This window comes from Sturnira hondurensis, unplaced genomic scaffold (genome assembly GCF_014824575.4).
Source record: "Sturnira hondurensis isolate 20B ecotype Veracruz unplaced genomic scaffold, ASM1482457v3 Scaffold0020787, whole genome shotgun sequence".
NCBI classification, from domain to species: Eukaryota; Metazoa; Chordata; class Mammalia; order Chiroptera; family Phyllostomidae; genus Sturnira; species Sturnira hondurensis.
Window position 1 is genome coordinate 1,394,702 of NW_028093418.1, and position 141,516 is coordinate 1,536,217.

General features: G+C 49.2%; 4 protein-coding genes across 16 annotated transcripts; all 4 read left to right on the forward strand.

Annotated features, from left to right (window-relative positions):
* The first annotated feature begins 3,605 nt into the window (after positions 1-3,605).
* On the forward strand, positions 3,606-31,881 carry ENTPD3 (ectonucleoside triphosphate diphosphohydrolase 3). 7 transcript variants are annotated; one of them, XM_037030556.1, is made up of 11 exons: positions 3,606-3,698; positions 4,437-4,560; positions 7,924-8,051; positions 11,447-11,564; positions 20,022-20,172; positions 22,256-22,415; positions 23,368-23,601; positions 27,082-27,354; positions 27,547-27,657; positions 27,996-28,133; positions 30,532-31,881. In XM_037030556.1, the coding sequence occupies exons 2-11, from the start codon at positions 4,521-4,523 to the stop codon at positions 30,769-30,771; spliced, it is 1,593 nt and encodes a 530-aa protein (XP_036886451.1). In that variant the 5' UTR covers positions 3,606-3,698; positions 4,437-4,520; the 3' UTR covers positions 30,772-31,881. The 7 variants fall into 7 exon arrangements, with proteins under 7 accessions (XP_036886451.1, XP_036886456.1, XP_036886453.1 ...); XM_037030561.1 differs by having other exon boundaries at positions 3,627-3,698; positions 4,509-4,560; XM_037030558.1 differs by having other exon boundaries at positions 3,679-3,767.
* A 6,303-nt stretch (positions 31,882-38,184) lies between these two features.
* On the forward strand, positions 38,185-43,018 carry RPL14 (ribosomal protein L14). Its single transcript, XM_037030466.1, is given in 7 exon segments — positions 38,185-38,195; positions 39,438-39,609; positions 40,142-40,243; positions 40,862-40,956; positions 42,204-42,303; positions 42,394-42,447; positions 42,664-43,018. Coding segments are annotated over 7 exon segments (831 nt in total). The 3' UTR covers positions 42,961-43,018.
* Positions 43,019-49,457: 6,439 nt separating this feature from the next.
* Positions 49,458-53,822, forward strand: ZNF619 (zinc finger protein 619). The gene is given in 4 exon segments (XM_037030468.1): positions 49,458-49,481; positions 51,327-51,480; positions 52,385-53,440; positions 53,443-53,822. Coding segments are annotated over 4 exon segments (1,614 nt in total).
* Positions 53,823-66,382: 12,560 nt separating this feature from the next.
* On the forward strand, positions 66,383-75,813 carry ZNF621 (zinc finger protein 621). Of its 7 annotated transcripts, none has more exons than XM_037030494.1 (5): positions 66,383-66,893; positions 67,129-67,214; positions 71,816-71,942; positions 72,517-72,628; positions 74,151-75,813. In XM_037030494.1, the coding sequence occupies exons 2-5, from the start codon at positions 67,191-67,193 to the stop codon at positions 75,184-75,186; spliced, it is 1,299 nt and encodes a 432-aa protein (XP_036886389.1). In that variant the 5' UTR covers positions 66,383-66,893; positions 67,129-67,190; the 3' UTR covers positions 75,187-75,813. The 7 variants fall into 7 exon arrangements, with proteins under 7 accessions (XP_036886389.1, XP_036886391.1, XP_036886393.1 ...); XM_037030496.1 differs by adding an exon at positions 68,977-69,113 and having other exon boundaries at positions 66,384-67,219; positions 72,517-72,624; positions 74,147-75,813; XM_037030498.1 differs by adding an exon at positions 69,043-69,113 and having other exon boundaries at positions 66,384-67,219; positions 72,517-72,624; positions 74,147-75,813.
* Positions 75,814-141,516: the final 65,703 nt, after the last annotated feature.

The window sequence follows — 141,516 nt, forward strand, 5'->3', positions numbered from 1 at the left end:
CGGCAACAGCGAAGGTGTGACCCCTGCTACTGTACTTGGCTGGAGGGGGACCCTTGTGCTGAGGTATCTGCGCAGGGTCCCCTCCCCCCAATACCCTGCCCCACGGTACCTGCTGTTGGGAGTAGTATTGTGTCACTGTTCACACTGAGGAACCTGTAAGTGTGGCTGACGTGGAGCTTTGACACGTGTGGCACAACCGTGATACAAAGAAATTTTTAAAATATCAGTGAAGTCCAAACAAGTAAGGAAATGGTACCATAAACAAAGAGAGAACCTGAGGCCAGAGGAATCAGTAAAAGCTGAAGATCTCTCCCAGTCAAGAGAATGTCAGACCCAAATGATGACCTCAGAGGCTGAAGGATGACATTCCAAAACTCAATGGCAAAGTAAATCTGGGTAAATATGGACTTGACTTCCCAATAATGCATCAGCACCAGTGTGTGAGTTGTGATAAGTGCAACAAGAGAGAAAATTGGGTTTGAGGTATACAGAAACTCTCATAGAGAGAGTTTACCATATACCTATGGTATTCTGGCCACTTTTCTGTAAAGCTGAAACTTCTAAAGTGAGAAGTTTATTTTAAAAAATTAACTTTTGAAGAAGTGAAAAATGAAGTGTAAAGCTATAAAGTCATAGCGATACTGACTGTAGGTCTCTTAAATCAAAACCATTACGGATGGATATTGGGCATTGTTATTCCTTTTTAGGTGAAAAGATATTTTATTTTTGATTTAATATAGAACATATTAGTGAATATACCTGATTGCAGGCACAGTAATTTTTTAAATTGCCTGAGGAGAGAGGCAGAGACAGACAGAAGCATAGGACACAGAGAAGGAGGGACACTGTAGGTGTTGGGGACTACATTGTATTCCCCTCCCCCCAAAATTGAAGTTCTAACCTTCAGTGTGACTGCATTTGGGAGGCAGGGCTTTTAGGAAGGCAGTTAAAATTAACCGAGGTCATACGCTAATCATTTTGCTCATGAAGTTAGAAAAAGAACAGTGAACATCTAAAAAGTGCAAAGAAGGAAATAAAAATAAGAACCAAATTAGGTGTAATTGCAAACAAAGGCACACTGTAGGGAAAGGACTCTTAATAAAAAAACGGCAACAGAATGGTGGCTGACAGACAAGAAAACTATGAAAAGAATGCAGAACCCAATCAGGCAGGAGAAAAAAAGATAAGATAAATTGAAGCCAATCAAGTGGACAAGGAAATTAGGTGTATTCCAGCTGGGAGTGCAGAATTTCACTCTCCTAAATCAGGTGATTAAACAATTAAAATTGGTTACAATTAAAATTAATGCCCCGGGAACGTGGGAGGTACTTGTTTACAAACCTGGAGCCCGCCTGGAAGGATTTGGTTGGGCCTGCCGGTGGCTGCCGCTCACCTGGCATGGACCGGGCTCAGTTCTAAGGAAGAGTGAGCATTTGCCTGTCTGTGACTCACGTAGAATTGGCCAAAACAGAAGTTCTGAGGACTCCAGAGGGCTCTTATTTGCATGGGTTTTAGCTATCGATAATGAATGCATTAGAATTTATACCTAGAATTCAAAAATATTTTAGTCATTTAAAAATACCAAGAATTAATCCAATACATTGTCCACACACACACACACACAAAAGCAAAATGAGAATGATCCAAGTACACTGTGGTCTATTTATATAATAGAATACGATATACCTTATTTTTTAAAAGATTATTATTTATTTATTTTAGAGAGAGGGAGAAAGGAGGAAGAAAGAGAAGGAGAGAAACATTGATCAGTCGCCCCTTGCACTCTCCCAGTAGGGGACTCGGCCCACAACCCAGGCTTGTGCCCTGACTCGGAGTCAAACTCTGGACACTTTGATTTACACGCTGGTGCTCAATCCACTAAGCCACAGGCAGCTAGGGCCAACAAAGCTTATTTTTTTGACTAAGTCTATAGATAACAAGATGTTAACAACACATTCAGGGTTAAAAAATACCCTTTTGAATGAAAAAGGCAAGTAGCAAATAAATAGGAAATACAATACCACTTATGTAAATAAAGGCAGGGAAAACTAGTTGGTAAAAAATAATTGAATGCCAGGTTCAATTTGGACCTATTTCAGGAGGCAGTGAGAGCTGCTTACTGAATAGGTGAGTCACCAAAAGATTTTGAGCAGGAAACCCACTCTTTTGCCATGCAAACCAGTTGAGCAGCTTCTTACCCTGGGCCTCCCCCCCCAGCAGAATTCAGGGGGTTGGTACCCTCACATGGGGAGAAAATGCCCCTTTATTTTCAGGCAATGGAATATCTCCCTTATGAGTGGAGTCAGCAAAGCTCAGTGGTATTGGCCGGACCTGTGCCTGTCACCGCGTGTAATCCCAGGTATTTCCTATTGCCTGCTAGTTATGGGAAATGTCTTTAAATACCCTTAACACTCATCACAGTATTGCATCTGCTCTAGAGCTCATTGCTTAGTGACAATAAAGAAACACATAGGTATCACCTCACAAATTCGATTTTGAAGACCTTTTGGAAAATGCATGCACACACACCCGCCGCCGTACCATGGAGCCCACCTCTCTGAGCTCAGAGGCTCCCAGGCCCAGCTTTCTAGGGAAAGCGCGGATCCAGGCACAGCAGGGGGCTCGCGCTTTCTTCCAGACAAGCAGGAGCCACGAAGAGAAGCGTCGGACAGAAGCCAGGGTAGGCCTCTTACTGGGACTATTGCAGGGATCCCTGGGGTCGCTGGGGTAGGCGGTGAACAGACTTGAATCTCTGCAGCGCCCCCCCCCAAGCTGCACTTTCGACACTTTCCCTGTTTGGCTTCCTTCAGGCAATGCATGTCCCGATTTTTGACTTAAGGTCACCTGTCTAAACTCCGAAAGGGGACAGCTTTGCTCAATAGGCAGTGAGCCTGTCCCCCAGCCTAGCCAGGGCAGGTCTGCTAAAATACGGAGTGGGCAAACGTAGGCTTACAGCTGGGGGTATGTGAAACTCAAAGTTTATTCTTGTATTCTTATTTATCAATTATTGTATTGTTTAGTTGTGTTGTTTATTCTCACCGTTGTTATTACTTCGAAGCCTGATTTAGGATTTGTCGTTTAGGTAATGATGGCTGGTAATTGAAGCTACCTCTGCCCGTCCTTGTATGTGAGAAGGAAAGTCTCTGCAGTAACTTGCGCTGTTGGCCGAGGAGACCCAAGGGCCAGTCTGCTCCCAGGCCTCGCCCTCAACTTGACAGGTGTTGACCGGTCTGCAGTCCTTGGAAAGTTGGGACACAGGGTTCACCTGTGGGCGCCTATGGAGTGTCCCATCTCTGTTCCCCCACATCCCCCCCTGCCCCCCCCCCCCCGGCCTTCACTTACGCTTTGGGTGCAGGTGGAGGAAACTAGAAGAGAAATAAAAGCATTCCGGCCTTGACAGAGGAAAGAGAGGGGCGGGCAGGCAGTGGACACTTCCCCCAAATCCCCAGTATAGGCCCGGCAGGATCAGGGCTGGGGGGCCTGAGGCCTCTCAAGCCCCTCACCTTTCTATTTGGGGCTCAGATGGTAGTGGACCAACCGTGAAGAGGTACTCAGCCTTGACCCGGCCAAGGGGGCGGTCCCGGGCGCCACAGCCCGCTCCGCCCCGCCTACCGGGCGCCCCCGCCTAGCCTGCACGCTGCCCGCCGGCTGCCGCTGCAGCAGCTCCGGTCGCCTTCCTCGCGTCATTCCACGCACAGGTGAGGACAGGGAATCCGGCGTCCGATCCCGTGAGGAAGGAACGGGAAGCTTCCTGAGGTTGAGAGCTGGTAGGGAAGGAAACGGAATCAGATTCCGCAGAGGGTCGGAAGTGGGAACCGAGGGACACGAACCCCAAATCTTTGGCGGCGAGGAGGTGGTCCCTGCCGTGTGGACGCGTCTTTCCCGAGCTCCCCTGCGGGGTCCGGAGATGCGCTGAGCGCTTAGATGCTTGTGGCTGCGTGGGGATCGGAGCCTCCGGAATCTTGGGGCGCTGGCTCCCAGGACCCCAAATCCGCTCGTAATTGTTTCCAGCTAGGAGCTAAAGATACCCCTCTAGGTCTTGAAAAGGCGGCCCCAAGCTCGGGGGCCACGACCACACGCAGAAACCTTCCTTGCTTGTATGCTTTGGAGAAATCCCTGCCTGAGCCCTGAGCATGTTAGGAAGGATTGGAAGATCTCTTCTGCCCAGGGTGCTGCGTACAGGTGGAAAATTCTGTAGGAAAACCTAGACTGGTTTGTGAATATTTATTTTTCAATTTTAAACTTCAGCAAACCCGTTTCTCTCCTTTTTCTTCCATTTGGGGAGGTGACTCCCCAGCTTTGGGCCTTTAAGCCCCAGCTTTGGGGTTTTCTCTGAAGTTCTAAGCTCACCTCCCATCCCCCCCACCCCCACCCCCCCACACACACACACCGCCGTGAGGTTTTGATCTGGAGGGAGTGGGTTTGTGTTTTAACAGTGTGCAAGGCTTTTGAACTTGATACATCAGGGACCTTGGACGCATCGTCATTCCGTGTTCTATCAACCTCAGCTGGGCGCAGAGATGTTCAGTGTCCTGACCCGCCAGCCTTGTGAGCAAGCAGGTAAGTATGTATCTCAGTAGGCAGCCAGCGTGATTTTCTCAAATCACAGGAGAATCCCAGCTTCAGCTCGCGGTTTCTCACCCCATCCCCTACAAATGACTGTTGAACCTCTTTAGTTTGATACTCAGTTGCTCACGGGCTTTCCCACAGGCATTCCTTGTATGAAAGCAATGCTTTTCATCAAAGCAACACCAAACAAGGACTAACATGCATGTTTCGATTAAATGGTTTTTTCCGCTTTGCATAATCCATTAATTTGGCCCTTGTGGTTTCCCTTACCCAGCCGTGGGTAAGGTTGGCTTTAGAATAATGTTGATGTTGTGATGAACTTTAAAGCACCTGGCTCTTCCCTCTATTTCCATTCAAGCGTTGTTGCTGGCACAGCGCCTGCCGCCTCCCCCTGGCCCCCTCTGTGGGTCAGCATTGTTCCAGCTGTGGCGCTGGTGCAGAATTCACACACGCATGCACACACACACACACGCACACACACACACTTCCTCTGCCTGCCTCTGGAGCACTGTTTGTAGTTGCTCATGTGAAAACCCAGGAGGCCCTCCACTCTGAAGGTAGGCACTTGGTAATTACAGTGTTTGTCTGCCCTAGTGACATCGCGCTCTAGGCTCTGTTCCCTAACCGAGACCTGGGCCAGTCCTTTTTGCTTTGTGATAGACTTTTCTTCCAGAGCAAGGGTTTGCTTAAGTTAAGCATAGTTTTTTCTTTTTCTTTCTTTCTTTCTTTTTTTTTTTTTACCTAAAAACTGCCGAAGCTCAGAGGACTTGGGAGGCCAGCGGGTGACTGTGGTCAGGGGCCTGCTTACATATCAACCTGCATCCCTCCTGTGCACAGATGCTGTTTTGGGGGGGGGGGTTTCTTTACATTTTTATTTATTTACTTTTAGAGAGAGGGGAAGGGAAAGAGAGGGAGAGGAACATCAATCAGTTGCCTCTTGCACACCCACAACCTAGGCATGTACCCACACTGGGAATGCCTTTGGCTTACAGGGCGATGTCCAATCCACTGGGCCACACGAGTCAGGGCTGGGCAGATGTTCTTTAGTTTTGCCCCTCAGTTGTGCCTTTTGTCTTCCCAAAGGATATGATTTTGGGATAGTGGAGGCAATTTATACCAATCTTTTATCTTTTTTTTAAAGGGAGGCTGTGCCTAAAGAGCTGATTTATGTAGGTTTCCAGGTTTTCCCCAAAACACTTTGGAATTTTAACATATATATGGTAACATCGCACATGCAGACTCTTGTTACATTCCTCCCAAAGGACAACTTCAACCTGGCAGATTAAATCTCTGCTGTGTCTTGTTAGGGGAAAAAAGTCCCTTAAACTGACACTGCTGGTGGGTTCTTTAACAGCGGATACCGGCATTTGCCTCTGCGGATAAACTGGTTCCTGGTGGGGTCCTGTGCTTTTTTCCCCCTAATCACAGAAAAGAGATCCAGGACCCCTTTAGAGACTCTTAAGGTCAACTCCATGGTGGGTGGCCCCGCCTTCGGTTGCTACTACAAAGGGGTCGTCAGTGAGTCACTTTGTGTCATTTTACACAGTCAGGGATCCTTCTGTGCAGTCAATCCCCAGAGCTGGGGAGTGCCGGTCAGACAGTGTCACCACTCACAGTTACTGTCAGTGAGTGTTGACACATGGCCTTCCGTGGGTGCCGTGTCGGTTTCCACTCCCAGCGGCAAGGTAGAGGGATCAGGGTGGTCAGTGACCACCTCTGATGGCAGGAAGTGTCCGCTACAGCGTCCGCACAGCAGGAGCATTAGATGGGGTGGAAAGAAATTTTCATTAGCCCACATGGGTTTGTGAAGACCAAGTGAATATCGGCTCATAATCATCTGGTTGAGCAATATTCTATTAAATTGAATAAAGAGACAGAGCTTATTATGATCATGAGGTATTATTTCGAAACGTAATATGTACATACAGTATATATTATATAATACATGTAGAAACATATCATTATCTTTATTCAGAATCCATATATTTAAGAGTAGTCATGTGCTTTCATTTATTTATTTATTATTTAGCTTTTTAAAAAGATTTTATTTATTTATTTTTAGAGAGAAGGAAGGAAGGGAGAAAGAGAGGGAGAGAAACATCCATGTGTGGTTGCCTCTCACGTGGCCCATACTGAGGAACTGGCCCGCAACCCAGGCATGTGCCCTGACTGGGAATTGAACTGGCGACCCCTTGGTTCACAGGCCGCGCTCAATCCACTGAGCTACACCAGCCAGGGCTGTTATTTAGCTTTTAAATGGGTGAATATAACTTACATGTTATGATTAAAATACAAATACCAGAGATTACACAACTCCTTTTGGATGGGATGTACGGTCTAGAGTCTAGTTAGTCTTAGTTTGTGAAGATGTAGGTGACCTGGGGCCTTCACTGCAGACACAGGACGAGTGCCTGAGGGCGAGTTCTTACTGGGAATCAACACTTGAAAAATGTGGACATGTTGTCATTCCATCTACAGGAAGTCGTCATGTAGTGAGTCATGGCTTAGAGGTAGAGGTAGAGTCTGAGGTAGAGTATCAATTTCTTTTTACTTATCTGAGATGATTTTTAAAGCTTCTATGTATTCATTTTTAGAGAAGGGGAGAGAAAGAGAAAGAGGGGGAGAAAGGCCAATGTACAGTTGCCTCTTGCGCGCCCCCTACTGGCGCCCCCTTTCTTTTCTTTCCTGAAAGAAACCCAGTCCTGTGCCCCGATCCGAATCCACTGAGCTGCAGTAGCCAGGGCCTGAAATTATTTTTAAATGAAATAATGCCTTCTTTAATAGAAAACCTGTATTTTTGTAATCTCCATAGAAACAGATGTTGTAAATTATCTCAAGGACAACCAGTAATATGCATAACATACTTAGATGCCAGAAAACTAAACCATGCACACCTGAGAACTAATATAACACTGTATAAGACTGGTATATATATAATATATTTTAAATTAATACATGTAAAATACACATGAAACTAATATAAATAAGGTAATATGATGCTATATGAAACTACCAGAAAACTGTATAAAACTAATAGATGTAAACATATATAAAACTAACATATGTTAAAAATATAAAAAGCTAAACAATGTAAAACTAATACAATACTATATGAAACTAAATGCCTAAAAACTGAAACTGTGCAAACATGGTGTAGTCCGCTTTTCGGAGGAAAGATAAGTGGGCATCAGAGCCCAGTGGCTTCCGCATCCTAGAAGCGTGGGTCTCACTAACGCCAGAAGTGGGACTTTGCACCAAGTGGTTCTGTGTCCAGCCCCTGGACCCTACAAAGAAAGTGCATGCCTTGTTCCCACTTCCCCCTCATGAGCCTTTTGGGTCTCCTTCCCATTTTAGGCCTCAGGACTTTCTCCCGAACTCCAGCCGTCATCGCCTTGGTGGTCTTGCTTTTGAGCTTCGTGGTCCTGGTGACCATCACACTCATCCAGACTCACCACAAAGAAGTCCTCCTTCCAGGACTGAAGGTTAGTGTGAAGGGAGTGGCATTGGAGGGGAGAGAGGGGCTATGGCATCAGCTGTTCTAAAGCCGTGAGTGAGGAGAGAAGGAAATCATTTTCCCCACCTGCAGCTGGAGGTACCGGCCGGTAACAGGAGGGTATGCTCCCCTTTGCACAGAATGGAAGGCGGGGGGATAGAAGCAGATGCCGGAGAGTTTGTTGAATTGGGAGAGGAAAGTACCCCACAAGTTGGGGGGCAAGGCTAGTACCACTTAGATCCCGGGAACTGGGGCCCCTGCCCTGAGCCTCATATTTCAGAAGGACCAACTCTAGCTGCACTCCAGGTTTACGTCCCTTTGTGGGACGTAAAGAGAACATGCCCATCCAAAGCCAGGCTTCTCCTTCCAGAATATGCTATGGTGCCTGGGACTCCAAATCCAGGGTCTCTATCACTGGTGTGAGGGCAGCAAAGGGGCAGCTGCCTGCAGGGAGGGTGGTCAGAGCATGGACGTGAGGCCCAGCTCTCCGGCCGCCTGCAGTCCCCACACAGTTGCACGAGGCTCTCCTACCTCATGGAACTGCTGGAGTGGGAAGAGCACAGGCGGGTGGAGAGGGCAGGGCAAAGCCTTCATCTGTAAAGTTGTCCCTCAGGCCCTACGAGTGATGCTGGTTAAGGCCATTGCCAGCTGCTGCCTTGCACGCCTTCTGGGAGGGAAGAGGGAAGTCCTCCGTTCCTACTGGAGGAACTGGAAGAGGAACCCGAGTAGAGAAAAATGGATCCTGGGGCAGGTGGAGGGTGCGGTGGAAGGAGGTGCCCGCTGGTGCGTGATGCCACTGTCTCAGGTGGATTCCCCTGACTAACATGTGAGTGCAAGTAGGTCATCTCAGGAAGCACAGGCAGGGGATGGGGAGGGGAGGCAGGAGGGAGGGCAGCCGCCGGAGGGCCTGCTACCCAGCTGGTTACCCCTGTGGGCACCTCAGTCCTGCTGGGGACGCCAGGAAGTTGTGCAGAGCTCGCTTTAGGGCTGCCCTCTGCCAGGGCAGAAGCACCTGCCTCCCAGCTGTCCCACTGGAGGGTGTGTTACACACCGACTGCCATCCTGGGGAACATTAGCCCTAGTATTGGGGGCATATCATGTCCTTGGGTGGGCTCAGGCCGCTAGAGAAAGCCTTCAGGTAGGTGGAAAGTGCATGGCTGGACATTGCGTGGTAAGACCTGAAGGATGGTGGGCAGGGAACCCTCGGCAACTGTTCCATGTAGATACAATTACTACCACCCTTCATTGTGCAGAGGAAGAAACAGAAGGACAGAGGGCCAGTGGCTTCCCACGGTCACACAGGTAGAGCAGAGCAGGACTGGTATAGAAGGAAGAAAGGAGCAGAGAGCGTTGCCCTCGAGTAAGCGTTTGAAAGGACGAGACGACGCACGCTCACTGAGTGGCACACAGTCGAAGACGGGCTTTGGCATCTCTGCGGGGTCAGGCCCCAGTCACGGCTGCAGGGGACAGGGCATTGTCTAACAGTGGGGTATGGGCTCACAGGGCCGTTCCCTGTCACTGGGTGGATTCCTTTTGGGAGAGGACAGATGTTGCCCCGCCTGGTGTGGCTCAGTGGGTTGGGTGTCGTCTCTCAAACTGAAAGGTCACGGGTTCAATTCCTGGTCAGGGCACACACCTGGGTTGCAAGCCGGGCCCCCAGTTGGGGCATGTGTGAGAGGCAACCCATTGACATTTCTCTCGCACGTCCATGTTTCTCTCCCTCTTTCTCCCTCCCTCCCCTCTCTCTATAATACATAAAATTAAAAAGAAAGAAAGAAAAAGCAGATGTTGCAGGCCGGCTGAACCGGGGGAAGAAGGACAGCCTTGGAAGGGAAAGCTGCCCGTGTGGCTGTCCTCGGGGTGTGGAGAGACCCCTTTCCTGGTCGGGCAGGGCAGGGTGGCAGTGGGGGTGTGGCTGAGTGGCTGTGACGCTCTTCCGTGGTCTTGTTTGTGGTTTATACTTTAAGCCCTGTTTTCTTTTGTGTGTGCCTGACAGTTGGTTATGAGGGGCCAGTCCCCCTCTGGGGAACCCTGGGGCGTTCCCCAAGACCCTCATGAAAGGTCATGGCATCTGGCAATTAAATCCAGCCAGGGCTTGCCTACCCTTGGTGTATCTGAGTTTAAGAGCAAATTAATAAAACTTAGTCGGGGTCCAAATGCCCCCTTGTCATTGTCCCTGGTCTGACCCGCTCAACGGGCCGGAATTGTAAGCACGACGACGACATCCTTTTTCTTCTTGCTGAGGCCAGTGAGAAGGGGTAATAACTTGCTTTATTATCATTGGGTTCAGTATCTTCCTCCTCCTGAGGCTTCACTGTCCCTACCTTCAGTCAACGACTGTGCGGAAGCCATGCAGTTTCTCCGTCCAGTATGACCAAGACCGAGCTGCCACTGCCCATGCAGCCGCAGGGCGTGACTGTTGAAGAGGGAGGGGCCTGCATAGTCACAGGGCTTCCAGGGCACAGCTTCTCTGCGGTGACCTGTGCAGGTCACATTTGTTCCCCACGTGGGGTCACTCTCCCATGCTTGGCTGTTACTCTCCAGAGTGCGGCCACTGGGCCCAGCTGTGTTGAAGTGGGGGCCATCGCTGGGGTCTCTGATGCCTGTGGCCCACTCAGCTTGCCTGCAGCCCCCGCAGGTCTGCCTCTCAGAGTGCGAGAATTGGGTAATTGGTTTCTTCCTTTCCAGAAAGCCCTGGCTCAGCTTGGACTGCCTTCTCCCCAGCCAGGGCTGCACACCACTCAACTACAAGCTTTGCTTTCAAAGGGCTTTTTGTCTGCACAAAGTCAATCTGCTGGACCATCCCTGGCACCTTATTTACTAGACAGTCACCCTGTTAGACTTGGTTTCCTTGGAACTCGACAAGAGCATGGGGGCTATGAGTATCGGTTCAGGACTCTGTTAGACCCAGGCTTGACCCCAACTCTGTGACCTGGGGTGGTTACCTCTGGGAGCCTCAGTTTCCCCACCTGTCAGATGGGGACGGTGACGACAGCCGCACTGTTAATGCACTGAGACCGAAGCATTTGTGCCATGCCTGGCACATTATAAGTACTGGATAAATATTCTATTCTATTCTACTATTATAGTACTAGTGATGATGATGGTGATAGTGATAGTAATAAACAAATCTAAGAAAGCCGATCTTACGACCTTTTGCTTTTGCCAGGAGCTCATGCAGTCCTTACATTTTGGACCGTGGGTCCACAAGGAAGACCTTTGGGTCTTCCGTTCACTTTGGGTTAAGCCACTGAGTACGCCTTCAGTTCCACATTCCAGCGCCGTTTCTTTCCAACACTGCATTAGGCAGAGGGTTACTTACTGCGTCTCATCCCAGCATCAGACCCTGCCCATGTCTGACTCTCCCTTCCCCCTTCTGTTCAGTATGGAATCGTGCTGGACGCCGGGTCTTCCAGAACCACTGTCTATTTGTATCAGTGGCCAGGGGAGAAGGAGAATAATACCGGAGTGGTCAGCCAGACCTACAAATGCAGCGTGAAAGGTAAGGCCCAGAGTGGCCCTGGGAGGCCCAGAGGGAAGCGAGGCAGAGTCCCGTGTCCTTCGGGGGCCTGGGGTAGTCAGTCCGGAGAAGCTGCCTCGACTGGGTGTCGGGAAATATGAGCTCTTATGCTGCTACTTAGCAGTAACAGGGACCGTGGGTGAGTCAGTGCCCTTCTCTGGGCCAGTTTTCTCATCTGTAACACGTGGAGGTTTGGAGGGCATGTCAAGGACTATGAAAGGTCTGAGATTTTACCCTGCCCTTCTTTCATGGATGCTAGTGGAGACAAAAGATTCCTGGGTCAGAAAGAAAGGGTAGCTCTGTCCGGTGTGGCTCAGTGGGTTGAGTATCATCCCATAGACCAAAAGGTCACCTGTTTGATTCCTGGTCAGGGCACATGCCTGGGTTGCAGGCCAGGCCCCCATTTGGGTACATGCGAGAGGCAACCAACTGATGTTTCTCTTACATGTCTCTCTCCCTTTTGTTTCTCTCCCTCTTTTTCTCCTTTCCTTCCCTTTTCTTTAAAAATAAATCAGTAAAATCTTTAAAAAAAGAGAAAGGACAGTTTATTATTCACGGCAACAGCAGTAGCCAGAGTTTCAGCTAGTTTTCCTCTGCTGGTTCCCCGAGGATGGTGTCAGGAGGGCCAGGCAGGACCTGCCCACACAGTGGGTTATGTTGCAGAAGGGAAACCTGAGACTAGACGGTCTGAAACTTTCATAAAGGGCACCAAGCGGGCCGGCCTTGTGCTCTGGGGTGCAGCCTTTTTCTGTCTTCTGAGCCTGTTTGCAGAGCAAACACCCTCGGAAAAAAACAATCCAGAACACAGTCAGTCAGTGCCTGTGCCCATAAAACAAGCAGGAACATGAGAGACTCGCCACAAATTGTCTTCCCCACAGGGATATGTGGGTGGGAGAGGGGTGGGTGGAGAAAGGTGGACGACACGGCAACAGGTAGGAGCCGCTCTGTTCCAGGAGAGCTCGCCTTACGGACCCTGAAACTTTGGATTTCACATGATTCTCACAAGTCACAAGGGACTCTTTATTCTTCCGTTAATTTCTCTGCCCACCATTTTAAAATGCAGAAACTACCGTAGCTCACAGGCTGTTCAGATAAAGGTGATGAACTTGATTCGGCCCCTGACCTGCCGAGCCCTGAAACAGAACATAGTCCACATCTTTAATGACCCTCCACACAACTCCCCGCCTCCCCGACAACCTATCCTGGACTTTACATTAGCTGTTTCCTTGTTCTTCTGTATAGCTTTGTTCTTATGTATTTAGTTTTTCCTGGTTTTGAGAATGAAGTTGAACTTGTACTCGCTTACACAGGAATCAAACAGTTATTGTTCTGTAACTTGCTTTGTTTACCCACACAGGGTTTTAAGATTCATCTGTGTTGGTATGAGTAGCAGCTCATTCATTCTTCCCTGTTAACGAACACTTGTACTTTCCTGGTTGTTAATAAGGTTGAGTATCTTTCTGTATATTTATGACCATTTCTGTTTTCTGTGAAATGGCTGTTCACGTCTTTTGCTCTTGTTTCTGCTGAGTTGCTTGACTTTTTCTTATTGATTCACTGAAAGTCTTTCTACATATTCTGAGTGTGAATGCTTTGCTGGCGTTGTTATTCTGTTGTTGCTAATATCATCTCACAGATCACTGTCTGTAGTCTCTTCACAATGCCTTTTGATGACTAGAAATTCTGCATTTTTATGTAGGTGCCCTTATCAACCTTCTCCTTTTCGGTTTTCTCTTTTGTATATTTCATTTAAGAAATCCTTCCCTGTCCTGTGGTCATGAAGATATTCTTCTATCAGAAATTTTATCATGTTGCCATTAGTTACATGGTCAAGCCTGGTGAGTGAGTGTGTGTCTGTGTGAGCCTTTTCCAAAACCAGTCACTTCAGAGCTCAGTAAGTGTTAGCTATTGTTAGTCACGGGGCACCACGCTTTGGAGCCTCTGATCCTTGAGGTGGCCTGGAGCTTCCCAGTTAATGTCCCCTGTGTGGGTTACAGATGTATTCGCAGGACGACAGGTTAGAGACTCCACACTAGTCCTTCTACTGCTCGTATCTCCTTCCTATCTCACTGAGAGCGGCTCAAATAGTCCAGTCTCTTGGGGGTCATGGCATTGAACTGGTTGAGAGGCAGACTTGGCCTTTCCCCGCAGTCTTCCTTTGAAGACCAGGGTGAAGTCTGACCATGTGCCCTCCTGTGGAAGGCATCCTGGCTCTCGTCTATCCTGAGGCACAGGTGTTCCAGGCTAGGATTTCTAGAAGCAGGCATTGAGTCAGAGTTAGGGATGTGAGGTAGGTAGTTACTGGAGGCCCACACCTGGAGCAGGAGTGGGTAAGGAGAAGGAGAGGACAGAAGGAGAGGATGAAGTGCAACGCAGGCCTGACACAGCTTCGGCCAGGCAGAGTCACCCTCTGTTGGGCCGAAATGGCCTGAAAGGGCGGGGCTGTGATACCCTGTCACCTCCAGTCATTGGATGTTTCAGTCCTGAGAAGAGCAAGATGTGAGCTCTCTCTCTGTAGCTGAGAGCAAACCCTGAGGCTGCCGGCGGCTGGGACAATGCGTCTTTATTTGAAGGGTTTCTGTGTGGCACCTCTCCGGACCCACCCCAACAAGGAACTTGGGTGTTTTCTGAGTACTGCTTGGCCAGAGGTCCCAGGGAGCAGCAGCCGGCCAGAAAGCCCGTCTCTGTTCTGCTGGCGTCTGAGCTATTCCTCAGCTCCAAGCATGAGGGCACCAGGGCACCGTGAGAGAGGGCACCAGGCTGCTTGTTCAGAAGAGAGACCACCCGTTTCAAGAAGAGAGGAGAGCGTAGAATAGTGATTAAGACTTCACTTCGTCCCTACTGTGTGAGCTCCGGGAAGTTAACTAACCTCTCTGAATCTTGACTCCTCCTCTCTAAAAGCCATGCCTGATAATAGTAACGCCTCTCCCGTAGGAATGATTTGAAGATTAAATGACGATGTATGTAAAGCAGGTAGCAAACACCTGGCACACGGGAAGCACTCAATAAGTGTTAGCTATTGTTAATCACGGGACACCATGCTTTGGAGCTCCTGGTGGATGTTGTCACCAAAAGGTCACTCTGCCCCACATTTACAAGATCTGTTTAGACTGAAAGCAATTTAGCCAAGTGGGTCCTGACACGCCTGTGACTTTCAAGAAGATGTGAGATGTCCTTGGGAAGGAACACAGGCGGCCCCTCAGGGAAGGGGCCCTCAGCTTACCCAGGATGTGACTTAGGGCAGGAGCAGGGTGACAGAGCCCATGCCACATCCGCAACCGGGTCTTCCCTTCTTTGATCAGAGTAGCCTCAGTGATCCGTATTTACCCCGAATGACCAAAGGACCACAAACTAAAGCTTAATGACAGAGCTGAAGTTCAGTTACGTGTCATCCCCTCAAGGACATGTTGCTTCTCCAAGGATAATTTAGGTTTCTGGTTTCTCAATTGCAAATTTCCCCAGGACTCCCCCATGCGTGCTTGCCCAGCGGTGTTTCACAAACACACGGGCCCTCAGAAATTCATTTCTCATGGGGCTCCCTGGGCAGTCTCGGTCCTCGGTGGCTGCTCTTTTCCTGGAGTTTGCCGGGTGCTGGTCACCGTGCAGGTGTTGGGAGCTCTGGCTGCTAGTTGGAAAGCCCTTCCCTGGCGGGCACTGGCCCCTGGGTGCCCTCCTCTATTTTGCAGCGTGCAGCGCTCAGGCCGGCTGCTGCCTTCTCCCCCGGGGGACATTCACATTGCCCTTTACACCAGTGCTTAAAAATGCTTTAACTCCGCTGGAGCCTAAACGTAGCCATCTCTATTGAAACACCTTAATGAGCAGCTCCAGGGAGCAGGCTCCTTCCCTGCTGAAAGCACCCTTTGCTCAAGCACATTTTTTTTTAAAGATTTTATTTATTTATTTTTACCATGGGGAAGGGAGGGAGAAAGAGGGGAGGTGAAATATCAATGTGTGGTTGCCTTTCACGCACCCACTACTGGAGACCTAGTCTGCAATCCAAGCACGTGCCCTGACTGGGAATGGAACTGGTGATGCTTTGGTTCACAGGCTGGTGCTCAATCCACTGAGCCACACCAGCCAAGGCTGGAATAGCAGTTTTAACTCTCCGTTCTTGGGGTTGAGAATCCCAGGATTCCATGAGCCTATGAACCCCACCTCTTGTTTACTCTAGGAGGCTTAAGGGACCTTATGCAAATAGGCCCTTGGGTGACGTGTTAGGATATGCCAAATGTTGACATTCTAAGCAAAGCCCCTAAGCAGTCCCTACCCAGAGGCCAGCTCCAGCAGAATAGGTTTGGTTGCTCCAGCTTGGCCTACACAATCCCCTTACTGTAGAGTTGTATTCTGATTTGAAAATCTCATTCTTTGATTCAGTTATTCATTATAAATATTTATTGCGTGCCTGCTGTTTGCTAGTAACATTTCTTGAGACTGGGACTTCTAAGATAACGTATACAGTCTCTGCTATTACGGAACTTACATCCTAATGAAGGAGACAGATGATAAGTGAATGGATGTGTGATGTGCCAGGGAGAGTTCTGTGCAGAGAAATGAAGCGAGACAGGTGGGCAGAGGGTAACCATGCTATCTGAGACCCGACCGGGGAAGAACAGAGTGAGGGTTAAACAGGGACACAAGGGAGACAAGAGGGTGAGCCCCACAAAGAACTGAGAACACCCTGAGCAGAAGGCAGGCCAAGAGGAAGGGCCAAGGACGGGAGGGGCCGGTGAGAAGTGAGAAGGAAGAGGAAGAAAGGAGCACTTCGAAGGAAGCTGTAGCCAGGCCAGCTCATGGGGGGCTTGAGATGCAGTAGGGCTTTGGCTTGTACTCAAGTGAATTTTCTGCAAAGTGTATCAGGAAGCCATCAGGAGACTCTGATTAGGGAACTAACTCATTGTAAAAGGGCCGGCTGTTGCTGGAGAACATACTAGCAGGCTAACATGAGAGGCGGGGACACCAGGGCCATTAGAACAAGGCAGGTGACAGATGATGTTATGAGGGTCTGGCCCAGGCTTTTCGGGCTGGGGCGATTTTGTACCCCAGGGAACATTTGCTAATGTCTGGGGACATTTTTGATGGTCCCATCTGGGCTTGGCGGTGCTGCTGGCCTCTAGTGGTAGGGGACAGAGATGCAGCTGAATGTCGCATGTGCCCAGGACAGCTTCCACGGAATCATCTGGCCCCACGTCAGCAGGGCTGAAAGGAAGAAACTCTGACCTACAGTGCTTCTGGGGGATGGGGGCGGGGCGGTGATCAGACTCGAGAGGCATTTTGAAAGAAGAGCTGATGAGACTGCGATAGATTGAACATGAGGCATCTAGGTTGATGGTTGGTACCTGAGCATTGGCCTTGGCGGGAGTAACTGTGGGCGACAGTACCGTTGCCTGAGAGTGGGAACCTGGGTGCGGAGTCACCTGGGGACGTGGCGGGGAGTAAGGAATTTCATTTTGGACATAGGAAGTTGGAGGTGCCCGTAAACCATCTAAGTCAGGGCTGGCGAATTTTTCTTGTAAAGAGCTAGAGGAGCAGCCCTGCCCCGATGGCTCAGTTGGTTGGAGCATCATCCCATACACCCAAAGGTTGTGGGTTCGATCCCCGGTCAGTCAGGGCACATGCTTAGGTTGCAGGTTTGATTCCCCAGTCAGGGCACATACAGGAGGCAACTGATAGATATTTCTCTCTCTCCCCCCCTCCCCCTCTCTCCCTTTGTATCTCTCTAAAATCAATAAACATACCCTCAGGTGGAGATTAAAAGAAGAGATCTAGGTGATACATACTTTTTACCTGTAGGCCATAGGTCTCTGACGTAACTTTCTAACTTAGCTGCTTAAGCATGAAAACAACCATAGCCAGTAGGCAGACGGAAAATGATTTCAAGAAAGCTTTATTTCTGGACACTGTCCATGCTTAATGGGATATACTCTAAGGACAAAAAGAACTTCAAAAAAAATCTTACACTGTTTTCAATGATCATCCGGTTGGCAGTAGCGCTGGTACTGTCGTACTCAGACTTGTGTACAGATTGTGAAATAAAGCAAATGAGTTAGTCAGTTGGAGCGCTACCACCCAGGATTTGTAGCACAGAAAAAGAAGATAAAGATGTCAGATCAAAGAATTTAAGTAAAAGCCTATAGTTTTGAATTAGAAGCCCCGATAAGAAACACATCTCTTCTGATCTTGAAATAAAGTTTTCTCTGGGTCTGCCCTCAAAAAAACGAACTGTGGCTGCCACAGTTTCCAAATTTGGGCGCCAAATACTGTTACTCAATAAAAGAAACTGGGACTCCTCGGAGAAATGGCTGAGTCCAGGTCTGGGGCAGGGGGTGTGTAAGGTCGTTGACACATCTTATTCTATCAGAAAGCCAAGGTGCGCTCAGGTTTCTGGGATCATGTCAAAAAGGTTCAGTGGCCAATTGAAGAAAGCTAATAGGAATAATAACTGCAAGTAATGGAAACGCATCAACTATATCTTTAAAGGTATGTGTTCCTAAGATAGAAAACAAACAAAACCTCTCATTGGTTCAGTTAGGAAGATATTGGAGCTGCAGCCTGTACCTTCAAGCCGGTAAATAAAGGGACAGAATGAAGCCCATCTCCTGCCTTCTCTGGACAAACTGTATGATGGGGTAACCACATAGTTAACGAGGGGCGAGTTTTCCTCTTGTTACAGCTTTTCAGGTGAAAACGTGAAGCAAGAAAGGTGGAAATAAAATATCTCCATTTATAGGCCCTCTTGGACTAATGGTTCTGAGCGGTGACCATGGGCCCCTGCACCGAGGGAGAAGCGAGCAGCCGCTCTTGCCTCTTATTGGAAGCGCACGCTGGTCCCTGTGGGTCCCTGTTTCTGAAAGAGCGCAAGCTGGAGTCTGGTTAGGTCTCAGCACTTAGTTACCAACTTACAGGAAAACCAGGACCAAGGAACATGTTCAATGAGGCTTGGGGAGTCAGCCAGCAAATTGGAGGCTGTGGGGAACTCTCCAGGACAATGGGTCCTGGACAATGGGTCCAGGACTCTCCTTGGACAATGGGTCTCTTCAGACCCATTAGTCCAAGAGGAAAAAAATTGAATTACAAGGAAAAAATAGAAAGAGAGGGCAGAACCTATAGGGTAAAAGAGATGTAAGAAGCATACCAACCGATTGCAATGGATGGAATTTATTTGGATTCTAATTCAAAGAAACTAGATAGAAAGAGGGATGGAAGGTGGGAGAGGGAGAGAAAAAATACAACCAAGGGGGGAATGTGAACCTCAACTAGATAACTGACTATATTGAAGGGTCATTTTTAATTCTTAAAGGTATAATAATGGGATGGTGGTTGTGCTTCTTTCAGAGAATTGCTGCCTTTTACAGCCACATTGCAAAATATCGGCAGGGCGAAATGACACCCTGCTAATGCTTGCTCTGTGAGGACAGAACGGGCAAGGTGCAGAGGGAGCACGAGGAGCTTGTTTGCTGGAGCTGGGAGATGGGGGCTCGGGTTCATTATATGATGCTCCCGACTCCTGTTTATGTTTGAAATTTCCAAAGTGCATTGATTAAGCAATGACTGGAGAAAGGATGGGCTGGGGCTCGCTAGAAGATGAGGCCTGGGTATTTGTTAAATGAGCTCTATTGAAGTAACACTGGTTGATAACTTTATATAAAAATTTCCGGTGTAAACAGTATGATTCAGAGTGTGTGTAGGCTGTGGCTTGCTTGCCACCCGAGGTCTAGTTTCCTTCCATCACCATGCATTTTACTCTTTTACCAATTCAAGGGTTTTTTTGAAGCAGGTTAATTTTTTTTTAAGATTTTATGTATTTACTTTTAGAGAGAAGGGAAAAGGAAAGGGAAAGGAACATCAATGTGTGGTTGCCTCTTGTGCGCCCCCTTCTGGGAAAGCTGGCCCACAACCCAGGCCTGTGCCCCGACTGGGAATTGGACTGGCGACCCCTTCACTCACAGGCCAGCACTCGATCCACTGGGCCACACCAGCCAGGGTGAAGCAGGTTAATTTTTTAACCTGACTTATTTTCTTTCATCTTTATAATTCCCTTCATCCATATTTTGGGAGTCGACTCACTAGTGTGACCACTTGGGACCTAACACACCCACCTGTTTTCAATGCCCCCCCAAAAAACCCTATTAATTTCCAAAGCTGATTGTTTTTTTATGTGAAAGTTGTACTCCTCTTTTTTTTTAAAAGATTTTATTTATTTATCTTTAGAGGGGAAGGGAAGGAGAAAAGGAGAGAAATATCAATGTATGGTTGCCTCTCCTGAGTCCCCTGCTGGGAACTGGCCTGCAACCCAGGCATGTGCCCTGACTGGGAATTGAACCGTGATTGTTTGGTTCACAGGCCCGCCCTCAATCCACTGAGCTACACCAGCCAGGGCAAGTTGTACTCCTCTTGTCGGCTCCTGGGGATGCTAAGAAGTCCCGACTGCTTTCTCCTTAGGCTCTGGGATCTCCAGCTACGGGAATAACCCCCAGGATGTCCCCAAAGCCTTCGAGGACTGCATGCAAAAGGTCAAAGAGCAGATTCCAGCCCACCTGCTTGAATCCACGTGCGTCTACTTGGGGGCCACGGCTGGGATGCGCCTGCTGAGGTAAGGACAGGAATGGCCCGCAGGAGCCCCTCTGACCAAAATAGCCAAGAACGTGCTGGGCCTCGCCAAGAATGCAGCTCTATTCCTGGGAACAGACCCAAAAGAAAGGAGCCCATAGGCTGCCATAAATTTAGGCTTTAAACGGTGGGAAACTTTTCGTCTTTATTTGCATACCCCCAAAGAAACAGTTCTGAAATCAGTTCCCTCGCCAATGTTGATGCGACCTCTGTTCATGGGGGTTTACCTTGAGTTTTTTTAGAAAAGTACAAACTGTTTTTGACACCCGGTGTTTTGACATCGGTGCATGACCAGCTCCACTGAGTGCCTCCCATAGCCGTGTAGCTCGTACCCGTGTATAAACTGTTGCTGAAATCTGCTTTAAAGGTCATGGAATTTCTGCACCTCACCGCATTCAAAGCCTTAGGAGCTACTGTGAAACAAACATCTCCTTTTCGGTCAAGTTAGCAGTTCCTTCTAAATGTGCAGCCGTGGCTTTTAGGCTAGTTGCATTGTTTCAGTGTGCCTTTGTCTTCATTTTATTATTATAGTATTTTTTGACCTTGAAATAAAAGAAAAATAGTTTTTAAAAAAAAAATCATAGAACTTAAGGGTATGTATGGTAGAGGCTGCTCCACACTTTAAAAATAAGGCATTGTCCCCCAGAATGACTCTCCCTCTGCTTCAAAGGCCCTTTGTCTGTGACCCTAGTAATGTGAGATGACAGGTGTGGGCGTGAAGAAAATACAGAGCAACGGACAAGCAGAGCCCCTTTAATGTGATCATCCCACCCCCCCAAAATCATGAAGCTCCCTCAGCCGGACTGGGCCTTTTTTCTTGCTGTTTTCCTCCCCTTGTTCCTGCTTCTGTGTCCTGGCTGACCAAGTAGAATGCGGAAGGAAGTTGGATTTCTTTGCTCACTCTCGGAATCTACCGTGTGTTTCTAAATTGTTGAGTTTCCCTGAAATGGAAATGATGTAGAAATTCCTTTTGTCTGCCTTTTCTTCCTCCTGGAAACAAAGAACCCAGCTTTTCCTTAGTTGCTTTTTTCCCCCGAGCCCTCTGAGTGAGAAGTGATTGCGAGACTCTGTTGCTTGTAGCCTGTGACCAGCACCATGGGACAGAAAGTCAGCGCTGGGGAGCAAAGTGAAGGGATGTCCCACTTAAATAAACTATTAACTCCTCCTTGTTAGGAGGAGCTTCAAAGCTTTCTGATGGTGATCCATTTCTTCTGAGCCAGCAGCTGATATTTTAATTGCTGGAAAAGTCCGATATTAAAAAAAAAAACAGTTCATGAGAATCACCCTGGATGAGAACTGATAAAACCAGGAAGCCTCTGAGTTATTTTCCAAGTGTTAATAGTTCGCTGCTGAACTGGAATGGATTTCTGTGTGCAGCATTGCTCCTTCTTCCTCATCCAAGAGCGAGCTGTGCCCTGGCTTTCTAAACACACTGACGGAAGGGAAAGTAGCGCCCCAAGTGAGCTTTCTACCATAGGGTAAGATGGCGGCAGATGAATGAATGATAGAATATAACACCACATCACGGGTGATGTAAGACTGCTGTGTCGTCACCCTCCATCACGACGAATGTAGAACGAAGCAGGGACAGCTGGACACTCGCCCCTCTTCCCTTCCCTGCCTCCTCCTAAGCTTCCCTTCCTTCTGGCCTGATGAGGGCTTCTTTGTACGGTGACCCCAAGAGATTGCTATACCACTCCTATGCATGTCCCAGTCTCCTTTCCTCTGCTGATCTCAGACAGAGCAGTGGGGGTTAAGCACAAGGCTCTTTTGATAAGCTGGTTGCTAGAGACGGGGACAGGGACAGGTAGGGGAGGAGCGAACAAGTGGTGTTTTTACCCGGACCTGTGTTCCTGCTTGGCAGTCTGACAGGTGACAAGTGCACCCTGCCTTCCCTGCTACCCTTGAAGCCTCGGCTTGCTGAAGGGGCTGCCCTGTGTTGCACACATCTGCGAATTGTCCCTGGCAGCCGTGAGGTGGGGGGGTCCATGTGTTCACCTGGGGGAGACGATTTTAAGGCTCTGTTGTCTGAGCACTCAGCCTTTTGTGTTCTGTGCCTTGCCTAGGTTGCAAAATGATACGGCGGCTAAGGAAATCCTCGTGAGCATCCAAAACTACTTCAAGTCCCAGCCCTTTGATTTTAGGGGTGCTCAAATCATTTCTGGGCAAGAGGAAGGGATATATGGATGGATTACAGCCAACTACTTAATGGGCAATTTCCTGGAGGTGTGTGAAAACAAATGCACAGCTTTTATTCTTGCTATTTGTCCCTTCCCCTGTGGTGGCAGCTTCAGCAGAGGTGCAGCCAACAGGGACACCTGTCCTGTGTCATCCCTGTTGTATAGTGCATTCAGGAAACACCCGGGAGACAATAGCTAAGAAAAGATACAGACAGCTGGTGCAAACCTTGGACCATAAGCAGGACCCAGTGCATGGGGGAGAGGGAATATCACTTCACTAGCTGATGAGATATTGGGGGAGGGGGAGACGAGAATCTAATGATGGGCTATGGGTAATCTGAAGGGCAGCTAGAGAATGACTCTTCTAAGATGTTCCAGGGCCTCCTGGAAGCCACAGAGCCTTCAGGCAGTCTGCCTCCCCAGGTCTCTGTCCCCGGGTGTCCTTACACTGCAGTCTCCACACTCCCTTCCCCCTTGGCACAGAGGAAAGCTGACTCTAAGGGCCAATTACCATGTTCCCAAGGGCATAAACTGAGGACACTCCCCCCATATCCAGCCCAAGATTGATTCTGTTCCTCCTCAAATATATTTTTAAATTTTTCATTAATTGCCAACACTTAATATTTTAGAAATTTCACAGTTCCAACTTTTACTGACCTCACCCCCCAAACACTAGAACTGCTGGTCATAGGGGACTCACATTCCTGCATGATAACAACCAACTGGAACAGAGCGTAGCACAGGCACTTCCCAGTTTGCCGCAGTCCCTGCCATTCCCTATTGTCTACACCTAATGTACTTGGCTCATGTATATTGCCTGCCCAGCCCCTGTAAGCATTTCAGCTCAGCACCACTGACACAGAGGAGGGATGTGACCTTGAATGCTTCCCAAATGTCCTATTTCTTAGCAGTAAGAGATAGGTCTTGGCTGGAGCACCCTGGGCAAAGCAAAATGATATCTTTGGCCTTTCTTCTTGCTTCTTTTTCCCACTGTACAGAAGGACCTATGGCATATGTGGGTGCATCCGAATGGAGTAGCGACCACAGGTGCCCTGGATTTAGGCGGCGCCTCCACCCAGATATCCTTCGCAGTGGGAGAGAAGGTGGAGCTGAACACCAGTGACATTGTGCGGGTGTCCCTGTATGGCTACGCATATGCACTCTACACACGCAGCTTCCAGTGCTATGGCCGCAACGAGGCTGAGAAGAGGTTTCTGGCAATGCTCCTTCAGGTACCTCAGCGGGGGGAGCAGGTATTTCCTTGGGGGGGTCTTAGCTGAGGGCAGGGTGCCTTGCCTTCTGGGGTCTGTCCTTTCCAATCCACTTAGAAAGTGGATGAAAACAACAGCACTTTCGGGCTTGCTCGCATGCCCTCTCTCTGCTGTGTTTGACCACTTCCAGTGTATTTGAGTTCGAATTCCAAGGAAATTCCAGAGCTCCAGATGTTTTGTAAACATGATTCAAGTCCCAGCATCCCTTTATGGACTCAGGCTGTTTTAAGCCAGTAGCTAAATAAGCCTGAGAATCTTAAGACTCCCCCGTGTTCAGACAAAACAACAACATTGGCCACGAGAGACATGCTCGCTGTCCCCAGGCTTGGCCTCCTGGGGGATGGGCCTATATTAGGCAGGCTTGGTGCCCTTTATATGGTGGGATTTTGGAGTCCCTGAATTTTATCATGTCGGACAGCAGTTCACGTGATGACTGTTCCACGGCCCAGATGGCTACTTCAGGCATCAGCTCTGCGACTGTTGCTGCTCCGAACTCCGTGTGGCGTAGTGCATATCAGCGAGCAGTAACTCCTCCAATGACGCCCCAGCCCCAAGCTCCAGTGCCCCGAGGACATCTGCCTCACCACAGCCGAGGAGGGACATTGGAGGGAAGAGGCTTTCACCGCCCAGAGGGTCATGAGACCAGCCAGAGGCCACAGATCCTGGCTTCTGACGGGACCTGGGGGAGGAGGCAGGGCTGGGGCAGCCTGTGACTATGGTGGACCTAGCATCATTAGGGACACTGCCACCTCTCCCACCTCCCTTGGTAACTGAGGGGGGAACAGCATTCCCCCGACACGAGCTTGCAGAAACATTGGGCTGGCTCACAGAAGTGGGGTCTGCAGGATCCCAAGACCCGTGTGTTTACAGAGCAGTCACGCAGGGCCGTGTGTGAGGATTCAGGCTCCAGCTCCCCTCTACCCCCCACAGTTCTCTCCCAGCCCCAAAGGAAAAGCCGGGGCCTCGGGACACCTGCACAGGACAGGTATGGGCTGGAGAGGCTGGGCACTGCCTGGAGGACCAGGCAAAAGAGCCTGCAGGCAGCCTTCAGCTACTCCTCATGGCTCTGGAGACTGGGGGCCCACCCAACTCTTGCCTTCCCCTGCTCCCAGCCAAATCAACCCCAGAGGAGCCCAGTCCACTCTCCCCAGCATGGCCTCCAGCACTACCTCCCCTCTCCACTGGCTCATTAAAGTATTTCAGCGGACACACCTCTTTCCAGGGGAGAAGGGCTAGGAAATCCTCTTTTCTCCACCTCCTTTTGTTTCAGGCAATGCTTAATGCTCCAATGGTTGGCCCTGGCAGTGGGGGGTGGGGATGGGGGTGCAGAAGGAGCCACCTGGGAACTCCAGCAGGAGAGAAGGGAGAAATCTTCCTTCTCCCGGGGCGAGTGGGGGTCAGAGACTCTGACCTCATAAATTCGGCTGGCCCCGAATGTAGTACTCCACCCATCTGAGGTCTTGTTTGGCTTTGAAACCACAAGTATCCAGGTGTGAGGCCAGGGCTGGGAGCAGAGTTGTGAGACACCAGTCTCTCCCTGGGGACAGTCAGCTCACAGGGACGGGCCATCTCTGCCATGTGCCCGGTGACTTCTGGGTGCCTGAGAGGGTGGCTGTGCCCTGGGCGCCTTCTTACTCGGTGAGGGAAAGGACCTAGGGGTGCCGAGGATCACCCGCAAGCACACGTCTGGGCCTGCCTGCCTGGCACCTCCATGAGCCAGATCCGTGCTGGCAAGACCGACCCAGATGGCTCACGCAGTTCATTACATCGTGAACACTGGCGGAGTCAGTGCCACCTGCCTGGGTCCCATTTCCTCGTCTGTAACTGCACAGTGTGGTGAGGACACCTGGATAGACACTTGGCCAATTATCCTCTTATTAACAAGTCTCCAGCCACCCCAGGGCTCCCGTCTTACTCTGGTAGCACGGTAGACACTAGGGACGGGCTTTCACTGTCTTTCCTTCCTTCCTCCAGTAAGATTTCTTTCCTTTTGTTTTTAAAGTAATATGTGTTCAATATTTTACTTCAGTCAAGATTTTACTGCAGGGAAAACAAGATGCTTTAATGGCTTTGCCGTCAGAGTTCTAATCCTGTTCCTTTGAAAAGAGAGTCTATAAACAGAACCACAAACACTTAGGAATACATGTAGCACAAGATAAAGGGAGGAACAGGAAATAAAAGATTTTTTTTTCACCAGTAAATAAAAGATTAGATAGTCATCGGGGAAAAATAAAGTGAGCTTCCTGCTGCAATCTGTATAGCAAATAAGTTACAGACAGATCAGAGATTTACATGCAACGAGGATGTTTATTGCAGTGTTGTTTGTAACGGCAGCGTGATTGGAAACCACGTAAGTTTCCATCGAGAGGGCATTTCTTAAATAAACCACAGTTTATGTGCACAGTGAAGTTCTATGCAACTACTAAAAAGAAGAAGCTGTCTACACTGACAATAAGTGGAGAGACATCAGAGACGGGTTTTTAAGGAAGGAAAACAAGGGGCAGAACAGTGTAGAGTCCTGCGTGTATGGTGTTTCAAAAAGAGCTTAAGAAAGAACACACATGAGCTCGGGCCTGCGAACCAGACGATTGCAGTTCGATTCCCAGTCAGGGCACATGCCTGGGTTGCAGGGGCCAGTTCCTAGCAGGGGATGCATGAGAAGTAACCATACATTGATGTTTCTCTTCCTCTCTCCTTCCCTTCCCCTCTAAAGATAAATAAATAAAATATTTTAAAAAAAAAGAAAGAACACACATATTTGCGTATGCGTACGAGTAGCACAGACAAAATCTCTGGTAGAACACACAAAAACGGGCAACAGAGGTCGCTTCTGGGAGGTGGGGGGATCCGGTGGGTGGGAGGGGTGAGGGGGACACAATTTTCACCACCTGTCCGTGTGTCCCCTCTGGTGTTTTATTGGGTGGACAGATAGCACTTCATTCCAACTGGCCAATTAATTTCAGCACACCTTGTTTTCTCGTTGAAATGCAGTTCCTAAAACCTGCTTCATGGCGCTGTCCTAGGGGCTGAGTCAGGTCATGGGCATGAGAGCCTGGCCCATGCCTGGTGCAGGTCCCTGTCCCCACCCTGCCACTTGAGTTGTTTAGACAACTTGGGAACCGCCTTCAAGTACACACTGACTGAGAACAGCATTTTTTCCATTTCTCCCTTGGCATTAGAGAGTAGCAACTATGAGAATTTGAAAAAAAAAAAGCATTTGGTCTTTCACAAATGAGTGATTTCTAATAGCTCACTCTATTTTTTAAAAAGATTTTATTTATTTTTAGAGAGAAGGGAAGAAAGGGAGAGAAACATTGATCAGTTGCCTCTCCTATATCCCCGGCCGGGAATCAAACTGGTGACCTTTGGCTTTGCAGGACCATGCTCCAGCAGCTGAGCCACGCCACTCAGGGTTCTGATATCTCACTGTTGTCCTTACAGAATTCTGCCACCAAAACCAACGTCATCAACCCCTGCTACCCTCGGGATTACTCCACCTCCCTCGCAGGGAGCCGAATATTCGACAGCCCGTGCACAGAGGCTCTGAAGCCTAGAAGTTATGACCCCGACGACACCATCACTTTTGAAGGAACCGGGGACCCGTTGCTGTGTAGCATGAAGGTGGCCTCCCTGTTTGCCTTCAAAGCTTGCCGCGGGCGAGACATCAACTGCTTTGATGGTATTTATCAGCCGGGAGTTAAAGGACCTTTTGTGGTAAGAGCAGAAATCACTGGAATACTACCTTTTCTTCCCATTGAATATATATTTCTCAGCTTTCTGTTTCTCATCTGTTTCTCGTCTGCTGTATTTCTCGACCTGTTTCCCAACGTCGGATTCCCTGCCCTGCAAACCCCATCATCGGTCCTGTTCTGAGAGCTGATGTCCTTCTGTTCTGCCTCCTTCCAGGCCTTTGCGGGCTTCTTCTACACAGTCAGCGCTCTGAACCTCACGGGCAGCTTTTCCCTGAACACCTTCAACTCCAGCACCTGGGATTTCTGCTCGAAGAGTTGGGGTCAGGTCAGTATTTAAAGAGAGAGGGTCAGTAGCAGTATAAGACGGCAGCTCAGAGTGTATTCCATTTGTGAGCGTGAGGGCCCCACGCCCGTGTCCCGGATGGGCGTTCTGACCACAGACGCAGTGGGGAGAAGGGTGTCTGGCACACAGTAAGCGCTCTGTAAACGGAGAGACTGTTCTTACATGACGTTGTGTAGGGATATTTTCAATGTTATGTAATTGCATTATTTTCTCGTACTTTCATTATGAGATTCTGGGTGGTACGATTCTTTCGAATAGGGCCGTTGAGCTCCGGTGTCCTGAAATGTGCATTTTACAACCGCCTGCCGCCCCCCCCCCAGCTCCCGCAGCTGCTGCCCCGGTTCGATGAGGTGTACGCCCGCTCCTACTGCTTCTCCGCCCACTATATCTACCACCTGCTCGTGAGCGGGTACAGATTCACCGAGGACACCTGGCCCCAGATCTATTTTAAAAAAGAAGTAAGTTGGAGCCCAGATCTCGTCCTCCTCTGCCTCTCAGCACAGAGGTCGGCGTGGGTGGGTGTGAGAGATGAGCCTGATGCCTTGGGAGCTTCCAGGAGGGATGATGGGGAGTCCAGAGGAGGTGGTGCCCGCGGACCTTTCCCCATGAGGAAGGGGTTGGAAGCCCGGACCCCCGGGGGCTCGGAGTTCTGTGCTGGCAGGACCAATGTCCTCATCCTCGTATTCCTCAGCATTCAGCACAGGGCCAAGAGCCTGGCTGATGCTTGGTGAGTGTTTATGGAGTGAATAAATAGATTAAGGATTTGAGACTTTTCATTCCCCAAAAAAGCTTCAAATAGAACACTATTAAGAGAAGAAAGATGATAACTAATTGCCCTCCATTTATGCAGTGTCAGCGTAGGTCACCGGCTCCAGAGCCTGAGGGATTAAATAGAATTTTCTCCTGGAAAGAGCCCGAGGCACTGTATTTACTGTCAAGTGTCCAGAATGGGCCACAGCTGGAATCACAGCGGTCCCCAGGTGACTGGTGCCGGGCCTGGGTCCCTGCTTTCAGGCAGAGTCAGCCCTGCAGACCTGTTCATCTGGCACCATGTACACTGGGTCTGGGAGCGCTGTCTGCTTTCAGAAGTAGCAGGTGCAAAGCCTCAAGGGTGTCTGGGGTCAGTCTGTTCAGTATCAACTTTGGCGATAATTAGATTGAACCAGTCAACACCTGACCTTAACCTGTGACTGTCTTAAATAAATCGAATCATCGACAAGGAAAGAAGGTGTCTGGAGACACATCAGGACTGTGGGTGGCGTGTCCTGTCTAGGTTTTACCTCATGATCTAATTACTAGAAGAGGGCGTTGTGGGAATGGAGAGAGACTTTCCAAAGAATACCAGCCTGGACGCAACAGAATTCTAGGTTTCGAGTTCCTTCCCTTTATTTGTGAAGAATTTTCTATCCAGCCAAGTTAGTGTGCAAATGTGAAGGCACAGAAGGACTCAGAGGAGGTGCTGTACAAAGACTTAACATCAGAATTGGTGTTGGAGGAGGTACTTCAATCAGAATAGAAATAAATCCAGGGGATGTTATAAAAACACAGGAAGGAAGAATAAATGATGTTGTAGCTTAACATGTATATTTTTTTAAAAAAGAAAACTAAAGCCCTGGCTGGTGTAGCTCAGTGGATTGAGCGCTGACCTGCGAACCAGAGGGTCGTGGTTCGATTCCCAGCCAGGGTACATGCCTGGGTTGCAGGCCAGTTCCCAGCAGGGGATGCATGAGAGGCAACCATACATTGATGTGTCTCTCCCTCTCTCCTTCCCTTCCCCTCTAAAGATAAATAAATAAATCTTTAAAAAGAAAAAAGAAAACTAAGACCCACCCCCCCGAAAGGTGAAAGAAGAATTCATCCGAACACCAGAATAATCCAGAATTCAACTATAGCCCATGTCCAATGTGATGGGGACGGGATAGGACACAGGACCGAGGACACAGGGACATAAGAGTGGCTGAAACTGCTCGTCTTTTAAAGGGAACACACACATTCAATTTTTAAGACAAGAAAGGAAAAATAACTATAGGAAGAGAGTACTCATTAAAAATTTAAACCTAAGATATTAGAAGTCCAAATATATCAATAATCACAATAAATGGACTAAATTTACCAGTTAAGAAACAAATAGTATCAGACTGGGTTTTAAAAAATCAAGTAATGTGGTTTGTAAGAGAAACACTTTAAAAAAATACTTAGGCTTGCCACACAAGGACATGGAAAGATCGAAAGTTAAAAAAACTTTTTAAAATGTCAGACGGACATCACCGAAAAGAAAACTGGCATAGCTATTTGATATCTGAAGGGAAAAAAAGTCTTTAAGGTAAAGAACATCCTTCAGGAGAGAGAGGATCACAACATAATGCTCCGAAGTGGAGTTCATCCTTAAAATTGCAAATTTGAAATACTTATCCATCTAATAAAACAACCTAAAAACGTGTAAACAACAGTTGGTGGCACTACCTGAAGAAATCGACAAGGCCGATTTCTTAGCAGCCGGTCCTTGGTTTAGTACACACGCATTACCCTCTTCCTTCAGCCGCTGACACTGCCGTGCCCCTGAAGTAGAAAAGTTCTCACTGTTGTGAACTGTGTGCCCTCGTCACACTCGGCTGTAAGGAGCTTGCTTGCGAGGATTAGTTCTGACTTTCTCTGCAGGGCTGGAAGGAGGCTCTCTCGACCCTTTGGGGTCCCAGTGACCTGGATTCTGGCCTAGTCTGCAAGGTCTGAACTTGGGCAAGACCTTTGACCTCCTTTCCCATGGGCATTCCATGCCAGTGACAGTGGTGGGCCCAGGGATGTGACTCCCACTCTGTCCCCGGCCTGGGGAGCTGAGCTGCCTCTTGCCCCTCACAGGTGGAGAACACCAGCATAGCCTGGTCTCTGGGCTACATGCTCAGCCTGACCAACCAGATCCCAGCCGAAATGCCCCTGGTCCGCCTGCCCCTGAAGCCACCGACCTTTATGAGCACCATGGCCTTCTTCACAGGAGTGGCCTTGCTGAGCCTGGCCTTCCTGGTGATGTACCTGTATATGTCGGCCCGGAAACAGCACCACTCCCAGCATGTCTTGGACCACACGGTGGATTCCGAGTGAGCCCGGAAGCAGCTTCTGGAACCAAAGGGCCACCCAGATCCAGTCTGGGTGGCACCACATAATGCACGTGAAATGCCTGTCTGCGGGGAACACAACTGAAGTCAAGTGCTTAGGTCGTGGCCCCCTCATATACCGATTTATGCCAAAGCACCTCCCGGGGAGTCCCTCAGCTGTTCTGTGCACCTTGCTCCCCCAGGGACGCCGCCCCTCACTTGCTGGCCTCCTGGGAACAAGGAAGATAGGCCATCAAAGTCAGGCTCTTTATCCCAGGGCCCAAGGGGGAAAGTAAGCTGAGCCTAAGACAGTTTGGTGATGAAGAACTGACCTCAGGGCCCCTCCTGCACTCTGTCCTCCCTCGGAAGTGCCGTGTTCCTCCTGGCGAGTTTGGAGGCTGCCAGGCGCCCATGCAGCATTTGACCCAGTCCTAGAGCTTGCTTTGTGGCTTTCTCCCGTTTGTCCTGAACTGAGACTTTCCTCTAGCAACCCCATACACTCGGAGCTCCCTCAGACCGTAGAACACAGTCTTTGGGAGAGACGATGCCTTGACACCAAACGACAGTAGCCACGGCCAGTTTCTGTCACGCAGGCAGAACCTGAAGGTCAGACGCACAGCAAGTCTCCCAGAAAAGCCCTGGCCATTTTCAAAGTGGGGTTCCCACTCGGGCCTCTGGTCATCAGACTGCAGCTGATGTGTGTGGCGCTGTCTTCACCTCCCCTCCCCATTGCTCTTGTTGTAGGCAGCGTGTGCTGCTGGCGAGGGTGTGGCCCCGCAGATCAGGTCGCCTTCACTAGGCTTTTGTCTCCAGCTGGCCTTCCGTTGTTAGCACGGAGTGGGCATTTTGTCCACCGTTCCCACGGGTACACTTGCTGCTGTCGCAAGACATCCTGTTCCGGCGTCTGCCTACCAGTTACTTAGCTACGTGGTAGACCTTGCTGCGTAGTAGCCATAGTTCTTGACTTTGGGGAAAGAAAAGGAAGCTGCAGGGACATTTACCACCGAAGTGGGATGAGGAGCACCAGCATGTCTAATGGCTACCAAGTAAAAATCAACGTGCTTTCAGATTATTGTTTGGTAGCTTGCCATGGAATAAAGGACTTGTTTTATTTTGACTTGCAGTGTGTGTGTTTGTTATCTTGTATATAGTACTCTTTCTCCTAAGGTCCTAAGGTGGTACTCATGGGAAGAAACTTTAAAAATGAAGAACATTTTCTTAAGAAAACTTTCAAGTGAATTAAGAAAATGATGCATGAATATCACCTTTATTCCAGAGAGTTCAAAGGGCTTCATTTTGATAAACCTTTGGCTCCCCAGGATGACTGGTGTTGAACATTTCTTTGCCTTATTTGGCAGCTACACTTCTGTGGGGACACAGCCTGCCAGTCAGGTCTTGACCTTCACCCAGAAAGGCTGCTCCCATCCCAAGATGTGCTCTTGCTCACATGGTTCTCCCTCCCTAGACCATGGGTCATCCTCGTACCCACCCAAACTATGCACGTTTCTCAAGGCCCAATTCTAACTACTTCCATAGAGCCTTCTTTAAACATACACACACACACACACACTATAGTGCATCTCCTGGACTACCTTTTCAGAACTAATTACATTATAAATTCTTACATCATTATTTATCTTTGTGTGTGCACATGGCTTATTTCTGAAATAGAGGGCTGCTTGAGAGTGAATAAATTCATCACTTATTCAACAGACACCTAAGAAACACGTACTGGGGCCCTAACGTTTTGCCCCGTGTGATCTTGGATTTGGGCAAATGCTATGAATGTGTTATGTACTCAACATATTGCTTGACTGATATTGTTTCCACAAATGGCTGGAGGGTGGGCAATAAGTTATAGAGCTGTTAGATAAGAATAGCTTCCGAGAGTTGATGGGAACAAAAGGATATGTCTGAACAGGAAGTAGGGCCAGGGCCTCATGAAGGCAAGCCGCAGTCAGCTCTTCTAGCCCATGTGGGGATTTGGGATAAGCTAATGAAGTACCTGGGGCTTTCCCATGTACAGCAAGGAATCTTTTTGTGTTGTGTTGTGTTTTTTCCCTTATCAAAGAATCTTAGCAGATGGACCATCACCAGATCTTCAGGCCAAGTGACGTACCCAGGACTCCCGTGGGAGGCAGGATCGAAGGTGGGCTCCATGCTATTCAGCCCCTGGTGTTACTCCCAGGATTAGGTTGTTATGTGAGGACAGGAGGGATTTGAGGACATAAGGTGTCATTACTAATCAGTTGACCCTAAAATGGAGAGGTTACCCTGGTAGGCTTAACCTCATCAGATAAGGTCTTTCAAGGCAGAGAGCATTTCCTCCAGAACAGCACGAGGAAACAGGTCATACTCAAAGCACGAGAAGGGCTTGACTGCTGCCAGCTTGAAGGTGGAGAGAGCCAGGTGGAGATGGCCCGAGAGCATTTCCTGGGAACTAAGAGCAACCCCTGGCTGACAGCCAGCAAGAACCTGGGACCTCAGTCCTACAACTCTAGGAAACTGGGTTCAGCCAAGAACCAGAATGAACTTGGAAGCAGATCTCCCCAGAACCTCCAACTAAGAGCTCCACCCAGTTAACACGTTGATTTCAGCCTCGTGGACCCTAAGCAGGGAACCCAGGTGAGCCCACCTGGACTCTGACCTGCAAAACTTCGAGGTAGTCAATGCAGGTTTTTGTCGACCAAGTTTGTGGCAGTTCGTTGCACAGCAGTAGGGCATTAATAAGACTCCAGAGTCCCAAGCCCCACAGCTCCAGCCAGAGCTGGTGCTTACGCACGGAATTTGTGGTGAAGGAAACAGTGATTAGGCATCACAAATTGTGCCCATTCTTTACGATAACCGTGCAAGAAAAGCTTGGGCTCAGAGGTAAAATAACGCGCCAACACCATCCAACTAGTGAGCGGTTTCGGAGATGGAGGTTGTGAGTTGAGATTCTGACCTGCTTGGGTCTAAAACCCTTACGTTGACCCCAGTTCCTTGGACAGAGAAAGGCAGCACCGTGGCAGGAGGAGTTTGGCCTCGGAACTGTCTAGTCCAGCAGACAGTCACTTGGTTCCCAACACAGAGGTGTCACATCAGAGCAGTGAGAAAAATGGGGGACACCTGGATTGCCCTGTGGCAAAAAGGAAGTTCAGCTCCTCCCTCATACCATTTTCAAAGGTACTTCAGGAATGAACGATAAACCAATAAAGGTTTGGGGATAAAGTGTAGGGGAAACATTTTAAGATCTTGAGTGAGGAAAGGGTTTCTCAAACACCACGCACACACAAAAGCCTTAACCATAAGAAAACGCTTGATATGTTTTATTACATTAAAATTAACTTCTGTTCATCAAAAAACACCACTAAAAGAGTAAAAGGGCAAGCCACAGAGTGGAAGAAGGTATTTGCAATATAAATGACCAATAAAGGACTAGTTTTTATTTTTTTAAGATTTTATTTATTTATTTTAGAGAGATGGGGAAGGGAGGGAGAGAGGGAATGAAACATCAGTGTGTGGTTGCCTGTAGCACGCCCCCTACTGGGGACCTGGCCCGCACCCCAGACATGTGCCCTGACTGGGAATCAAACCAGCGATGCTTTGGTTCACAGGCCTGCGCTCAACCCACTGAGCTACACCAGCCAGGGCCAAGGACCAGTTTTTAAATTACACGAAGAACTCCTCCAAATCAGTGAGGAAACAGCAGATGATCCAGTTTTTTCTCATTGGGCAAAAGGCCTGACAAGGCACCGTACAAAGGAGAAATGTTCAATACATAGGAAAATGCGCTCAGTCTTACCAAGCCTGTCCGGGCAACGCGTACCAAAACTGCCGAGAGTCAACACAACGCCAGTGAAGGCAGCCGCCCTGGGAAGCTGTGGTGTGGTCTACAAAGTTGAGATATGCTTCCCCAACGATCCGGAAATTCCAGTCCAAGAGATATGCCTTGGAGAATATGTGTTCTAAGGTGCATGCATGTGTACACGCCAGGATACACGCCTGAGTGTTCTTACTGGCAACCAACATGCCGATCCCATGAAATGAAAGAGTGAACAGTGATATATCTGTAATGGAAAATACCACACAGCCTGAAAACAAAAGAACTTCCAATATATGTTCAATATGGGTGAATCTTACGTACATAGGGTAGTAAGTCACAAAAAGTATATTAGAGATTTATATATAAAATGTTTATATGAAAATATAAACTTATATATACAGTATATACATAATTCTATTTATATAAAGTTCAAAAACAGGCAAAACTAAACACAGAAAATAAACTGAAGAAAAGCAAGAAAATCATTACTCTTACATTTGGGAGGAAACAAAGGTTGTGTTCGGAAAGGGATAAACAGAGGTCTCCATCCGCTAGGGCCACCATAAAAAATACCAAAGACCAGATGGCTCAAGCAACAGAAATCTAATTTCCCATAGTTCTGGAAGCTAGGAAGTCCAAGATCAAGGTGCCAGCCGGTTCAGTTCCTGGTGAGGGCTCCCTTTCTGCCTTGTAGACAGCTGCTTTCTCACTGAGTCCTCACAAGGTCTTGCCTCCGTGCTTGTGGAGAGAGGGTGGGCTCTCTGGTGTCCTTTTTATAAGGGTACTAATCCTGTCATGATTAGTGGGCACTGCCTCATGACCCCAGCTGACCTGAATTACCTCCAAAAAGCTACGTGTCCAAGTGCCATTGCGTTGGGGGTTAGGACTTTTAACAAATGAATACCGAGGGCACACAAACATTTGGTCCATAGTAACAGGGCTTCTGGGGTGAGAGAGAGATTCTAGAACTAGTTAGTAGTTACAGGGGTTCCCCTTTTTCAACCATTTATGCACTTTCTGTATGTCCTATAAGAACTTTAAAAATGAAATTATAGAACTGGGTTAACTCAAGAATTTTCTAATTGCTACCTCTATGATCTCATAAAGTCTTTCAACCTCTTTAAGCCTTTATTTGTTCATGCATGAAGTGGGAATAACAGCTATGTCACGGGAGAGTTGAGAAAAGAAATTTAGTACTGTGTCTGGCATGGAGCATAGCCAATGACGTTTTAAAACATATTTATTTCATATATTTACTTATTCATTCACTCATCATACATTTGCCAAAAAAAGTGTACTATATGCTAAATAAGTCCTGGCCTGAGTTCAGACTGGGGTTGGAAGAGAAAGGAGTCAAGTATCTTTCCTCTTGAAACACACGAGACGTGAGAGCCCTCTGCTGGAGCCATGGAGAAAATCTTTCCCACATCGGGCCCCCTTTTTTTTTCTTTTCTCCCTAACTAAAGATGCTTAGAAAAGAGTCATTAGCTCAAAATATTTTTAATATTATCAAATAATGAGTCAATTGAAAATTTGAACACTTGATGGGATCAGGATTGCTTTTAATTTTTCTAGGTCAGACAATAGTCTTACGAAATTTTTTTCAAGAATCCTTGTTATTTAGATAGATGCCACACTATTTCCAGATGAAATGACATGTCTGGTATAGCAGTCAGGGTTTAACCAGAGAAATGGAACCAGTAGGAGATATATGTTAAGAGATTGCTTTTGCATCAAATCCCTTATGTGAGTGCCGGGGCCGGACAGGCAAGTCCGAAATCCACAGGGCAGGCTGTCCCGAAGGGCAGGCTGGAGCCCCAGGCTTGAGCCATAGCTCCTGGCCACAGGGCGGACTTCTTTCTCAGGGAAGCCTGGGTTGGCTCTGCTCTTAAGGTCTTTCCGCTGATGTAGTCAGGCTCACTAAAATTACTCAGGATAATTTCCCTTTAAAAACAACTGATTATGGGCTTTAATCACATCTATAAAATACCTTAACATCTAGATTAATGAATAACTGAATATTGTAGCCTAGTCACATTGACCTATAAAGTTGAGCGTCACATCTGTGGATTCAAAATGACATGGAGAGGATGTGGATGGGACAGGACTAGCCAGTCCTCTCAAGTGTTTGGACCAGCGGGCTGGGTGGGCGTCCTGGAAGGGGCGTAGCTGGCCTACCTGAGCTCTGCATATGCTTGGTTTGGGGGTTTGGTTTCTGATGTCAGCAGCTGCTAATGATTATCTGGCTCGTTGTTGGATACCCATGACCTTGTATGGCGGTCAAGGCTTGCCATTATCACAGAGCTTCAAAGAAATCTGAAAACAGCCTGATGCTGCTTGGAAAGGAGTCTCAAAACACCTCTCCAAGGACCCACTGTTCTTCTCCATGGTCGGTGAGGAGCACGTTCTAGGAAGAGGGAGCCCAACTGCATGAGAAGCCACGAGACCTGTAGCTATAGCAGGAGAGGGGTGAGCGTGAGCTGAAGTGGTTGAGCAGGGCCTTGAATGCCAGGCTAGGGAGTTTGGACTTTATTCTGTAGAAGAGGGGATTGAAATGACAGTTTGGAAGACTTTAACTAGGGGTGACTGAATCACACAATGAACTTTAGAAAAATAATTCAGTAACTGTGGAGAATCCAAGTGTCCCTACATTGTACCCAGCGAGCTACTGGGGAGATTGTGTTTAAATGCAGATTCTTGCCGCCCCCCGCGCCCCCCCCCCAGACCTGCCAATCAGGTTCTCTGGTGGTAGAGCCAGGAAATTCCATTTTGGGAGTTTGTTTATTTATTTGATTTTTTAAAGCTAACATATATTTTGGGTAAAGCGATAAACCAGTCATAAAGGTAGTGCTTTGAATTTTCACAAGCTGAACACACTCACATAATTCACACCCAGGCAAAGCAGAACACAGGCAGCGCAGAAGTCTCTCTTCACCTACTCACTGCAACCTCCGAGGGTAAACATATTCATTACCTTTAACACCCAGATTAGTTGGCCTGTTTTGAACTTCATATAAATGAAATTGCACAGTATATACTTTGTGTCTGACTCATTTCATTGTTATCTGTGAATGTATCCATGTTCATGCAGATGCCGTTGATTCCACTATAAAACCTTCTACAATGTACCCATTTTCTTGCTTGTGGGTCTTTGAGTTGGTTGTTCCTAGTTTGGGCCTCTTAAGCACAAAGACATGAATATTCTTATTCGTGTCTCTGGCTTTATAAATTATAAAGCAGGATACCCTGGCTTAAAGACTATTCGTTCACTACCCACTAAGTGAGCCCCTTATAAGGCGCTGTGCTAAGAAAACGCACCCAAGGCATGGCCGAGGTGCTGCCCTCATAGAACTTACTCCGGTTGGTGCAAAACTACAACCTAAATGGACAGAAAAATGAGTCAAACACTTGTGATAATAGCTCTGAGGAAAACAAAAAGCTGATCTACTAAAGGGACAAGGGGACTGACCTATATTTTTCACAGGGCAATCATGCAATGAATATGAACAGAAGGAAGAGTGTTCTTGGCAGGAGAGAAAACACACAAGTCATAGAACAGGAGAGAGCCTGTCCTGTTCAAGACCAAGGTGGCTGAAGCACAATGCAACGGGTACAATGAAACTGGCGTAAGGTGTGTTTGGACACAGGGGCATATGGGGCACAGCTTTGCAAGCCAGAGACGGCCGTTTCGATTTTATGCTAAATACTGTAGAAAGCCATTAAAATGATTTAAACAGAAAGATGTGATTTGATTTTTTTTTTTTTCAAAAAAGATCCCTCTGACTGATGAGCGGAGGATAGATTAAACGGATCAACAGAAAAAGCAGGTCACTTGGGACCCTGCTTAGAACAGTCCTGACAGCAGATGCTGGCATAGAGCTTACAGGAAAAGACTAAAATAGATTTGGGAATTGTCAGTAAAATAGTCACCATCTTCACCGAGTTATGAAAGGTGACACAGCTGTACTGGGACAAGGAGATATCCTGCGTGTGTCCTGATATGGTGCATCCAGCGCACAGCACTTCTACCAAAACTGCATTATCTGAATGTAATCGTGGGGAAAACAACAATAAATCCACATTTAGAGGCATTCTACAAAACGACCAGCCTGTATTTTAAAGTGTCAGTATTATGAAACACAAGGTAAAGCTTAGAAACTGTTACAGATAAAAAAAAAATGGACGCAACTAAATGCTACTGGTAATTCTCCATTAGATCGCGGACCAGGAAAAAAAACTTAACTTACTCTAAAAACTATAAGTGGGACAATTGATAACATTTAAATAAGAACTACAAATTAAATAATAGACTACTAGTATTTCCTGATTTTGACCACTGTACGGAATGTGGAAGATAATGTCCTTGTTTTTAGGACATAACACATTTAACAGTTTAATGTGTTAACTATTTAGATTAAGAAACGTCGTGTCTGCAATTTCCTCTCAAATGGTTCAGAAAAAAATGATAGAATGATAACGCAAACATAAAATGTGGCCATCTGGGGAAATCTTAAGAGAAACGTCTATGGGAATTATTTGTACTAGTTCTGCAACTTTTCTGTAACTTAATTCCTGTAAGTCTGAATTACTTTAAAATGAAACGTTAACAAAATTACTGGGGTAACTTAAAGAGAAAAAAACCTAGTACTAAGCCGTGAGTAACACTGAGACAAAAATCGAGAGCGGTGAGTAGCGGGAAATGGAAGAATGTTACAAAATAAAGTCAAAGGAATGTGGACAGTTACACCGGAGTCATAGTTTCCGTGCTCTTTCCCACCTTAAAGTACTAAGATAGGCTGCAACTCCAGCACACATCTCCGAACGCGATCTCGTAACTCCCGTTAACGAAAAACTCAACCCCGCTCAAGCCGGCTCCGCCCTGTTTTCCCAGCGAGCATGCGTGTGAGTGCGCACGCAGCCACAATTCTAACCAATCGGTGCCCACGTCCGCTTCTCGTTTAGCGCAGGGGCGGGGCGGCCGACTACACATGCGCAAGGTTGGGCAGGCCTTCTTTCTTCTCGCCGAACGCCGCCAATATGGTGAGTGTGTCTGTCGCGGGCTCTGGGTCCGGCGTCCCCGCAGCTCCACCACCGCCCGGGCGGGGGCGCGGAACGACGCCCAGCGGGCTTTACGTGCACGTGGCGAGGGTCCCGGGGCAGGTCTAGCACGACATTTGGGAGTTTCCTGGACGCACGATCCATGAGCGCGATGAGGGCCCGGCAGGCCCGGCTTTCCTGGGCCACGTGTGCGCGCCGTCGCCGCCTAAGTCGGAGGGCCGGACGCCCAGTGGCCTTGCTTGGCCGGGACGCCGTTGCTAAGCCCGGCTGGGGCAACGAGGCATCATCGGAGGCTGCTGGTGAAACCCTAGCTTTTGTCGCCGGCCCCTCCTCTGCGGATTTCGTCCACCAAGGTCGACCCCATGGCACTTGAGCGAATTTCCCTCAACATTGTTTTTAGCTCTACTGAGCCACGTTACCTGTAAACTGCAAAACCTTATAACCTGTGGTTAGAAACTCATAATTTCTAATGAGTTTCACTGTTCTCCCCTTTTCTCACCCCTGCTCATTTTAGGTGTTCAGGCGCTTCGTGGAGGTTGGCCGGGTGGCTTACGTCTCCTTTGGGCCCCATGCCGGGAAGCTGGTCGCGATCGTAGATGTTATCGATCAGAACAGGGTAAGTGTGGGGGGAAATGTCACACCTTCACATGGCAGTGAGTGGTATGCGGAACAGGATGGTAATGGTCCCAGCGGCCCCCTGAGGTAGGAGTACTGCGGCTGATGGCTTTATTTTACCTTCGAGAAAAACGGGCAGTGCGCAGACAGTAGGGGTTTCGAGCATAGATATGAGCTGGCCCCGTGCTGCTGAGTTTGAGTATTACCTCTGCCGCTTAAACTCGCCAGAACTTTCAATGGGTAAAACATTGGTGAGGTTTAAGTGAGTTCCTGTGTATAAAGGGAGATAGAACAAAGCCCCACACAAAGAATGCCCTTGATTGCTATGGTCAGTCTCTTAGTTTGAGAGCCACAAATTAAGAGGTGTACCAAAGGCTGTGAATGAACAGTAAGTAGCGTGTTGGGAATAGAAGGATTGAAGACTTAAAATTGTCAAGTAAATTGTATGCAGTTGGGTTATACACTGTACTACTAATAGTTTGATCTTTTAAGAAAGCATTTAAACAGCGGGGATTAGATTCTGAAAGGATACGTACGGTAAACAGACTGTCTGTTTTGAGTGCTGCTAAGTTTTGCACCGAGATCCTGAGTATTTTATTTTATTTTTGAAATATTCTAGGCTCTGGTTGATGGCCCTTGCACTCAAGTAAGGAGACAGGCTATGCCTTTCAAATGCATGCAGCTCACTGACTTCATCCTCAAGTTCCCACACAGGTAAGTATCACTAACCACGACCTCCTGGCTTTTATTTATTTATTTATTTATCTATCTATTTAAATTTCTTTTTAGAGAGAGAGAAAGGGAGGGAGAAAGGGAGAGAAATGCCGACCTGGGAAGAGATACATGGATTGGGCATTGCCCTGACTGGGAATCGAACTGGTGACATTATGCTTTGTAGGAGGATGCCCAGCCAACTGAGCCACTGGTCAGGGCCAGGCTTTGTTTATGCTAGAAAAAGTTTTCTTAGTTTAATTCAAAAAAAGGTTTTTGTTGTTTTACTGGTGTTCCCTTGAGAATATAGTAAATATTGTTGAAGTAAACATCAACACAGTTGAGTGGAGGAATTTATGGTGTGGTAGACGGTATCCAGATTGGCCACCCTTTGCTCACTCACTCTCATAGTACAGTTCTTTCGGGATACACACAGCAAAGACTTTCCTAAGGAATGCTTGTTTCCTTTTCATACTAACTCTTGTCTCCTAATACTCTGGTTGCCTTTAGTTAAGGTTTCACATCGGTTATGAGTATTTAATGTATGTCATCTCATAACAGCTGCTGAAGTGGTTCTATTCCCAGCTATTTACAAGAACTTGAGACGGTCAGTGATTGTCTCTTGACACGGTACAGACCGTGGAACTTGAAACAACGTCACTATGCGGTCATCTCCCCACCACGGCAGCTGGCTACAGTGGGACACATGCTGTGATCAGTTTACTTTTTAAGTAAAAAAGTAAAGATTTCAGTGCTTGAAAGTTCAGAGAGAAAGTTTCAGGGAGAAAGTTCAGAATGGTTATACTTGGATTCTCTGGTGTTTGGCTCAAACTCTTTAAGCCTTTTGTGCAAAATAAAAACAAAAAGGATGAACTTAACTGCTTTCTTTATGAAAGGAAATTGCTTTCTACACATCTACTCCTCTAGAGTGATAATCTAGATATGCTCAGAGATCATTTTTAAATCCTGAACATGGACTGGTTGGCTATTTTTTATTGTGTATTTGAGATCATAGGCGTCCTGGCTTGGTGAATGCCATTTGAGTAAGTAGAAGGGGTGTGTGTGTGTGTGCGCGCGTACTCTGGAGACAGCTGGAACTAGAGGTGTGACGGGTGCTTTTGGCATCATTTTGCTTAGGATTTTTTAACTGATGGGGCCATGAGTTCTGCTTTTCAGAGGGCACAAAGCTGTCCTTGAGTCTGTGTGGCTTCAAAGCTGACTTCTTAATCTCTGGTCTTGGCTCTCTCCAGTGCCCGCCAGAAGTACGTCCGACAGGCCTGGCAGAAGGCGGACATCAACACAAAGTGGGCGGCCACGAGGTGGGCCAAGAAGATCGAAGCCAGAGAAAAGGTGATGACTTGTGGTCATTAGAATCCTGACCTCTTCTTTTTTGGAGGTTTGCAAGATGATGTGAGAGATTTTTTGTTTTATTTTTAACAGAAAGCCAAGATGACAGATTTTGATCGTTACAAAGTCATGAAAGCAAAGAAAATGGTAAGTGTCAAAGTTAACTATGGGATTGTTATGGTTTTAAATCTAATCTGGTTTGCCTAGTAGTTCCGTTTGCCAAAGCTTAGTAGACCAAAGTTGAATTCATAGGGGTCTGAGACATAAGGGTTGTCTCTTATGCATTGATATACATGTACATTAATATATATGACAATAGTTTCTGTATCATGTATAATAAATACGAACTTTGAATTTTTTCAGAGGAACCGATTAATCAAGCTTGAAGTTAAGAAGCTTCAAAGGGCAGCTCTCCAGAAAGCTTCTCCCAAAAAAGCGCTTGCTGCTAAAGGTGCAGCTGGTGCAGCTGCAGCAGCCGCTGCAGCCGCTGCGAAGGCTCCCGCCAAGAAGGCTCCCGCCGCAGGCAAGAAGGCCCCCGCCCAGAAGGCCCCCGCCCAGAAAGCCGCAGGCCAGAAGGCAGCGCCTCCAAAAGCTCAGAAGGGTCCGAAAGCTCCAGCCCAGAAAGCACCTGCTCCCAAGGCATCTGGCAAGAAAGCCTAAGAACACAAGAGGCTATTTTGAAAGTAATAAAGGTTCTTTTTGACACGCTGGCAAATTACTTGACTGTGGAGGAAAGTCTGTTGGCTGGGCCAGGGATTATAAACTAGGTTGGTAGGAGGGTCGTTAGGTAGCCTTTAGAAAATCAGTTCCTTCGTCTCTGCCCAGGTTCAGGTAGTGTAAGGCCACCGCACCAACTGGTGACCAGTTACGTGTTCTCACGGGAAGTCGTGAACGTGAGAGCAGCAGGTGATTTTTCTTCTCATGCAAACATATTTCCCCTAAATACATGGAATTCCAGCAGTTTTTGATGCTTGAGGGTTTATATTTCTAAACAACAAATTCTGGTTGCCTATCATTTCTAACTAAAGCTGGTTTCCTGAACCTGCCTGGGGTAGCAGCCAGTCATTTTTGGGTTGGTGGTGTTAAGAGGTGATAGTGTAAGAGCTTAGTGTTAGAGGAAAAAGGCAATCTCCGGCTGCCTGTCCTGGGTGAGGGGTTGTCTATAGAGAAACTGGGATCTTAAGCCACAATCTAAATGTTTTTGTAGGGGGGAGGGTGACTCCAGAGATGACATCCTAAGGAAGTGGAGTGGATCTGGGGTGGGGGCTTTAGGGAGCCATGGAGCGTTGTTTTTTGATTATTTTTAGAAGGGAAGGGAGGGAGAAAGGAAGAGAAACATGATGTGGTTTGCCTCTCATATACCCCACACTGGGGACCTGGCCTGCAACCCAGGCATGTTCATCAACTGGGAATAGAACCAGTGACCCTGTGGTTCATAGCCCCGTACTCAATCCATGGAGCTACAGCATCCAGGCTGCATTTTTAAATGGTCTGGCACCTCAGGTGTAGGCCATTGTGCTATTGGATTGAATCTTGGGGGAACGACACTGGCAACGGGGAGGTCGGGGCTGTCCAGCTCAGCAGTGCTCCTCACCTTGACAGTGATCTAAAACCCACTAAGTGTGGGTGCTGGGCCATTCAGAAGAGGCCTAAATACGGGCTCTTACTGGTTTTCGGTTTCACTGCTGCTACTTCTGTCCCACTTACCTTGGATTCGTTGTTGGATTTTTACTTAACTGCACTTTCTAGTATTTCTTCAGTTAGCCTTTGTGAATGAAAGGCTTTGCTTATTTGTAAGTGGTGTATTGTCCTTAAATGAACTTTTTACAGCATTTCTGGTAGTAAATGTATAGCCCCCTCCCCCACACCAACCAGTACACTCTGGTTCTGGCGTTTGACTGTCAGGAGTTACCATCAGACCCCACCTCAGATGCCAGTCTCAGGTCCCAGGCCTTCCATATTTCCTGCTGACCAGCCGTAAATTGGGCTACCCACTGAGGCTTGATGATTCATTAGAACGGCTCATCACAGAACTCAGGAAAACACCAGTTTATTACAAAGCATAACTCGGAAACGGCCAGTGGAAGAGATGTACGCAGGGCAAGGTGTGAGGGAAGGGTCAGGAAGTGTATAGGCCCCCAGCTTGCCACCCTCGGTTCAACCTTGTGTTTGCCAACCTGGAAGGTATGCCTCTTAGGGTTCTTTTTCTTTTTAATATATTTTATTGATTATGCCATTACAGTTGTCCCATTTCCCCCCCTTCATTCCCCTCCACCCTGCACATCCCCTCCCCCACCATTCATCCCCTTTAGTTTGTGTCCATGTGTCACAAGTTCTTTAGATTCTGTATTTCCCATACTATTCTTGTCCTACCCCTGTCCATTTTCTACCTGCCGTCTATGCTACTTATTCTCTCTACCTTCCCCCTTCTCCTCCCACTCCTGTGTTTCTAACCCTCAATGTTAGCAACATTTCTATTCCATTTCTGTGGTTCTGTTCCTGTTCTACTTGTTTGCTTGGTTTGCTTTTGTTTTAGGTGTGGTTGTTAATAACTGTGAGTTTGCTGTCCTTTCACTGTTCATATTTTTTATTTTGTTTTTCTTAGATAAGCCCCTTTAACATTTCATATAATAAGGGCTTGGTGATGATGAACTTGAATTTGACCTTATCTGAGAAGCACTTTATCTGTTCTTCCATTCTAAATGAAAGCTTTGCTGGATAGAACAATCTTGGATGTAGGTTTTGGATTTCATGACTTGGAATACTTCTTTCCAGCCCCTTCTTGCCTGTAAGGTCTCTTTTGAGAAATCTGCCGACAGTCTGATGGGAACTCCTTTGTAGATGTCTGTCCCCTTATCTCTTGCTGCTTCTAGGATTCTCTCCTTCATTTCAATCTTAGCTAATGTAATTATGACGTGCCTTGGTGTGTTCCTTCTTGGGTCCAACTTCTTTGGGACTCTGAGCTTCCTGGATTTCCTGGAAGTCTATTTCCTTTGCCAGACTGGGTAAGTGCTCCTTTATTATTTGTTCAAATAAGTTTTCCACTCGTGGCTGTTTCTTTTCCCCTCTGGTACCCCTATAATTTGGATGTTGGAACATTTAAAGATGTCCTGGAGGTTCCTAAGCCTCTCCTCATTTTTTTGGATTCTTGTTTCTTCCTTTCTGTTTGGTCATTTTTTTCCTTCCTTCTGGTCCACTCCCTTGATTTGAGTCCCAGTTTCCTTTCCATCACTATTGGTTTCCTATGCATTTCCCTTCATTTCACTTAAGGTAGCCTTCATTTGTTCCTCTAATTTGTGACTGAAATCAACCAGTTCTGTGAGCATCCTGATCACCAGTGTTTTAAACTGTGCATCTGATAGATTGGCTATCTCTTGGTCGCTTAGAAGTATTAGCTCTGGGGCTTTAAGCTGTTCTCTTGAGCCATAATGTTTTGGTCTGTTTGCACCTGTTCTGTATGAGGGGCGGAGCCTTAGGTGTTCACCAGGGCGGGGCGACCCAGTGGCTGAGTTGTGGCGCTGTATGTGGGGGGCGGGGTCAGAGAGGAGCAATGGTGTTTGTTCTGCTCTCTCTCGGATTTTGGTCCCCTCTGCTGCTTCCTGCAAGCAAATTGGGCTCTTCTGGTGCTGGTTCCCGGGTGTGTGGGCCTTTGCACCCTCCAGGACCATGTGAGTCTCTCCAACAAACTCTCTGTGAGCCTGGGAGCTTCTCCCGGCACCTTGACCCTGAGAGTTTTTCCAAGTGGTGCTTTTAGGCTTTAATTCCCAGCACTGGGGCCCTAGCCTGCGCGGTCTGTCTCACTGCTAGCTCCTTTGCCTGGCTTATCTGCATGCGAATGTGTGACAGCGGTCAGCCAGCTGCCTTGCACCCTCACTGGGTCCACCCGTTGCCACCCCACACCTGGGATCTGCCAACTGCCACCTGTGTGCCTGGGTCAGTCTGGCCACCTTTTCCTGTGCGACTCACTCCACCAGCCGCTGACTCCGCCCCTCTTACTGGTCTGGCTGAATGGTTTGTTGTCGGACTTCCGAACAGTTCAATTTTCTGTGTTTTGGTTGCATTTTTATTACTAAAACTTTGTTGTCATTAAACTTGGTTGTGTGAGGAGGCACAGTGGTTCCACCTACACCTCCATCTTGCTGGACGTCCCTCTTAGGGTTTTTGGGGGGGCTCATACAAGCACGATGAAGTCACTGGCAGTTGGTGCTTAGCTTAATCTCTAGCTCCTCAGCAGGGGCTTGCGGGGAAAATTCAACCTAAGGGGCTCTACTCTATTGACCCCCCAAAGCTATCCAGAGGCAATGGTCATTAGCATATTGAAAAGGTTCCGAGGGCCCTGGCTGGTGTAGCTCAGTGGATTGAGCGTGGGCCTGCGAACCACACAATCGCGGTTCGATTCCCAGTCAGGGCGCATGCCTGGATTGCAGGCCAGTTCCCAGCAGGGGACTCAGAGAGGCAGCCGTACATTGATGTTTCTCTCCTCTCCTTCCCTTCCCCTCTAAGGATAAATAAATAAAATCTTTAAAACAAAGAAAAGGTTCCAAGGGCTTTGGAAGCCCCTGGGATCAGGAACTGTGGACAAACACCAAATAAATACCTTGTGTTGGATAGATTAGCTCTTTACAGAGTCCTGGTTTCAAAATGATTTTCCTTTTGAAGGACATCATCTGGTGCCCCCACTGTTACTTGGGACCAGATGCTGTTGGAAAATAACAGTCAACCAAGTGCTCTGTAAACGGGATGAGATTTGTCCGGACCGTTGGTTAGGAGCCTGTGGGATGGACCCACAGAAACGAGCAGGCAGGCTGACACACAGGACTTCAGCTCAGCCGTCTTGCACGGTGCCTGGCGGGCAGGAAGCACTGTTGCCCTGGTTTTTGTTACATGGGCTGGAGGGAGATAACAGCGCATGTCATGAAAAAGGTGCTGCACTCAGGGGTGCACTCATGCGCTATGGAAGGATGTGCTGGGCAGTGACAGAATGCGTGTACAACGGTCCCGTAAGACTAATGGCGCTGAAAAAGTCCTGTCCCCTGGTGACATCATAGCTGTCCTACCGTGGTGGCTCCACACTTTACGTGTTCCTGGTGTTGCTGGGGCAAACAGATTGGCGCCACCGGTCATAGAAAGTGCAGCACAGAAAGCGGGTGCAGTGCACAGTACTTGGTAACAAGCAACTACGTTACTATTTACGTATTCACTGGTTGTCACTGTGTCACAGTGTACTCTTTCTACTTACAAGGAAAGTTTGCTGTAAAACCATATTTCCTGTTACGTGGGCAACAGCCTCATGTGTCTTGCATGTGCCACGTGCCTTGCTGCATCATTTTCTCCTGAGCTTGATGTAACCTCGTGTCCGTACATTCCATGCAGACAAAGTGTGAGGTGTTTACAAAGTGTGCAGTAGCATCCCAGGCCTCCACACACCACTCGCAGACTCACACAGGCAGTTTCCAGTCCCGTCAGCCCCAGTCACTCGAAGTGCCCTGCATGGGCATATAGATATTCTTCAGCCTTTACACTGTGTTTTTCCTGTATCTTTTCTATGTTTAGATATGTTTACAGACACAAACAGCATTGTTACAATTGCCTGCAGTATTCAGTGCAGTAACACGCTGTACACGTTTGTAGCCTTGGAGCAGGAGACTCTACCCTCGGTGGCCTCGGTGCATAGCAGCCACGGCAGCTAGGTTTGCGCATGTGTGCTCCTCCAATGTTCGCACACCTGAAATTACCTGGCGACGCGTTCGTCGGGGTGTGTCCCCGTTAAGTGGCCACGAGTATGATGATAATGTCAGCAACGACAGAGCTAGCACTTATTTGGACTTATAGGACAGAGCTAGACGATGCTACAAGTGCTTTACAGGAGCAGACTGGCTCAGTAAATACTTGGAATTTATACATTGGAAACCATAATCATTCTCCACGGAGAAATTGGAGCACAGGGTTAAGTAACTTGCGAAGGCCATACCATGAGTTAATGGTGGAGTTAGCGTCTGAACCCGACACCCAGACCCCAGCCTTAACAATGATCCTAGGTTACGATCCAGCCAACCAGCCAACCAGCCAGAGACGGATGTATACATTCACAAGAAGCTTACGTCTCCGCTCGTGATTGGCAGAGCCAGAATTCTGAGGGTCACAAGAGCTACAGTGTGGGAGCTCTGTCCTGGAGGAACAGGTGGCCAACTCGAGGTGATGTGGCCATAAAGCACAGAGGAAATGGCCAAGAGCCAGTGTAGAGTGGTCCTTGGGGGTGGGAGGAGGTGGGGTGCGGGTAGGTCTGGCTTGTGGGAACCATGGAGAAGGGCCAGCCTCCAAGCTTCCTAGAGAAGCGCTGAGAGCCCCAGCTGGTCCTGCTTCTGCCTTGGCTAAGCTCTGCCAGGCTGCCCCCACTCTGGGTGAGGGGTCAGGGATTCCACGGCCCTTATTCCCGTCCCCCCCCCCCGGCGGCCCGGCCTCTGGAGCGTGGCCCCGGCCTTGCGCCAGCAGAGGCGCGACTGCCCTTCCCGCCTCGAAGAGCCGGTCTGACATCCTCTGGCTCGCAGTACTGAGGGTGGGCGGCGGTGACTTTGCGGGTCTCCTGCATCCCAGGCTGTTGTGTTCACATCCCGGTCGGGGTCTCCCTCCGCCTGGTCCACCGGACGTTGAGCGTCTTACCCTCTCCTCCCTCTGGTCCCCATCCATTCTGGGGCCAGAACATCACATGCATTTTGTCTTGCAGCCGGTGATTGGCCCAGGGGCTTCTCTCTAGAAGCTCCGTCAGGCCTTTGCTGTGATCTCTAGAAGCATTCAGTGCAAGCTACTTAATAATGCAGTCATTGTGGGCCAGGAATTTTCTCAAAAGCCACAAATCCACTGCAGTTCTTGACTCTTGCTTCCTGGGTATTCTTTTTAGGAATGTCCAGCCTCACCAGGCAGATTTGTCACAAGCACAAAGGGAGCAGTTGCAGCACCCCGTGTGTGACTGGGAAGGGTGCATTGAGAACACCCAGACTGCCCCAAGACTACGTTTCCAAAGACTGAAGGAGGAGAAGGCCGCACATGTGGGAAACAAGACAGGCACAGGCTCACCATGGTTCTCCCCTCCTGGCTCTGCAGGTTCTTGCTTTTCCAGGCAGAGAGAGAGGCATTGCATGAAGCCAGGGTCATCAGCCATGCTCCACACAGTGGGGATCCAGGTGAGCTGAGCTTCCTTCCAGCTTTCTGCATTCTCAACAGATATGAAAGGTCGCTAGGACCGCACAGGGACCTGACTTGGCCAGCCCTGTGCTTAGCCTGGCAGGGGATGGATCAGCAAAGTGTGGCAAAGGAGTATGTAGGGCAGTTGGTGCAGGACTGTAGGTAAATTTGGGAGGATCAGACGGGTTGGGGAAGAGGGAAGCACCAGTCAAAAAATTCTCCTGGAAAGTGAGACTCCATATTCCTGCCCACTGCAAGGGCGGTGCACACACGAGCAGCCTTGGCCTCAGCAGTGGGCTTGTTGGGAAAGAACAGAGAATGAGTTGATAATGAGAGAAGTGCCTCAGAGGTGTGGAGGGGCACGAAGCTGAAATGTGAGGAAGGACGTTCAGGTCCATGTTCCCAGCTGTTGACGCTGAAGGGAGTAAAGCCTGAATGTTTGGGTAAGGGAAGTGTCTCTTCTCCATTGTCCACTAAGGTAGCCACTAGGGGCTGCATGCTCCTGTTGACATTAAAATTAATTCCAACTCAACATTCGGGTTCTCTGTCACACCAGGCACATGGAAACTTCCTGGTCAAGGTGTTATCTGCAAACCCCTCCAGCGTTTCCGGAGTGATTTCTTCCGCCCGTAAGAGGCTCAGCACAGCGAGGAGGTAGCCGACGTGACAAGCGGGGGGTGGACAGTGTGAGTCAGGGAGAGAGGTCACAGGGGACCGAGTTATATAACTGGTCAATTCACTTGAACTTTTTGCTTTCTTATCCAACCTTGTAATAAACAGATAAAGAGGACTCTCTTTTGCCCTGGCTGGTGTGGCTCAGTGGATTGAGCACAGGCTTGAGAACCACACAATCGCGGTTCGATTCCCAGTTGGGGCACATGCCTGGGTTGTGGGCCAGTTCCCGGCAGAGGACCCACGAGAGGCAACCATACATTGATATTTCTCTCCCTCTCCCCTTCCCTTCCCTTCTAAAAATAAATAAATAAATTCTAAAAAAAATAATAATAAAAAGAGGACTCTCTTTTGTCTGTGTGAAAGTGCTTACTGTTACTGATTCCCGTCTGAACACAGGAGTAGTAATTCTTCACAGATGTGTTCTAATGATTGAGTGAATACTTGCTATAAAAATGAATGACACAGGACAAGGCACAAAGGCCTGAAGCACCTTGAGAAAGTGGAAATGGCCCCAGCAGGAGGCGGAAAGAGACACCCCTGGTGAAGAGGGCAGCATTGGCAAGTGGACAGCACTTAGAAGGTCAGACTGCAGGGCCATTTTCAAGGTCAGAGGCCACCATTCTGTCCTGGAGTCAGGTCTGTTAGGAAAGGAGGAGGTGACTGCATGGTGCTTTCGAGGGACAACCAGCTTTCCAATAAGGCGGGATGTCCGAAAGAGGGAGGATGATGCAGAGTGAAAGGAGTCTATGCGCATGGAATCGCCACTCTGTCTATAGTGAACGATGGGAGGGGGAGAGCAGAGAGAAGCTGAGTGGGCGGCCCTGGTAGGGGCTTCCAGACGGATGAAGGCAGGGTGAAAGGCAGATACCTGCCTGCCGTGCTCACTTTGGAAAACGTCAGCAAGGTAGACCTGGCTCATGGAAAAGACATGGGGTTGACGTGATCACCGGGTAGACAAGAACAGGTGGTGGACAGTGCACTTGGGACGAGAGTGTGGGGCCCCAGAAGTGTGCCTACTGAAAATGCGAATGCTGGCTGGGGACTGCCTTTGACCGGGGTGCTGCCTGGCTTTCTTTGCCGGTACAAACCTCCCATGGGGCTAAGAGCTACAGACCCCAGTAGATTTGCCCCTTCCCTGGAGTATAGGCCCTTCCTCTGTCCTTACACAGGGTTTGAGCAGGTACCTGTTGTTTCAGGCGTCAGTGACCTTTGAGGATGTGGCCGTGAAGTTCACCCAGAATCAGTGGGCCATCCTGGACCCTGCACAGAGGGCCCCATACAGGGAGGTGATGCTGGAGACGTATGCAAATGTGGCTGCCTTGGGTAAGGCCTCCTTCCTCTCTGAGACTCAGCTCCTGCTCTCAGGGCCCATGGCTTCCTCCACAGCCATTCTGGAACCTTCGGATTTCAGCAGGGTTGATGCTCCTTGAGCTGGACTCCCTAGTCCCCAGTTGCAGGAGTAGCTGGTAGAGAAAGATCTAGGTTCACTTTGGCCTAAACAAAACTTCTCTCTTCCCTGTTTCCTGGTGGGGACTGTCCTCAAAGGGACTTTGCTCCAGGGTAAAGCACTTTCACACCTTCATCGGGCTTCGGGACCCACTGTTGCAGACAGAATCTCAGCGCCCTGGACATGGCATGCTACTGGAACTGCTTGCCCAGCAGTCTCTCCTCCAGTTTGGAGATCTCTCTTTCCTCACTTTCTGCTTCCTCTTCTTCCCTTGGGTGCGTCCCGTTCCTGTGATTTCTCCACCCGGTTTGCATTTTTCTTTTCTCTTTTTCTTTTTTTTTAAACTTTCTTTTTTTAAAAATATTTTATTTATTTATCTTTAGAGGGGAAGGGAAGGAGAGAAGGAGAGAAACATCAATGTATGTTTGCCTCTCATGAGTCCCCTGCTGGGAACTGGCCTGCAACCCAGGCATGTGCCCTGACTGGGAATCGAACCATGATCGTGTGGTTCGCAGGCCCGCGCTCAATCCACTGAGCTACACCAGCCAGGGCTCGCATTTTTCTCTATTAGAACAGCTTCCTCTGTCTGCATTGGTTTTGTTGTTCTAACAGCACTGCCTGTCTTCCCCCCTCCAGTGTTTTCACTTCCCCTGCAGGGTACCGTCAGGTGGCTCTGTCTCTCTCCAAACCACATTTACACCCGGGCAAACTAATAATGCTTAATCCGTTCCCCTTCCAGTGGAAGTAAGTGCCCCCAATGTTTTCTTTTTGTCACACTAGGTGGTAAAATCAAGATTGAGAATGAGGAGCAAACTCCAAAGCTGAACATCCCTAAAGAGTCAGAGTCCCCCGGGCCAAGAGCAACAACGCAGCTGGTGGGTGCTTCCCAGCACCCGCACTTTAAAAACAGCTGAGAGAAGCCACTGCTGTGACACGGGGAAGAACACGAACTCAAAGGAGATTACACAGGCCTGACGGTCCAGGATCATAGATCCTCCACCATCAAAAGAGAAGGGGTGGCCAGGACACCTGCAGGAACCAGTGGTGTCCGCACACTTCTCACCTCACAGCAGGGCCTCCCGAGGGGACAGGTGTGTTATATGTGTGCTGCGTGTGGCAGGTGTGTCAGTCAGCATTCAGACCTTCACCGGCACCGGGGAATTCACAACGATGAGAAGCCCTACAAATGCAAAGAATGTGGGAGAGCCTTCAGCTGTAACTCAAAACTGTCATGGCACCAGAAAACCCACACCGGGAAGAAACAGTACTCATGTCGGGGATGCGGGCAAGCCTTTAGCCAGAATTCCCACCTCCTCCAGCATCAGAAACTCCATGGTGGAGAGAAGCCCTATGAGTGCAAGGACTGTGGGAAAACCTTCGGCTACAACTCCAAACTTACTTGGCACCAGCGGATCCACACAGGGGAGAAACCCTTTAAATGTGAGGATTGTGGGAAGGCTTTCAGGGGTGGCTACGACTGCGTCATCCATGAGCGAGTTCACACCGGGGAGAAGCCCTATGAATGTAAGGAGTGTGGGAACCGTTTCAGTTCGAATTCTGTCTTGATTCAGCATCAGAGAATCCACACTGGGGAGAAACCCTATGAATGCAAGGAACGCAGCAAAGCCTTCCGCTGGAGCTCGGTGTGTCTCCAGCACTGGGGGTTCCACACTGGGGAGAAACTCTACAAATGCGGTGAATGTTGGAAAAATTTCGGTTGTAGCTCCTGCTTTATTGTGCATCAGAGAATCCACACCAGGGAGAAACCGTATGAGTGCCTGGAGTGTGGGAAGGCGTTCAATCAGAACATCACTGTGGTTGAGCATCAGTGAGTTCACATGGGGAGAAACCTTATGGGTGTGCAGTGTGTGGGAGAACCTTCAGATGGAGTGCAAGTTCCATTCAGCATCAGAAGTTGCCTGCTAGGCAGAAGCCCAGCCAAGTCATGGGACCATCTGCAGTTACGCCCCACTCTCCTTCTCCAGGCCTCTCTGCTCTGCCTTCCCCACCTGCGTGCTCGGCCCCAGCCATGCCAATGGCTCTCCCACCTTCTCCACTTGCAGGGCTGCTTCCTTCCTCTGTGCTGCTCTTCATGCTGTGCCCCTCATTGCAGATGGCTGGCTCCACACCTGTTCAAATACTGCATTTCTTTCAGGATCTTGCTTCTCCTGGGAAGTCATCCTTTCACAGCCCAAACCCTTTGTCTCACTCCCCGTGAGCTCCCGCAGGTTCTCAACTCGAAGTGCACCTGGAGTTTTCGGTGTTTCCATGGCTCCCGATTGTGTCTTTATTGATAGATACTCTTCTGGTCTTGTGTGAGTCGTCATGGTTTTCCCAGTGGCATCGTAAGTTTTCACATCGAAGGACCGTGTTCGATTACTCTCTTCTGCCCCTGGGTAGGACATGGTAGCATTTGTCCTCTGCAGTGTCCCATGCTGACCTATCCCATGCCTGCCTTCTGGGGCTGACGAAGTTTCAGGTTTGCAGAACTCTCTGGGTTTTAGGACTATGGCATTCCAATGAGATGGCCCATCAGAATTTCAGAAATGGAGGGTCGGGGAGATGCAAAGCCCATGTGAGGATGGTTGCTTTCCGGGTTTAAGGAGGGCCATTTGGTGGGCCAGTGGTGAGGTGCACTGTGAGGAATCTTAGCCTTGGATTTTTTTTACCTTGATGATAAACATTAGGAGGGTCCTGTTCAGACAAGCAATAGACAAGGATATGATCAGTAGAAAGAATATGATTGGAAGGGGATCTGTCTTTTCTGTGGGGGTTTCTTTGCTGTTTCCACCCAAAGCTTTGATGTTAGTGCCCACTCATCATGTAGGTATGAAAAGTGGTTTGGGCTGGTGCAGTTCTGAGCAGGTGTCTGGGTGTAGTAATGTACAAATTGTCCATGGTGTGAACTTGGCCTCTTACACTGATGAGCACCAGACGGAAGAAGAGAAACCCAGCAGTGACTTGCTGTACCTCCTGCTTCAGAAGAGTCAGTTCCTGATCAGTTAGCATTTGTGCATTAGACACACTCTCATACCTCCTCCACATCCCTATGGTTGACTCTGAGTTTGGGAGTGGTGGCACTTTTACATTCATTTTGTAATGAACCACTGTGGTAACACCAAGGAGAGTTTAGAGGATGCTGATTTTACCAGACGTTACAATCTCACTGTTTTGGCCATGCTTCCTGTCTAGTGATTACAGACCCTGACCTTTCTCAGAATCACTGCTGCAGGACAGTAGCAACGTGGGAAAGCATTTAAGTAATTATGTGAGAATATAGTCCTAAACAATAATATTATGTTGTTATTGTAACGCCATAAAATTATGTCTGCAAGGGAAGGCACTGAAAGGCATTTTGGTTTTGGTTTTGACCAGGTTTATTGACAAATACTTTATAGACACTAAAATTCACCCCGTTCAAGAATACAGCTTGGTGAGTTTTGACAAATGCATACAGTTATGTAACCAAGATACATAAAATTTCCATTATCCTCAAAAGTTCCCTCAGCACAGGGGAAAATTTAAATCATAGGTGGGATGTTTGGGATTTTCCTTTATTTTCATTCCCCAGTAACGTTTGTGCCATACATAGTACTTGGGAGACCAAAAGGCAACAACCAAACTTCCTTACCTAGCTGTAGTCAGAGATTCCAAAATATGCAAATATCCCTCATCCAGAATCATGCTAAGAAATCAAATGTGGAAAATAACTGTTGTTTGTCATATGTCTTTAAGATTTTTTTTTTAGATTTACTTATTTCTAGAGAGGGGAAGGGAGAAAGGGAAAGAAACATTAATGTGTGGTTGCCTCTTGAGCGCCCCCTACTGGGGACCTGGCCTGAAACCCAGGCATGTGCCCGACTGGGAATTGAACCAATGACCCTCTGATTTGCAGACTGGCACTCAATGCACTGAGGTACACCAGCCAGGACCCTTTATCATATTCCTGACATACACATAACTGAACATTTTCGTTACCTGAGGGTGTGCTCCAGTGAAAGAATGAGGAAGACATTGTGCCCAGAAGAAAATGAGTCCATTGTGAGAAAACAGTGAAGGTGTAAAAGAGGCTCCCATGTATGGTTTAGGGCAAGAGCTGTCAACACCCGTTGACGTTTGACCTGACAGGCCTTTCCTACCCTGTCCCCACTGCCTGCTCCAGGCCCAGCCTGGAGACAGATTTCAGTCAATGGTCCAGTAGCCTGTCCTGTGAATATTGGAATCTTGGTCTTCATACCAAGGAGTTTGTGAAAATTAAGGATATTATAAAGCCAAGTAGTGGAAAAAAGACAACTAGAAAGCTTTTTAAACATTGTACAATAAAGAAAATAATCTTCGTATAGCATTTGGTTCTATACTGAGCAATGTTTACACCACAGAGGAAAAGGGCTTCCCGAGCTGTTGGGAAAACTGGCGGCAGAGCCATGTCATTGAGACACCCGGACACTGACTCCCTTTCCCCTGGCACCCACCACCAAGGTCACTACTGTCACCCAATTCTGGGTTTATTTCGGGGGTGAAAAGGGTCCAGAGTTTATGAACATTCCTTTACGTAGAAGCGCATACACATGTGTGTGTATGTAAATTCTGGTTAGCTCACCCTGAGTATAAATGCAGGGCCCACAGAAGATGGGCTTCTCTGATCCAGAGGACCCCCCTCGGATCCTCTGTGAGCAACATGAGCAGGACGTGTTGGGGATACCGGCAGCAATTAAAGCTCTGCTGAGATATGCCGCATGACTCCTGCTCCCTGTGGCTGCCGATAAGACTTTGTGAAACTCCACTACTTAAACCTTACCTAACCATATGTAAGCATGGCATTCCATTTTCTCAGGGCATTTGTCATTCACAGCAGTGGTAATTTTGCACTGTTTACATTTCCTTTTTCTTTTGTGTACTCGTTTTTTGCATAAAGGTTCAGATAAATGGACATTAAATATATGTATGATTGTAGTCTTAAGTGTATTGTATATAGCATCTTCCTAAGAAAACACTGAATGAAGATTACTCAGGCACATTGTAGTGATTAAGAATGGCCTTGTTCTTTTACAGTTATTGTCAAATGTTGAAACAACTGTGTTTTTCTTAATGGAATTTATGTTCTAGCATAATCTGTAATTTGAGCTTGGAAATGCATACAATCTTTCCCACGGAAATGAATGGTGTACTAATAGTTTAATCAACTTCCAAAAGTCAATTGGCCTTAAGTTTGTGTGTGTGTGTGTGTGTTTAAATACACTGCCCTGTGTTTAAATATAATATGGGGAGGATGTTATTTTTTACAAATCCTTTAAAGGAGCAGCCAGATCCCCAATCCTTTTCCTCATTTCCAGGTAGCCAAGAGCCTCTGCCTTCCCCACCCAGGCGGAAGTCTAGATGAGCAGTTGCTGCAGCTGGCGAACCATCATGTTCTCTTGCTAAGGGCAGGGATGAGGCACCCAGTTCTTGAAGACTGGGATTGTTGAGTGTGTGTGTGTCCCCCCCCCCCCCCGTGCCTCGCATCCCTAGGCCCCTTTCCCTGCTCAGCTTTTAGAACGCTCAAACCAGTAAGTAGAAGCCATAGTTCTGAAGCTGTTTTCAGGAGCCATTAGCGCCCTCCAGGTGACACAAAGCCCTCGCACATTGGCAGACTCCAAGACGAGCTTCTGGGACAGGATGCAGACATTTGTTTGGATTGTAAATACGTAATGAAGGCAAATCCTGGTGGCTGCCCCCTTGGCAGGTCTAGCGAGGCAGTGGGGTGCCCTGATGGAGTGGCTTTGAAGACTGGCAGGGGAGGAGCCTGGAGAATGCTTGTCACAAGGTATAAAACATTTAACAATATTAAGGACCCGGTATTCACAGGCCAGGCCACTGGGCCATTGACTGAAATCTGTCTCCAAGGTGGCCGTGGAACACACACCCGGGTACAGAGTGGGAAAGGGCTGTAAGGCTAAATGTTAATGATTGTTGATGGCTCTTTCCCTAAACGGCCACATATGGGACCCCCTTTTGTATCTCCTAAAGCAAATAACACAATTAGAAAAGAAACTCTCAAGCACTTACTATATGCCAGGCACTTACTGTAAATACTTTGCTAATCTATTAGCTCATTTAAATATTAACCCTCAACAGCCCTTTGAAGTTGGTACCACCGTAGTACCCAATCAAAAAACAAGAAAGAGGGCAGTCTTGCGACGGGGCACACTAGTAAGCGCACAGCCAGGTTTCTGGACCTCGGCAGCCGACACCGTCCCCCGGTGAACTTTCGGTGGTTGACGCGATGGGCCCCTTCTCCCCACTGCGAATCCTCCTACTGCGGAGCGCCTCCCGGGCGGCGCCGGCCCCTGTGCACCAATCGACGGTTCCCTGGGCCCCCGGCAGGGCGGCCACTAGTGGCAATCGCCAGAGAACCCTGGGTAACTCCCAGGACTGTAACCATTTCGTGGCCCGAGCTGGCTGGCCGGCGTCCCCGTGAAGAGCTACCTGAAACTCCAGGTGCAGTGCTGGAGCCAGCAGCTTTCGGTCTGGGAAAGTAGGGAGGAGGTCTCTGCTGCGGGGAACTGGGAACCACAGAGACGAGCCGCTTCCGGGTTCCTAGAGAGGAAACGGTGACGCACTTCCGCCTGAGCCGGCCAGCTTCCCTAGACCCAATAGCTCTGCGGGGTATCGCGCTTTTCTCCTGCTTGCGCCTCCCGGGGTTAACTGGCCCTTCGGATCGGGGTTCCGTTCGCCCGCCCGGTAGCAGATTCATTTTCCCAGGACAGAGTACCGGGGAGAGGACGTGGTGGGACGGAGTGGCGCCCCGGACGAACATAAGGCGTTTGCAGGGTGCAGGACAGCATTAGTTTTCCCGGTGCCCCCTTCTTTTCTAAGTCTCGCTTCTCAGAACCTCCAGAGCCGTGTGGGAAGCGGGGATGCCAGCCATGCCCCCGGCCGCGTGGCGCCCGGCGAGCCAGCACCCTTCAGCCTCTGTCAATCACCATCCTTTCGATGTCAAGAGAGCAGGTGTCCGCTCTGCATCCACGTGCTGAGTTGTCCCGGCCAGTGGCCTTCATCCGCCAACACTATGGGCGTTTTCAGGGGTGGAGAGCTGAGAATGCTCAAATTAAGATAATTGGGATGGGGAAATAAAAACACCTGAGTGTGGGGGGTTTCATTGAGTTGGATTTGGCAGTTGAGGCTGAAACGTGGAAATTTGCAACACTGCGTATGGCGAAGAGTCCGCACCACCTGCCCCAGGACCGCCGACGTCTTTCCTTGGCTAACACAATTCTAGTAATCATTTTGTACATTCCCGTTTTCTGCATAGACATGCCATCTATGAATAGAGAGTTTTATTTCTTCTTTTCTTGTCCGGATGCCGTTTCTTTATTTTTCTTGCCTAATTGCACTGACTAGAGCCTCCAGTTCAGGGCTGAGTGGAAGGAGTGAGGCCAGCTGTCACTACTGCTGCTCTTTTTACCTTCTCTGTGTTTTATTTTGTATTGCTCTGCCTTCGCATTTCAGTATTTTTCCCCCTGCAATGTCTCTTAATTCCATGAAGTATATTTTTCATCTCAGAGCAGGAGTTTCCATATTTAGAAGTTGGATATGACCTCAGCGGCACCGTGGGAGCTGCTGCTTTACTACAGCCAACTTGGTGACGGGTTGGGTGCCCTTCCAGTGATTATGACGTGGATAGTGGTTTTAAAAAATATAAACAGCTTTTTAGGAATTTCAGCCTCTGCAATGCTGTGGCATGCTTGGCCGCTCGACATGCCCCTTCTTCTCCAGTCTCAGTGGTCTTCCTCTCGCCGGGGGTCTCTGCTCATCGCTTCGCTCCCTCTGCCGGTTCATCCATCCCAGTCACGTGGGAGGAAGCTCTTGGTGGTCTCTTGCCTCCCTGAACAGCCTTTGCTCTTTCCCGGCCTCGCCCTTCTGGCCTCCCACGGCCTCTCCCTCAGAGTCTTCATGTGCCTTCAGATCGTGTGTGATCTTGGGTAGCTGGAAAAGACCCACATACTCAGGGCAGATTAGAACCACTGGCTCCTGTTTCCCCTCTAGCCCAAGTATTTTCTTTTTGCAACATCAGGGGCTGACACTTGTGTTTTCTTTTTGTGACATCAGGAGGTGAGACCAAAACTGAGGAGGAAAAATCAACTCCCAAGGAGCACACTGCCAAAGAATCCGAGGCCCACAGGCTGACCCTGGGAGGGCTGCTGGGGACAGTCCTTGCACTGTGACCTTGGGAACAGCCCAGGGCAGCGGCACAGCCACCAGTAGCTCAGAAGACTGAGTCAAAGGGGAGAAATGGCACAGGCGGGTCAGCCCAGTAGCGCAAGGCCTGTGCTGTTGAGAGTGGGGAGAAGTGTGAGGAATTAGGAGAGAATGCCAGTGTCAGCACACAACTCCCTAGGCATCGGCCAGTTCCTGGAGGCCAGCTCTCTCCTGAGTGTAGAGAATGTGACAGCTGTTTCAGTCGAATGGCCGATGTCCACCGACATCAGACATGTCACACTGGTGAAAGGCCTTTGAATGCAGAGCATGTGGGAAAGACTTCAGATATAACTCATTACTTACTCGGCACCAGGTAGTTCATGCTGCAAGGAAACGATTTAAATAGCAAGAGTGTGGAAAGGCGTGAGTTCAGTCTCGGCCTTGACTCAGTATCAGAGAATCCACCCTGGAGCCAAGTCCCCCGAGTGCAAGGAGTGTGGCAAGGCCTTCAGCAGCAGCTCCGTCTTCCTCCAGCCCCAGAGGTTCCACTTGAGGGAGAGAGCGTGGGAAGCAGTTAGGCTCCAACACGGCCCTGGTGCAGCGTCACGCATTCATACCAGGGAGAAACCTTTTGAATATAGGCATGTGGGAAGGTGTTCACTCAGAAAGTGGCTCTGGTTCAGCACAGCAAGTTCACACTGGCGAGAAACCGTACGCGTGTCAGGTGTGTGGGAAAACCTTTAGCTGGTGTGGGAGCGTCTTCCTGCAGCAGAAACCCCACATGCAGAGAGCACCTGTCCAAGAGTGGGGCTGGCCACAGCGGGGCTCACCACGCCTCTCCTTCGGTCTCCCCATTGTGCGCTCCATCAGTGCCATCACTGTGCGCCCTGGACTGTGCGAATTCTTGACCGTGGGTTGTGGCTCCTATGGCTCTGTGTGACTGGAACACCCACATCTCTCCCTGTTCCCAGAAGATGTTTTATTCAGACTCTCAGCTTCCATGATGAAAGCTGCTTCAAACTCTCTGAGCCCTTGTTTCCCAAATGTGAACTTTCTTTATGGTTGGAAAAGACACAGAAACAAACCTCAGAACTCGCACACGTGAAAGGTAATGTAAGTTCCCAGATTGAAAGGGTACACTGAGCGCCCAGCACGATGGATGGGAGTATCAGGTTTGAGGGCGAGTTCCTAAAAGGTTTCTGGAAAAAACGAAAGATCAGGAATAAAAATGGCATCCGATTTCTCAACAGCAGCCCTGAAAGTTAGATGACTGATGGTATGCCTTCAAAATTCTAAAGGAAAATTATTTCACCCAGAATAAAGGCATTTCAGACCCTTAAAGTGTCATCTCCCACGTACGCTTCCTCAGATACGCAACACTAAAGGAGCGAACCAGGAAAAAAACAGAGGTGGATATCTATTACAACCTGAATATTGTAAGTCTCCTACACTCAAAAACAGAGGGGCTGTGTCCATGTGGGGCCGTCTGCATCCAGGCCATTTTTTTTAAAAATGAAATTGCAGTACCCATTTAATTTGCTTTTTTTTTTTTAAGATTTTATTTATTTATTTATCTTTAGAGGAGAAGGAGAGAGGGAGAGAAACATCAATGTATGGTTGCCTTTCGTACGTCCCCTGCTGGGAGTTGGCCTGCAGGGAACCGGCCTGCAACCCAGGCATGTGCCCCGACTGGGAATCGAACCGCGATTGTCTGGTTCGCAGGCCCGCGCTCAATCCACTGAGCTACACCAGCCAGGGCCAGGCCATTTTTAACTAGTCAAACTACCAGAGCCCCACCTCGGGGGCAGTGGCCCCCACACTTCTTACTCCACTGTGGCCTGTGCCTTTGCAGAGGTTGGGTTGCGTTTGCCCTGAATCAGGTGCAAGGCCTGATTTGCCTTAAATATGTCCATCTCATTGCTGTTCCAGGTGACCTCCCAGCAGGCAACATTTCTTGCCACTTCATCTAGTAATTATTATTTTTTCGTCATGGAATTAGCTACCACTTTTGCAGACAGCTTGTCTGCCCCCTGCAGGAAGCAGAGAGTGAAGTTACAGAAATTCTGTATTAATTTCCTTACTAGTAAAATAGGGATGACAGTCTACCTCATAGGTTTGTGTCGAGGATTAACTGCATTGATGCATGTAGAAATGCTTAGAACAGTGATTGGAGCATAATAAACTAAATGCTATTTATTATGTCATGGGTGAGTTTTGACATATGTATACACCAGTGAAACAATCACCACAAGTAACAAACAGCCCTGCCCCAAAACTTCGCTTACGCCTCTTGCAATCCTTCCTCCTGGCTTCCCACAGGTGACCGCTGTTTGCTTTCTGTCACTTCGCATTCCTTTCTAGGATTTTATGTAAATGCCACCACACTGCATGTACCTTCTCCTTGGTCTGGAGTCTTTCACTCAGCATAATTTTACTTTGAGATTCACCCGTGTAGCATGCTGAGTTGCATTGCACTGTGGGTGTATCACAACTTGTCCTTTCATCGCTTGGTGGCCATTGGGGTTGTTTACAGCTTCTGGCTGTTACAGATAAAGCTGCTGTGAACACCTGGGTTCAAGTATTTGTGTGTGTGTATCTTGGTAAATACCTGGAGTGGAATGGCCAAGTCATGAGACAGGTATATATTTGCTTTTTCAGAATCTTCAAAACTGTTCTATGAAGAAGCTGTGCCATTTTACACTCACAGCAGCATCGTAGGAGAGTCCACACACCTTTGCCTACCCTTGATAGTGTCATTCTTTTTAATTTTAATTATTCTAGTAAGTGTATAAAGCTATCTTATTGAGGTGTTAATTTGCATTCCCCTAGTGACTAATGATGTTGAGTATATTGCCGCATGCTTAGTTGCCTTTCATTATGCCTTCTTTGCTAAAGGGTTCATAGATTCTGCCTATGTTTTAACTGGGTTTTCTTTTTATTGCTCTGAGAGAGATCTTTATATACGATAGATTAAAGTCCTCTTTCATAGAGATGATTTTCAAATATTTTCTCCAAGCTTGTGACTTGTCTTTTCATTCTCTTAACAGTAGCTTTTGAAGAGCAGATTTTAATATCGATGCGTGCCTAGCACGATGGTTCCAGTTTATCAGTTTGTTCTTTTATGGATTGTGCTTTTACTGTCATATTTAAGAAACCTTTGCCTTACCCAAGTTTATAAAGGCTTTGTCCTATTTTTCTTTCCAGAAGGTTTTACAGTTTTAAAATTTACATTTAGGTCTATCATCTGTTTTGAGTTAAATTTTGTACAGGGTGTGAAGAATGGGCCCAAGTTATTTCTCCCCTCCCTCCTTCCTTTCCTTCTTAAATGGCTGACCTGTTGAGGCACCATTGTCTGAAAGCACGGTTCCTTCTCCACCGAGTTGCTTTGGCACCATTGTCACAAATCGGTTGTCCGTGTACGTGGGCCTGCCCCTGACTCCGCTCTGCTGCATTGATCTGTGTGTCTGTCTGGATGCCATTAACACGCTGCCTTTACTACTGTAGTTCTTCCAAGTGTCGAAGTCATGTAGTGTCAGTCATTCTATTCTGTGTCTTTGGGGTTTTTTTGTTAAAGTTGTTTTGGCCATTCTGGGTCCTTTGCATTTCCATATGAATTTTAGAATCAATTTGTCAGCTTCTACAAAACACATCCTTGGGTTTTGATTGAAATTGTATTGAATCTATAGATCAATTTTGGAATAATACACATTGTAACTATACAGAATCTTTTCACTCATGAACATTGTGAATGAATTCATTTATTTAGATCTTAATTTCTTTTAGCAGCATTTTATAATTTTTACTCATTAGGTTATTTACACCTTTCCTCAGATTTGTCTAAATATTTCATATTTTTGATGCTATGATAAATAGTAAATTTCCAGTTTTCATTAATAGTATATAGAAATAGAGTTAATTTTTGTATTTTGATCTTACAGCCTGCAACCTTGCACAACTCACTTATTCGTTGTAGTAATAGTTGTAGATTCCATAGTTTTTTGTAATCACAATTAACAGTCATTTTACTTCTTTCCAATTTTGGATGCATGGTCTTTTTCTTGACTGATTGCACTGGCTAGTGGCCGGGGACAATGTTTTTCCGGAGAGCCAATCTCTCTGCCATTAGCCAGGTGAGGGACGTCCAGTTCCAGACATTAATTTTCTGATACGTGAGGAGAATCCTTGACAGGTGCAAAGACTTCAGTTTCCCATCTCTCCTGATTCACCTTGGCATGCAGCTGCCTCGGGGTCAGTGCGACCTGTATTCTGTACCTCCGATGAGGTTATTCTGGGGAGACAATGGGTCCCTTGTAGCATGCTTCCAATGTTCTTTTCTGACTGCCCATGATTCCAGTCACCCTCCCAATTTGGGGTTTTTCTTTAGGCCTATCAAAGCTTTCAAATATCTCCCTGCACTATACTGACAAATATAGGAGTTGCCTGTCCAATTTTGCTCCCCTCCAAGTTAGTCCTAATGGTAACAGCTGGCTGCAACCCTGTAGGGTTTGTGGCATATGTGTGTATGTACGTGTGCACCCATACGTGTGTGCCCATCTCTCTAGACTCACAGTAGATGTTTATTTTTGATAGGTTTAGAGAAAGGCAGTTTGCAAATGTAAGTTTTTACCATGCTCTTTTCTCTGGAAACCTAATTCTATTTAAAATGATTGTTTTTCATAAGCTTTACAATATCCCAGGTTTTAGGAAATGGACTTTCTGCAGTGGGTCAAATCTGTACGTTAGGCAGCAGCCTCCACTCTGGTCCCCACTGATTGTGACTGGCCTTTGATGAGTATGTATTGAGGTGATTATGGTGCATGACTTTCAAACATAAATGACATTGCAACGTTCCAGGCCTCTTGGATTGCTTCCCTTGGGTGGAAGCCTATTGCCATGGTGTGAGGACACTCAGCAACGTTGTCACATGCCCATGTGGGAAGAGGCCAAAGTCTCACCAATAACCAGTACCAAACTGCCAGCCATGGTGACAGTGAATTACCTTGGAGGCAGATCCTTGGGCCTCAGGCAAGCTTTCAGATGAGTGCAGTCCCAGGCAACACCTGATGAAGGTTCATGGGCCATCCCAAGCCAGTCCCACCCAGCTCCTGAGTTCCTGATTCTCCAGGAAACTTGGAGAGAGAATCAATGTGTTTTGTTTTCAGCCACAAAGTTTTGGAGTGATTTGTTATGCAGCTATAGAGACCTAATGGGCTCTTCACGACAGGAAGAGCCCATAGGGATATGGACTCTTTACGCTATAGTTGATCAGTGACTATGTCTAATTTCTGTCAAAGGAGCACCAAACTCCTGTGATAGAACCAGACATCCGGGGTCATACTGTCTTCTAGCAGTGGGAGGCCAATTTCCTTGTGTAGCACTGAAGTGGTTGGAGAGTAGGAGCCCTGTATCTGGAACTGTGTTCAGTGGACATTTCAGATAGTCAGAGTCTATTCATGTTAGCGACCACACGGGCCAGAAACGGTCACTGGAGTAAGACTCCTGTTGACTCGGCCATTTTCAGAAGCATGGTTGCTATAGTGAGGCACTAGCTAATTGGCTGTTGGCTAGTGGGCGGGGCTATCACTGATTGGCTTACACAGAAACTTGAGGTTGCGATTGACTTGCTAACTTGCAGAAGCGTACCAGGGGTCACAGAAGCGAGGTTGGCACTGGTGTTCAGAGCACGCTTTCTGATCCGAAGTTATGTAAATTAATGGAAGTTACTTGTTTGTGGCTTGGGACTTGGATAAAAAAGTCTTTCCCTTTCTTGAATATAAAAAAAAGTGCTTTTGATATTTTCTCTTTTTTCCCTTCTGTCAGCTAAATCTCCAGGAGACACTGTAAGAGATTACCCAGATCTTTATTTGTGTGTTAGGTAGCAGCCTCCATGATTTTTTTCAGCCAGTGTTGACACTGAAGTTATTGTAGTGCCAGTGACCATCTCCCCCCTCCCCCCCCGGAAATTACAGATTTCCCCCCGGAATATATTGGAAAAAGCTAAACACAAGACATTTAGGGCATCCTGCCAGAATCAAAACCGGACTAACCCATTTCACGTAGGGCAAGTCCTGTATATAAAGGACGCCTGGCAACTTTAGTCACCATTATTTTGATTGTTAAGTGGACCTGTCGCAAAAGGTCCCCCACACGTACAGGTCTTAAGAAGGAAGAAGCTTTATAAAGGCAGGTGGAACCATGGTTTTCCTAAGGGCTGCCCTGCCTTGGACCTAAGCAGGATCCTTGACTTGGGCATCTAAGAGATGATACAACAGGCGCCATTCTCCCCACACCTGCACAGCCCAGGTGATCCTCGGAGAAATGGCGGCCGACCGCCAATGGGGCAGTCTATTACCTGTGGCCCCACCTGTGCCTAGATGGCGAGGTCTGAGTAGAGCGAGGTTGCATCATTGTCCTGACACTCCAGTCCCGAGTTGGTACCAACCGCTGCAGCTGGCAGAGGCACCCGCCACACCCCGTGACCGTTCAGGCAAGAACCCGCCCACAACCCCACCCTTGCGCAGGGCGGGGCCCAGTCACGTGGGGTCGGCCACGGGGACCACAGAGGTGGGCGGCCTCCGAACGGCCTAGAGGGGCGCCGGGCGCGCGCACTTCCGCGTCCGCTTTTAGCTACCAGTTTTTCTGGGGTCCGAGTGGAGGAGTGTAGGTTCCCGCGGGTTCTATGTGCCGGGTCCACCCGGTGCCGGCATCTTCGCCTTCCCTGGCGCGTCGTCAATACCCCAGCCCCTACACTCCGTCCCAGTGGTGGCTCGTCCCTCTCTGACCTGGGGCTCGGGCGTCCGGGCCTCGCGGAAGCCGCCCACGGTGGCTGCGCGGACTTCCAGACCCCTGGTCCAGCCCCCTGACCACGGAAGCGGGATCCTCTTTCCCACCGTAAAGAATTGGCGCAACAGCTTCCTGCACACGGTGCTGACGTTTCTGTGCTTGGGCTCCTCTCCTTCCCTGGGTGGAGATCCAGGAGTGGTCTCGGTCGGCATCACCCATCGGAACACTATTTTACTCCTGATTCGCAGCCAGCCACCCGTGTCCCTCCTCTCCACAGGCATCTTTCTCGGGGGCGTTAATGTCATGGTCCCTGTAATAGCTTTTTAAGGTTTGTTTGGACCCAACACTAGGGGCAGGGGTGTCTCAGTCTGCCTGGTGTGCAGATGGGGGGCTTCCCCTGAGGCCCAGGCGGAGCAGTGCTCCAGGAGGTTGGGGCGCTGAGCCTGCGGGGACCTGCCTGATACAGTCTCCCACTGGGGCGGGCAATGAGACTGGGAAGGTCCGAGGCGACTGGGGGAGATGCAGGACTGAGCTCCTTGCACTCACGTCTCTTCTTCTCTTAGCTTCTAAGGCTCTTGCTTTTCCAAAGGCAGAAGATAGTGCACGAAGCCAGGGGACATCAGCCATGCTCCAAACAACTTGGCCTCAGGTGAGGTGAGCTTCCTTTCCGACTTTAAAAAAATCGTATTGGCTATCGGTTGATCGAGAAAGGACCAAGAAGGCCTAACGTGGCCAGGCTCTGGTTTTCTCTTTGAGTCCGTCCCCGGAGCTATGGCTGTAAATACGTGGTGGAGGAAGTAAGAGTTTTGTGTGTAGAGGTGCATTTGGATGTGTAGGTTCAAGTGCAAAAGGGGGACCCAAGCTAAGAAATTCTCCCTTACCGTGGAAATCTAGATAGTGTGCTACAAAGAAAAGTCACCTGCTAAGTCAGAGAAGTCTTCATGGGAGAGATTGCCCCACAAATTGGAGACATATCCCACCCAGACAGGCACTGTTCTCTCCATATACACTTTCTAAACGCTAGGTGCATGGTATTGAATAATGCAAATTCTCTTTTCTAATTAGCAAAATCGTATGTAAACCAATAAGCAAGTTAATACCATAATTGCATGTTGCTAAGGTACAGAGCTTCTCAAGAGCGTGAGCCCCTGGGCAGCACCTGGAAGCTCATTAGAATTGTACATTTTTGGGTCCCACCCTGGACTCGGTCAGACCGAGGAGGGGGCTACCTGGGGTTGGGAATCTTTTGTAGAAGCTCCCCAGGTGATTCTTGTAAATCTCCAATTTGAAAAACCTCAGTGAAGCCACCTCTGAAGGCAAGGGTCAGGGGAGGCCTCGCAGAGGCCGTAAGATGAGGTTGAGATCTCGGATGGAGGATGAGATAGGAAAACGGTCTTGGGAACCACTGAAAAGAGAACTTTCCAGAGAGGAAAGCCCCTGAAGTTGGGGGGAGATCAGGGTGTTCATTAGGATCAGGGTGAGGTCAGAAAGTCGTTCAGTGTGAGGTGGGAGAAGGTCACCGTGAAGACTCTGGTTTCTACTCTGGGTCCATTTAGAAGACACTGAAGTATTTTAAGCAGGGGAGGTGACATGGTTAGATTTATCTATTGAAAAGGTTTTCCATCCCTTCGTGGTGAGCTGTTTGTGCAGGGGTGTTAGTTAGGTGCATATTGCAGACCAGTAGGACATTAAGTGTTGTCCCTTTTTTAAAAAGTAGACTTCACTTTTTTAGAGAAGTTTTAGGTTCATAGCAATGTTGAGCAGAAAAGGCAGTTTCCAGGTGCTTCCTGGCTCCATCCCTGCATGATAATCACCCCCCAGCAGAGCGGTACCTTAGGTACAACCAAAGAACCTGCACCGGCATGTCGTCATCACCTGGAGTCCACAGCTGTGCATCCTGTGGGTTTCAGACGTATGGTGACATGTCTCCACCGTTACAGCATCGAACAGGGCAGTACTGTTGAATCACACAGAGTATTGTCACAGCCCTGAAACCCCTCTGGGCTGTGCCTGTGCATCCCTCCCTCCCTCTCTCCCTCCCTGGCAGCCATGGGTCTTTTTCACCGTATACTGGTACATAGTTTGCCCTTTTCTGAATGCTATGTACTTGGAATTATATGTAGTGTAGCCTTTTCAGCTGGGTTTCTTTTCCTTAGTCATAATCTTTTAAGGTTCCTCTGTGACTTTTTGTGGTTTGATAGCTTGCTTGCTTATTTATTTATTTACTATTTTGTAATCCTCACCCAGGGATACGTTTATTAATTTTAGAGAGAGAGAGATCAATTGCCTCCCATAAGGGATGATGTTCCAATCACCTGAGCCAACCAGCAGGGCGATAGCTTCGTTTTTGGTGCTGAGTGATGTTCCATTGTCTGGATGGGCCACAGTTTGTTTATCCATTTACCCGCTAGGGACGTTGCGGCTGCTTCCAAGTGCCGGCAGTGACGAACACAGCTGCTGTGAACATGTGTGTGCAGGTTTTCGTGTGGACCTAAGTGTTCAGCTCGTTTGGGACGATCACCAAGGAGCGGGACTGCTGGATCACATGGTAAGAGCAAGTTTAGTTTTGGGAGAAGCCGCCAAACCGTCTTCCAGAGCGGCTGCACCAGTTCGCATTCCCACCAGCGCCAAGCGGGAGTTCCTGTTGCCCCAGGGGCTCACCAGCACATGGGTTTCCAGTGTTCTGGGTCCGGCCGTTCTGATAGGTGTGTAAGTGGTATCTCATTGTTTTATCTGCGTTTCCCAGGTGACATTTGATGTTCAGTCTTTTCACATACCTGTGTCTTCTTCAGGGAGGTATCTGTTCAGGTATTTTGCCCATTTTTTAATTGGGTTGTTCACTTTCTCGTTGTTGAGTTCTAGGAGTTCTTTGTATACTTTGGATAACAGTCCTTTGTCAAACGTTTTTTTCCCCAAATATTTTGTCTCTGTCTGTGGCTTGTCTCCTCATTTCTCAAAGTGTTGTCCTATTAAGGTGTGGTTTAATCTCCCCTAGTCATTTCTTTCAAAAATTTTTCTTCAAAATATTCTCTGCTAATCTCTCACACTTACTTTTTCAGATGGCTTTTTAAAAAATCCTCGTCCAAGAATGTTGATTTGAGAGACAAAGGAAGGGGGTGGGGGGAGGGGGAGAGAGAAACATGAAGGTGAGAGAGAAACATTGATTGATTGCCTCCTGTACCTGCTCCAACTGGGGATCAAACCTGTGACCTTTTGGTCTATAGGATGACGCTCCAACCACTGAGCCACCTGGCCAGGGTTCAGATGGCTTTAAATCAGGGGTGTCCATGTGGCTCAGGATGGCTATGAATGTAGCCCAACACAAAGTCATAAATTTACTTAAAGCATTATGAGATATTTTTGTGATTACGCATAGCCATGTATTTAGTGTGTGGCCCATGTCAACTCTTCTTCCAGGGTGGCCCAGAGGTGCCAAAGGGTAGAACCTCTGCTTTAAATGGTCCCCAACCCCTGCATGAATCTCATGGATTCTTTGGGTGGGAGAATTTTGCCTATTCATAGGCAAAAATGGAGAGAAATTAACTTTACAAACTTAATTCTTCCCATTCAGAAACACTGTATATCCCACTATATTTCATTCTTTTATTTATTTTAATAAACATTCAGTTTTCTTCATCCTGGTCTTAAACATTTTTGTTAGGTATATTCTTAACTATTTTTATATCAGTGGCATCTTATTTTCTCCCAGTTTATCTTCTAATTATTTGTGATGGTATTTAGGAAAGCTAATGATTTTGGTTTATTTATCCTGTATCCAGCTAACAGCACATTATTTTGTCAGTTTTAAATGGTTTTTACTCATCCTCTTGGCTCTGGATATTTTTAGGCAGATGCAGTCTGCTCCGTGTTTGTGGGTTTTTCATCTGTTTGCTCAGTCAACCATGGATCAGAAACGTCTGGAAGAAAAACTTCGTTGTTGCTGACCTGTGCTATGCGCCTAGGCCAGCGCTGGCTGCACCTGTACTGAGCGTGTACAGATTTGTCTTATTGTCATTATTCCCTAACAAAGCTGTAGAGCCACCACTTCCATAGCGTTAGGTTGTGTTAGGTATATAACTGGTCTGGGGATGGCTCACAGTGTATCGGAGGGTGTGGATAGGTTACGTGCAAATACTGTGCCACTTTATCTAAGGGACTTGAGCATCCTCAGATTTTGGTCCTGGGACCAATCCCCTGTGGATACCGAGGGGCGACGGTAATCGTTTCATCTACAAAGCAGAGGTGTCGTGTTTATTCCTTTCCCGTATGGTGCTTTCCAGCTTTTCGTGGAGAGTGGGACTCAGCTCGTGGTGAGCCCTCTGCCACCAACTGTAGTGGATATGCTCTGGCACTTTTCTGTTAAGGAGGTGTTTTCTGATCCCCTTCACAAATTTGCAAAGTCTTGTTTGTGGTCAGACCATTTTTGAAGTTAATTCTTTCAGCACGTTTATATTAAGCATCAAGTATCTGCCAGGTACTACATGCTAGTAAACCAGTTAGGAACAAAACAGGGTTCTTGCCTCAGGGGCTTCCATTCCGGTGGAAGGAGACAGGTAATAACGAGTCCCCTTCGCTCTCAGGAAGATGAAGATGACCCAGGGGGAGGCGGGGGGTGGAGTGGGCACGCACCTTGACAGGTGGGACGGGGCTGTGCCCAGAGACAGGCACTGCCGATCTTGTTGGAAGTCAGGTGGTTCACCAAAGAGGCCGGAACAGGCAGGCTGCAGGTTTTCTTCAACTAGAGATAGCTTTCTGATGCAGCAAGAAGGTATAAAAAGAAATTTGCAGAATGCTGGGGACATTTTGGAGGGGTGTTCCTCTGCACACAGTGGAGAGTGTTGGGGAAGACCGAAGAGAGGGCAGGGGCAGGGAACAGGTGGGGCCGTGTGTGTGCGTTAGGTGGGCGGGCACAGGATGAGTGGCAGCCGCCTGCCTTGGCTGGTGTATAGAGAACGAGGTGACCAGATTATGGAGCACATGAGATAGGAGGTGCCAGGGGGACGTGGACTGATGCAGTCACCAAGCAGAGAGCCCCAGATGCCACGCTGTGGGGTGAGGATGACAACTGGGGCCCCAGAGCTGAGCAGATGGGAATGCTGGCCGAGGGCAGGCCGCTGGCTGGCTGCTGGGTGCTTGGTGCCCTTCTTGGTAGAGCAGGCCTCCCCCAGGGCCCTGAGTTGGGCACCCTGCGGTGCAGGCTGCCTCCCTTTGCCCCGCACTCAGAGCATGAGCAGGGACCTGTCGTTTCAGGAGCCAGTGACCTTTGAGGATGTGGCCGTGCACTTCACGCAGAATCAGTGGGCCAGCCTGGACCCTGCGCAGAGGGCCCTGTACCGGGAGGTGATGCTGGAGACGTATGCAAATGTCACTGCCCTGGGTAAGGCCTCTCTCTGTGGCTCCTGGTGATAGTTTGACATCTTCCTCAGATGTTTTGGGGAGTCTAGTAGCCCTTGGGTTTGGTGACTGCAGGGGCAGCTCTGCAGTCACCAGCCTCTGGAGATGCTGGCTGGGCAAGTCCCTGGTGCCCTTTGGTTTTGAAACTGGCCTTCCTTCCATCCCAGGGAAGAGCGAGCTTTCGGGTCCTGAGGGGAAGGACTTCCTGGTGCCCGAGGTGCCCTTCCTTCCCCCACCCTGCCATTGGCCTCGGGTTGTGGGCTGTGCCTCTGAGGTGGCATCTCCCAGGGCGTCAGTGCAAGCAGCCTTCCCGAGGGGATTCCCTTCCTCCCACATCAGGGCAGGGGTGAAGTTTCTTCCTGGGGAGAAGGGCTGTCCCCCTCTTACGCCCTCGGGGCAGTTTGTGGCCTTTCCTCGGAACCCCTGGCTGGCTCACTTGGTTTCCTGGGGACTCTGTGTCTGTCCCCTCCCCAACTAGTCCATCACAGGGTGGGACAACAGGACCAGCTCTGGATGCCTGCGTCCACTCACCTGTCTTTTTTTTTTTCTTGCTGAAGCCGCATTTCCAGTCCCCAAACCTGCTCTGATCTCCCAGCTGGAGAGAGGGGAAGCACCCTGGGGCCCGGACCCCTGGGCAGCAGAGGTGTGGAGTCGCATGTGTCCAGGTGAGTAGGAGAGAACGGCAGCTTCCGGGTCCGCCTTCCCAGGTCACTGGGAATGTTGCGTCTGCAGCAGGAAACACAGCTCCCTGCTGCCTGTACGGCGGCGGCACTCAGGGCATGGGGACCTCTACCACTTCCAGCCCCGAGCTGGGAAGGACCAGTCCCGGGGTGCTTGGCCCCCTGCTTTCTGCACACGTGCGTGGCTGTCCTCCCACAGAAAACGGTGACCCTGGAGCTCCTAAACCACTTCATTTCTCACCAGTGGATATATTTAATTTTATGCCAATTTTTATGGCAGAGTAGGGCTTCAGTCACATTTTAGGGGGAATTTGATTCTGTGGGTCAGACAGATTTATTTTGAGCCTCTGCTATGGGGTTCAGTCTAATTTCCTTTTTGTGCATTTTGAAGTTTCCTACACTGTAGTTTGTAGGTTAACATTGTATTTGTCTTACACGGGGCTGCATAGGAGGAGGCAAGGACTAGCCATGCCCCCAGCCTGCCCCGCAACACCAGGCACATGCAGACAGCCGGGCAGCCTCCCCGGGAGTGCCTGCTTGCTGGTCCTGGGAGCTATGGGTCACCTGGTTTTCTCTCCTGTTGGAAAGAAGCTCCAGGCCCCACTTCTCACACGTACCGTGACTTCATAAATAACGGTTGTCATCCCACTGTGGCCTGGAACTCTCCGGTTCAGCTTCAGTCCCAGCTGACTGTCTGCAAGCAGCTCTTATCCCAGAGTATGGTGTGGGGCCTTCCTAAAGGGAACTGTGAGGCCATTCGGTGGAATTTAGAATTCGGGCTGGTTTCCTTGTCCTCGGGGACGGGGTTGGGGGCACTGTGATCCATCGTTTGCCTGCTCGTGTTCCCAGCCTGCCCTGCCTCTTGGCCCGCAGGATCTGACGTCTGTACTGTCTCCCTGGTCTTTTTCCTCTTCTGGGTCTCTGTCTCTTTAAAAAATTTTCCATTTCTGTTGATCCCTCTTATCTGCCCTTTTCCTTTCCCTCTTTACCCCACCCCTCCTGCCTTCCTCCCCTCCCATTCTTGAAGTTCTCATTCTGCCCATCTCACCTGCCTTGGTCTTTCCCCCTGGTCCCCCTTGCAGGAGGCCCTTCCCCCTCTGTTTCCATTGCTTCTCCAGTTGTATGTTATACTGTTTTTCTCTCTCCTTGATGGATGCTTATAGGCATTTCATGGATTGATTTTGAAAGTATGTTTACTGAAGCTGGGGACAGTGAAACAAGGAAGGGCTTAGGATAGAAGAAGCAACAAAGGGCCTTGGAGACAGGTTCAGGGGGTGAGCCTGGGAGGAGCTGCTGCTGCCCACTGCTCCCCTGCTTGAACGTCTCGTGGGGTCCCTTAGCATTCAGGAGGTGCGTGCCTGAGAAAGGAGGAGAGGGGGGAAGGAAAGTGTGGGCGTGCTCTTGGGTATATTAAAAAAAATCACATCCTACAAAAGAGAATTAGGGCTTGTGGGTCTTGTTTTCTGTGCAGCTCAGTAACTTAGACACTCGCGGTTTCTCCGATCAGGCAGTGAGTCCCGGATCGAGGATGACGAGCCAACGGTAAAGCAGGAAGCCTCCGGAGACACGGAGCGGCCCACGCGGCCAGGAAGCGGACTTCCTAGAGATATTTCCGAGCCCCTCGACTTTCAAAGCAAAGCCCTGTGGCAGACTTTCGGTCTGAACCCGAATCCAATCCTTCGAGGGGGCATGAAGTTCTACCAGTGCAGTGTGTGTGGGAAACTCTTCCGGTACAACTCGAAGCTCATTCGGCATCAGATGAGTCACACAGGGGAGAAGCCCTTCAAGTGCAGGGAGTGCGGCAAAGCCTTCAAGTCCAGCTACGACTGCACTGTGCACGAGAAGAATCACGCCGGGGCGGGGCCCTATGAGTGCAAGCAGTGCGGCAAGGGTCTGAGTTCCAACACGGCCTTGACTCAGCACCAGAGGATCCACACGGGGGAGAAGCCCTACGAGTGCGGGGAGTGCGGCAAGGCCTTCCGGAGGAGCGCCGCCTACCTGCAGCACCAGCGGCTGCACACTGGGGAGAAGCTCTACAGATGCAAGGAGTGTTGGAAAGCCTTTGGCTGCAGGTCGCTCTTCGTTGTGCACCAGAGGGTTCACACCGGGGAGAAGCCCTACCAGTGTAAGGAGTGCGGCAAGGCGTTCACGCAGAAGGTAGCCTCCATCCAGCATCAGAGGGTTCACACCGGAGAGAAGCCCTACGGATGCAAGGTGTGTGGGAAAGCCTTCAAGTGGTACGGCAGTTTCGTCCAGCATCAGAAATCACACCCCGAGGGGAGAAAGCCGGTCCCGACGAGTCCCCGGTGCCCCCCTTCAGCCCCGTCGCCGGGTCCCCTCCAGAGCCTCTGCCCGGCTCCAGCTGTGGCGGTGCCTTCGCTGACCTTTCCCCAGGCTGTGCTCCTGCCTCCCTCTGGGCCTCTGTTCATGCTGCTGCCCGCGTCTGCGATGCCTTCGCCGCCTGTGCAGATAGTGCGAATCTTCCAGGGCCCCGCTCCTACCTGCAAGCCTTTCCCTGTTACCCTCACCCCCGGTCAGCCCCCGTGAGCGGGAGCCTCACCTTGCCACGCCTGGGGCTCTCTCGCCCAGCACATCTCCAACCGAATTTGAGTTTCACTTGTAATTTTTCCCCTCACTTTACATGTGTTTCAGCTGCTTCAGCATACACTCCAAAAGACCATGTTCATATGTTTTCTTCTGAAAATGGAATTACTTGACCTTGGCCTTGGCCCCTCTCAGACTTGAACAGTAGTAATGGCTGTATCTGCACTGTTGGGGGGCTATCTGCCTTTAGAAGGGATGTTAGAGAAGTTTGGGAGAGAACACACAGGCCATGAGAACAGCCTGAGAGAAAAGGAGTAGAGGATTAGAATAAATTTGCAACAACAGACTTTAGAAATTCATGCAGGTTGTTTAGTGGCCTGAGATGGTATATGGATGCCATTGAAGTTCACTGCCCTCGCCTCAGACCCCTGAGGACCTCACTCGTCTATGCAATATAGCTCATGGAAGTAACCGGTGAGAAATAATATGTATGGGTGCTAGCAATCATCTTATGATCCACAGTGATCATCTCTCGAATCGAGCAGGTTTTTTCCTTAGTCTTGCTCTTTGTGTTTAGATTTACTTTTTAACTAGTTTTCTAAGTAAATACAGACAAGGCATTCACCTTTGTTCCATTCATTGTGTGAGTTTTTCTTGATGGGCATTTTCCGTTGGCAGGCACTGCTCCTGAGTTTTATTTTCCCTACATAGTGTGGATTGTAAATGTGGAACAGGCAAGTTGCTGTAGAACGAGGAACAACAGTGTGGAGCCGCCCTGGGGGAAATCTGAGGAAGTCTCTAAAGTTGTTTCTGAGGAGTAAAGGGGGCTGTGAAATGGGTCTGTGGCTACTCGTAAGTGATAGGGCAGTGAACCGGGATTTGGGGTTGCTCCTGCCTTTGACCTTGATGAGGATCTTTTACAGCTGTGCAAAGGACTGTGTGAAGTAATTCCTGGAAAAAGAACTCAAGTTCATCTTTAGCATTAACGTAAAGTAAATCCTTAACCCCTGATGGGAAGGGCCATGGTTTTTTTTTTTTTTTTTTAAGTTTTTTGCTATTTAAATGTTTCTCCAAAGCAATGAACAGAAAAACCTGTAAGTTAGAAGTTCTCCAACTTCATCATGTGCCTGGATAACCTGGCGTAAAAAGAATCATTTTCTGGCCTAACTCAGCAGTTCTGATGCCGGATGCCTGCAGATGCTCCGACCTCCACCGTGGAGCATGCTGCCTGTCGGAGCAATGAGGAAATACTGTTTTCTTATATAAAGATCGTACACTTCACACTGGCTCTCAGGTTAAAGAGCGAAGGACAGACGTGACAGGTGATTTAGAGCCGTGTCGGCGGGTCAGGGCAGAAGGTGATTCAGAGCTGGGTGGTGGGAAACACAAAAGCAAGCAAGCAGACCAAAACATTCCAAATAAACTCAGCAGAAATTGAGATACACAACAGTTCTTGATAGAGATGGTGGTTGGACGTGGTAGCATTCACACCCTCCTGAAGCCTCAGCAAAACAGGGAAGAAGCTAAAAGTCGAAAGGCGTAAACTCACAAGGACAACAACAGCAGGGATGATGACCTTTTGGAAGGTCAGCAGCAGGTGAAGCGTTGTGACTCTGCACACCTGAGGAAGGTGAATCCTGGGCCACCGTGGGGGAAGGTGAGCAGCCCTCCAATGGGGCCGAGTTCCTAAGGCTTAGGAACTGAGGATTCCTGGATCTCTGGAAGTCAGGGATGCTGGTGGAGCTGAGAACAGGAGAACCAGCTAGAAGTCTCTAAGACTCACCCAGCGGCTCGGGTCACCTCCCATCCCCCTATTTCCTGGAGTGGAAAAACCAGAGTTTGGGAGACTGGGTGCCACACCGAATGGTAGTTCCTCCTCCCTCACCTTCTAGCCGTCCTGGGTAGCAGAGAGCAGTCAGGCTTTCAGTGCGTGCCAATGGGTGTATCGACTAAATGCAGTCAAATTCTGAAGGGGTCTGTGCGTGTGACTCGACAAGCTGATTCCCAAGTTTACGTAGAAGAGCAGAGAATGAAGGATGGTGACGGCAGCTCTGAAGGAGGAAGTGGGAACGTTTGCTACCAGATGCCAAACTGATCATCAGAAACAACAAAACAAAACCAAAATGACATGTTACAAAAATATAGTACACTATGATTGGATTTTTATAAATTAAAAACTATAAATACACTGTTTGGGAATATATATATTGTATACAAATGCAGAATTATGGAGAGATGAAGTGTAGAGAAAGCAAGCTTCAGTGGCATATGTGGGGAAAATAGGTTGCTGTCCTTCTCTTACCGCTTTTACTCTCTGGCTGCTACTTTCATTCCGTCCCGAAAGCCAGCGGCCCCACACACCGTCCCCCCCGTCACCCAGCACCTGCTGCCTTTGCCACCTGTTGTCTGGAGACAGTAGATAGTTTGTTTCCAAATTATGCTGAATTGGTGATTCTCAAAGTGCTTTACAACTGGTTTCTTATCACCCCTGTAAGTAAATCGGTGCTGATATTTAATGACTGCCCAGAAAGAAACTATGTAACTTGTCTTAATCTAAAAATTATACCGGTGTAAACACAGATGACTGACTATATTGCTTAAAGAGGACATTTTGGAAGTTGTATCAGATAAAGTCCAGTTGTCAGGCTGGCTCCTATCTTTTCTGTGAATGAACCAATAATCAGAGTTGTCATTCATTTCCGTGGATCTGCTCAGTAGTTACAATGGGTTCGTGTTATCACAGGAAACTTTGGCCAGAAGTTTCAGTTTACTCCACTTTGCCACCTCTACAGGAGCACCTTCAATCTTAACAAGGATAGAAATAGATACTTACCTGGTACTATTTACCATTTGACATTTAAGCGCAATGCATTGCAAGTCAGATTTTCTATCACAGGTTTGTGTAACGAGAAACCCCAGAGACAGTAAACAACCTTGGCATTTTGGTGCCCCCTTTCGGCTCTGATGTTAACGTTAAGAAAAACCGTCTTGAATGTAGCAGGAGTTTTCATCGTATCCTGTAATTACATGTTGCAGACGTTTAATTTCTTGCTGCTGTTTTGCAGGCAGTTTAGTGTTGAGTGTGATTTGGTCTTCAGGGACTGGGAGCAAATTGCTTGATTCTGGAAGGAGTGGTGTCCGTGAGACTGTAAAGGTGTAAATGGTGAGTCTCAAACGTGTGGGTCGGGCAGCAGGCGTCTGGAGCCACAGCTGCGTCTGCTCCCTGGAAGGAGGGTGTCTGAGCAGCTGCTATCTGCTGGGAAGGGCCGTTTTCTTGTACTTCTCAGATCTCTCATTTCTGGTCAACAAGGTGCCTAACCATTTTATAAACCATTAAGGTTTCAGCATCATTCGAACAGATTGTCTACTTTAATGTCTTGGCTGTAGTGGCTTTTACATTTAAAAATTGTTTTTCTAGTTATAAAAGAAATACAGGCTTAGAGCAAAAATTTACGTACAGGAGGATCTAGGCCTAAATTTGACCACTTTAATTTAATTTTTTGAAAAAAGATTATTTATTTTTAAAGAGAGGGGGAGGGAGGGAGAAAGAGAGGGAGAGAAACATTGATGTGAGAAGGAAACATTGATCAGTTCCCTGTCATATGCAGAGCCTTGACTGGGGACCGAACCCTCCACACAGGCATGTGCCTTGACTGAGAATCGAACCTGCAACCTTTCGCTTTGTAGGACAATACCTAACCAACTGAGTCACACCCATCAGGGCTGGGCCTGAATTTGACCAGTTCTAACACTTCAGTGTACACACCAACATGCACATAATTATGCACACACTTGCACACACGTAATGTGCATATTCTATCATGGACTCCCTTTTCAGCCAGCAGGTTGTCATGCGTATGTCCTAGTCAACAAGTAATGTATAATATTTTTAGTACCTACATAGTATTACATTGCATAGTCTTTTGTTGGACATTTAACTTATTTCCATCTTGAATCTGTTCAACCTTGATGAACACCTAGTACAGACATGATTGATCTAGTTATGGTTTATTATTTCTTGGTTTATTTCTCCAGATACTTTGAAAATTGAGAAATGGCATATTTCTGATAGTGTAGGGGTCTCTTGTCCTTCCTCCCCGCATTTCCCTTTTCTATTACCCTTTCAAGGTTAGCCCATAGATAGTAACTGGAAACAGGTAAGCTATGTGAACTCATGAATGGTGATTCTCTGTTAGTCTCTGGGAGTTACTACTCTCATTCAGCAACTTGTCTTTTTTTGTCTTAACATTGTGCTTGAGAGAGATTACTAGTGGGTTTGTGGTTCAGCAAAATGAGGGAGTAAACCAGAAAAGAGAAAGATCTAGAGATCCGGAACTGGAGGGCCCAGTAATTGAAGAATAGTGAGGGGATGGGAAGACGTGTGCACACTGGTCCTAAGCAACAGCCAGGAGTAGTAAGGTGGAAAAGCGTGGGAGTTAGGCCTTCAGGGAAAAAGGACACAGTATTCCAATTCCAGGCACATCCTTATACAAAGCACAGATAACAAAGAGGTTCTCAGAGATGCTGGGGTGGGCAAGGACAGGAAGCAGGCCATGAACCGAGAGACCGGAGTCAGTCTGACGGCAGACTTCTTGACAGCACCACGGGATGCTCCGAGATAGTGGGACAATGACCTCAAAACTCTGCAGAAAATTATTTTCAACCTAGAATTCCATTCCTAGCCCAACATCCCATCAAAAAAGGACACTGTGGTGAGTAGAATGCCAAGTGCAAGTTGATAAGTTAATCAGGAGTGCCGGAGTTGGAGAAATCACCATTTACAACCATTGCACGATCGGTTCAGGTGCGAGTCATTGGTGGGTGGGTGCTCAGTAGAGGGGGGATTTGGCGAGGACTGGAGTATTGTCCAGTCTTAAAACATCGATCTGTGGGCAGCTGGTCAGTGGCCAGAAAACACACACTATCTACTCACTGTTCAACAGCTTGCATGGATGACCAAAACCGACAGCACCAGTGAGGACTAGATGGGTCCTCCACAGTCACGACCTAAGAGACACTTCACTGCCGAGTGCTCTAGCGGGAGAGGAATATCCTGAATCCAACCAGGAGGAAGCACCATGCACTGGACGGAGTCCATTCTATTCAAGGAGGAGTTCTGTTCTTACAAAAGAGACGTCGCAAGTGGCCTTTCGGCATCGTCACGTCTGGGTGTGGTCGACAGAGCTCCTGCAGCCATTGTGCGAGCCGGACAAGGTGACAAGGCAGAGCCCTGAGAGTCCCCAGAAGGGGAGCCCCAGGCACATCACATGTTATATATATTTTTTGGAATATCGTTAAAGATAAACATCAAGACAAAATAATATAAGATATTAAGAATAATTTACTCTTTGCCATCTCAATCTTTCATACATTTCTGTGAACAGAATGCACATTATTTTTTTTGCACATTTATGTAAGTGTATAAGTGATTTTTATATGAACGTGTGTATACACACACATAAACTTAAAAAAAAAACCCAATAGGACAATGCTACAGACCAGTGCTTTTAAAACTTGAACGTGCTTAAGAATTATCTGGAGGATTTTTTAAGCACAGGCTGCTAGGTGCCATCCCCAGAGATGGCCACACGACAGCGGGGCCTACAGGGCAGTCCTGCCGCCCCAGACCCTCTGGGTAAGCAGGACTCGGCCCATCGCCCACTCCGTTTCCAGTCCTGGGGGAGCACCTGGCGTCATCTCCGTTCTTCTCCTACCCAAGCAGACCGGCCCAAAGCCTGCGCTCTTCTCCCCCATCTAGTTCATCCCCTCGGGACGCTTTTAACTGCAAAGCCTGTTTTTATGGATTGTTTCCCTGGCAGCGGACTCCCATTTACTCTTTTTTCTTTTCTTGTTTCTTCTTTTTCTTTCCTTTTCTCTTTCTCTTCTCCTCCCCTCCCCTCCCCTTCCTTTCCCTTTTTTCCACAAACACGCATTAACTGCCCCCATAGGAAGATAAACATCTGGAGTTTATTATCCGAGAGATCTGGCTCATCTGCTGGGAGAGGAACAAGGTAGTGGTCACTCCTTAATGATTGACAGCAAGAAAACCAATCACAAGCCGCTTTCTGAATGTCCCGCATCCCACTGCACCCGCCACGTGCTGGGAGCTCTGGTGACTCTTGAGATGAGCCTCTGCATGGTGTCTCCTGACTTGGCCTTGACTCATTTAACGTATTTCCCTCCTGAATCACCGCACACACATTCTGTTTGATTTCTTGCCTTCCCCGAAACGTGTGTCCATCATGGAGATACTGAGAACAGGCTGGCAGAGACCCCCAGGGCACGTCAGCTGACCCGAATTTAAAATAACTGCTCCTTAGACACAAACCCATTCTAAGATCAAGTGGTGCTTCCCTAACACTATCGAGATTTGTGACAGTTGATGGCACATTGATGGGACCATTAAACAAATCCATTCATTCATACCCTTAAAAATATTGGGTGCCTACTATGTGCCAGGCGCTGTGAGAGGACCAGGGGGATGATCGCAGGCAAGTCTTCACCCCCTTGCATCTCACAGTCACTTGTGGGAGACAGTGGGACAGGTGCTTTCCCAAGTCATGATAATTTTGGCAAGCGCTTGAAGGACAGGTGTGGGGTGTTGTGAGAGAATCCAGGGAGGAGGGAGTGCTGGAGGGGAAGAGCAAAGGTCCTTCGAGAAGAAGGCACGTGGCTCATCTCAGCCGCTGCAGGAAGCCCAGCGCAGCGGAGGTAACGAGGGACGGGGAGAACAGTGTACCATGGCATTTGACTGGTGCAACTTGCGTGCTCATTAAACAGATTCTTTAAGGCCTGTCCTGAAGCAAATACACGTGGTCCTTGGACTATTTTACCCAAACGTTTCATTTTGAAATTGTTAAATCTATGAAAGAATGGTACAATGAACCCGTGTATACCTTCCTTTGCTTCACATTTGCATTTTCCATCCTCATACGTTTGTCTGTCTGTCTGTGTCTCTCCCTAATTCACTTGAAAGGAAGTTGCTGGCACCAGACGCCTCACCCCTGACTTCTTAAGCTGCGTCTCCTGGGAATTTAAGGCAATTCTCCTACATAATCACAACACCATTCTTACCCCCAAGACAATGTACCAATAAATTTGGTTGTGTCACCTAACTTAGAGTCCGCTAAAAAGTATCCCTGATTTTCCCCAAGATTCTTTTTTAAACCCAATTTTTTTAAAATCCAAGAGGCAATCAAGGTTTTTCATGGATTTGGTTGTTATGTCTCTCCTAGACGGGTATCCTGATTAAAAATGCCGATACTGACTTTTTAAGCATTGTTTTGTATATACTGAAGTATATTTTATGTATATATGATTCATCCATTCCAAGCATACAATTAATACTTTTTAGTAACTCTAAACATAATCATAAGTTAGTTTAACAATATTTTCATCCAATAAGGTTCCTCTTGCCCAACCAACCACTAATCTACTTTCTGCCTCTATAAATTTTCTTTTTATGAACTGTCCCTATTTTTGGAAAAGCATTTTTGTGCTTTCTAGCCCAACATGATGTCCATGTGTAGCTGTAGTTGGTACTTCCCAGCCTTGGAACTAGGATCAGTCATTTTCCCAAGGACCCCTTACATGAGACACGACACTTAGAAACCAAGGGAACACATAGAAACACGTAGAAACCAAGACTAGGAACCCGGCGTCTTGTGGTATCTTGAACATGGATGGCCTGGGGCTGGGATTCGGCCATTGCACCTAGTTCAGGGCCACAGGGCTGTTGGACCTTCATCTGGCCTCCGACTCTAGCTTCACGTGGAAACCCAAATCGAACAATCAGATCTCTGTGAGCTTGGAGCTCAAATGTGATGATCAAGAGGCGTTGATTCTTGGTTCTCATTGGAACTTGTAGCCATTATTTTTTTTTTCATATAAGAACAGATTAAAGAATCTATGATTGGCTTCCTTTCCCAACTCATACAGCTATCTGATTTCCACATAACTCACAGAGTGCCTGGCGTGCAGAAGGCTTTCAATAAGTGCTTTTTGAATAAATAAATTACCAAAGCATCTTCGTATAAATAGTTATTGCCTTCCTCATAATTTAGGCGGTAGCTTAATGTCACCAGAAGGCTAAGCAGTAAATTTATAGAGATTCATGGGCTATAAATTGTACATCAGGCCTCGCAACATGTTAAAACACAGACAGTATCTGCAGAGTCTAGTTTGTTTATAAATTGAAGAAACTATTCCCATAATTACAAGATTACTTTAAGGACACGCAGCAAAAGGGATCTTAAAATGACAAGCAAGTGTATACTGGTAGACAAATGTCACTAACAAAAGGATGTGGGCAATGTGAGAAGCAGTAAGCTTAACTTGTTAGTGCAGAGAGGGCAAAACTGGGCATTGTTTTTCACTTTGTTTTACCTGTGCCGAGATTTTTAAGCAAGGGCCGCTTCTAAGGAAAAGAGATATTGGCCCGTGAGAGAGCGCGGCCAGCGTGAGCCATGGAGACAAAGGGAAGAGAGAGCCCGGGGGAGCTGGACACGTAGCTGGACACGGGTACACCCTCACCCCCGCAAAGGAGGAGTTCCGTTTGTTCCTACCGTGGGCGACTGAGAGGCCCCCGGACTTCTCTGGGAGTGAAGCCAGGAGTCCAGGGAGGGGACTGAGCCCTGTTCTGGTCTCCGCCCCCGTCCTCACCCCATTGGACCAAAGGGGCCCGTAGAGTCAACAGTTGTTAAAGTTTCCGCAGCAGGTCTCACTCCTCCTCCTCCTTTTCCACCTATCTATCCCCAAATACTTCCACGTTTACATCCAAGAACAAGAATCTTTTCTGATTCTTTTCAATGTAGTTAACAGAGTCACGAAATTTAACATTTAACGTCGATCCAAACTGTTTCCTACTTCGTAGTCTATAATCAAAATTTACCGACAGTCCCATTGGTGTTGTCTATAGCGGTCTGTATTTCTAATCCAGGCTCATAGATTACATTTATGTCTTTCTAGGGTCCTTTAATTTGGAACGCTTCCTCCGTCTGCTTTGTCTTTCGTGAGTCTGACTTTGTCATTAGCAAACTTGGGTTTGTCCAACGTTTCCTCATCATTAGGTTCTGATGATGTGTTTTGGCCAGAGTACCCCGGAGGGCATACTGTGTTCCTCTCAGCACTCGATGTCATGAGGCGTACATCGTGGGCCGATTTTATTACTGACACTAAGGACAGCGGTTGTTTGGCTAAGATGGTGTTCATCAGACTCTCCACTGTTACATCACTGTTACTTTCCCTTCTGTGATTAATAAGTGCTTTTGTGGGAGATGTTTTGGGTTTATGTGACTATCTCATTCCTTAGCAAACTTTCATCTAGTCTTGCCTGAAGCACACCCTAATTTTTAGATAGGGATGTTATGTCCCTATCAGCGTAATCTGTGAAGCACGAGACAGACCTGGGTCGAGCTTTGTAATCCTATTAAGTTGTCCTTGGCAGGTGAGGTGGCTGCGGCGTGCCAGCACGCTTCGGACTGCTTATTCATAGACCGACAGCCAAGTCCCCCAGGTGAAAGCTGCCAGGTATTCTTCAAAGGAGCAATAAACAAGAGAAGGGGAAGAAAGAGTACGTTCAGGCTGAGATGGGAGCCGCTGCTTCTGCAGGTCACGGTCCTCCTGCTGGGTGACCCTTGACCCGCAGGACCTCTAGGTGATCTGCCATTATTCTTAGGACGGGAAGACCCTTCCCCCCTCGGCTGAGTTACTGAATATTTATATTCAAATAATTCTACTTTGGTTCCAAGCCTGAGGTTCTTTCCTGGAAAGACACTTCACCTCTTCATGAGGAATCGTTGGACTTGTAAGGGACATGGACTCGTCACATCCACCGGTCCCTCCACCGCCTGGCAGTGAAGGGTGGAGGGTCCTGGCTTTAGTTTGACAGCCACGGTTGGCCTTCCTCGGGCTCCCCGCATTCAGTGCGCTTCCTCCGCTCGAAAGAGAACCTTTGTTTTGTATTTGTTGGTTCCTTGTGGCATGGTTTCTTGACATACCCCGTCATGACAAATGGTGACTCCTGAGGAAGGCCCCGAACTGGGTGCTTTGTCAGTGACAAAGTCCAGCTGGGCTTTTCTAAGGAAGCTGCGGCTGCAGATGGAAATCTTCCCACAGCTCAGTAACAGTACAGTCAGTCACTTATTCACTGGCAAAGGGAGCTAATGCCTGGGGCCTTGTGTGAAGGTTCATGTTCAAGGAGAGTCTTCATCACGCTCGTCATCAAGAAAACCGGGGACCAGAAAAAGTGTTTCCCAGGCTAGGAAAATAGCTACTGGGGTGGCAAGAGATCAGACCCAGTTTTTACTGAAATATAATTAATATACCATGAGGTGCACATATCTTCAGCATTTGATGGGTTTTTACAGTATATAAGCCTGTGAACCATGGTCACCAAAACAGGATAGGGACCATTTCAACCATTCTGGAAGGTTCCCTGCTTCTCTTCCCAGTTGCTTTACTGCCATCCAGGGATGTAAATTCTGATTTTCCATCACCATCTTTCCTTACGAGGTGTCCACTGTTTTAACTTGTAGCCCAAAGGGTTGGTTTTGCCTATTTTTGATCTTCATAGAAAGAAAATCATATGGTATATACTTCTGGGGGGAGGGTCTGGTCTCTTGACTCAGTATTTTCGGAGATTCATTCCCAGGGTTGTCCCCTTTAAAAATTGCTGTGCAACTTTCCCCAACATTATCTCCAAGCAAGTTGCAGGTGTTCTACCATTCCACCCATAAACATTCAGGAGACACCTCTGAAAGATAAGGAGTCTAAAAAGAACTTACATTATCGCATGGAAAAGAGATCGGCGCACAGGTTCCGGCATGTGTGCATTTCCGGTTCTTGGCCTGTGGTCCAGGCTGGGACGAGAGCTTGAGGGCCCGAGAGCCTGACTGTGGCAGAGGGTTGTGGAGGAGGAGAAAAGGGTTTCCCAACCCTTAGTGGGGCAGCAGGGTGGGGGGAGGCCTGGTGCATGAAGAAGCGTGAGGCTGACGCCACCCTGTGTGTGGTCCAGGCTGAGCCGGGAACCCCGGGGGCTTGGGGCTTGCTACATGTACATGGAATAAATGAGGGACAACAGCAGAAACCATGGATGGCAAACACCATTTTCTATTCATTCTGCTCTTTATTCTTGGATTTCCAGCCACTGAGCCACGTGCCTTAAGAAGTATTTGTTCTTAGGTGTGTTTATTAGTCTTAAAGATTCAGCTCCTCTGCCTTCGGACACACAGTATCTCTCAACCCCCGATGCTTTTTCTTTTCGTTAAAATGGATCTTTATTCACATCCCCACCCCTTCTTCTAGTTGGGATTTCCTTTTGACTAGAAGAGATTGGTCTTATTCCCAGGTTCTTGGGAATCTGCCCGCATACTATCTTTTCTTGCTCATTAAAAAATATACCCTTTCACTTGAAATTTTCTCTTTCAGAAATGCCTTGTGTGGGGGCCATCCAGCTTGCAAATCAGTAACAGCGCATTTCGCGTTCCTGGAGTAGTTCCCCGCGCCTGCAGGCATTTCCCCCGCTGTTCTCCGCCTGCGTGTCTTTTCAAGCTGCTGATAGCTTTCATTTTGGTCTCCCCTTCGCATCTGGCCCTTCAGGCTGGCCTGCGGTTCTGCTCTGCAGTCAGGCCGTCAGCAACCGGACTCTGTTCGGCCCCCTCCACGTGCTGTCTCTGTCTGCAGCGTGCAGATGAGCTTAGGACGCCTTCCTTAGGGCACCTTGGATGACTTAGCGTGCTCTGGGCGCAGCAGCCCAAAGCCAACATGAAATGCTGTCTGCGCTCTGGAGTTAACCACAACAATAACAACAATAGCAGCAACGGACACAACACTTTTAGCAGAGCCCCCTCCCTTGAAAAGACACTATCTTTCAACAATACTCAAGAAGGTCCATGGAGATACTGCGATGTTTTTGTGAGTGTTCTGTGCGAACATTTTTCTTTACTACTCTGTGTTGTATCATTTTCTTCTCTCAACAGAGGAGGGTATTTACAAATTAGAATTGTTCTCATTGATGGCCAGAGTGGGTGTTCTTCAAGGGGAAAAATGACCACTAAGTGGCGGGGGACTAACCCTCATTTTTAGTGGGATGTGATTAGCATGCGGTGGAAGGCACAGAGCCCAGTCCCGGGTGAGTCTTGACAACTGTGCAGATGCCTGTCCCATCATCAAAACGAGAGGCAGAGTATTTTTATCAAAGTATTTTTATATTTATCACTCTGGAAGGTCCTTCCTGCCCCTTTCTGGCCAAAACCCACCACCCAGAGGCAGCCACCATTCTGACCTCTGTCCCCATCGATGACTTCTGCCTGTTTTTTGAGCACTGTATACATGCATCATGAGTGCTTCTGTGTCTGGCTGGCTTTCACACTTATCATCACATCTGTGAGATCTGTCGTTCGGTGAGTATCTCTAGTCCACTCCCTTTTATCTCTAGTCCATTCCCGTTCTGCTGTGTAGTCACACAATTTGTCTGCCTGCTCACCTGCTGATAGGCCTTTGGGTTGTTGAGAGTTTGGGACCATTTCAAATAAAGCTGCTATGAACATCCGTGTGCAAGTCTTTGCACACGTGTGGCAGAGGCTGTACCAATGGCCCTGCATCCGGGCATTCTTGCCCTTGCATAGCCTCTTCCCTTCGAGTGTGGGCAGGCCCTGGGACTTGCTTCTAACCCACAGAATATGGCTAAAGGGATGGGGTGTCACTCTTGTGGTCGTTACGTCTGATTGGGTCTTCTCTCTTGCTGGCGGACTCTGTTCACTTTCCTGTTGGCCTGTGGGCTGTTTCAGACGGCAAGGGACCAAGGGCAGCCTCTTTGGTGGCCATCACATAACCGAGGCCTCAGATGAGAGCCCAGCCCTAACCAACCCCTGAGGGCAGTCTCTGGAGAGACGCCGAGGCAGAGGACCGGCGCAGCCCTGCCCAGACTCCAGACCTGCAGGAGCTGCGAGATGAGAAATGAGTGCTGTGGCGATCTTACACAGCAGCAGGCACCCAGGGCAGTGGGCGTGTGCTTTCTTTCTCTGGGATGACTCAGTGGAAGGACTAGATGATGTGGTAGGTACACGTTTAACTTTCGAAGAGTCCCTGAAACAAATCTTCAGGCCATCGTATAGTGTGACCTTCCCACGAGCAGTGCATGAGAGACTTCACTGGCTCCCCGTCCTCGACAGCGTTTGGCGTTGCCAGACGTTTTGATTTTCCGTTCTAGTGGGCCTGAAATGATATCTCACTGTGGTTTTTAATTTGCATTTACCTGGCTAATGAATAAATCTGTCTGAATCAGTGACGCAACCTGTGCACATTTTGTTTTCCTTTTGAGAGAAATACATCTTGTTTGTTGGCTTATTTTTTGTTGTTGCTGTTTGAGATACACAGTTGAAAAGACAGGATTCCTGTCTGTGGGACTCAGAATAGGTGAAAATCTCAACATCTTATGGTAAAATCTATGAAGGGAAACAGAGGACATGAGATGTGCGGTGCATGGAGACGCAGGTGTAACCTTGGGCTCAGACTGGGAGACGCAACGTGCTTTTTCTGCTCTAAGGTAGGTGTTTATTGGTACATTTCATTTATGATAAGGGCTCTGAGACGTACAGACTGACATGATAGCAGCCAAGAGGAACTGGGCCGTGGTACAGTCCCAAGCAGTCCCTATTTTCAGTGGCTTAAAACAATGAAGGTTGATTGAAGGTTGATTTTTTTAAAAAGACTTTATTTATTTTTAGAGAGAGGGGAAGGGAGGGAGAAAGAGAGGGAGAGTAACCTCGAGATGCAGTTGCCTCTCGCATGCTTCCTGTTGAGGACCTGGCCCACAACCCAGGCATGTGCTCTGACTGGGAATCGAACTGGTAACCTTTGGTTTGCAGGCCAGCACTCAGTCCACTGAGCCACGCCAGCTGGGGCACCGATGAAGGCTGATTTATTGCTCATGTACTTGTCCATGATGGCTGCTCTGGGACTCTGTCCCAGATAGAGTCCCAATTCTGCACCCTTGTGTTCATCACAGAACTGTGGTAACCGAGTACCCGTCACCTGGCGTGTTGCTGGGGACAAGTCATAAGGAAAAGGAAGCATGGCGCAGTGCGTACAAGCACTGGAAGCTTCACGTAGGTATAACACATTCACATCTGCTCACTTTGATTGGCCAAAGGAAGGACCCCAGCAGGGCGGGGATGTATAATCCCAGCATCCCGAGCTTAAGTACTTTACCCAAAGGGGTGGAATCAGAGCTCATGATTCCAAAGTGCTGCGTTTCTTCTTGCAACACAGTTGTCCCAAATGATCCTTCAAATAGTATCGCTTCATTTACTCTTTTCATAGTTTACCGTTCTATCTCTAAGGCTGAATAGTCCCTTATTGGTGTTTCATCAGTATGGGCCCTGGTACCTCAAGTAAAAAAAAAATTATTTAGTATGCTTGTTTATTTATATCCAGGTGTGTATTTTCAATTTCTTTCTTTCCAGTCCAGAAAGCTCTGTTGGTAATGAATTTTCATTAAAATAGGACATGGTGGAAAATGAAATATGCATCAACACATTTTCCAAAATCATCAACACAAACCCAATGTGAGAACCAGACAATTATTACCTTCAGAATTAGCCCCAGATTATTAAAATGCAATTACGCTTGGAAAAATATCCCAGCAGGGGGCCATGTTTATTTTTTCTCATTTTCACAGTAAATTTTCTCAGTAGATAGGGGACACCCCCCACACTCTCCTCCTCACATCTGAACAAAACCCAGAACTCAAGGGCGGGATCCTTTGTTTCTTTCTCTATTGATTTCAAAGACACCGTTCAGATACTGCCCGGTATGACCTGCAGGTCCAATACGTTTTATGTGGCTCACCATGTGTATGGTTTTTCAAACACTCAGCTGCCAACGCTTCACGTTCTCGCACACAGCGTTGGACCGACAGCTCCTGTTTGAAATGGGAAGGGTGGACCGTGCGCCGGGCAGCAAGGGTGCAAGAGCTGGGCGGCGTGGAGCACTCGGGTGGCTTACCCGTGTCCACCTCGCTCTCTGGTGGAGACAGTGGAACTAGAACTCAGGTGTTCAGATGCTGCTTTTTGCCTCCCTCCACTGTGCCAGGCGGCTGCCAGGTCAGCCCTGGCCCAGCCGTTTGAACATTGCTTTAGAGCCTCCTGGGCCTTGAGAAGAGGAAGGTGCTTCAACGGGTCTCGGGCCGGTTTGCAATCAGCAGGCTAGTGCCTTCAGGCTTCCTGGCATCATTAAAGCGAAGGAACTGGTACAGGGCAGGTTATATTGACAGAGTCTCAGAGACCCACAGGGTCACAGCTGTGCTGAGGCCACTAGTGTCCATTTTACACTAAATGACTCGGGATGGAAGGATGTGGCTCTGGAATAAAATGCACACTTGGATGCTATATCCAACGTCTGCCACTAGGTGGCGCTCAGATGCAGATATACATCTGGGCATTGAGGCTTTTGCAAAAGCTGCGCCTGTACAGAGGGTGGGTGGATGTGCTGTTACCTCTAACAAAAGCTGTGGTGGAAGCAGGGTGACTTGGTCCCATTCAAGACGACAGTCGCCGCTTGTGAGGCTGCCAAGATATGTCTGGGTCCCACCCCCAGCCCAGGGCTAAATGCCTTGGGCTCAGGAGGTCTGTAGGCCCTGACACTGGCCAGGAAACGGAAGTAGGGGCTGGGCTCTCATCCTTGCCCTGTCTGCATTTACCCATGGAGGTCCATAAGCAGCTGAACTTGGACTCTGGAAAGATCACTTCCCCTCCACGTGCAAGCCCTCAACGTGCAGGGTGCACCTCAGCAAGGAGTGTCTTTCTAGCTTTCCAGATGGCAAAACTCTAATGGCCTAGCAGACACAGTCTTCTTTCCAGATATTCTGTTTTGTTGACTGTGGAGCAGCCCCGTGGATGACAAGCAAGTCTCTGGGCACTTTAAAACCTCAGTGGGGATAACTACAGGTTGCATCCTAGGGTCGCTGAGCATCGCAGGGAAGAGCAGGAGAACCGAGGGAGCTCTGCAAACTGTAAAACGCTCTGTATGCTGACTGTCTCTCTGCCTACGGTGCCCACGCTTACTGTGCTAGTCACCCCTCTTCCTCCTCCTGGGGAGCCTCGGTCTGGGCCAGGCTGAGCTCTCAGTGCGTCGTCATTCGGAAACCTCCCCACCGCCCACCAGGCGGTGTGTTCATCGCCCTACCAGGCCAGTTAGTGCCGGAGGGGCGCTGCCCACGCAGGCCTGTGGCTTCAGACCTCACGGCTGCCCCTCTGCCCCAGATGGCCGCTCCTGACCAAAGTCGGGGGGCTGGGGTGGAAAAGCCAGGTGCCTTGTTCCCACCTTCTCATTTACTTCCAGAGGAAGGCTTGGAAGTCTTTGCCCTGCAGCTCTCCCTTCTGTTTCGTACACCTGCAGCCTCACGGCCCCTCCTTGGGCCCAGCTGTTCTTCCCTTCTCTAGGGTGGAGACAGGAGGAGGGTGGAGGGCAGAGCCGCAAAGCAGGATGGGCATACCCTGCTCTCTGTGTGTTCTGCTGTGGGCAGGCTCCAACAGGTAAGGGGGCCCCCGTCCCCAGGCACCTGGTAGAGAGTGTGACTCTCCCAGGGAATATTTGTCACTGACCTGGCCAGGCCCTGTTGACGGGAGTCACGCCGGACACTCAAAATTAGGAGATATAAGACATTTTTCCTCATGTCAGCAGCCTCTGCACCACCTCAAAAGATGTTACCTCCCACCTCAGGCTGGTGAAGGGGCCTGAAATGGGCCCCCCACCCTGTTCTCTTGGACCCCCTTTGTCCCTTTTGTCCCGAGATTCTGGGATTCGATGACGGAGTTGTATTTGTTTGTCTTCATTCCGGTGTCAGCGACTGATACCTTATGGAGCCGCCCTTAGATTTTTCTCCCAGGAACTGTGAACTAGGCTTCTCTCGGCTGCCTCCTCCGGGCAGCAGTTCCGGGAGTGAACAAAAGCTGCTGTGGGAAATTCCTTCCACAGCTCCCAGTCCTGTGCGCAGATAACTCCAGCCAACCCTTCCAGGATGAGCTGGCTCGAGGGGGTGACTCAGGCCACAAGTAGACTTAGCTCAGGGACAGCTCCCTGGCCTGGTGGGCTGCCCAGCCGTGGGCTGAAGGGTACCTCTGGCCAACTCATGCTGAAAGGCTCCTCTGCCTGCCGCCTGCTGCCCCTGGGGGTGGGCATGGGGCCGGCAGGAAACCTCTTCTCCCAGAACAGTTGCCAAGGCAGTCATCTCCTCCTGTTGTCCGATCCCAAGTCCTAGTTTTCCATTCAGCAAGTGTGGTCCCCGAACCCAGGGACAGTCATGTCCAGGTGCGGGGAGATTGGGGAATCAGCCAAATATTCACTAAGCGATTGCCAGCTGGACTCCAGGCAGGAAGAGGGTCCAGTGGTCCAGAGTGACTGGGTGGTGACGTGGCCGGCAGAGAAATGCACAGGGGGCAGGTATGGTGGGGCTCGGAGGAGGGGATGCTGGGCCTGTGTGGAAAGGGGGCAGAAGTGGGAAGAGCCGTCTGTACAGGAGTGACGCATGGTAACAAGTTGGAGTCGGGCCAGTGATGAAGGGGCAGAAAGGCTTCCAGGAGAGGAGCAGGCTGTGCGGGAGCCCAGAGGTGGAAGGGAGTGGGGCCTGCGTGGGGCTGGTGGGGCCGCTTCGCCTCCCCGACGGAGCCCGGTGGGGGGATGGGGTCGTAGCTGTGCCTGGGCCGCTTCGGCAGGGCTCCCAAGAGGAGAGCATGCCCAAGGGCACACTAACTACAGAGTCTTAAGTTGACGGCAGCAGCAGGAAGCCAACTGCCCTCCAGAGCACCTGGCCTTGTCCCCGTGGCTGCAGGGAGCAGGCAGGCCAAGCAGGGTTGGGCTGCCCGGAGCCACGGGGGGCAGAGGTCCCTTCACACCAGATTACACATGAATTGCTTACAGGGTCCCTGCCACGCCTGGCCCCTTCTAAAGGTCACTGACCCCAAGTGTCTGGCACTAGAATTTGTAGCTGCCATCAGTCAAGTGGGAAGTCTCTGGTCAGGGGTCATCTCGGCATCATATTTACAGAGTCAGACCCTGTGTTAGGGAGTCACAGCCCAAGACAGCCATGGCAGCAGACAGGGGCTGGTGGGAACAGGCTGGGCTGTCAGGAGGTCCCCGAGGCCAGAGGGTGGCCCCGACGTTCCTTGCTCTAAAACCCTCCCTGAGCCCTGGCTGGGGTGTGGGAATTAAGGAGCCTCCCTCAGGCCTCTCTGTAGGCCACTCCCGGTGTGAGGTCAGGGGTGCGGAGGCCAGGCGGGCCTCCTGGGCAGGGCAGCCCCCTCACTGGTCTGGTCCAATTTGTGTGATGAAGAAGCTCATTTTATCTTCCCTGAGAAGGGCATCCTGGTCACTGCCCACAGGGTCATGGAAAGGACATTGGTGTCAAATGCCAATGGCAAACAACCAGTTGTATCCACTGGGCAAATCACTGAACTTCTCGGGACTTATTTCTTGTCTACTAAAAAGGGTCAACATCCCCTTGCAGGATTAAATATTGAATGAGGTCGTGTAATGCTGAGGCCCAGGCCCAACTCGGACCTTTTGGCCGCAGTATGGCACTTTCGGGGGACCATTGGCCTGCCTCTTTGGGCCAGATGGACAGAGGTTGGGCTCAGCCCGGGGAACCCCAGCCTTGTCCAGCTTCCGGCCGCTTTGCAGCTTGTGGCCTGTAGGGGGCAGCAACGGGACGCGTGGTCCGGCTGTCTGCCTTGCTCCAGTCTGGGATAAGAAAGTTCTCTGCGTCAGTGAATGCAGCTAGGGTGGATTTGTTTTTAAATGGGTGATGTTTGAGATTCCTTTATGAGAGCTCTCCACATCTGGCATTCAAAGAAATCACCAGTCTAGACTCTCAGGCCGACCGCCGCTTGTATGAAATTCAGGCCTGTCTCTCCCATGCCTCACTGCTCCCGCCTCCTCTGTCCCCCCCTCCTTCTCTCCTGTGACCTTTTATCTCAGCGGGAGCTCCGGCTGGAAAGAGAGTTCTGGAAACGTGGTGTGTTTCTCATTAAGTTTCTGCGGCATAAAAGCCACGTGACCAAGCTCTCCCCCCATCGTCTTTCTTTATCCTGAGTATCTGCAATAACTCTTGCCGCATAGGTTTTATTTCAGTTGAGAGAGAGGATTGGAGACCGAAATCTCGTTGGTACAAAGATTTTTAAAAACCTGTTTCTAGGGTGCTGGTCGTACGTTTGGCTCCTTTTCCCTTGACATTGAGGTGGTCGAACAGGATGAACAGGATTCCAAATAGAAGCAGGGCTCTGCCCCCTTTCCCTTCTCTCTCCAAAGCCGAACAGCTCCTTCTCCCAAAGGTGAGGCTGGGACTTGGAAGAGTCTAAAAAAGGAGGTTGCTAAGGGGGCCCATGGAGCCCCTGAGCAGGGGGGGGGGCCTGCAGGGAGCCCCAGGGCTCCAGAAAGGTCCTTGCCGTGAGCCAGCTGCTCCCTTCCCTGCATGCGTGGCGAGGCTGCCGGTGGGGCCCAGTGGTCTGCAGCCACAGAGGGCAGGGAGACGAGGACCCAGGTCCTGACCGCTGCCATGCTGCCTTTCTCCTCTCCCCAGACCTGTGCCGTTGCGGCATCTGTGACCCGAGAAGCCACAGGTTGAAGTCGGCGCAGCTGATGTCTCAACCCAGGCCCACTGCCACACCTGAGCCAGTGAACGGTGCAGGTGAGGACCGTCTCACCTCCCCCAAGGCTCTGCAGTGCTCGGCCACCCAGACCCCTGTTCCCTGGGCCCTCACCTTGGGCTTGGCAGTGGGAGTGGCCAGTCTCTGAGCAATAGGGTGCTGGATGTCTTGGGGGCAGAGGCATCCTGCCCCTGCCCCTCACAGGACCAGCTCAGAGCTGCCCCAGGGGCAGGAAGGCTGCCGGCTGTCTCCAAGCCTGTTTGTGGACTTTGACCCTTTCCTTCTCCTCCTGACACATCACATCACCTTCTGTCTCCAACGTTCTAGAAGCCTTTTGGTCTCAGCCCCACCCACTGAACAAGGAATAATAGAAACAAGGATTGGGGTGTCCATGTCTAGTCTGACCTCCGCCAGCTCCTGTGGGACCCTGGGCTAATCTACTTCTGGCTCCGTGCTTGTCCTCATCTTTACAATCCAGGTTTGGAGCTGAGGTTTAATGCACTCTCAGCCCAAAGAACTTGTGGCCCGGGCCAGCCAACTGTTCTGCACAGTGCTCTGTTTGTCTGCATAAAGTTTTATTGGCATGCAGCCCTGCTGTCACAGATACACTGCCTGTGTGCCTGCTTCTGCAACGGCAGAATTGAATAGTTGTGACAGAGACTGACTGCATGGCCTACGAAACCCGAGAGAGAGAGGAGCGTTGATTTGTTGTTCTGCTTATCGATGCATTCATTGGATGATTCTTGTATGTGCCCTGACTGGGGATTGAACCTGCAGTCTTGGCTCCTCAGGACAACGCTCCAACCAACTGAGCTACCTGGCCAGGGCTGAAGCCTCAGATATTTACTATCTGGCTCTTTACAGAGTTGGCTAACCTCTGCTCTGTGGCTTCAGTTTTATTTATTTTCCCTGGACTGAGGCAGAGTTGCTCCCAAAGCCACTGTAATTTTATTTTTTGGTGATGGGTCACTTGAATGAGGCAGGGGAGGTTGCTCCAAGATCCCAGCCAGAGAGCAGGTGAAGGACTCGGCATGCGTCTGCTTGGGCTGCCACAGACAGCGAAACGGCACTAACTGAGCGGTGCAGACGGCAGACCTTCTTTCCTCATGGTCCCGGAGGCTGGAAGTCCATGGTCAACATGTGGCAGATTCCAAGGTCTCTTTCTTGGTCCACAGGCAGCTGCCATTTCACTGGCCTTTTCTTGGTGTGTGTGTGTGTGTGTGTGTGTGTGTGTGTAGAGAAGAGAGAGGGAAAGAGATTGTGTGCTGGCTCCTAAGAACACTAATCCGTTGAATCAGGGCCTCACCCTTATAATCTGGTTTAACCTTAATTACTTTTTTATAGGCCCCGCCTCCAACCACAGTCATACTGAAGTTGGGGCTTCAGCGTATGAATGGGGGGGAGGCACAATTCAGTCTGTAACAGAGTCCTACTTGTTTTCTTGGGAGACTTTCTTTCCTTTTTTAAAAAAAGATTTTATTTATTAAAGATTTAGTATATTTGTATTCAGAGAGAGGAAAAGGGAGGGAGAAAGACATTGATTAGGTGCTTCTCACATGCCCCAACTGGGGGACCTGGCCCACAACTCAGGCAGGTACCCTGACTGGGACCTGAACTGGTGACCCTTTGGCTCGCAGTCTGGTGCTCAATCCAAGGAGCCACACCAGCCTCTCAGCAGACTTTCTAATTATGCCGACCTGACAGGCAGGGAAACTAAGGTAGCTGGGGTCAGATCCTTGCTCGGAGCCTTGGACGGGTCTCCTGAGAAGCAAACCCTGCCACAAGGACTTGCCTGCAAGCGATGCCTGGAGGCTATGCTTCCTGGGCAGGCCGGCCCGGGGAGTCAGGGAGAGGCAAGGTGACAGCTCAGTGAAGTCCCCACAGGGGGCGGCTTCCTCCTGACCCTGCCAGGGAGCAGGGAGCGCTGGAGTGTGAGTTCCAGCCCAGAGCCGGAGACACCTGTGCCTGTCAGTCACTGGCTGAGGGCTGCCTTGTGGGGACGTTAGGTTCCAGGCATTTCTAGTCTCTGCAGGTGTGGGCAAAACAGCTCTGTGGGCCCGAGGACTGTCCTTGGCCATGAGTTGCAAGACCAAAAGCCCACAGAGGGAAGGCCACACAGGAACTGTGAAAGGGCCTGGGCAGAGCATTGACTGTGGGGGCTGCACCCCACACGGGAAAGTCCGAGTCAACCACTCAGTGTACAAGGAAGAGTGCTTGGGATCAGTCTGGTAGGGTGAACTGGGGCACTTGTGCAAACTCCAGCTTTGGTGCTCTTGCACTCCCAGGCCTGACACACAATAGGTGCTCAGGTAGGCCTGAGGGCTGCTTGGAAGATGGCTGAGTAGGCCTGCCCGCCCCCGGGCCTCCCCTCACAGCTGGGACCCCTGCACTGCCTGACAGTCTGGGGAGGGGGGTTTGGAGTGTGACCGTTTGCCCCCAGGAGGACTCTCTGAGTCTGAGTCTCAAGGGCTTTCTTAGCCACATGGGGCAGTGGCCTTTCCCCAGGGGTGGGGTCAGTAGCGGATCCCTGGAGTGCTGGGGGTGGAGTGGGTGGGAGAGGATGACTCGAATGTGGCCAGAGGGGGCTTTGTTTCTATCTTAATTTTTCCGCACCTCTCAGAACAAATGGAACGGGGGCTGGTTTCACCTGCTTTTTGTCAGCTTTGTCGCATCGCCTGGGCTTTTTTTTCCCTTTGGGAGAATTGGACTGAAAAACTATTAGAAATAATGAGAGTTCAGTAAGGCAGCCAGTCGCAAAACAAATGTACCAAAATCGATAGCTTTCCTATTTCCAGCAGTAACCACTTAGAAGAAATAATGGGAAAGAAAGATCTCATTCACAATGGAAACAAAAGGTATTTATCACCCCCCTGCAAAGTGCTGGGAAAAGACCCGTGGCTGCACTCCCCTCCCCCGTCCCGGGGAGGGAAGAGGGAGCTACTGTGGCTGCAGCGGGGATGCCTGCCTTCAACCCCTCAGACCTGTGCCCTGGGGTGGGATAATGGGGGGGGACAGCGTTCCCCCATCTCTCCGAGGCGTGTTGAAGGTATGAGCTCATGACAGCTGCTCTGGGAAGCTGCCACCGAGCTCCTGGGCCTGTGGGTTGTCTGTTGTAGTTACTGTGGTCACTCTTGCCCGGGACAGGGCTAGCTTGCAGCGCTTTTGCTGGGGTAGGGAGCCAGAGGACATGACACTGTCTCCTGGTGGCCCGGCTGACCCAGGAAGGCTACAGGGTTGGCTGCTTTGACCACTCTGTAGTGTCCCGAGGGATCAGCTGCCCAGGCCAGTGGGAGTGCAGGGCACCAAAGGTGACATCGGTAAGCGTTTCTCCTGTGACCAGGGTGGTTTCGTGTCTGGGATGGAGTCAAGTCGAGGGAAAAATCCAGGGCTCTGTATAAATCTCAGGAACATTCTAGGGTTACCTCTGACTTGGGTGGAAGTATCCCATATGTGAAAATGTGTTTCCTTTGCAAATGGTGGAAAGCCTAGCTTAGACCCCACTCAGCCCCCAGAAAATAAGATAAAAAGCACAAAACAGACAGGAGCAGCCCACCGATTCCCCTTGGCCCTGGGCACATCAGCCCCCATGGTTGGAGCCTGCTTAGCCCATTCCCATGGCAGGCCAGAGATGAAGGGGTGCCCTCTGCTCCCGGGAGCAGCCCGGCAGTGACAGGCACGAGCAGGGGGTCAGTTTCCCTGGCCCTCAGGTGGGATGGCTCTGAAATGTGGGCTCCAAAAGGCCTCCCAGAGTTCCTGAGTGGGACCGAGCCCAGGTCGGCCTTTAGCTGCCACCTGCTCAGTAGTGCACCTTCTCTTCCTTGTCTCACTTCTTCTCCTGCTGGAGTCTTCTGGCATCACTTCTCAAATAAACTCTGTGCATGTGGATCTTTTTTTAGGGAGCCTCAGCTGAGAGAGGGAGGGAGGGAGGGGGAGAGAGAGAGAACTTAGTCTCATATGACTGGAGACCAGGCATAGATTGGCTTCAGGTAGGGTTGGACCCAGCAGACTCACACAATATCATTAGGACTCGATCTCTTTCTTCCCATTACTTGGCTCTGTTTTCTTCCCAGTCATTGATTCTCAACGCAGCAGCTGCCAGCAGTTCCAGGTTCATATTCTCCCAACTAAACTACTGTAGCGAAAAGAAGAGAACTTATTTTTGCCAGTAGTTCCAAAAAAAAATCGTAGAGTTGTAAATCACTGGCTGGACTTCCATCACTGAGGCCAGTGGGTGGAACGGTGTGAAAGGCCAGTCCTGACCCTTGTGCCTGGGCGTCCCTTTCAGGTCCTCTTCCGTGCACTCCCATTCTACGTCCCCACCCGCTCCACTGCGTACACATCAGAGTGGGAGCGGGGACAAGGGGCTTGTGTTATGGAGGGAGATGGGGGCAGATGCGTGCCTGTGGGCATGCGCTGATGTCTATGTGAATTTATCTGTCCCTCTAGCCTCTGATCTTTTGCTGACCTTCAGACAACAATTGTGAACATTTTCAGAGACTCATGGGTGAGCCACACCACCCTTGCACCCAACATTGTGAAAAAAAGAAAAGGAAAACGAACATCCCAGCTGAGGCGCTGCACCCCTCTGTCCTCAAACCAGGGATTTCTGTAGGAGAAAGCAACCTTTGGTGAGAAAATAGAGGGTGGGAAGAGAATTAACGTCCACAGAGTGACTGCTGGGTGCCAGGCATCATCTCAGCTCCGCAGGTCGGGGTTTATTCAACAGCGGCCCTACAGCGGGGTGATGGTAAGTCAGGTGCTGGAAAAGCAAAACAGGGACTCTGAGCCTGGACTGTCTGGCCCCTCAGCTGCTGTGTTTCCACCGCTCTAGACGCTTGGCCTCGGAGAATGGTGCTGGGAGAGGGAGGTCTGATCTGCCGGTTCTGTGGGTAAGATAAACAGTTCTCTTCCTGCTGGACTGAGTCCTGTGACGATGGAAAGGAACCACTTGAAGCAAGTGGGGCACAGTCATACACGGTGCGAAGAATTAGAGGCAATAGCCCTGGCTGCTGTGGCTCAGCTGGTCAAGCATCCTCCCGCAAAGAGAAAAGTCGCAAGTTTGCTTCCTGGTCAGGCACGTGCCAAGGTTGCAGGTTCTGCCCCAGTTGAGATTCATACAAGTGGTGGCCAATCGACATTTCTTCCTCACATCAATGTTTCTCTCCCTCTCTTTCTCCCTCCCTTCCCTTCTCTCTAAAAAATAAATAAATAAAATATCTAAAGATAGAATTAGAAGCAACCCATCGAAGTTGTGAAATCACAAAGAGCTCAATAGCAAAGAATATGTAGTTCGCTCAGATCCAGGCTTGAGTAACTTCCCTGTGTCATCCCCCGTGCGGGCGGGAGGGGCAGAGAATGGCTTGGCTCCTGGGAGCAAGGACGCTGCTCGAGATTTTGTGACTTTGTCCCCAGCACGGTGCCTGCCACACAGTGGTGCTCGGGGGTGTGTGGTGCATGAATGAGCAAATGGGCACACACACTGGTGGCCGACAAACAAGACAGAACAGTACTGCTGTCCAAATGGCCTTCCATGACGACACATGAGTTATTTCTGGTAGTTGCAAATATGTCTTCAGTTTATTTGACACTTTATGAACAGTTCAGAATTGTTTGATATATTTAACTATTTATTGTCCTGTTTTTGCACAGTTGGATAGTTCACATTTTAAGGGGGTATTAAAGAATGATATCAATGAACACCCTTGCACAAATTTTTCAAATAATTTTCTTAAGATACAGACAAAAAATAATTGTTTGGTTTGGTTAAATAGCATGTGCATTTTAAGGCTTTTTCTCCCCCCCCCCTTTTTTTGGTTACACACCGCCAAATAGATATCCACATATAATAAGGAAAAATATAGTTTATATATTTTTTCCATTAATTTTCTTTATTTTTTTATTATTTTTTAAAATTTTAATTGTTCTTCAAGTACAGTTTTCTGCCCTTTACCCCCATCCCAGCCCAACCCCCCCAGCCCTCCGCACCTCCCNATTGTTTGATATATTTAACTATTTATTGTCCTGTTTTTGCACAGTTGGATAGTTCACATTTTAAGGGGGTATTAAAGAATGATATCAATGAACACCCTTGCACAAATTTTTCAAATAATTTTCTTAAGATACAGACAAAAAATAATTGTTTGGTTTGGTTAAATAGCATGTGCATTTTAAGGCTTTTTCTCCCCCCCCTTTTTTTGGTTACACACCGCCAAATAGATATCCACATATAATAAGGAAAAATATAGTTTATTTATTTTTTCCATTAATTTTCTTTATTTTTTTTTATTATTTTTTAAAATTTTAATTGTTCTTCAAGTACAGTTTTCTGCCCTTTACCCCCATCCCAGCCCAACCCCCCCAGCCCTCCGCACCTCCCTCCCGTCTCCACCCACCTTGTTATTGTCCATGTGTCCTTTATACTGGTCCTTTTAAACCCTTCCCCCCTTCCCCTGAAACTCCTTCCCCTCTCCCCTCTGGTCACTGTCAACCTGTTCTCAATTTCAGTGTCTTTGGTTATATTTTGCATGTTTGTTTGTTTTGTTGATTAGATTCCTGTTAAAGATGAGATCATATGGTATTTGTCTTTCACTGCCTGGCTTATTTCACTCAGCATAATGCTTTCATCCATGTTCCATCCATGCCATCGCAAAGGGTAGGAGCTCCTTCTTTCTTTCTACTGCAAAAAATTCCATTGTGTAAATGTACCATAGCTTTTTGATCCATTCATTTACTGAGGGGCACCTTGGTTGCTTCTAGCACTTGGCTATTGTAAATTGTGCTGCTATGAACATCAGGGTGCATAGGTTCTTTTGGATTGGTGTTTCAGGGTTCTTAGGATATACTCCTAATAGTGGAATTGCTGGGTCAAAAGGCACATTCATTTTTAGTTTTCTTAGAAAATTCCATACTGTTTTCCACAGTGGTTGTACCAGTCTGCAATCCCACCAACAGTGCACTAGGGTCCCCTTTTCCCCACAACCTCTCCAACACTTGTTGTTTGTGGCTTTGTTTATGATGGCCATTCTGACTAGTGTGAAGTGGTATCTCATTGGGGTTTTAGTTTGCATCTCTCTGATAGCTAGTGATATCAAGCATCTTTTCATGTGTCTCTGGATCCTCTGTATGTCCTCCTTGGAGAAGTGTCTGTTCAATTCCTTTGCCCATTTTTTAATTGGTTTGCTTGTCTTCTTAGAGTGTAGCCATGTGAGTTCTTTATATATTTTGGAGATTAAGCCCTTTTCTGAGGTATTATTGGCAAATATGTTTTTCTATACGGTTGGTTCTCTTTTCATTTTAATACTGTTTTCTTTAGGCATGCAGAAGCTTTTTATTTTGATGAGATCCCATTTGTTTATTCTTCCCTTTATATCCCTTGCTCTAGGGGACATATCATCTGGATGTGTTTTTATTTAGGTATCTCGTTCTGTCTTATAGAAATAGTAAAACACAATACACATTTTTTGGCACCTTGTTTTGATTTTTTTTTTGATTTTTTATCTAGGTACCTTGTCCTGTATGACAGAAGTAGTAAAACGTGATACACATTTTTGGCACCTTATTTTGATTTGTTAAAAATTACTTTAACAATGTATCTTGGAAATGTCTCCACAGTAAAAGGCAGAGGTATTCCTCATTCGCTATTATAGTTATGTAGTGCTTTATCATATGGATGTACATAATTTATTCAACCAGTCCCAGATTGTGGCATTTTGGCTGTTTTCTGTCTTAGCTACTAATTATTTTAATTAATGCTGCAATTAGTAGCCTTGTGCATATATCTGTTTTGTAGCTTTGCCAGTATATATTTAGGATAAATGCCAAGAAGTCTGATTCTTGGATCAAAGGGTAAATGCATGTGTAATTTTACGAAATATCTCTAAACTCCCCTCCATAGGGCTCGTACCATGTTGCCTTCCTTCCAGCAATAGATGACAGTGCTGTCTTCTCTAAGCTGCACCAACAGAGCATATGTTGAACTTTGCAGTTTTCGCTAATCTTTGGCGATCTTGAGACTCTGTATCTCGGTATAGTTTTAATTTGCATTTGTTATGGATGACAAAATTTTCGAGGAAAATATAATGTATTGGCATATAAAATAGCATTGGTGTATAAAAACCCGGCTGTGCGATTAGGGTACAATCTTGGCCTTTCTATTTTATCCGTGAAGGTTGTATCAGAGACATTTTCCCCCCTAAAATGGAGTTGTTTTGAAAGACTGCATGACCCGGTGCGAGAGAGTGGCAGGGCGTGCTGGCAAAGGCAATGGCTTTGACCACACTTGGCCTGAGTCTGTGTCCAGGCCCTGGGACTCCAGGGCTGTGGGACTCGGAGCGAGTTACTCACCTGCTTCGAGACTGAGCATCCGCGAATGTGGAAGTCATCTTGCTTTGCTCACTTTTTGCACGTGCCTCAGTTCTCTGCCATATTAGTGTTCTGGTTGAAATGGGCATTGCGATTTGTCTTGAAGGTGAATAAAAACTGAACATCAATTGTGAAATGTTAGGGGATGATTTATAATCAGGCCTTCGGAATGTCTGGCTCATGTCAGCGAAAAGGTTGGTTTCCTGAGGTTTTATACTGGGCAGGACTGAGAGGAACCGGAGGTTTCTGAATAAGGGAAGATGGATGAACGTCCCTCGGGGTTAATGTGCGCAGTATAGAACACGACAGAGTCACTCTTCCCAATCCTGGGAGCACCCCTCTGACCCCATCCCTGCTCTTCTGTGTTTGCTCTGCTCAGAAAGAGCAACAGCGGGCACTTCAGACTGTGTAGGGCTAGAGGTTCATCCCACAAGGTCATTGCCCCTGCACCAGAGGTGCCCTGCAGCTGTGCGGAGCCTGCTGTTTGAGACTTCCTTCCCCGGAGGTGGGCTTGCGGGGGCTGGGAGACTTTCATAGCTCCCGATCGGACTGTGTCTCCCAGTAGTCCGCCTCCACTTTGGGAGCCTTGGGGATGGGACGTTGATGGGAATGGGAGGGTGCCGGGTGCTGGACGTGAACTCTGATGGACTTGGGTGGGATCTACAGTAAAATGGACAAATGGCCAGGACCCTGGGATTGCTGAGTTTGACAAATACCAGTAACTGTGGAAGGGTCCCTGTCTCCCCATATAGCTCAGCATAAGTGACGAAGCTACAGCCAGCGAAGGGAGAAAGCAGAGGTTTTGGGATCCCAGGCGGCTTGTCGCAAATCTTCTCCGAAAAACCTTCATTGTACGGTTGTTGGGATGGGGGCTCCTTACCCCAGAGAACCATCCCCTAGTACTCGTGATAGCTCCCCACCCCAGGGGTCCATTTGGACCATCTGTTGGAAGGGGAACAAAATAAGCATAATAGAAGTTTATGCAACTTTAAGCGGTTGTAACAATTATTGTTATATTGATCTTCACTGGGGTGTTTTTATTCATCTCAAGTGGAGCGCAGAGAGACCTTCCTCTGTCAGCTGGATGCAAGTTCTTGTCACCGTTCCAAGAAGAGAATTCTCCCAGGAACGCACTTTATGGAATATTTTCCTGATGATGCTTTTCCTTCTCAGTGTTTACTGGGGAAGCCCCCGGAGCAATATTATCCCCAAGACACTGTAATGTGAGTAATATCCAGCCCTCCGTTTAACAAGGCAAACAATCTGGTAGTTGGCTGCTGCGTGCTGGATGTGACACTTTAGCATCTTTTCCAAGCCCTGGGAGTTTAGAAAATGATGAAATTTCTGTTCCTGGCAAAAATGGGAGATTGGAAGGTCTAAAACCTTTCTATTACAAATAACAAAACATGCTAGCTAAAACCGAAGAAACAGAATTTTAAATGCATGGATGACCTTGCAAGAAAATGAAGGGGGTCTTCGGAGACTGGAGGTGGGGTGGGGGTGGGAGCGCCTGCAGGTGTGAGTGGGCGCTGACCTTATTACCTCTGGACGCACCTGCAGCCACCGAAGTGAAGGGAGACAGCACACTGGGCCTGGGAGCCTTGAGTGGGGCAGTCTATCCGCTGCATACCTAGGATCCACTAAGGGCTATGTTCTATTTTTTAAAATTTCTTTTTATTGTATTTTTTCCATTACCATTTATCCCCCAGGGCTACATTCTTAATAAAAATGCAAACCAGGAAAAACTCTCCTTGCAGAGGAATAATACAAGGACATTTGTCTCTCCGGCCCAGCCTTGATTGTGAGGAAAGGGGCGAAGATCCTCCGTGGATCCGTGGGTGTGGGCTGGCCCCCGAGTGGGGTTGCTGCCCATTGTTTGCAAGGTTTGAAGTAAACAAGCTGAGAATTATAACTTAGCAGGTGCCCAGGTTGGCCAAGGCCCCCCCAACCCCTGGAATAAGCAGATGGAGATCCTCCGTAGCCTCAAAAAAATTCCCTGGAAGGAATTCCAATGATTATGGCCTTACAACAACAAAAAAATTGTAATACGAGGGAACTGGGCACCTCGATCCAGGCCGTAGAAACTTCTGCACGGGAAAGCCCTTCTGTTTCCTTGTGCCCTCAGCGCTCTCCGTACAGGATGTCTGGGCACCAGGGTGCGCGGTTTCCTCCCACACCACACGATTCTCCACCACCGGCTGGTGTCCTACAGTTGAATTCCACCCTGACAGTGTCTACCTGTCAGAGACAGAGTCAGGTCCCACAGGTTGAGGGGTCTGCCCACAAGACCGCCCCACCCGAGATACTGTTTGTAATGGTGCCCTGGAATCTCTGGACCGCGTCAAGGGGTTGGGGAGTAGGCCACAGCTTTCCTGAGGTTTCACGTGGGCAAGAGTGAGAGGAACCAAAGACCCACGGGACTGCCCCCACTTCAGATGCCCAGTCCAGGTTGTCACTGGTACTTCTGATCCTCTCCTTGGGTTCAATAATTTGTTAGGGTGGCTCCTGGAACTCAAGGAAACTGGTGACTTAGGAGGTGGCCGGTTTCTTTGAAAAAATACAACTGAGAAACATCTGTGTGAACAAGATGCTTAGGGGAAGGTCTGGGGAGAGGGTGAACAAGTGTTCACCAACCCGGAGGTGCTCCCACCCCCTTGGCGAGGGTTTCTGTGGGGGCTCCATTATGGAGACATGATTGGTTAAATCCTCAGGCACTGAGCCTTCATTCACTCCCCAGTCCCTCTCTCTGCCCTGGAGGTTGGAGGTCAGAAGGAAGGAGAGGCAGAGGTCGGAAAGTTCTAACCCTCAGGTCACATGACTGATTCCATGGCAACCAGCCCCCGTCCCAGGGGACTTTCTAAAAGTCTTTCATAAACTCAGGTGTGGTTGCCAGGGACTTGTTACGAATAACAAGGACACTTTTGTCACTCTTATCACTTCAGAAATTCCAAAGGTTTTCGGAGGCGACCAGCAAAATGTTCTCCGTCCCTGTCAGTGTGTTGTTGTTTTGTTGGTTCGTTTCTTTTGTTTTCTAGATTTTACATAGCGGAGAGATCATCTGGTATTTGTCTTTCTCTGTCTTATCTCACTCAGCACAACACCCCCTGGGCCCTCCACGTTGCAGGTGGCGAGGTGTCCTCTTTTCTCTGGCCGCATCACATCCCATTGCACCACTTCTGCTCTTCCTTTCCGGTTAGCGATGGGCTGTTCCCATACCTTGGCTGCTGTGAGTGGCGCTGCAGTGAGCACGTGGGTGTGGGCATCTTTCGGAATCAGTGTTGGGGGTCTTCGGATAAAGACCCAGAAGTGGAGTTGCTGGATCCTACTTTGTCTCCTGTGATAGCCTTTGGTGTACAGTCTGGTGTGTCTAGAGTAAACATTGCTACCCCAGCTTTTTTATTTCTGTTTTTATGGAATATCTTTCCCGTCCTTTACTTTCAGTCTGGGTGTGTCTTCTGATCTGAAGTGAGTCTCTTGTAGACAGCCTGTGCAGGGGGTCTGTTTTCTATTCAGTCAACCTTTGTCTTTGGATTGGACCATGCAGTCCATTTGCTTTTCAAAGTAATTGTTAATAGATATGTACTTATTGCCATTTTATTATTTATGCTTTTGATCTTTGTTTCTTCTTTTTCTTAAAAAAGTCCCTTTAACATTTCTTATGATACTGGGGTGCTGATGGTGAACTCCTTTAGCTGGTTCTTGCCTGGGAAGCCCTCTGTCTGCCCTTTGATTTTAAGTGATAGCGTTGCTGGGTAGAATAATCTGGGTTGTAGGTTCTACTTTTCATTACTCTGAATACTTCATGGCAATCCCTTCCAGCTTGCAAAGTTTCTGTTGAGACATGCTTGTTTCTTGTGTAATTCAATGTCACAACAACATACATTAGAAAGAAACTCAGGAAAGCCTCAGAGATTAGAATGATCCGCTAGAGAACATAAAATGAACATTCCTTCTGTGTTTGAGGAAATAGAAGAGGAAATTGAAAATTTGAACAAGGAACAAGAGAGTAAAAATGACCAGAAAGAACTGAAAAAGAACCAGCAGGTACTTCTGGACAGGAAAAGTATAACAACGGAAATAATAAAAGTTTAAAACTCAGTGAATGTGTTCAACAGCAGATTCAGAATGATTAAGGCAAGAATTAGTGAACTAGAAAAAAAATAAAGAAATCACAAAGAATTTGGTACCTAAGCAGGAGGAAAAAGAGTCTTGCTTGCCCAGTCACAGTAGCTCAGCCAATGAGAGACTGCCCTGATGCAGCCAATAAAATGTCACTATACTCCAACCTTTTCCCTTTCCTCCCATGGACTTCATTCACAACAACCCTTCCCAAGTCCACAAGAGCAGTCTTCTCTTTTGTTTCTCTGGTCTTGTACCTGGTCTGCCATTCAACCACATGCCTCAAATTGCAATGCTTTGTTGTTCCTGAATAAACTCACTTTGCTGGAAAAATATCTGGGTGTGTGTTTAAGGTCCACAGTGTTTACAGTTGTACATGGAGCTGCAAGAACCCTGACGGAGGTACAGCCTTGAGAGCCCGAATCCTGCGAAGATCTGGCATCATTTGGAAACTGGTGGATGGATTGCTCTGTGTGTTTCATAAAGTCCTCGCTCCCTTTCTGGGTGCCTCAGGGCTCCCCCAGAGGGAATCATTCATCAGCCCAATTGCCTTCATTAAAACCCTCCAATATTTCACTGGAGATTCATATCTGTTTGCAAAGAGCTGAAGTTTCAACTGCTAGATGCGATGAGCTCAAATGTGAGGTCACAGACACTCTGGATTCCATCAGCACCTTCCGGGGCAGGCCAGGGCGTGGGATGACTTCGGAGGTCTTACAGGGCACGTTGTGTATGTGGAATAACCACTGCTCCTCACCACCATCACTAATTACCATTCTACTCCTATTACTAAATGACAGCAACTGCTGTTACTGTGCACTAGGCACTGAGCACAGTTCTTCTTATGCATTACCTCATCTTCATGGCCATCCCGTGAGGTAAGGCTTATTATCCCTGTTTCACAGATGAAACCACTGAAATTTCAAAAGGTTCAGTAACACGCCCAATAGCAGAAGCAGTGCGTGTCAAAGCCGGGATTTGAACACAGTTTGAGTCCATGACCTTGACTACTACCCATCGCCCTCGAAGAGACCCAGGTTTCATGATGCTTCTCTCACTTTTCGGACTCGATGCCAGTCCCATGGGGTAAGTAAAGGTAACCCCTCTAACTGGGAAAGAGATGGTATCTTTTGGAATGTTCGCTGCAGGGAATATCTGAGTACATGGCCCTTTCTGGCCTAAACTGTCAGGGAGTGTCACCCTACAGTCCTGGACAATGGTCTAGAGGGAGGAAAAGGGTATCATCACAGTGGCTCTAGCATTGTGTGGGTGGGGCCCAGAAAGGTGTCCCCAGGACATGGCACGTGAGCTGCGGCTGAGGGTGAATGGGAGTCACCCAGAAGGGGCTGGTGAGAGGCAGGGAGAAGGTGGTCAGTGCTGTAGGACTGGTCCATGGCCAACCTGCTTGGAGTGTGGCCCTGGGGACACCAGGGAGACAGGCAAAGGAGGTGGTGGCAGCTCATAGAGGGCCCTGTATATCATGCTAAGGATTTGTAATTTAGCCAGAGGGCAAGCCCCTTGTGCTGGCTTAGACACCCACCATCGCTTCGGCTACTTGGTGAAAATAGATGGGAGAGGGAAAGCCTGGGGCACTGAGACCAAGCAGGAGACTGTTGTGGTTGTTCAGGAGGCATTGAGGGTGGAGGGGGAAAGAAATGGACATATTCGGGGGTGATTTAGAAACTCAAATCCACAGGCCATGGTGATTGATTCTACGGCGGGGTGACAGAGACGGTTCTGAGGGTATTACCAAGCCTGCAGTTTGAGTGAATGTTTGGGATCACTCAGAGAGATGCAGGAGACAGTAGGAAGAACCAATCACTCCTCCAAGATGCAGGAGACAGTAGGCAGAGGATGCTCTGCCCTCAGCAAGGGTCTAGTAGCTCCAACATGCCACTCGGGGAAAACTCCCAAGACGGCATTCACGAAAACACAGATCTGAGGCCAGAGCGCCACTGTAGGTCCGAATCTCTGTGTTTCTCTCTGGGTCCTTGGCAAGCAGGACAAAGCACAGTGTCAGCCAGGGAGCCAAGGAGACAAGCCCACGGGTGCTGATCATTGTTATTCTGTCAACCAAGATGAGCAGCATTTGCTTGGGGTGACTCAGAGTGATTTGAATGTGTCTTTGCTGCTTGCAGACGTGACTGGCAGTGAATTCTTATTTCTTGTCCAGATATTGATAAAAACATTTCGCATAGAGCTGTAGGCATCTTTCTAGAAGGTCTAAGGGCTTTGAACGGGCTCTGCTTAGGAAGAATCAGTCTCTGCAGGTAAAAAAAGCTGTATCTCTCTGTCACATCCCAGGTCCCTCAGCTGAGGATTTCAGAGCTGCTGACATTGGAGGGAGGGGACTGTCGCTGCTGTATCAGAAGTGACAGGGTCTCTTGAGATGACTCAGCTGCTGTACCAGGACTGGGAGCCAGCACCTCTGCCTTTCACCCCACCCAGCTGAGCCTGGAAACACCGAAGCTCGCCCACCTGGAGGGGGACCAGGCTTAATCACAGGGAGCATGGTTTTCGCTCCCCATCCAGGCCACTCACTGCTTCTGATTTGGGACAGAGAGGCCCTGAGTGGACAAGTGGAAAGAAGTGAAGAAGGCGTGGTACAGGTGCCAGGCTAGGTGTGGGCTTTTGCTCACCCCTGGAAAGGTCAGAACTGCGGAGAGGGAGTCATCCTTATCCAAGGTCTAGGCGGCGGGGCAGCCGAGTGGTCGTCCAGGACCACGCAGGGAGTCCTGGAGCTGTGATCTGGCCCCAGGCCTGTTTGGCTTCAAAGCCCACGCTTCTCACTCAGTGGGACACAAAGAAGAAAGATGGCCCGCGGGGAGCTGGAGTGACACGGTTCCTTGTGGCCAATGGCTGCAACACCTCCAAGTTCCAGTCAATCCCCAGGAAATCAGCAAGGCTCTACTTGAACTAATAGAAACCATGGAAACTTTCATCGGAGTCAGGTCCAAAACAGCTTCAAGGGGCTAATAAAAGGCCAGTGTTATGTAACGAGTGTTATATAAGTCAGATTCTTGAAAATAATGTGAATTAGACCCACCCATGCATGGTGTGGGTGCTTTGCATGCGTATCATCCGATGAATGCAGCTGGTCTGTGGAGTGGGCACTGTTATCCCATTTCACAGCCAAGGACACTGGGCGCAGGGAAGTTAAGGAATCGCTCAGGTCATGCTGCCGAGTCAATGGTGGGTCCAGATCCGATTCAGGTTCTGGTAGCCACTGGGTCACAGCCGGCCTGTGTATGGGACATTGAATGATGGGATCCCATTAACACCAGGAGGAAGTCACAATGCTTACCGCTGCTGTAGTTACGTAATGATTTAACAAGTAGATTAAATGGAGCAAAGAGATAAGCAGAACTGAGTCCAAGTGAATCATTACTCACAGATATGATTGTTAAATTATAAAAGATAAAAACACAAGTGATTCCACTGAAAACTATTTACAATAATATAAAATTATAGTATGAGGGTCATACTCAAAAATAGCAAAATCAATGATTTTTCTATGTGAGCAATAATCACTTATAAATCTTACTTTAACATCCCAATTAAACCAGGAACACAAATAGAAAGGTCTCAGGGATAAACGCAACAGAAATTCAGAGAAACAATACAGGCTGGGGCAAAAGTAGGTTTACAGTTGTTCGTATGGAAAAGAATACAATAATTAATAGGGAATAATGCAAACATAAACTCTGTGCTTCATGTACTTACAACTGTAAACCTGCTTTTGTCCCACCTTGTGGATAAACAGACAACAACAATTTTACTGAAACAGAAAAGAAAGCAAGTAACAGACATCCTCTCCAAAGAATGGAAAGAGCTATGAGGTGTCAATAATCCCATTGCCGAGCTGCTGTTCTGTTAACTCTGTGTCAATAGGTTATTTTAAAAATCAAAATAATATATATCCATGGAATGACAGTAACCCCCAAATGAATGGTTTGGTGCATTTTTTAAACTATATTTTTAACAAAGTTCTTTTAATTGAGGTACTACATGTTCTTAATTAAAAAGTCAAATTGTAAAAAAAAAAAGGTTTATAGAGAGAAACAACAGTTTCTTGCCTCATCCTTCCCACCCTGAGCCCCACTCCTCGGAGGCCTTAATAACACAAAAGGTAGCTGTTTCTTCGGGCTGTTACCCACCTCCATGTCTTGCAGTGTGTTCGCTGCAATTTATGGCCTCATCCATTTTGGGCATTAGTTACTGACCTCCTGCTGTGATGAACGAAGACTTAGTTCTCTCTTTTGCCACCTCGCCATCTCTTCCCATGGCCCCAATATGACAATATCACTCTTCACTCTTTCTATGGGTTACATTTGTCACTTTTGAGGATTTGCTCACCCCGTATTTCTTGTTAGGTAAATAATAGCAACCTCTGCTTCCTCACGTTTTAAGGTGAAGCTCTTCACATCCCTACAGACCACTTACACCTTTCCACTCTGTTATCTGTGCTTAAATCTCTACATAGTCATGGTGGAGGATGTTTATATCGTGGGAGTTTTTTTTATCCTAAGGTTTTCTTGTTCTACTCCAGCTACAGTTTAAAAGTGGAAACTCATCAGATGGCGATTGCCTTGTTGGGACTGCGCAAACGTTATTAGCTGCTACAATTATGGCATCCTCCTTGAATAGGTTTGTTTTCTATTTTCCCTGGAGTTAAACAATATTTTCATTGTTGAATTAATTTTATTGTTGGCTTTCCTTGTCTCTGCAGTCCAGATGCTCGGGAAAGGTCTGAGACCTCAGATTCCACCCTCAATCCAGCCACCATGCGCCATCCCTGTCTGGGCTGATTGCCTCTCTCCCCGAGACCTGCCCCTGCCGCCCCCTCGCATACTCTTTAGTTTCTGGATGGCCATGTCTACTCTCTTGGTGGGTGATTTCTAAGAAGGGACCGACGGGAGGTGATTTTTCTCACTTCCACATTACTAACAAGTCCCCTCTAATGGCTTTGACTCCCATTGGTCATCCCCGTCTGAACCCTTTATTTCGTTCAGGGCTGCAGGCTGGTAGATATTCTAATTTCTCCGTTCCTTCCACATTGACTAGCTAGAATTCTTCGGTAAATAATTAAAAAAATAATCAACTAGGTGTAACCTATTACTCCTAAAAAGCAGAGGATTGCTGAATTCGTCTCGTGTTAATTTTCAGGGTAAGGAGTTGGTACAAGTGTCAACGGTCAGGGTTTTTATTATTTTTTTTCAATTGTCGGTTGACCATATTTTTGAAATAGAGAGGAAAAATTCAGGCTGCCCGTCTGTGGGGTTGGTGCACGAGCAACCCACCCTGGTTTCTGGATTCCTTCCTGTTTGGGAATCAGGACCGGGAGAGTCCTGCCCCAAATGGATTCAAATCCCAAGCCTTTCCATCAGGACAGGTGGGGAAAGAGGGCCGATCTTACCGCCCAGGAGTGCTTCCCAGCTCCTCCTGGGGCATCGCATGGAGAACATCCTGGTCACCAACCTGACACACTGCCACTCTTGGTGTTTTGAAATTGTACGCTCCAGATGTTTCCGTAGAATAATCACTGTGCCCAGCAAAGCCATGCCTGCCCCAGCACAGGCGGCCTCTTCCCGCGCCCCCCAAGCCCGGTCCTAGCACAGGGGCTCTCCTCAAGGAAAAAGATCCCAAATGACTCTCCAGTTCCTTTTGGCCAGTCTGTTGTGTTACAGTGAATACACCTCGGCTGGGAATTCAAGGAGCTTTGCAGTAAAAGGAGAAAAAGAGAACATTGAAAGTGTGTGTGTGTGTGTGTGTTTGTAATCCTCTCCTCTCTTGGTGCGAAGATGGCAATTCCTGGTTCGGAGGGATGCATAGACACCCTGCCTTGCTCCTCCAGCGGAAAAACTACAGCCAACCCCGCAAAGGGGCTTGCTTCCCTGTCATGGGGCTCATCTCTACACACCCTCCTGCTCCTCTGAGACTGTGGGTTTCATTCCTTTCTCTCACAAACGTGGGCCCTCTGCTGCTGTTCTGGACCCTGTGCAGGGCCCAGGAGCTTGGGGCTGCGCCGCAGAGGGTGTGGCCACATCCTAGTGGGGGGAGAGTCATTTCCACACGCCCCCAGCAGAGCCTGGGTAGGCAAGACACAGCTGCTCCCAAACAGTCTCCTCATCGGGAAAATGATGAGGGGGACCGGGCTGAAGTCCTGCTCACAGAGCGTCTGGCGCGGTGTGGGCACAGCCGAGGCCGCCGAGCAATAGCACGCCCTCTCCGACCCCGCGCCCACAGAGGTGACCTCTTGGATCTCTAGTCCCGCAGTCCTGTGCGAGAGTGGGGACCAGGTGCACCGCGTCGTGGGGAAGCAGACGGGAAAGCCCAGTGCTCACGGCAGGGGCATTTTCATCCTGGGAAGACCCCAGAGAAGGCTCTTCCCCCGAGTCCTGGCCTGGGGAGGGAGGCCACCAGAAAGGCGGGGCTCGCAGCTCCCCGGACGCCCACGTGCTGTGCCACGTTTTCCCTTTCAAAACGAAACTCCATTTGTTCATTTTCCTAATATTTCGATATTGTAAAAAATTCAAGAACAAGAGAGAAAGTTCAAACGCTCTCATCCCATGGAGGGAACCACCATTGGTAGCTGGATATAGAGTCCTTCAGACGTAAAGAGTGACTAGATATGTGTGAATGACTTAAATTTCATTACATACATAGAAGCTCTTTGATTCCGTTCTCTCTCACTGCGTGCACTTTATATCCCCGCCGCCCCCCCACCCCGGCCCTCGTAATCCTGTGTCATCGGCGCCTTTCCAGGTCTGCCCATCTTCACTCGGGCTCTGTGGCCTGGAATTTCGGCTCCTCCACCTCCCCACGCTTGTCTAAGCACCTGACATCACGCACCCCGGTGGCGCCCCCTGGTGGAGTTCTTGTTGACTTCCTATCCCCATGTGATTCGCTAGGAAGGATGGCTGGGGACAGGAGTTTGTGTGTGTAGCAAGTGCTCTCCTCTTCATAAGGACAAACCACGGGTGACCTTCTACGAGGAAGCCATGCCCCAAAGCAGGGAGGCCCTGGGAGGGCCAAGACCCCAAAGAGGGTTTGGGGATCTCCACAGTCCTGAACTACTTGCTGGATTGTTCTCTCCTAGAGATCAGTCTGCAAGGCTTTCAGCCGGTCTCTACTCCGCTGCTCTGGCCTCCTTTCTTTCTTCCTCCTTCCATTTTTGAGTGGAGTATAACAGATGCGGGAAGTGCACTCATCTGATACTTACAATAGCGCCCAAATAAGATTGTAACCATCGGTCTATTCACCGTCCAGGTCGAAGGGCGGGCGCCCCGCAGCTCTCTCCTCCTGGCTTCCTCTTCCACTGGCCCGAGTTGCAGAAAACCTGGCTGCCTGTCAGGCCACTGGTCCCAGGAAAGGTATAGCTGGGCCACTGCATCCCTTACCCGAAATGTTACTTCCTCAGCCCTCCCCCAGGACCTTCTCTAAAGAAGTCACAGCCCTGGAGGAAGGGCAACTCTTTCAGTTTCTTGGTTCTCACCAACTCCAATTTCCGGCATGGCATCCCTTCTTCAGGGTGGACCGGGATCCAGACCCGAGCTCCGGGCAGCCCCCCCCCCTCACCCCTGCAGCAGTCCAGAAAGGGTTAAATTCAGGAGAGCGCACAGTTAATCCGGGATTCTCGAGCGGATCTTTGAGCCTGTCATTTGCATTTCTCTCCTTTGTGCCGGCTTTTCTTCCTCCCTTTCCCCTGGCCCAGACGCCCACATTAGCATACCACACCAGGCACACCCGCGGCAGGGGGCCCCCCTGCCGCGCGCCAGCCTGCACAATCTGCAGGCGCCATCAATTTTTCAGCACTTTTCTCATTTTTCATTACAGTCAGGCCCAAGCAGCTCCCCACTCAACACCCTCCCCAGCCATCCTGCCGGCAAGCTGGCGAGCTGGGGTGATCACGTCCCTCCCGGCCCTCCCGGCTCTCCCTAGCCCGCACTTGCTTGTTGAGGCGCCCACGATAATTAATCATAGTACAGTATTAATCCTGGCCAAGCCTGTGTGCCTGAATAATTATGTCAACACACTCGGGTGCCTGGGCCTGATAGAAATGTTACCCACCTTGAGGACTGGGTGGTGTCTCTGCAGTCGGGACAGACATGGGGCCTGGGCTCCTGCCTGCGCCTGCAGTGCACCCACATGCACACACGCTCATACACGCACGCGTGCACACACGGAGAGGCACACACTCTGCACAAAGCCAGGAGGAGCAGGATGGTGGAACTCACAGTAAACAGCGTTTCTTTAGGAGCTGGGAAAACCCGTGGCTGCACAATGGAGTTCTCTTTGGGTACCAAAGTGGGTGGTTGTCATAGCGATGCGTGCATTATTAAGAGAGAGTTGTTCATCCCAGCAGCTAATCTTATAATGAGTCTGGCTCATTATCAGGGTGAGGAGAAGCTGGCTTTTGCTCTCCTTTCCGCTGTGGGCCTGGGGTCCAGTGGGGGCCTTAGCTCCAGCTCTAACCGGGACCACTAACTCCCAGCATGCATCTTTTATTTGGTTATCCCATCCTCCTTCCCTGCTCTTTTGGAGGGGGTGAACACAGGAGGATGGGGCTGGGCAGGGCTCCCGTGGCCTTGGCTCACTCTATGTCCCACAGCTGGGGTCTGCTACAGTTTGTGAATCACTTAGCACCTGAGAACTCTGTTGGCCCAGGCGACTGGGGCCTGTGTGAATTAATATACCAGATTAGCCCGAAAACCCTCACTGCCTCTGTTTTCCTTCCACACTGATTTTCTTGCCCAGTCTGTCCAGGGAAATCAACCAAAAGGACCAAATAGTAACTTTGTGTCATGACCGCCATTTGATGGGGACTTTTTTCCCCCCAGGGATCGTTCCAATTTTGTGAGTCCCTGAGATGCGTTGAAAGTCCATCCTCGCCTCAGGGGTGGGCACCCAAAGACTCACTTTAGGACTGGGTGTCCGGTGAAGTGTAGATCAGTTTGGAGGCTGCCTGCCATCCCTTTGGCTGTCCGTCTCTGCTCGGGGGGTTTACAGATTGCTGCGAAGGTCTACGGGGCTCCAGTTGAGATTTCCTACAGCCTGGGATTTTCATCCTCCCCTCTCTTTTTAAATTAAGTTGTTTCTAATTTTGCTCACCATTCGGGTCAGGGGAGCATCCTCTCTACATGGGGAAAGGGGAAAGCCAACGAAGTAACCCGCTGCCCCAGTATGCCATCCAGTGGGGTGGTGGCTAGGGACCTGAGCCCTGGTCAGGGAAGGAGGTGGCATGAAGCTTTAATACTCAGCACCGTGTGGTGGTGAGCAGAGGTGTTGTGCACTTAGGGGCGGCCCCCATGACACACAAAGGGCCCGGGGCTGCCCATCCCCGCCCCCGAGACCCTCCAGAGCCTTTGGTAGCCTGCACTGCCCCCCAGCGATGGGCGAGCCTTTTGCGGTAGGTTTTCTCAGGGCCCAGTCCACCGACATGAGGCTCACCTGGGGAGGGATTAGAACTACAGGCTCTCAAGCTGTCATTTTCAACAAGTTCCTTGGGTAACTAGAATGTGCGTAGATGTTTTGGGAAGCCTCTGTTTACTGTGATAGTGTGTTTCCTTCTTCTCCCCTCTGTTCCCCCGCCCCCCACCCTGCTCCTAAAAGTAACACAGGGATGTGGTGAACAATCAAAAGGAGAAATAATCTGTAGTCCTCGGGCTCCCATCTTAGGAATGTCTACATTTTACTTTTTAAAAATATCTCCCCTAAGATGTTCTTTGCATCATATGTATGCAAATTTCTTTCATCTCCACACACGGCAGCATCCTAAGCGCATCCCGTTGTCACTGGCTTGTTCACTATGCAAGATCAATATACTGAGATCGTCCTCACTTTTGGAAATGGCTGCACAGAACATTTTGTGGGGGACGTGGCATGTTCCATGGGTTTTGACTACGGCTGGTGTCCGCTCCTAATCAGGCACCTTTCTCTCCTCTGCCTTGAAGAATCTGGTCTCCTGCACCGGCCATGACACTACCTGGGGAAAGGGAGGCAGTTGCTTTTTTTAAAGCCCGGTGTTTGACCACAGGGTAGCCTGTCTGGCTTTGCGTTCCCCAGAGGTTCTGGGTTCCGGGCTGGGCAGATTGTCTGCTGGATCACAGGCAACCGCTGCAGGAGAGTGGGGGTGAGCTGGGGTACTTATACATCAAGTTCTATCAGCCACTGGGGGCCGACTGGTTGTTCATAGGGGGTGGAGGTGTGACGCTCCTCCTCCCTCTAGTCTGCCAGTGGCCAGAGAAAGAAAGCGGATCTCAGGCAGGGTCGCAGGTGCCAGTAGCCGGAAGTTGGGCAGGTGTGCACAGACCTGGTAAGGGCAAGAGGATGGGGTTGGGGCGCTAGCCGGGGCTGCCCCACAGCTGGGCGCCAAAGCTTCCAGGTTCCTTTCTATACTCGAAAGGAGCAACATGGGAGTGGTGCCGAAAAACATTTAGTTCTAGTTCTGCTCTTACTAGTGGGTGACGTGGGGTGAGTCATTCGACTTCCTGGAGCTTTATTTGCCTCATCTGGAAAATGGGGTTAATAGCACCTATCTCTTAGGATAGCTTTGAGGATTAAATGAAATTTCTAGTTTTGGAAAAAGGGCTTCGCACCTGTGCAAGTGGGTGATTACTCTTAGTGCATAACAGCTGACCCTCCTGGAAAAACCGCAATTTTTGCATCCTTCGGAACCTGCCCAAGATCACCACGTGTAGTAAAATCAGAGCCCCAGGTTCCTGCAGTCACGTGAGTTCTCCTCTAAAAAGGCCAAAAGTCAAGTTCAGACCAATCCCAGTAGCAGCGACATGCCATCAAGAAAAGGAACAAAACGATTCCCAGGTAATCTTTCCTTTGGGACAGAGTGCCACGGTGCCTCTCATCCAGTAGCAGGACCTCCTTGCTTTTCAAAAACAGCTTGGATTTTGGAGTGAGAAAGATTCGTATAGTATGTCTGATTCATTGGTTTCAAGGTATTTTTTTCCCTCAGAACCCTTTCTTTAAAGAGAATGGTACTCAAAGGCTTTGTCAAACAAAAGTGAAGCTCTCTCTCATCCAGTGGAATTGGGGGGGGACCCAGGCCCTCCCATGGGGTCCGGTCACAGCCACCCGCTGCTCTGCGCACCCCCAGCAGGCCTCGGGCTCCCCCAGGCTCTGCAGGTGCGGCTTGTCAACAACTGGCCTGGCACAACCCTCTCAATGAAGCGAGGAAGAGAGGGGGCCTTTTAAAATCGGAAACCAGGCCACGCACTCTGGGAGGGTGAAAAACTAGCTAGGGCTGTAAGACCTCCACCTCGGAGGGTGAAACTGGTGGAGACCCCCCTCCCCTTGCTCTGGATCTGTGCTCCGAGGCTAAGTTGTCACATCCCTTTTCCTCCACCTCCCTTTGGCCCCATCTCCAAGCTCCCAACCTGGTCCCCCGTGCACTGTGGACTCATTTGCTGTCAAATTCAGCACACTCCTCCCCGCCCATCACCCTTTGCTCTCAGGCACATACACCAGCTGAGAAGCCTGGTGTCTCACTGGCCCCAAGGGACTGTCCTGCCGGGCCTGCTTCTCTCCTTCCCAACCTTCTCCTTAGGGGAGGCGGATGGACTGCCCAGGGAGATCAGGTGGCCTGCCCAGTTTCTAGTTTCTCCACCCTGGTGCAGAGTGGTTTTGACCACGTGCGATTCCAGTAGCTGTTATCCGCTGCTTTCGGACATCTTCTGTTTTGCCTTTTGTTTTACCCAGATTGGCCTCCTCTAGGTAATCAGCCAAATAGCACTGCAGAAGGTCAGATTCTTGGCTGCTGACGGACAGCTCCTCTCTCCAGGGAGGGACAAATGGTAATGGGATTGGATGTTGTCCATGGGTTTTGCAAGAACATTCTGCTCTTTCTCTCACGACGGCGGTGCGGCTGCCTGGGAGGTGGGCCCTGACTCTCAGTTTTCCCATCTGTACAACTGGGACCATGTGACTTTCCTCCAGGGGCTTCTGTGAAAATGACACGGAATGACATGTGTGAAAGGGCTTTGGAAATAACAGAGGGTTTGGAAATGGAGCTATTTCTTTACTATTGCACGTTTTTGATGGCCGCGAAGGTGTAATTTCTGTAAGGCTAAACCTCAAATCCACGGGGAGCCTACGCGGAGTGCGGAACACACCTGCTTCTCCAGGGCACCTCGTCTGGCCAGGAGAGAGGTGACACTGGAGCCGGATGTGCTGTGCTGTCCCCACCACGGCACCCTGCGGGGGGACCACACAGGACGGCGGGGGGGGGGGCAAGGAGGAGGGGATAGTTCTGGGGGAACCGGCAGAACCGGCGAGTATCACAGTCATTTTACAGAAGGAAGGCAGCCTCTTTAGAACTGGAGTCGGTGAGGCCTGAACTCAGTCCCTTCTCATGGCACAGAGTCTGGATGTTAGGAGGGGAGGCAGACGGTGCCGGACGCCGGGCACACGGGAAAGATCGGGAGGGAATCAAGGGGAATCAATTACTGGAGGAGATAGTGGGATTCCACACTGGGGCCGCATTGCACTGTGGATTATTTGGGATGTGTCTCACACATGTGGAAGGATTATATGTTTAAAATATAAACTAATATCGACACTGTCAGCTCCTTCATTTTTATCGTAGTGGTCGCTCTCTGCCCTGATTTCCCACCCCGACATTTCAGGAAACTTGGAGACCATCCTGAGATTACGATTTCAGGGGACAAGATGCCAAATGGAAAGCAGAAGGTGGCCTGTGAGTTTCTTCCTGAGTTTGGGCCCCAAACAGAGGGGCCCTCAGGGGATGGTGGGGGCTCGGGGTCTGGGAAGACGTTTGGGAGATGTAGCAGAGTGGTTGAGGGGTGAGGGCTCCTCCCAGGGCTGGGGAGAAGGGTGGGGCTGGGGAAAGCGATGACGACACAGCTCTGATGGCTCTAGAGACAGGGACCCCGTCTGTTCTCTCAGCAGGGTATCAGGGCATCGGCCGGGGCCAACACGGGGAGGTGAGCCCCGAGAGTGGGGTTCCGCATTCCATTTCCTGGGCAGAGCCCTGGGGAGCTGGGAAAGGCTATGTGGCCAGTCTGACAGCCTGAGGGAGGGAGCTGTCACCCAACAGGCCATGGCACAGAAATAAGGAAGAAAGCTGCTGGGACCTGAGGGAGCCAGAGGGGAGGAACAAGGGACACCTCAGTGGCGCCTTGTGCAGCTTGGGGACGGCGGGTGATTAGCTCATACAGGAAGGGGCAGGTGACTTGCTGGTCAGTTGTTCTGTCCCACTTTCTCCTCGCTAAGCCTCGGTCCTCCAGAAGTTTCCAGGGCTCACACCAGGTCAGGTTGAGTTTCTCTGGAAGCAGAGCCTGAGACAGGGACTCCTGTGCAAATAGGTTATTTGGGAGGCCGTCCCAGGAAGCAGAAGCGAGGGGCTGGGAAGAGTTAGGCCAGGAGAAAGGAGAAGCGGATAAAGGGGAATTAATGAGCAAGATATCACTGAGAACACCTGTGGCTCAAAGCTATCTTCCCAGAGCACCCCGGGGGCGGGACACCTCCCGCCTGAGGCAGGTGAGTGGAGAGGTGTGGCTGAGTGTGACTTGGACGCTGGCAGCGTACAGGGACCTAGGTGGGCCGGGTGCCCAAGGGGGCACAGTGTGGAGCATCCCATGAGCCTGAGATGTAACCCTGGGAGAGGCAGGGGAAGCTATGCCTGAGTTTAACTTACTGTCGCCCTGATGGAAAGAGGAACTAAGAGAAAGCTAAAGAAAAGTATACTGTTGGACACTGTTTAAAGACTGAGGTCTTATATCTGCTTCACATGTGTATCAAATATTAAGGTGAACTCACGACAGTCTGGTGCAATGGCATGAATACAAATTTCAGAGTCAGACAAGCACTGGATTTGAATTCAGCTCCTATCACTTAGTCACTGGGTAACTGTGCGTTAATCACATCCCCTCTCTGACCTTCATTCCTGTGTGTGTCAAACCAGCCGTGACACTCACTTTCCGGGGCTGTTGGGGGGTTTGCAGTCATCCCTGTGACAGCCCCAGGGGTGGATTTTCAGTGGGCGTCGTTTAGTCAACCTTAGTTTTCCTTACGTGGTGTTGGTCCACGTATTCTTAACAGAATCTTCTTACTCAAAGAGTTCTTAGCACAGATGTCCCTCTGGGTGCTGTTGTAAACAGATTTAAACGGGGTGACCAAATGTCACTGTCCTCATGGCCCTGGACTCTGGCACAGTCATACCTGGGAAGCTGGGCACTGCCAGAGCGGCTGTCCTGCTTGTCCGCCCAAGTGTGACACACACGGTGGTGGGCCCGTTCCCCAGCTGACCTTTGGGGACGAAGCGTCTGACTTGGGTGGTTTGTGGGGAGGGGCTGGGACAGGAAGAATTCTAGAGGAGTTCCCTTCCTTTCCCCTTTCCCACCTCTCTCTCCGCAAAGAAGACCTGACTGTTCTTAGGCGCATTGTGATGAGTGGCAGGAAATGCATGTATACTTTTGAAACCAAGTCAACCGCAGCTGGATAGAGCTGCCATTGGCCAACTCAGTGCAAAGACACCTACACACAACATGCGTGTCATCCTCAGAGTGTGACACAGCTCTCTGTGTCGAGAGCTTGGTATGGACACTGGAACAGATGACACAGCTCTAGGTGTCCTTGTCCCCCCATGGTCCCCAGGGTGAGTGGCCTGGGCCATGTTGGTTGGCATCGCAGTATCTGGGCACCCTCAGAACTCCCACTAACCCCCCCTCCCTCCCCACAGAAGCCTTGGAAGTGCTGTGGAAAGTCCTGGAAGCTCGGCTCCAGAACCTGATCAGGCATCATCTCCTACTTCTCTCCTGAGTTCAGGTACCCCTCTGCTGTCCTCGGTCTCCGTCGAAGCTGGACGGGGTCTGCCTCTCTGCTGAGTCTTCTGGAAGACTTTCAGTTTGGCTCATGTTTTATTTTTACCCCTGGGTGCACTCTCTTTGCTAGACTACTCCGACTTCTTGATTTGAGAGGAGAGTTTATCCCACTCCACGAATCACCCTGTGCATCAGCCAGTATTTACTGCAACAGCAGTGTAACAAATAGCTGCGGTTTTCGCTTATTGGTCCGTGGTGGCTCTGCTTCCTGCCTGGGGCTCCTCCCTCTGGCACCAGGGGCTCCTGGGAGCGCACCCTTCTCACAGCAGCTTGCAGAGGCTTGAGGAGCCAAGCTGGATGAAGCAAGTGCATTAGAGCCTCTGCTCGTTTCACATCCACTGACATTCCACTGGGCAAACAAGTCAGGTGGCCACACCCATCAGGAGTGGATGGAGATGTGCATCCTTCCTCTTCCAGTGGGGGCACTGCAGAGTCACATGGCAAAGGACGTGGTTGCATAAGGCTATGGTGGGGGTAGAGAAGAGTTGGAAAGAGTAATCGAATTTACCACATTGTGCCAGGCCGCAGCAGTCTGGGAGAACCAAACATCTGAATTTCCAGGGAGGCAAATTCCCCTTTTTGGTGGTGAGTGGTCCCTCTGTGAGTTACCAAAAGGTACCCCTTGCAGGCAGATGGATTACCAAAGGCACCTCTTTTGGGGGAATTAATATAGCCCCAAATCTGGGTGCTTGGCTTAGCCAGTGGAAGAGGGGCTGGAATTCAGGCCCCATTCGCCCCCTGGGTGAGCCCCCTAGTGGAGGGTCGCCCAGCAGACCTGTTTGCTGTGACCCTGAGGACGCCTGGCAGAGCGGGCAAAGGGCCTGGAAAGGCGCTTTCCTCACAGCAGACTTGAACTCTGCCGGCTGGAGTGGTCTGGGGCGGTTTTCTGTTTTTTGTCAATCCGAGTCATAAACCTTGTCTTTTGTTTTTTTGTGTTTTTTTTTTTAAAACTCCACTTGTAGAAAAGAAATGAGCATTTTTTCCATCCCAGAAGTAGACTTGCCAACCACTTAGTTAAAGTCAACGTGAAACAAGCAAACAAAAGAAACCCAACTGAAACTGCGGCGGTTAAGAAACATTTGTGGAGTGGCACTCTGTCTTTGAAGAGAAGCCTCGTCTTCTTTCCCTTGGGAACGACCACACCACCCACCAACCGCCCTCACGTTCCAGTTTCAGAGTCATTGCCACTCCTCGCTGGACCAAAGTCATGACCATTCCCGCGAGGCAGGCCCCGTGGGTGGGCGGTGGTCTGCGCTGACCGGTCCTGCGTGCGAGTGAAGGGGGTGTTGCACACCATTGCTGTCCTCCTGTCCGTGTGCTGCCAGGTACCATGTTTTGCTGGGCATGATACGCACTTTTGTGCCCAAATTTTTGAGGGAAAACAAGGGTGCGCATTATACATGGGTCGTGCCTGACATACCTTGTAGCTGTTCTTGTGTTTTGTAATTATCTCTTACATAAAATTTCTTGTAGCATAAGATGCTAAAAAATATGCTGAAATTTCTCTAGAATTCAAAAACTAAGTATCTCCATATAAATAAATTAAAAACCAAATTAAAACATTAAAATGAAAGTTTTTTTCCTGAAAGTTTGAGCCAAAAACGGGGGTCGCGTTGCCCACGGCAAAGTACGATATGTGAGTGCGTCCTCTGCACCTTCCTGATTGGTACAAGCTCTGCCATTGGTGGGGTTTTAATTTGAGTCGAAGGCACGACCCAGGCTTTCGTAGATGAAATTGTCGGCTCTGCATCCTTCACCCTGACCTACATCTTCACCCTTGACGTTGGGCTCGACCATGTGACCTCTTTGGACCTGTGATGTCTGGACCGCGGCATAAGGCCACTTCTAATCCAGGCTGACTCGATGCTGAATGTTTTTGACTCTTCTCTTATGTTCAGAGAAGACCTAGGTGTAAGCATCCCCATTATGCATGGGCCCTGCAGTGAATACACCATGGAGCAGAAGGAGCCGAACCTTGGGGGGAGCCAGGGCGAGACACACCCCAAGCTGGAGGCAGAGCCGCCCAGCCAAGCCCATCTGGCCCAGCCAGCCTCCAGCTAACCCTCAGACACCTGAGTGGAAGTGTGTGATGATCGCCAGGATTTGGGGCGGTTGGTTAAAGAGCATTATTGCAGCAACCGTTGACTGATACGCTCGTTTTCTGACAGCAGGCCACGGGGTATTGACCTTGGACACCAGACGTGGCAGGGACACAGGAAGCCCCCCCAGCCCAGAGGCCACTCTCTTTTTGACTCGAGGGCTGGGACTCAGTTAAGACACAATTAAGATCCTCCTCCATGGTCTCCCTTTTATCTACCGTCCTCATTATCCTTTGCTTGCTTTTCTCCTCACCGTGGGAATGCGGCGGCTGTCGCATGCTGATGAGTATGTCTGTGGCCCAACTTCTGAATTAGAGATGTCTGGGTAATTAATTTGGATTTAAGCTCCTCTACCCAGCCCTTGATGGACCCATGACAGAGTGCATTGAAAGGCCTTGATTTCTCCCGGGCATTTTGGGGGGTACTTAGAGGTCAAGAGTCATTGGGTACCTGTCTATTTAAAGTCAGTCTCAAAGTGAGTTTTGAAAATGTATGAAAATATAACAGTTGTTTCAAGTGACTTAGCTTACTCCTGGGATGCCCCCCCACCCCCCCGCAATGCTGTGAAGTTTTTTTTTCCATTTCATCTCTACAGTTTGGTTACAGAACAAGTCTCCCTCATGACACTGTGAAATATTTCCTAGGCATGAGGCTTGGCGGGAGCTCAGGCACAATCTGGGCCACGACACAAGTCCCGCATTGAAGAAAGGTGATGAGTAGGTAGAAATAAACATGTAACTTGGAAAGACAAGGGAGGGGTTAACTCAGGAAACAATAGCCTCAGTTTTTTTACGCTGTTGTTCCTGGATGTACAATGTGCTTTCATCGTTCTGGGCCTTCTCTCTACCTCCCTTCGAATCTCCTTTAAGGCCTAGTCTTTCTAGATTCCATCAGGGCCAACCGAGATAGCTCACAGGATGAGGTCCTGTGGTACTTTCTACAATGGCTTTCCCAGTGTTTGCTGCATCCCACGGTAAGAAATGAGTTTTGCGTTGGTCCCTAACACACCTTCACGCGCACATGTGCGCGCGCGCGCGCACGCGCACACATACACACACACTCTCTCTCTCTCTCTCTCTCTTTTAGAGATGTCTTAGTCTGGGTTCTCCCAGAAGGAGACCCCATGGTGAGGATGCCAGTGAAAGTGGTTCATCCGGGCAATGGTGTCAGGAAAGAGTATCTGGGGAGCAGGGAAGCGAACCAGGGGCAGGTGGGAAGAGAGTCATTAGAGTCTGTTATGAACAGACGTGTAATCTCACTGGGGAACTCTGGAGGGCTTCTGGGGAAGTCAGCCTCCAAACTCGCCCACACTGGGGGAAGGTGAGGGCCCCCTCCTCCTCGCCTCTGGGAATTCATGCTCTAGCGGGACTCCTTCCCACACTGAACTGCATGTGGCCCCTGTGTCCACTAGAACGGGGCAGAAGCGATGCTCCCTGTGATTCGAAGCCTCCGAGGTGGCCCCAATTATCTCCGCCTCCTGGTGTTTGAGCCCGTGGCACCTCCTCCCTGAGAGTGGGGTCACTTACCATCCATAGTAACTGAGTTCTAAGCAATAGAACATGACAATAGTGATGGATGTCACTGCTGAGATTCAGTCACAGAAAGACTCTGGCTTCTACTTGCTGGTGCGCTTTTGCGTTCTCCTTCACTGACTCCGAGGAAAAACTAGCTCCCATGTTTCGAGCTATGCAAAGGCCCACGTGGTGAGGAACTGGTGTTTCGGGCCAATAGCCCATGAGTCTCCAAGCTCCGTCGATGGCCACTCCGTCGAGTGGGCCTGGACGTGACCTTCCTCCAGTGGAGCCCTGGCATACCTGCCGTCCTGGCTGCAGGCTTGAGAGAGATTCTGAGTCTGAGGCACCCAGCAGCACCCAGTGAAGCCGTTCCCAGACTCCTGACCCAAAGAAAATGGGTTAGTGCATTTTTTAAGCTGCTAAGTCTTGGGGTAATCTGTCACCTGGCTGTAGATAATTAACGCAGCCTCTAACTTTAGAGGCTGGGTCGAGACAGACTTTGCTGTGCCCACTTGGATCTCTCTTTGGCGTGGAGTCCTGGGGTAAGCCAGCCGCAGATCATGAGGACCCTCGATGCGCTTGATCGTTGAGCACGTTGAGGGAGCCAGTCATTCAGCCCTGTCGTGCCTTCCACCGACTGCAGGTCCAGCTGACAACTTGATGGCACAAGGGACCTGGAGCCCAAACCACCCAGTGAAGCTTCTTCTGAATCTCTGACCACCAGAAATTGTGACATAACCAATGCATATTGTGGTCTCAAGGTGCGGTGTTTTGGGGGTCATTCGTTACGTGGCAATAGATAACCAATACAGTGTGGAAGGGGGGACTCAGAGTTTTCTTCCCCAAATGATACTCACCTGTCAGTGGATGAGGATGGGTGGGGGGCTGGTAATTACCAAACACTCACGTGTGGGCAGAGAGGGCTTCCCTGGGCAGGGAGAGCCTGCAGGCAGGGGTGCAGGTCCTGGCAGTTGGAAGTCAGGCTTGGGTGCACCCGAGGACAGAGGGGAAGGGGTAGGAGTGGGGTGGCTCCCGGGTCTGCTGACTCTCAAACTCAACCTACACGCGGCCTACTTTACTTCTCTTCCTCTAGGCGAGCTTACAGCACCTGCCCTGTCTCCTGAACCCGGCTCCTCCAGGCCGCTGTCCCTGGTAGAAAGAAGAGAAGCCGGGCATCTGTTTTCACGGCTGTGCCCTCTGTCCTGCTCCCTTTGTTGGGAGTTGGTGTTTCTTGGGCCAACACTGACTGGCTGTCGATACTCCCTGGGACACGAGTCCGCGGGCTGGGCGTGCTTGCAGGATGCACGTCTAGGCCCTTGCGGGCCCTGGAACAACTCCCCGAGGGAGACTGCCCTCGTCCACCTCCCCTGCCACCCCTGAACTTTCACTGTGGAGTCTGCTGCATGCCAGGCAGCCCTGCTGAGCAAAGCACAGAAAGCCTCGTCCAGCCCAGCCACGTTCTGGGATGTCTGCTTGGCTTCCGGAGGACCCGCATCATCGGCCTCACCGAACAGCTGAGGTAAGGACCATCCCAGTCTCTCTTCTTCTGCCCCCTGCCTCCTGTCCTGGCATGTCCCAGCTCAGGTGGCCAGAGTGCACCCCTGGGGCTTCAGGGGCCAGATCCCCAATCTTGCAGGAATCAAAGATCTTTACCACAGACTCTCGGAGACTTATCACTTGACTTTGAGGTGGGCACAGCACCCATAGCCACTGGGAGGAGTCACACTTCCCTCACCCAGCCCTGCCTTCCGGGGGGCGGCTCTGCCGCAGGTTCTCGCTTCTGCTACTGGAGCAGCAGGAGAAGTTTCCCCCGAGGCCCTCTAACACAAATAAAACACCTTTCACAGGGCCGGGCAGTGGGTACTCCACAGATAGTCATTTTCTCCTTCTCAGTGTCAGTGATGGAACACGTACCAGGGTGGTTGGCCAGAGGACATCGGGTTTAATCCAAACAGAGACAGGGAGAGGAAAGGGCATGCACCTTCCTGGCTCTCGGTGCAGAGCCCCTGTTCACGGAAAGAATGAAAAATGAGCTGATACAGGAGACTTTTCAACCGAGAGCAAATGCATAGAGACGCTGAGGTCCAGCACCAGTCTCTGGTGCTTGGGGGGGACACAGGGTGATGTCCTTAGCCTGGTCTTCAGAGGCCAGCCCCCATAAGCCAGGGGCTTCCCTTTCCTGGGCACCAGGCAGCTGCCCCCCCACGTGCCCCTTTTGGGTAAAATGTGGCCGGACCCAAGGCCCTCACCCCGCACACTCCCTTCCGGAGGCTGCCCAGGCTCTCTCTCCTTCCGTCCCTTTTTGTTGTTGCTGTTGTTCCATCAGTATACTTCTGTTTCTACAACAAAGGTTAGAAAAACCAATCAGTGAAGAGAAGGACTCAATAATTCTGAGCCCTGATTCCAGGATGGGAGGTGGGGAGGGAAGCGGCTCAATAAAATGAAAGAGAATTTAAAAATTCCCTGAACAAGGCACAGCATGGGGTCCCGATCAAAAGGCCAGGCGGCTTCATCTCCTTGTGCAGGCGCTGGAGGCTCTGAAGGTGGGGAGCGAAGACCAAGACAGCCTCCGGCCTCCACCCCCATCCCCACCTGGCTGCCAGTGCACGCACACGCACATGCATACATACCACGCATAAACGCACAGGCAAGCGTATGTATGCACATGCACAGACACACACAGGTACACACACACTCCTTAGACCACCACCTGACTGTGTAGGAAAGGTCTGACGATAGATTTGCAGAGCCAGGAAGGCAGAGGGGAGAAAGCTTTGGCAGGCCACGTACCTCCCTGTAGTGGTCCATTTTCCAAGGCTTTCTCAGGATCCCACCCACAGGAGAGAGCTCCATTGCCCTCGGAGGACCTCAGACAAGCTCATGGACCGTGGCTGAGGAGTGGGCTCTTTAACTGACCTTGGGAAAAGGGGGGTAAGCCCATCAGTGTGCAGACAGCCGAGCCCACTCTTCAAAGCCTCTTCCTTGTTGATGGCAGTTCTTCTATGAAGTCCTTCCTGACACCGACCACCCCACCCCCACCCAGGGCCTGAATGAGCACCCTCCCCTCAAAGCACCCACTGTGCCCCAGCACTCTCCTAGCAGAGAGAGCCCCTGGGGTACACTGTCACTTCTCATCCTCAGTCTGTCCTGTTCCATTCTCAGGGGGCCGACAGTAAAGGAGATCAGGGGCAGATGGTCTGACTTCAGATCCCGCCATCACCCCTTACTGATGTGTGACCTTGGACAAGTCACTTACCCTCAGCTTCCTCATGTGTAAAGTGGGGATAATAAGTGTATTTCCTTTTTTTCATAGTGGCTCTTCGAATATCTGAGGGCAAGTTTTTCTCCTCCCAGTTCAAAGGGCTCCGTCATTTTCACAACTCTTTATATAACATAACACCCCCAAATCCGGACACGTTTGAAGGCAGAACGTGGTCAGAGTAAGGATAGAAGTTCTGCACTTTGGAGACAGCTCCACCAGGTAGTGTTTCCTTGACTTTGCACCCTCAGCTCTTCTGTCTGTGGCAAGGAGACTTGCCTGCTTGGACTCATTTGTGTAGCTGCCCTGTCTGGCCTTCGACATCAGAGGACCGCTGGAGGGTCTGGTGTAAAATGTAACCTCTCTTTACTTTATCCGCCAGCTGTATGAACCAGAGTGACATCAAAGACCATGGTAATAGAGACACAAGGTGGACTCAGAGGGCTTGAAAGAGAGTAGCTCACCTGTATCCACCTCTGATGTGAGTTATTCATGTTATTGTAAGCTCCTGAGATTTGGAGTTGCTTGTTACAGCAGCTGGCATTTACTATCCTGACTAGCACTTATCACCCTGATACCTAGTTAGAGAGGCAAGGCATGGTCAACGTCCTAGAGTCATAATGGAGTTTATTTTCAAGAGATCCAACTTATTTATTTTAAGTCCATTTAAAAATTAGGTAATACATCTACATGTTTCAAAATTAAAAATGTACAGGAGGGTTTGTAACAAAAAGAATCTCCTCACACCTACCTTATAATCTCCTGGATCTATTTTTCAAGGTAATGTCAGATAGTTCCTGTGTATCTTTCAGAAATATCTTGTGCATAAGCAAGTAAGTAAAAAATATATATGGTATAGGTTGTATATTCCAAATGTATAACATATACATATATATTGTGTAAATGGTAGCACATTTTACATATTGTTGTACACCTTATTTAAAAAATTTTACACTAAGTTTTGGTGAACTTTTCTACAGAACATAATACATCATATTATAATTAATGTAATTACCTCCAAGTTGATTAGCATTTACCTTGTCTCCAATCTTTCGTTAACATAAGCGATGCTGTGACGCCCCCTTTTTTATACATACGTCATTGCTCACAGAAGTATGAGTTTACCTCAAAGAAAAATGAGCAGAGTCACAATGGCAGTAACCATTGTATTGTTGAAGGAGATTTCCAAATTTCCTTCACAGCAACTTTACAATTTATGCTTCTATCAGTAATACATGGAAGTGCCTGTTTTTCTATACCCCTCCAACATCAATATTTTGACCTTTGATAAGCTGATACCTTCCCTATTATAAGTACATTGTGAATGTTTATGTATGCTTAAGAATGGTTGGTTTTCTTTTGGTAAACTGTCACTCGCCCATTTTCTACTGGATTGTAGGTGGTTTTCTATTACTTGGAGTCATAGGGAGAGATGAAGTCCATGTTGAGAAGTGGAGGGGGTCTGCCTTCCCTACTTCCAACTGAGTGTATTGTTCAGAGAACTTAGGCACAACAGTAACCATTGCTGATCCTGGTGGGCATGTGGGAAGCAGAGGAAACTCTAGCTTAGTTCAAGGTCATAGCCTACCAGGAGGTCTGCCATGTGAGAAGCACTTAATAAATATTTAATGAATTTCCAATTAACAAATGAGTGAATCTCAAATGCTGGAGGTGGGGAGACTTTTTTCCCCTGACACTGAATTCCTTCCACGACTTGGCTCCTTCCCTTACAGATGGTTCCACGGCGGGGCCCCGGGTGTGGGTGCCACAGACACTAAGTATCCTTCTGCTGCATTAGGTGGAAGAGATGCCAGAGACATTCAAGGCAGGGCTTCGGGCTCCCAAGGTCCTCCCCACAACTGCAAACCCTGGGGGGGTAGTGAGGGCAGTGGGCAGGGAGGTTCCACGTAGAGCTAAAGGGTGACACGTATTCTGCTTGAGATGGAATCTCTCAATTCTCGCTTGGTCCTTCACGGTCCCGCAGCAGAATGGAGTGAGACAGGGTCACAGCAGACTTTATCCCCCAAGCCTGTTCTCCTATGAACGCCAGCGCCCCTCTGCTCCTCCCCAGCATCAAAACCACTTCTCAGAAAGGTTCTGCTCTTGGTAGCCTTGGTTTGGGCTCCTCTGCAGCCGACGCCGAGGCAAGAGTGTATGTACAGTTTATTTGGGAAGTGAAGGGAGCTCTGTGGGGTCAGAGCGGGGGAAGAAGCCGGTGTGCAGAGAGGGGCACTCCGGCTACCGCTGGGGGCAACTGGCTCGTAATCCCCCTGCTGAGGCTCTGGAAGCGGTGTGGGCACATGTCTCAGAGCTGCCCCATCCGCTGGGTGAGGAAACCAGGTGCATATACACTACATCCAGTCCATCACTGCCTCTGGCCTGCGGTGGGGGTTGCGAGGGAGGGAGAAAAGGGGGCAAGAGAAGGCCCCCAGGCCAAGAGGTTTCGGAGGGAGATGGGCCAGTGGGCACTCGAAGTGGTCTGGGTGAGGGGAAGTGGACAGGGCGCAGACGTCTTCTGCTGTGGCCATTTCCCAGCAGTCAGAGTGGCCTTGCAAAATAAAAATAAAAAAATTAAAAATAAATACATAAATAAATAAATAAATTCGGATCTGCTCATTTTTATGCACTTGAAACAAAACACAACCTCCTTGGTGAGGCCCAAGGGCTCTGGATGAGCCAGATCCACAGCCTCACGGCTCCCGACGGCTCCACGGCCCTGCAGGTTTCGCCCCTGAGACACCTGTGGCTCCCATTCACCCAGGGCCCAGCCCCCAGCACTCTCTAATGCTGTGGCCCACCCGGCCGGTGCTCACCTTACCTCACTGTCCATCCACTGTGCTGGGTCTCCCAGGGTGCCCCTGCTGCTGTGGGACCTCTGTCACGAGGAAGGCCCACGTGGCTTCTATATCTGTCGCCCCAGGCCCCTGGCAAAATGCATGTCCTCGAGTGCTCACTGTAGAATGGATATGTGACTTTAACTAACGAGATGAAAGGCACCAGGAGTGGGTTAGGGAAGGAAGGAAGCGGGTTAGCAGGAGGGAACAGGAACAAGGTGGCCTTTGCCAAGCACCTACGAGGAACAAGAAGCTTGATTGTCACGACCTCGTTTAATCCTCGTGACAATCCTGTTACCATTCCCATTCAAACACAAGAAAACAGGCCAAGAGAGGTTAAACGACACCCCCAGAGTCACCCAGACGGTGAGTGCTGTAGCCGGGCAGCGAATGTTAGTGTCACTGATGGGAAAACCTGGGCCCTTTTTCACGGCGCCAGCTGGCTCGTGCTTGTCCACTTTCTTTGTACTCTGTAGAGGCCAGTCCTGCAGCAGAGTCCTTACTCCTCTCAGTCGGAGTCCCCGCCGGCTCTCTCTGGGGCAGTGGTGCCCCTCGGGCTCGGGCAGTGGGGGCACCAGGGAAGCTCGCCCTGCCTCTCCTCCTCCCTGACCTTCTTCCTTGGAGTTGCCAGCACTGCCGGAGCCTCCGTAGCTCCGCTTGTCAGCGTTTCTGTTATCCCACCGTATCAGCACCAGGTTCCCCTGGGACTGAGAGCTTATTGGAATCCTCCAGGAGCCCACTTATCCAGCGTCCCACACCAGAGAGGCCCCAGCTCTCCGAAACGAGCCCCTTTCCATCAGCCTCAGATAGAATTAACCTCCCAAAGGACCCTGTGCAGCCTTTGGGAACCAATCACAACCGGTTCCACATGGAGTTTCCAAGGGCTTTATTTTATTTTTTCCTCCAAATCTTGCGGCTGCTGCATTAGGCACCAGCTCCACAAGTTGCTTAGAAACTGCTTTGCGTCAGCGGGCTCATCCAGGTCCCCATGTGCAGGCGGAGTGATAAGCACCACTATTTATTTTTTAAAATGCAGACATATAATTAAGGAAAATGTTCTGATGTCTGCAAAGTCCAGCTGGCAGGGAACAGCGGTGAGACAGGCCCCCAGGTGGAACAGAGCTGGGGGTTTCAATGAAAAAAATGAATGCGGGAGACCCCCATTCACACCCCTCTCCGTAAAATTCGGGTTGGTGCCAATTTTAGGTGACTCACATTTTTTCCCCCTCAACCCTGTACCTCTTTGGCCCTGCCCAGTCCTTCAGAGCTAAAGATGTTTCTTAAAGGGGAGCTACTTCCAACTCCATGTCTAACTATTCTGAATGAGAAACCGGAAAAGGAAGGATTCAGATGGCCCTAGACATCTGCTGTGCCTGTCAGCCCAGCCCCTGTGTCCCCTTCTGCTCACAGCATTTTGCCTTGGGACTTTGCCTCTCCCTTAGTCGGGGTCACAGGGTTTGTTTGTTGGGGTGACTCCACCCAACTCGGGGGAGCAGACACATCTCTCAGGCCTGGTTGGGGGCAAAGTTTCAGCACTGGACACATGACCTGGGAGAGTCAGTCCTGGGAAAGGTGGAATATTTTTTTTTCTTCTGCTGGGGTTGCACCCCTGGAAGGGTAGACACCTGGTTCTGCTGGTGGTCAGGTTTGTTACCACGTGGGGAAGACCTACCCATTGAGAATGGAGCTAAAGTAGAGAGAGTCAAGTTGAGAGATGGAGATCACACAGTTGGAGCACTGGATCCAGCCTTCTCAGTTAAATGAGTCCATACGTTTCCTCTCTCCTCCCTTTGTTCTGCTTAAGCCAGTCTGACTTGGTCTTCTGCCGTTGGCAGCCAAAATAGTCCTGCCGAGCAAGTGTGTCAATCCTGCACTCCTTCCACCAAAGATCTGTTTCCCTCCTTCTAGATAGGGCCAGGATGGAGGGACTTGGCTTGGTGGTGCTCCGTGAAGGTCTTCATACCCACTGATGCCAGGTGTTTCTTCCCCCTAGGCAGAGTGGGTAACGGGGAAGTGGGTACGTGCTCGACAACTTGGAGAGGGTGAAAGAAGTCTTGGAACGCTCCTTGAAGTCAGCAGAAATGTGTCTTGTAGTGCACTGATGCGGTGGCTGGTGAGAAGCCTCCCACGTGGGCCCCGGGCTCCAGGGACTTTGGCATTGAGAAAGGGTGCCAGACACACGTGTAGGTAAAGCTAAAGACAACCCCCGGGCAAGCCCTACTGAGAGACCAGATGGTCGGTCAGGGCGATAGGAGTTCAGGGAGGGCACGGAGGTAGGCTTCCTGAAGCTGCTGGGTCAGTGGGGGTCGGAGTGGTCAGTGGAGGGGGAGGCAGAAAGATCGGGGTCTCCAAACTGAGACGGTTGGAATCCAAATAAAATTTGCAAGACTAAGAAACTGCCCAGGGCTTTAAAGCGCTGCATCCTTCTCCAAGTGACAAGGTTCTCACGTCTATCCTCTGTTTCACACTCCTTTCTCTTCTCCTTCCCTTTCTCCGTTCCCCTAAACTCTCCTGGAGCAAGGGCTAGGTGGGAGGGCGTGGCCCTGGGGAGTCGTTTCTGCCTGCTCCTCCACTTCCTGGGAGTCCCGCGACGCAGGATGGATGGGCTTTGAATTACACTGGGGCGGAAGTAGGTTAGACCGAAGGAAGAACCAAGCAGGACTCCTGAAAGGGTCCACATTGGTTGCCAAGGCAACATACCGACTCTTTCCCTGGAGGAATTTTAAAATAGGTCACACATTCCTTTTTAAGGAAGGTTGGGAGTCTTGCCAGGAAGGATGACAGGACCTGCAAAGGATTCAGCATGAGAGGTCAGATTCTGTCAAATCACGGATTTCTATTCTGTACAAGAGGACAATGCTCTGTCATTGGCTGGGCTACTGTCGCGGGCGGCCTGTCTGCACAGCCTGGGAAGCAGATGCGGTGGTTGGAGGGATGGAGCAGCCTGTGTGGTTATAGTTTCTTGCTGTGCCCCTTCTGGGGGTATAAGCATGGGAGTCACCTGGGCGCGTCCATTCTTTCTTCATGGCCGGCATGGGCGATGCTTCATGGCTCTCCTTCCCGTGCTGAAGTGGGGTCCCCACAGGCATCCCTGTCTTCTGTTACCAGCTCCATAGGACTTGGGACCCAGGTTTGGCTCTCTGGCCTACCTCTCACCAACCAAGAGATGCAGACAGGCCACGGAAGCTTTGGGAGCCTTGGTTCTTAATGTGCAAACACCGGCGAGCACGTCACCCACTTGGAAGTGCGGGACGGAGGAAGAGAGGGAGCACTGCAGAGAGATGGCCCGGCCCGGCATGTGGTGCAGGACAGACGCACAGACACTACCAGCTTCCTTTCTAAGTTTAACGTTTTCATCTCCTTCAACGGGAGTTTCTGAATTTAGGGCGGTCGCACCTTTTGAGAATCTGGTCCTGGCTCTGCTGTCCCTGAGGCAGTGCCACGTCCCCACTCACGCAAATCTCACCTCAAGCTCTTTCCTGTGTTCTCCTTTCTAAGCTGTGTTTACAGTCGTTTGATAAACATCTGCACTCGTGGTAAGAACAGGAGGGCAGGGACCTTGCCTGTGTTCCCCACGGTCCCCCCGGTGCCTGCACACAGTAAAGGTTCAGTAGGCGTTTGTCGAATGAACAAATGAATGATCAGAAACCCTGCATGGCAGTTGCATATGTCTTTGCTTAATAAGACACAGGGGAAATGAAAATAGCGCTGTCTAATAAATGTGATTTCTCTGGGAGGAGAAATCTTTGCAAACATGAGCCCACGTGATGTATATAAATAATTAAACGGGCTCTGGGTGGTGAGACAGCGAGTAGCTCCTGGAGTTAGGCGGCCCGTTGAATTTCGCTTTCGTTTGCTCCAGTTTCATGCAGGCCTGCACCTGCTGCTGCCACCTGCTAACTTGCACGGACTAGACTGCATCTGTGTTGCTCCAGGTTCTTGGCAGAGGTATGTCAGAACCCATCCCTGATTGCTGTCCCCCAGATACCTGTCCATATGCTTCTCTCCTCCTTCTCACAGGACCATGGGCAGGTTTGTCCTTTGCATCCTCCTCCCTGCACTTCCCTGGGGCTGGGCACAGTAATAGCTGCATCACGACCTCAGGGCATGCACATGTGACCCATAGACACACATGTGTATGCATGCAGGTGCACACATGTGTAAGCACATGGGAAGGTACTGGGCAGACAGGGCTACTCCTGTGGAGAAGAGGGCTGGAACTGGAGTTGGGTGGGCCAAGAAAGAACACATAATTAGCCATTGAAGCCTCCCTTGCACCATTAAACAGAAGGCATGCTAAGAGAAAGCCTCAGGGAGCGAGGGAACATGGATGAGAGAATTAAGAGAAGGGTGGCGGGTAAAGGTGGTGATTCTGTTTTCTATACTGGGCCAGGGGAAGCTCAGGGGAAGCGAGGTCTCCCGCTGGCTCCTCTGGTTCTCTCTTTATCATTTCCACTGGAGAGAAGCTGCTTCATCTCCACACACCACAAACCAAATCAATGTCTTCTTTATGCTAAAAGGGATTCACACAGTGGTTCCTTGAAGGTTTGCTGGGGCAATGATGCTTAGTAACTTCCCAGAATTCCTTCAGTCATGGAGGAAGAGATGGTTTCAGATATGGATAAATGTCCACTTCCCCTTCCCTTGTAAATGCTGATATAGAAAGAGTTTGCCCAGCTAAGGACTACAATTCCCAGCTTGCCTTGTACTTGTTGGGGCCATATGACTTGTTCTCACCAATTGAGTATGACAGGAAGTGATGTGTGTTGCTTCTGGACTGAGGTTTTTAATAAACACTTGAGCACCTGTGGCCTCTCTACACTTGAGCCCCTTCTGCTAGTTGGATGTATATAGGACTTAGAGAGTGGGGGGTAGGGCGTCACACCGGTGGAAGGATCCCGGGACCTGAATGACCATGTGGAGGAGAGCCACTTGCAGACTTGGCCTCCACTGCAGGTATGTGAGTGAGAAATAACATGTTGGGGCCTATTTGTCACAGCGCCTTGGTCTGCACTGAATAAATAATACAGAGAGAAGGCTCCAAGGCTGAGCCAACGGAGTGGTGGGACAGAGGTGTTTCCCCAAATCTGCACACACATACTCACTCTTCCACACACTCATTCACGACCAGACTCGGCAGCTGACTTTCTAGGGAGGTTCAAATAATCATTAGTTGGGCTCAAGGTGGCCATCCTTTTTGAACAGGTAATTCATTCACACGGCTCAAAGAGGAAAACATTATGAAAAGATACATAGCGCTCACTCTCATCCCTGCCCCATCCACCCTATTTACTGTTCCCTCCCTAACACACAAAGGGGTTGCCATTTTTATCAGCTTCTCATGCATTCTCCTAGAGTTTATGAGAATGTAATAATATATTTGCATGTGCTTATTGTATTATACACTTATATACAATGTTATGCTTATATGTATACAAGCATACACTTGATGTTTATTTACATAACTATAAGCATGTATTTGCATATACATGCCATGTGTATATATATATATGTATATATATATATATATATACCTCTTTCTTACACAAAAGATAGCATACTAAGATCTCTGTTGCATTTTTCATTCTTCAACACTAAGCCCTAGACACCGTTCCACACCAGTACATAGAGAATTTCTTCTTTCTTTTTCAGCTAGTATTCCATTAAATAGCTTTACTGATTAATTTGATTGGTCCCTCTTAATGGATGCTTGAGTTGTTTTCACTCTTTTGCTGTTACAGACAGGGCAGGAAAGAACAATCTTTTCACAAGTGCGGGAATAGCAGTAGGCCATATTTCTAGAAGTACATTTATTTGGTCAACGGGTAAATCATTCAGAATGCTCATGAATACTTGATCCCTGCATTTGAATCTGGTTTCTGCGAGGGTCCAGGGCGGGTACTTGGAATTTCACTTCTGCCACCAGTCAGAGCGTTCAGGCGAGATGAGAGAACACGGCCAGAGCTGAGTCTCGGTGCAGCATCTCGGAACCCTCCGGGGTAGGAGCCGGGGTTCTTCCAGCTTCCTATAGGCTCCAGCCACAGGCGATGCATCTGCACTCTGTTCTCTCTGACTCGGTGCCCAGCAGAGCTGTCGGGTCTGAGTTGCAGTTTTCATCTGTCCCTGGGGAATAGGGGCTCTCTGGCTGCCACAGGTGGGGGTGACATGTGTGATGGAGCCGCAGAAACTTGGGATCAGATAGTCTGGATTCAGACCATCTGGGTTTGATTCCTGCTCTGCCTTTTTTAACCTTGTGATCTTGGGCAGATGTTGACTCCTTGAGAAGACTTTAGTTTCTTTAGCAATAAAATGGGAAAGGGAACAGAATTGTGAGGATTATAGATAATGTAGGTAAAACATTTAGTACAGTGAGTGGCACAAAGTACTCAAAATAAATAGGATGTTAAACCATCTAGAATGATGAGTCAGGAAACATGCTATATTTTCTGATCTGCATTGGTCCTGGCCTTATAACTCTCTTCATGCGAACTGTGGCTAAATGACATTTCTAGGCCACCAGAATGTTCCTAGTTTTTTTCATGTTTACTCCTTTGATCAACCCTTCTTGATAAAAGACTGATCAAGGACCGTACTTGTATGTTTCCAGGGAAGGCTTTTGGTTTGAAAGTCATCAGCTCAAACATGAAATAAAACTGTAACCCAAAAGAATGATAGATTTATAACCAAATGCTCCCTCCCTCTTTTGAGCTGTTTTTTAATTTGGCCAAACCAAGTGACATTTATGCAGTGCAGAGGAAAATTGAGAGCCGACGGTTTCTGGCACATCTGCCGGTTTGGACAGATGGTCCTTGCAGATTGGTGTCCACAGTGGATGACCTTGCCGCTGTAATAGATCTGGGGCCCATGTGATTTTCAGAGGAGATACAACCTTAGGTTCTAATTGAAGATTGTCTTTTTATCCTCGGAATTTGGTGGTATGCTCAAAGCATAGTAGGTACTCAATAAACATTTGCTGAATGAATGAGTGAATGAATGAACCAGTGAAGAAAGGCCATTAGTGAGTAAGACATAGAATTCAGACATAAATTCATGCATTTGGGGAGTGTCAGCTTTCAATGTCCTGTTGGCTTTACTTTGTGGGTCATTATTTCCTCTGGCCAAGAGTTGGTTTTATTTAATAACCAGTATGTATTGAGTCCTTACTGTGTGAGGGCCCAGTGCTCAGGGCTGGTGAGCATTAGGGATCTCCAGTTCTCCATGTCCATCATTTAATTTTTAATCAGAGAGTGTTTTTACCCGGCAGGGGTTGAACTGTCACAAGTGGTTTGACTCTGTAACAACTCTGCTCTAGAGCCCTTGCTGGCTTTAGAAAATGCAGCCTCGACTATTTTCTGCCTGTCATGTGATTCAGGTGTGAAATCAGCACCAAAGGGGCGCGAGAATGAAACCCAGGGGATCCGACCAAACCCAGGCGTGAGTTTGAGCTCCAATGTCCCATTGCAGTCGGACGTCTCCCATCACTGGTGAGCAAGGGGACAGGAGGGGGGTCAGGGAACAAGCTCGGTGCCCCAAGGACATCTGCAGTTCCCGTGGCCTCTGCCCTTACCTTGTGCCCTAGCCCCGCTTCCTGCTATTCAGTTGTCAACAGTCACACGCAACCCTGCTCAATCCTCTTGAAGCCCGTGACCCACCTTCTCTGTGAGAGAGGACGCGAGGGTGTGCTCCGCCGCCAGCTGACTTCCGCCCTCGCCCCCAGCAGGATGTGGAAGCCGGAGCACACGTGTTGGACGTAGCATGGCCTTGTGCCTTTGAGGCCTGAAGTGAGCACCCTTGCCTTCACAGCTGTACCAATTATGCTGTTTATCAGTTATTAGTTTTTAATCCTCACCCAAGGGTATGTGTACTGATTTGAGAGAGAGAAAAACATCAACGTGAGAGAGAAACATTGGCCAGTTGCCTCCTGTATGCACCTTGACTGGGGACTGAAGTCCCAGCCTAGGTGTGTGCCCTGACTGGGAATGGAACCCCCAGCTTTTTTGGTGTGTGGGACAACACTCCAACCAACTGAGCCACCAGCCAGGGCTGTGCTTTCTGCTTAAATGCTACTTGTAAGGATACATTCTCTTTTCTTTTTATGACTTGTTTGTTTATTCTTACTTTCCTTAGTCCAGAAAGCATGATTTACAGAAGGCCTGATCTAGAGTAAGGATGATTGATATTAAAGACCACCCACCCCACCCTGAAGCAATGAGCATCTTGTCCTCAGAGTGGGGAGAGAAACAGAGGGAAGGCTGTGGAGAATTCTACCAACACCCACATGCCCGCTACCCAGCTGCAAAGGGGAGTGAGCAGCCATCTCGTTGTGGGCATTAACTATGCCAACCCCGGTGCTATGGACTTGATTTCTACAAACTTAGTTTTCACACAGCCTTCAAATAAAGGGCCATTTTCTCATTTGATAGGTGATGAAACCAAGGCTCAGAGACACGGACTCATAGCAGGCGGCCCAGCTGTGAGCCGAGAGGGGGGAAGGTCCATTTTTTCACGGAGGGTCTATCCTCATGGCGGACACTGCAGACTGTGGTGTACAACATTTAAAAATACCCCAAGTTAATTTGTTACATTGAAGAGCCAGGAAATTCCACATAAGAATCTGGGCTCTGGGCTTCCCTAGAACATCCAGCACGCCTGCACGGTATCATCAACTCAGTGGGGGGCTGGGGGCTCAGCTGGGGGACCCTCCCTAGGCCACCACAGTCCCCTTTGATCCCCTCTACTCATTGATCTCCTGGCCCCGCAGCCACTCGTGCTAGGCAGCCTTGCTCTAGATTTCTCTCTGTGTGACGGTGAGGCATAGGTGTGCCGTAAGGGTGGAGGGGGTCTGCACCGGGCTTCGCAGCCCTGAGCTGTGCCACGCATTTTGAGCTTGGATACCTTGGGGTTGAACGGTGGGGCCGTAACAGTTCATCTCTGAATTTCTACGTACGTCTGAGCTTCTCTTTCGGTTTTGTGTTTTCTGCAAAACTGTCTGGTTGACTTTTTGCCCCCAGTCTGAGTGCAGGTCTTTATCTCACCTATTTTGACCTTTTCCATGTCAGATTTACCATCATTCCACTTACTGGGGTTCTTCGGGTACTGATTCTTTCACCTTACTGTTGCTACTCCGCCCAGCTTCACATCCCCCGCACCCCCCAGTTTTTCCAGGACATCATCTCTGTCCTCGTCTGAGGTCCTGACCCTGCTCTTCACCGGCAGTGAGGTCAAGGACCAGGGCAGGAACTGTGGGACCCGTGGCACAGCTCCCCTCAACCTCAGGAGGCCTTGGGTAACACGGAACTGACAACCGCTCAAACGAGCTTGAGAAAAGGGGGATTCGGGTGAAGCGCTTTGGGAGGTAGGTGTCAGGCACGCTGATTTCTCTCTGCTGCTCGGGCCCTCACTGTTTTCTATCTGTGCTGCATTTGCCAGGCTGTGCAGACTTTTGCTCACTCACTGGGGCTCATCTGAGCTGTTCTAGCTGCCCCGAAGGGGTTCCCGTAGACCCCAAGGCTGCTGGCCTTCCAGCTGAGCAACCTGTGTTCACAGACCCCGTGGACTGACCCAGTCGGGCACATCTGTTTCAACTGTTTGTGGCCAAAGGCACATCGCGTTGTACAGCGAGCTTCCTCTTCAAGACTGAGAGTGA

What these genes read in the sequence shown, in the direction of transcription:
- ENTPD3 (XM_037030556.1), top strand. Translation starts at nt 4,521, where the DNA reads ATGTTCAGTGTCCTGACCCGCCAGCCTTGTGAGCAAGCAG. An exon ending in CCAGCCTTGTGAGCAAGCAG is followed by an intron (nt 4,561 to 7,923) that starts GTAAGTATGTAT and finishes TTCCCATTTTAG; the next exon opens with GCCTCAGGACTTTCTCCCGA. An exon ending in TTCTGGCAATGCTCCTTCAG is followed by an intron (nt 23,602 to 27,081) that starts GTACCTCAGCGG and finishes TTGTCCTTACAG; the next exon opens with AATTCTGCCACCAAAACCAA.
- ZNF621 (XM_037030494.1), top strand. Translation starts at nt 67,191, where the DNA reads ATGCTCCAAACAACTTGGCCTCAG. An exon ending in TCCAAACAACTTGGCCTCAG is followed by an intron (nt 67,215 to 71,815) that starts GTGAGGTGAGCT and finishes CTGTCGTTTCAG; the next exon opens with GAGCCAGTGACCTTTGAGGA. An exon ending in TGCAAATGTCACTGCCCTGG is followed by an intron (nt 71,943 to 72,516) that starts GTAAGGCCTCTC and finishes TTCTTGCTGAAG; the next exon opens with CCGCATTTCCAGTCCCCAAA.